General features: G+C 40.9%; 1 protein-coding gene across 2 annotated transcripts; it reads left to right on the top strand.

Moving 5' to 3' along the window:
- The first annotated feature begins 5,621 nt into the window (after positions 1–5,621).
- Positions 5,622–107,891, top strand: PHF8 (PHD finger protein 8). Of its 2 annotated transcripts, XM_065900610.1 has the most exons (21): positions 5,622–5,801; positions 35,813–35,898; positions 36,289–36,397; positions 38,484–38,644; positions 39,479–39,620; positions 40,345–40,531; positions 42,361–42,523; positions 49,747–49,834; positions 50,204–50,310; positions 51,553–51,644; positions 54,152–54,241; positions 55,944–56,246; positions 57,010–57,113; positions 61,384–61,562; positions 61,846–61,931; positions 62,444–62,577; positions 63,201–63,514; positions 74,934–75,029; positions 102,709–102,818; positions 106,514–106,850; positions 107,803–107,891. In XM_065900610.1, the coding sequence occupies exons 1-21, from the start codon at positions 5,704–5,706 to the stop codon at positions 107,889–107,891; spliced, it is 3,075 nt and encodes a 1,024-aa protein (XP_065756682.1). In that variant the 5' UTR covers positions 5,622–5,703. The 2 variants fall into 2 exon arrangements, with proteins under 2 accessions (XP_065756682.1, XP_065756681.1); XM_065900609.1 differs by lacking the exon at positions 55,944–56,246 and having other exon boundaries at positions 5,704–5,801.
- The last annotated feature ends 14,005 nt before the right edge of the window (positions 107,892–121,896 follow it).

Raw genomic sequence — 121,896 nt, 5'->3', positions numbered from 1 at the left:
GGTCTGGAGTGGGAAGGATGGTTTGCCATCAATACCCATGACCGAGATCTGGGAAGGAGAAACTGGCCCGGAATAGGTAGGCAGGACTGAATAGGTAGCCCCCGTGTCCACCAGAAATGAGATGGACTTACCCGCTACCTGTAGTGTTACCCTGGGCTCGGCGAGGGTGATGAGGGTCTTCGAGTCCAGGCGCCGTCAGTCGTCAGCCAATCCCAGCAGTTCGAGTGGTAATGCCGTTGGGTCGGCCTGCCCCCTGCGTGGAGACGCTGAGGGAGGGCCAGTTGTAGGGCAGTCACTCTTCCAGTGGCCCGTTAACCCGCAGCTGGGCCAGGGCTTAGAAGGAGGTCGGGGATTGGGACATTGGCGAGCCCAGTGGCCTTCTTTTCCGCATTTGAAGCAGGCCCCCGGCGGGGTTGCCTTTTGCGGACCCCGTGGATGCTGTGATCCATGGGAGATGGCCGGCCTTAGGGCGGCTACAAGAGCTTGGGTTTGGAGGGCCACCTTCTGGTGCATCTGAGCCTGTCGGCTGGATTCTGCCAAATCCTCACGACCATTACAGACTTTAAAGGCCATTTTTACCAGATCTCGAATAGGGGTTTGAGGGCTGTCTTCTGCCCGTTTTAATTTCTTTCGGATGTCCGGGGCTGATTGGGTGATAAAATGGGTGGCTAGGACCGCTGCCCCTGCCGGGGTGTCGGGATCCAGCCAGGTGTAGAGAGTTAAGTCCTCTGTAAGGCGATTGAGAAAGATAGCTGGATTTTCGTTAGGTTCTTGGGTTATCTCTTTTAGTTTTTCAAAATTGACTACCTTATGAGCGGCAGCCTGCATGCCACCCAGAAGGCATTGGATCATGAGGTCGCGTTTACGACGGCCATCTTGGCCATCCTGATAAGTCCAGCCTGGATCGGTGCCAGGTACGGCAGTCGCTCCGACAGGCATGGAGTTGTCGGTAAGGTGAACCTGATCTGCATGGTTTCGGGCAGCAGTTTGAATTCTTTCCCTCTCGTCAGGGGTCAGAGTAGAAGATAGGATCACAAAGCTATCGTGCCAGGTTAGATCGTAAGCTTGAGAGAGGTAGCGAAATTCTTTGATGTAGCGGGAAGAGTCGGCAGAAAAGGAGCCTAATCGCTTTTCTATTTGAGAGAGATCTTGGAGAGAAAAGGGAACATGAACTCTAACTAATCCTTCCGCTCCGGCTACCTCCCTCAGAGGGCAGAGAAGATTTGAATCTTGGGAGTCGTGAGAGCGTGTATGTGCACTGATTGGCGAAGCAAGGGGTGTGGGAGAAGAAACCACGAGGGAGGTGGGGGAATGGTTTGGAGGGGCCGGAGCGGGTTCGGGAGGAGGAGGGACCGCCTCAGGGTAGGGTGGAGGTTGGAGAGGAGCTCTGGAGGGGGGAGAGGCGAGAGATTCGGGTGGGTCGGCTAGCGGAGGGGGGTCATCGTCAAAGGAAATTAGGGGCTTGGATGTAGGAGATGTCTGTTTGGCAAGGATCTGGGAAGTGGAACAATCGATGCAGAGGGAAGGGCGGGAGCGTAAATACCAGAAGGCCTGGACGTATGGGACCTCGGACCATTTACCCGTCCTGCGGCAGTAGTTATCTAAATCGCGGAGGATGTTGAAATCGAAAGTCCCTTCAGGAGGCCATTTAGATTGATTGTCTAGAGGGTACTGTGGCCAGGCCTCGGTGGAATAAAATATGAGCCACCTGCGGCGGAGATCTTGAGAAAAGCCGAGTTTTGTAAAGTTGGCCAGGAGACACCCCAGGGGCGTCTTAGGATCTGGTTTGGATTCTGAGGTCCCCATGACCTCCGGTTTGTCCCTGGGTGAACAGAGAAAGAGAGAGATGTCTCTGGTCTCAATCCCTGGTCACGGCGGATTGGAGAGCAGTCAGACGGTTGGGACGTCTACACAATCGCCCGAAGCTCGGAGGGAAGACGGAGGAGTCCCTGACGCGGCCGCGGTTAAGGACAGGGAGTCCGGTGGGTAGGGACCCCGGGGGTCGAGGGGAACGAAGGAGGGACTTACCCTGCTTCTGCCGGATCGGGTGGGTGAGCAGAGGTCCCCGGTCGGGAGGGGTGGCCCCGCGGTAATTTGTTGGGCTGGGTACCCCTCCCGGGTTTCAGCACCAAATGTAAGGTCGGACCTTAACAAACGGCACCGCGAAACAGAGGAAAGCTTCAAGTGAGCTTTATTAGGGAGCGCTCCCGGGCGAGGTTCACTGGTCTGAGAGAAAGGGGCCAGAGAAGTCGCACCCAGGCGAGAGTTGGGCAAGATTTTATAGGGGAAGAAGGGAAAGGGGTGTGGTGAATCTGGGAGGGCGCAGGGTATTCCTTATTTGGTGGTCTTTTCGGGTATCCTGGGGGATGGTTAGTCCCGGCCCTCAAAAGGCGGGAAGGCTGGGCCGGGTGGAAAGTCCCCAGGTCAGTTCCTGGAACTGGGTGGTCCGGAAAGTCTCCAGGTCAGTTTCTGGAACTGGGTGGTCCCGAGAGTTTCGGTCTGATGCAACCTGTGAATCTGATTGTGTTCCTCTGCCTCGGGCCAGTTGTCCTTACACTTTATATACAACGTTCTTGTTAATTTAGTGAACTTTTATATACCCTCCAAGTCTCTCTGAAATCTTCCTTGACAGCAGCAAGCAGCTTCTGAAGCACTTTCTTAGCCTCATTCTGAACTTTGCAAGAGGTATCTGTGTGCTTACTAGATGCTGTATTCCAACTGTTTACCTGCAAGTTTGTCTCCTGCACTGGCTGGCAATCTCCCACCGCAGAGTTCCTCTTTTTCATCATTGTATCCCCAGGGCCTAACCCACCATCACTTAGGAAACTGGTGTGCACACACACATTTCCTTTTCTAAAGCAGTTGGACCCTAAGAAAATGAAATAGTAAGAGTATTCCTAGAGAATATTCTAGAATGTCTGAGAAAACCAGCACCACCTTGAAGCATGTTTGTGGAGTTCCACTCATTCAATCTCTTCTCCCACCCCACCCTCAGGCTGTAGTCAGAAAATCGTGGGACAGGTGCATGGCAATCCTTGAACCGTATTTGAACTGAACTAAACTGAACTGGGGTGGGGTCAAAGAAGAGAGATTTCAGAGGGAGCTGGGGACAGAGGATTTACGTTGGAATTACGATCAAGGGACTCAGGGAAGGACGCGGGGGTGGACGGATAGTAGAGGATGCAAGGTTCAACAACTTCCCGGCTCTGAAACTTAAGCCACTTCGCTTCCCTAAGCGCGTTTCCTCTCGCTGGGATAATAACAGAGCTTCCCTTGCAGGGTGAAGAGTAAACGACCCGGAGACCGTGTGAAAGAGACCGGCCAGCTGAAGGTGCTCAATGAACGGGAACCTGTGAGTACTCGCCCCGCCTCCAACCGGGCCAAAGGCCCGCCCCCCGCCGCCACCTATTAAGTTTGCGGAGCACAGTCACAGAGTTCACCTCCTCTCGTAAGAGGATAAAGCTGGAGGGGAGGAGGGGAGTGAGAGAGTGTGTGTGTGTGTGTGTGTGTGTGTGTGTGTGTGTGTGTGAAGGGAGGGTGTGTATGTGTGAGGAGAGGGTGTGTATGTGTGAGGAGAGGGTGTGTGTGTATGTGTGTGTGAGGGGAGGGTGTGTGTGTGTGTAGGGTGTGTGAGGGGAGGGTGTGTGTATCTGGGGAGGAGGGGAGAGAATGAGTTACAGTGTGTCAGTGATGTTGGTGGGGGGCGGGTGCTTAACTCCCTGCTCGCCCGGAGTAGGGGGAAGGCGAAGGCGGGGAAGGCTCTGGCCCCACTCAAAATGGAGCCAAGTGCCTGCCTCGCCTAAGATGGCGGCCTCCCCGCCTTTCGGTTCCGGGTTCTCAGCGTCGATTGGGTACCTGGGGAGTCGAGCGGGTCCAAAGGTGGCCGAGCCCCGCCCCCTTTCTCAAGGTGACGCTCCGCCCCCGATGGCGTCACGCGGGAGCCGGGGCCCGCCCTTCCCCGCCTGTGCCGCGGTTACCTCGCGTGTCCTGCCTTCATAAGATGGCGGTCGGGTCGCCTACCCGCGGCGGCAGCGCCACTCTCAACATGGTAGCTGTTTACCCCGTATTTCTCCTCCCCTCTCCGCCTCAACTTCCTCGTTGTTTTGAATAAACTTTATTGACTACTCTGAATTGCCTATCACCGCCACCGGGCTTCTCCCGGCGATTTTTCGGGCTGTTTTTCTCCAACCGGGCCGCCAGTTCATCTCCTTCCTCGTTGGTTTGCTCGCGGCGATCTCCTGCCGGCCCAGCGACGCCGCCGCTTGTCTGTTCGTCAGGCGGCCGCCGGACTAGGCCCGAGCCGCGGGCTCCAGTAGGCCCTAACAGCCGGGCCCGGGGCAGAGCTGTGGAGAAAATTGCCCTGAAGCAACCGCAGGGCGGCCAGGGCCGCGCGACCCAGCGGGTGGCTCGAGTGTAAGGCGAGAGAGGTTCGCTGCGTTGCCGTGACGATCCCAGAATTCGGTGCGCGTCGCCTGTGGGGCCGGAACTGCTGGCCGAACCTTCGCTGAGCGAGGCGCTGAGCAGCTCCGGAGCGAGCCCGGCCGCCGGCGCTTCGGTGGAACTGAGCTCAGCGGGCGTGAGGAATCCCTGCGGCTTTGCAGATGAGGAGGTCCCTGTAGGGTTCCGGACCAAATACGTTCTTGTCAGGTTTGGGGCGTGAGGAGGTTCCTGTCAGTTTGGGAGGCGTGAAGAGATTCTCGTAAGTTTCGGGGGCTGCAAGGATATTCCTGTCACTCTTGGGATCTGTGACGAGATCCCCGTCAGTTTTGGGGGACAGGGGAGTCTTGGTCAGTTTGAGGGGGCTGTGAGGAGATACCTGCCAGTTTAAGAGCTATGGGAGGAAAATCCTGGCTTGGTTGCAGGAGTGTGAGGAAATTCTAGTCAGTTTCAGGGATTTTGAAGCGATCCTTTCGAGTTTTGGGGGTGCAATAAGAACCCTGTCGTCTTTGAAGTAGAGGGTGAGCTGATCAGTTTTGAGGTTGAGATTTATTTCAGTTGTTGGGGTGATGAGACTCCCGATTGGTCGGGGATGGAATGATTTTGAGAGTGAAGGAGCAGATCATTTAAACTCTCACAACAGGACCCCAGAACTGTGATTTGAGTTGGGCGCCTAGTCTTGTCTGCCTCGTTGCTGAAGACATCGAGGTAATTGTCGAGTAATCTGAGGACTTCCAAGGATCCCTCATCTCTCTCTAGTTGCGTCTATTTTGGGGGTGAGAGAAGTGGCTTTTTCTGAGGTACCCCCAGCCTCATCCTCTAGGCTATGCTTTGTGTCATAATAAATATTGAGAGCCCTGGGAAACAAGGTTGCTAACAAGGAGAGGGTGCAGTGAGGGATTAAAGAACCTTCCTGAAAAGGCATCAGATCTTTCCCTGAAACCCGGAAAGAAGTTATCACTGACCCTGGGGGCTGAAGGAGGTAAGGAGGGAAAAAAAGCCTCGACGGCAGAGCGCCGTTCTTTATTTGTTAAAGAAATTCTGGCGGCCGGTGGACTTTCTCCGATTGCCCCCTACAGCCTCACCAGCTGTGTTGCATCCCGGCAGCGGTAACTGCCCATTTATGAGCTGAGGGACCTGATTCACTCTGTAAAAAGTGTTGTTTGTGTCCAGCCTTCGTCCAGAGAGAACGCGTGCTGCCGCCTCCCGCTCCCTTTGACTCTTGAGAACCTGGCCCACCGCAGAACGCTCCAAGGCCAGGCGAAGATGGCCTCGGTACCGGTGTATTGCCTCTGTCGGCTGCCTTACGATGTCACCCGCTTCATGATCGAGTGTGACATGTGCCAGGACTGGTTTCATGGCAGGTAAGGAGGGCAGGGCACGCTGGACAGGGTGTAGAGACCAGGTGCTCACTTGCTTGCTCCTTTCTTAACTCTGGTTCAGGTTCCTGCTCAGAAACTTATTTCCCCTCTCTTGCAGACAGTTAACACCAACCCACCTCCCAGACCCAGATTCTTACGTCGTTCCTTGCAGACTAGGGCCTAGCTGACATTGGCCTCTGGTTTCTCCTCTTTTTTCTTTTCCCATATGTATTTCTTCTTTGTACCCTTCTTCTGTTTCTTTGTTTTTTTTCCCTTAGAAAAATATTTTCTTTCCAGCCACAAAGAATGTATCATTTTTGTATTCTGGCAATTTTGTTTTGCCTCAGATGCTGGCTTTGGGGGAGACGGTACTGCATTTTTGAGATATTTGAGTCCAACAAACATGGATTTGAGTTGTGGTTTTGCAACTTATTATCAGAGTGACCTTGGGCAAGTTGCTTTGCCTCTCTGAGCCTCTGTTTTCATCCATGAAGTATATCTAATACATCCTTCCTGTTTACTTAAAGCATTTTGCATGCACTCAGTAAATGGAGGCAGAAATGCAATAGTATTTTATTTCTACAGTATTTATCTGAAGAACCATCCAACTAAATTGAATTAAGCAGAGGAGATGTTGGGTAAAACAGTAGGAGTAAAACCACTAATGAATTCCCTCCAGCTAAACATGTGTGCACATAAGCACCTGTCACCCAGGATTCCAGAGAGGTTAGTGTGTGGAATAAACCTGTAATATTATCCCATTATTGGGACTTATATCCCAGCTCTGGAAAGAAAACCATGAGAGGGATTTGTACATTAGAGTACAACAGAACAGTGTATGGCGCCCTCCTCCTGTTGCATGTTGTTAGATTCTAGAATTTTCAGTTGTCATTAGTCCCTTCCAAAGGAGCTGTTCCTGCTATCACACCCAAGACCAAACTGAAGGTGTTGGTGCTGCTAAAATTCTGCTCTTAGCAGGGACTGCCCTGTGCAGCACGTCCAAATGCATATTCAGCTGATCATTGTTGAGTATTACTGTGTGTCATGTTCCCATGGCACTTTGTGTACATCCTTATTGAAAGTGATTATTTCATCATATCATAGTTATAAATACGTCTGTGTCACTCATTAGCAAGAGCTGCCTGAGGGCAGAGATGTCAGCTTTTCATATTTGGTATCCTCAGAACCTACTTCGATGATAAACATATAATAGATTCTGAGTACATTTTTTTTTTTTTTTTTTTTTTTTTGCGGTACGCGGGCCTCTCACTGTTGTGGCCTCTCCCGTTGCGGAGCACAGGCTCCGGACGCGCAGGCTCAGCAGCCATGACTCACGGGCCTAGCCTCTCCGCGGCATGTAGGATCTTCCCAGACCGGGGCACGAACCCGTGTCCCCTGCATCGGCAGGCGGACTCTCAACCACTGCGCCACCAGGGAAGCCCCCTGAGTACATTTTTGAATGAACAAATGAATGAGTTGTCTTGAAAAAAGCTATTGCCTGTGGCCCTTGCTTTGGATTGTGTAGGTTTAAACCTGGAAAGTGAACTCCTACCACAATACAGAGACCCTAACTCTGCAGTCTGGGAACAGGAAACAGGAATGAATGCTTCCTGAGTACTTACTGTGTTCCAGGCCCCATGACAGAGACTTGGCATACATTTATCTCATCTAATCCACATCCAAGCCTGAAAGTTAGGTATTTCTTTTTAAAATAATAATAAGAAAATTTCCCTGACTATGTAAGTGAGACATGCTCATTGTAGAACATACAGAAAAAGAATAAAGAAGGAAATAAAAATCATCCGTGAGCCTACTATCCAGGACAATCTACTGTTTAATTTTTTTGTTGCATTAACTCCCATCATTTGACTTAGAATATAAACATATATTTTACAACATGGGATTGTATTATAAGTACCATTTTGTAACGTGATTTTTATTCCTACTTAACATTATAAAGTTAAGGTCATTAAATATTGATCTGATTTCTGATATCCCATCATATATCTGTATCATCAGTTACTTGGTCATTTCCTCTGAGGTTGGATACTTAGGTTATTTCTACTTTTTTATATTATAAATAATACTATGATGTGAGGGAAACTTTGGGGGTTCTGGAAATGTTTTGCATTTTTATTTGGGTGCTTGTTGAAACAAAAGAAAACATTGCGGTGAACATCTTTGCATAGTAGAGACTTGACACTTACAAGGAACACCACTGAGGCCTTTAAGAATTCCAAATTTACAAATATGGAAATGGATTTATGGGCCAGGCCCCTCCTTAATCACATTTCTGTGGTGAGTCCTGTGTTTCTGTGCACACCCTGACATAAGTTAACTGCCTTAATTGTTTTTCCTGTGAAAGTGACCAAGCTTTTATCTCTTATCATGCTTTTCTTTATGGGCTGCCAGAGAATAAGGAAGCCAGCTGAGAATCAGGTCCTTGGTGGGTGGCTGTTCTTGCTTACTCAGTGCATTGCATGCGTGCGCACACACACACACACACACACACACACACACACACACACGGCTTATAGTGCTCTAGTTAAGTCTGTACTTTAGCATAATTGAAAATTACTAAATATCGTGGACTTTTCACGGTTGTTCACAATAGTTAAGCCCACAAATGCCTATAGATGATATAAATCTATTCACATCTCTGATGACTTCCATAGGCCAGATTTCTTTTTTTTTTTTTTTTTCTGTGGTACGCGGGCCATTCACTGTTCTGGCCTCTCGTGTTGCGGAGCACGGGCTCCGGACACACAGGCTCAGCGGCCATGGCTCACGGGCCCAGCCGCTCCGCGGCATGTGGGATCTTCCCGGACCGGGGCACGAACCCATGTCCCCTGCATCGGCAGGCAGACTCTCAACCACTGCGCCACCAGGGAAGCCCGGCCAGATTTCTTAAAGTCCAGTTGGGGATTAGTAATGCCATGTTACTTCCTGGTAAGGTTATAGCAAGGAAGGTGACTATTCCATTTTGCTGGTGAGAATCTGGATCTCATGGAGGTTAAGTTACTTTCTGAGTCTGGATTTGAACTTAGAATTATCTGGCTCCAGAGCCCAGGTTCTCAAAAGTGGGGAAAAAATGGTATAGCTCCATTCCTCTATTGTAAAGGACTGGATTTTGAAGAGCATTTTGATTTGTAGAGCAGTGGTTCTCAAACTTTAGGGTGTATCAGAATTACTTGGAAGACCTCTTAAAAGATGAGATAGGTAGGCTCCACTTGCAGGGTTTCTGATTCAGTATGTGAGTGGAGGCTACTCTCAGAACCACTGATTTAGAGCATTATTCTGTCTCAGTTCCTTCCCTTTCTGTAGAGTGTGACAGCTTCTGATATTGGGGGATGGGTGGGCTAACATATCATTACTGTACACTGTTGTTCTCAAAATGTGGTTCATTAACTGGGAATTTGTTAAAAATGCAAATTCTTGGGTTGGGACCTGGCAATCTATTTTAACAAGCAGGTAGATTCTGATGTACCCTAACTTTTGAGAAACATTGCTGTACACTGGTGGAGGAAGTTAGTTGGCAAGCATTTATTGATGTCTGGGACTTTGGCAAAATCTCTACAGTTTTCCTATCTATAAAGGAAGTATTGGTTGGCATATCCCCTAGGTGGTGGCTGTGGTGTGGACTCTAAACTCTAGAGGAAATGGCACTGGCTTCAGATCTGGGTTCAAATTCTGACTTACTTTTTAGCAAAGGATTTCATCTCTGTGAAGCCTCAATTTCCCCAAGAGTGGTTGTGATGATTTAAATAAAATGGTAGTGGCCCTTGTTTATTGAGCACTAGCTAGTCTGCTAGTCACTATGCTAAACACTTTGCTTAATTATCTTTAACCTTTTTTTGAGTTTTAAAATTATGAATTCAGTTCATTTAATAGGTATAGGACTATTTAAATTATGTATTTTGTATTGGATATGTTGTGGTAGTTTCTGCTTTCTAAGGAATTGATCTATTTCTTCTAAGTTGTCAAATTTAAGTGTGTAGAAGTTTTCATAGTATTCCCTTATTATCCTTTTGATGGCTGCAGGCTGGCTCTGTGGTGACATCTCATTTCATTCCTGATGTTGAAAATTTGTCTCTTCTCTCTTTTTTTCTTTGTCAGACTTGCTAGAGATTTGTCAGTTTTATTGATCTTTTCAAAGAGGAAGCTTTTTGTTTCATTGAATTTCTCTATTGTCTTTCTGTGTTCAATTTCACTGATTTCTGCACTTTATTATTACCTTCCTTCTGCTTGCTTTGGGTTCATTTTGCTCCTTTTAATGTCTTGAGGTGGGAGCTTAGTTTACTGATTTGAGACTTTTCCTGTATTCTAATATAAGCATTTAGTGCTATTGGTTTCCTTCTTAGTACTGATTTAGCTGTGTCCCACAAATTTTGATATGTTTTCTTTTTCATGTAGTTCAATATAATTTTTAATTTGCTTAGAGACTTCACATTTGACCTATGAATTATATAGAAGTATGTTGTTTACTTTCCAAGTGTTTGCAGATTTTCCTGTTATCATTCTGTTATTGATTTCTGGTTTGTTTCCATAGCGGTCAGAGAATATACTCTATACAATTTCAGTTCCTTTAAATTTACTGGGGTTTGTTTTAGGGCCCAGGATATGGTCTGTCTTGGTAAATGTTCCATGGTCACTTGAAAAGAATGTATATCCTGCTGATATTGGGAGGAGTTTTCTGTAAATGTTGATTTACTCCTGTTGGTTGATGGTGTTGCTGAATTCTCCTCTCTTTGCTGATTTTCTGTATAGTTGTTCAGTTCGTTGTTGAGCAGGTGTTGAAGTGTCCGGCTAAAATTGTCAATTTTTAATTCTTCCTTTCAGTTCTATCATTTGCCTCACATCTTGCAGCTTTGTTGTTTGAATGCAGATGCATTTGGGATTAATGTGTCTTGGTGGATTGACCCTTTAATTATTATGTAATGTCCTTCTCTGTCTCTGGTAATTTTCTTTGCATGGAAGTCCACTTTATAGGATATTAATATAGCCATTAATATAGCCATTCCTGCTTTCTTTTGATTAAAGGTTGCCTGGTATCTTTTTCTATCCCTTTACTTTCAACTGATGTCATTATATATGAAGTGAGTTTCTTGTAGGCAGCATATAGTTCAGAATTATTTTTGTCCACTCTGCCAATCTTTTTTTTTAACATCTTTATTGGAGTATAATTGCTTTACACTGGTGTGTTAGTTTCTGCTTTATAACAAAGTGAATCAGTTATACATATACATATGTTCCCATATCTCTTCCCTCTTGTGTCTCCCTCCCTCCCACCCCTCTAGGTGGTCACAAAGCACCGAGTTGATCTCCCTGTGCTATGCGGCTGCTTCCCACTAGCTATCTATTTTACATTTGGTAGTGTATATATGTCCATGCCACTCTCTCACTTTGTCACAGCTTACCCTTCCCCCTCCCCATATCCTCAAGTCCATTCTCTAGTAGGTCTGTGTCTTTATTCCTGTCTTACCCCTAGGTTCTTCATGACATTTTTTGTTTTTTAGATTCCATATATATGTGTTAGCATACAGTATTTGTTTTTCTCTTTCTGACTTACTTCACTCTGTATGACAGACTCTAGGTCCATCCACCTCACTACAAATACCTCAATTTCCTTTCTTTTTATGGCTGAGTAATATTCCATTGTATATATGTGCCACATCTTCTTTATCCATTCATCTGATGATGGACACTTAGGTTGTTTCCATCTCCTGGCTATTGTAAATAGAGCTGCAATGAACATTTTGGTACATGACTCTTTCTGAATTCCGGTTTTCTCAGGGTATATGCCCAGTAGTGGGATTGCTGGGTCATATGGTAGTTCTATTTGTAGTTTTCTAAGGAACCTCCATACTGTTCTCCATAGTGGCTGTACCAATTCACATTCCCACCAGCAGTGCAAGAGTGTTCTCTTTTCTCCACACCCTCTCCAGCATTTAGTGTTTCTAGATATTTTGATGATGGCCATTCTGTCCAGTGTGAGATGATATCTCATTGTAGTTTTGATTTGCATTTCTCTAATGATTAATGATGTTGAGCATTCTTTCATGTTTTTGTTAGCACTCTGTATATCTTCTTTGGAGAAATGTCTATTTAGGTCTTCTGCTCATTTTTGGATTGGGTTGTTTGTTTTTTTGTTATTGAGCTGCATGAGCTGCTTGTAAATTTTGGAGATTAATCCTTTGTCAGTTGCTTCATGTGCAAATATTTTCTCCCATTCTGAGGGTTGTCTTTTGGTCTTGTTTATGGTTTCCTTTGCTGTGCAAAAGCTTTGAAGTTTCATTAGGTCCCATTTGTTTATTTTTGTTTTTATTTCCATTTCTCTAGGAGGTGGGTCAAAAAGGATCTTGCTGTGATTTATGTCAGAGTGTTCTGCCTATGTTTTCCTCTAAGAGTTTGATAGTGTCTGGCCTTACATTTAGGTCTTTAATCCATTTTGAGCTTATTTTTGTGTATGGTGTTAGGGAGTGTTCTAACCTCATACTTTTACATGTACCTGTCCAGTTTTCCCAGCACCACTTATTGAAGAGGCTGTCCTTTCTCCACTGTACATTTCTGCCTCCTTTATCAAAGATAAGGTGACCATATGTATGTGGGTTTATCTCTGGGCGTTCTATACTGTTCCATTGATCTATATTTCTGTTTTTGTGCCAGTACCATAGTGTCTTGATTACTGTAGCTTTGTAGTATACTCTGAAGTCAGGGAGCCTGATTCCTCCAGCTCCGTTTTTCGTTCTCAAGCTGCCAATATCTTTCAATTGGTATATTTTGACCATATATACCTAATGCAGTTATTGATATGTTAGGGTATAAGTTAGTCATTTTAGTTTTTTGTTTTCTGTTTGTTCCCTCTGTTCATTCTGTTTTCTTTTTCCTGCGTTCCTTTGGGTTACTTAAATCTTTTCAAGAATTCCATTTTGATTTATCTATAATGTTTTTGAGTGTAATCAACTGGTATTGACATTTTACCGGTTTGAGTGAAGAGTAGAAGCCTTGCTTCCCTTTAAATTTCTTTATGCTCCCCTGCTATAATTATCTTAAGTATTTCACCTACATACATTGAGAACCATATCATATAGTGTTACAATTTTTGCTTCAACTCTCAAACATGATTTAGAAAACTGGAGGAGAAGGAAAGTATATTGTATGTACCCATATTTTCACTCTTTCCCTTGTTCTTGCTTACTTCCTAGTGTTCCTAAGAGTCCTTCTTTTATCATTTCCTTTCTGTTTAAAGAACTTCTTTTAGCCATGCTTTTAGAATTGGTCTACTGGCAACAAATACTCTTAGTTTTCCTTCATATGAGAATGTCTTGATTTCCCCTTGAATTCCTGAAGGGTCTTTTCATTTGATATCAGATTCTGTGTTTCCAGTTCTTTCAGTCCTTGAAAACTTGTGCTACTTCCTTTTGGCCGCCATGGTTTCTGATGAGAGATCCTGTGTCATTTAAATTGGTGTTTTCCTTTGGGAAATGTCATTTTTCTCACTGATCGCAAGATCTTTCCTTTGTCTTTGGTGTTCAGGATTTTGATTATGCTATTTTTTTGGGGCCACACTGCATGGCTTGTGGGATCTTAGTTCCCTGACCAGGGATTGAACCTGGGCCACAGCAATGAAAGCTCTGAGTCCTAACTACTGGACCGCCAGGGAATTTCCTGATTATTGCTGTTTCTCAGTGTGGATTTCTTTGTTGCTGAAGCGCTGTTCATTTTTTTTCAGTCTATTTTCCTTCAGTTTTATTGAGATATAATTGACATATAGTACTGTTTAAGTTTAATGTATAGAGTATAATGACTTGAATTACATATACATATATTGTGAAATGATTACCACAATAAGTTTAGTTAACATCCATCATCCCATATAGGTACAAATAAGAGAGAAAGAAAGAAAAATAAATTTTTTTGCTTGTGACGAGAAGTTTTAGGATTTACTCTTAGCAATTTTCAAATATACTATACAGCAGTGGGCTTCCCTGGTGGCGCAGTGGTTGAGAGTCCACCTGCCGATACAGGGGACACAGGTTTGTGCCCCGGTCCGGGAAGATCCCACATGCCGCGGAGTGGCTGGGCCTGTGAGCCATGGCCGCTGAGCCTGTGCGTCCGGAGCCCGTGCTCCGCGACGGGAGAGGCCACAACAGTGAGAGGCCCCTGTACTGAAAACAAAACAAAGCAAAATAAACAAACTATACAGCAGTAGTCATCATGTTGTACATTACATCCTCAGTACTTATATATCTTATAAGTGGAAGTTTGTACCTTTTGACCACCTTCATCCACTTCTCCCACCCCACCCCCACCTCTGGAGGGTAACCACAAATCTCACTTTTTCTATGAGTTTGGGTTTTGTTTTTTTAGATTTCACATGTAAGTGAGATCATAGAATATTTGCCTTTGTCTGACTTACTTCATTTAGCATAATGCCTTCAGGGGCTGTCCGTGTTGTTGCAACTGTCAGGATTTTCTTCTTTTTTATGACTGAATAGTACTCCATTGTGTGTGTGTGTGTGTGTGTGTGTGTGTGTGTGTGTGTGTGGTGTATTTATATATACATATATTATATTTTTTTATCCATTCATCTTTTGATGGACATTTAGGTTGTTTCCATGGTTCAGTTATTATAAATAAGTCTGCAGTGGATATGGAGGTGCAGATATCTCTTTAACATAGTTTTTGTTTCTTTCAGATAGATACCTAGAAGTGGAATTGCTGGATCATATGATAGTTATATTTTTAATTTTTTGAGGAATTTCCATACTGTAAGTGGCTGCACCAGTTTGCAATCCCAGCAGTGCACAAAGGTTCCCTTTTCTCCATGTCCTCATCAACATTTGTTATCCCTTGTCTTTTTGAAAAGCCATTATAATGGGTGTGAGATGATATCTCATTGTGGTTTAGGTTTGCATCTCCTTGATGATTAGTGATGTTGAGCACCTTTTCATGTACCTGTTGGCCATTTGTATGTCTTCTTTGTAAAAATACCTATTCAGTTAGTCTGCCCACTTATAACCAGACTTTTTTTTTTTTTTTGCTATTGGGCTGTATGAGTTCTTCATTTATTTTGAATATTAACCTCTTATTTAACATATGATTTGCAAGTATATTCTCCTATTCCATAGGTTACCTTTTTATCTTGATGATTTCTTTCTTTCTTTTTTTTTTTGCTGTGCAGAAACTTTTTAGTTTGATGTGGTCAAACTAAATTTTTAATTTATTTTTGATTTTGTCACTTTGTGCTTTAGATGTCATATCCAAAATATCATTGCCAAGATGCATGTTAAGGAGCTTTTTTCCTATGTTTTCTTCTAGAAGTTTCATGGTTTCAGGTCTTACATTTAACTCTTTAATCCATTTCGAGTTAATTTTTGTGAGTGGTGTAAGTCAGGGGTCTGTTTTCATTCTTTTACATGTGAATATCCAGTTTTCCCAGCACCATTCACTGAAGAGACCGTCTTTTCTCCACTGAGTGTTCTTGGCTCCCTTGTCAAATATTATGTGACTGTGTATGCATGGGTTTATTTCTGGGCTCTCAATACTGTTCCATTGGTCTATGTGTCTGTATTTATGCTGGTACCATACTGTTTTGATTACTGTAGCTTTATAATACAGTTTGAAATCAGGAAATGTGATGTTTCCCACTTTCTTCTTCTTTGTCAGGATTGCTTTGGCTATTCTGGGTCCCTTGTGATTCCATATGAATTTGAAGATTGTTTTTTCTACTTTTGTAAAAAAATACTGTTGGAATCTTGATAAGGATTGTTTTGAATCTATAGATGGCTTTGGGTAGTGTGGACATTTTAACAGTATTGATTCTTCCAATCCATGAACACAGGATATCTTTCCATTTCTTTGTGTTTTCCTCAATTTCTTTCATTGATGTCTTGTAGTTTTCAGTGTAGAGATCTTTCACCTTCTTGGTTAAATTTATTCCTAAATATTTTATAGTTTTTGACATTATTGTAAATGGGATTGTTTTCTTTATTTCTTTTTTAGACAATGTGTTTTTAGTGTATAGAGATGCTATTGATTTTTGCATGTTAATTTTTTTATCCTGCAACTTTACATAATTCATTGATTAGCTCTAACAGTTTTTGGATGGAATTTTTAGGATTTTCTATATATAAAATCATGTCATCTGCAAATAGAGATTTGCAGATTCCTTCTTCCTTCTTCCTTGTCAATTCTGATGCCTTTTTTTCCCCTTGACTGATTGCTCTGGCTGGGATTTCCAGTACTCTGTTGAATAGAAGTGGTGAGAGTGGGCACCCTTGTCTTGTTCCTGATCTTAGAGGAAAAGCTTTCAACCATTCACCATTGAGTCTGATGTTAGCTCTAGGCTTGTCATATATGGCCTTTATTATGTTGAGGTGCATTTCTTCTGTACCCCATTGAGTGTTTTTTTTAATCATGAGTAAGTGCTGAATTTTGTCAGATGTTTTTTCTGCATCTTCTTTTGAGATCACTTTTTTCTTTCATTCTATTAATGTGATGTGTCACCTTTATTGATTTGCGTATGTTGAACCAGCTTTGTATTTTAAGGATAAATCCCATTTGATCATGGGAAATGTTCCCTTTAGTGTGCTGCTGAATTCAGTTTGCTAGTATTTTATTGAGAATTTTTCCGTGTGTATTCATCAGGGATATTGGCCTGTAGTTTTCTTTTCTTGTAGTGTCCTTATCTGGCTTTGGTATCAGGGTAATGCTGGCCTCATAAAATGAGTTCTGGAGTGTTCCCTTCTTTTTGATTTTTTTAAAGAGTTTGAGAAAAATTGGTGGTAATTCTTCTTTAAATGTTTGGTAAGATTCACCAAATGGCCATCTGGTCCTAGGTTTCTCTTCGTTGGGTGTTTTTTTTATTACCGATTCAATCTCCTTACTAGTAACTCATCTCTTCAAATTTTCTATTTCTTCCCGATTCAGTCTTGGCAGGTTGTATATTTCTAAGAATTTATCTATTTCTTCTAGGTTGTCCAATTTGTTGACTTATAGTTGTTCGTAGTTCAGTCTATTTTCTTTCTGTTGTTCAGATTGGATAATTTTTATTGTTCTATCTTCAGGTTTACTATTTTTTTTTCTCTGTTGTCTACATTCTGCTATTGAGCCCATGCAGTGAGTTTTCATTTAAGTTACTATAGTTTTTTTCTAGAAGTGCCATTGGTTCTTTTCTATGTCTTCTATTTCTTTGCAGAGATTCTATTTTTTGCTAACACTTTTTATTTATTCATTTGTTTCAGGCATGTTTGTAATTGTTCTTTGAAGCGTTTTTGTGGTTGCTTCTTTAAAATCCTTATCAGATAATTCCAACATCTGTGCCATCTCATTGTTGAGATTGATTTTCTTTGCTCATTCAAGTTGTGATTTTTCTTGTTCTTGATATGATGAGTGATTATTTTCATTATATCTTGAATATTTTGGGTATTATGTTATGAGATTCTGGATATTATTATATCTTATGTTTTTGCGAGCCTCTTCAGACACTGCACTTCAGTGGCAGGGGAAGGGGGTACTACTTCTTTACTGCCAGGTAGGAGTAGAAGTCCAGGTTCCCCCAGTTGCTCTCTGTTGGCACTCACTACTTCAGATCCTGCTGTCATCTAGTCAGGCTGCCTTCTCTCCATCTTTCAGAGTCGTCTTACCTTTTTTTTTTTAATGTCCAAGATTTTTAGCTGTATTTAGTGGGAGTAATAGCGAGAAGTGTGTTTACTCCATTATTCCAGAACCAGAAGTGACCAATTAATCTTTAAAATAGCTCTTTGGAGCTATTATTTTCTCTCATGAGGCTAAATAGCTTGCTCAGAGCTACATAGCCAGTTAGTTGCTCAACCACAAGTCAAACCTGGGTCCCTTGGACTCTTGCTATAGGATATAATACTATAGATAGTATAAAGCACTGTTCAAGTTAAGCCATTTTCAAGGTGCTGTGGGAGATAGAGAAAATCAGGCTTATAAACTCACACACACTCCACATTTTTGTTCAAAGTGAAATCAGATTAAAATGGACATCACGCTTTTTGAAGCAGCTGAAGCAGCTGCTACACAGCTTTAGGAGTGTGTAGCAAAGGGAAGAGAAGGCCTAGCATTCATATTCAGGGTTTACTATGATACAATGTATGGGCTGCAGAATCCCTGCCCTGGAGAAAGTCTTATAGGGTGTGGAGTTAGAAGTATCAGAAGGACAGCCTGCTCTGTCAGGGCTCACAGGATGTCTCTTGGAGTGACATATTTAAAAAAAATAAATTTTATTTTTTAATAATTATAGATTCATAGGAAGTTGCAAAAAATGTATGTGGAGGGCCTTTGTACCTTTACCCAGTTTCCCCCATGGTGATATCTTATATAACTACAGTATAATATCAAAAGCAAGAAACTGACCTTGGTACAATTCACCAATCTTATTTCAGTTTCACCAGTTTTACATGCATTCATTTGTGTGTGTGTATGTGTATTTAGTTCTATACAATTTTATCACACTTGTAGATTCATGTAACCACCACAATCAGAATACAGAACAACAGAAGGAATCAGAATTCCTTCACCAGTGGGGTAGCATAAGTTTTGCCCCAACCCACCTAGAAGAAATTTGGGATGGCAAACATGTACCAAAGGATGGGTGGTCAGTATCCAAGAGGAGTATTATGAAAATTCAGATCAGGTCTGATAGGCATGATGCCCAGGACTGAGTTATGGGAGCTAAATGAAAATATTTTTGGAAACAGAGGCATCACTGAGTGGGGAGCACACCTGACATGTTACTATTCCCCTTATAGCAAAGGGACCAATGTTATTAGACAGAGTGAGGGGAGAGTAGTAGAAGCTGATGATAGGGGCTGGGGGTGGGGGTGGGGGTGCAAGTCATGTAGGGCAGTGGTTCTCCAAGTAGGACCAGCAGGATCAGCATCACCTGGAAACTGGTTAGGCAAATTCCATTGTCCTACCCCAGACCTGCCAATTCCTGGTGGGGCCCAGGAATCTATGGTTTAACAAGCCTTCCAGGTGATTCTGATGCACACTAAAGTTTGAGAACCACAGGTATAGGGTCCTATGGGCCATTGTAAGAACTTGGTTTTCACTCCAGATAGGATGGGAGCCATAGAAGGATTTTGAGCAGAGGAGAGTTGTGATCTGGTTTAGGCTTTGGCTGTTGTGAGGACAGACTCAAGGTGAGTATGGGATGAAGCAGGGAGAGTTTGGGGATCACTGTAGATCATTATTTCTTAAAATGTGGTCCCTGCACCAGCAGCATCAGCATCACCCACAACCTTGTTAGAAATGCACGTTTCTGGGCCCCACCCCACATCTACCAAATCAGGATCTCTGGAGATGAGGCCTAGGAATCTGTCTTAACAAGCCCTCCAGGTGTTTCTGATGTGCCCGAATATTTGAGAAACACTGGTCTAATTAGGCAATGGTGACTTGGACTGGAGTCAGTGGTGATGAGAAGTGGTTGGATTTTGAATGTATATTGATACAGGATTTGCTGACAGATTGGATTGGAGTTGTGAAAGGACTCAAGGATGACTCTGTTTTGAGGAGTTTTGGTATACAGGGGAATAGAGTAACGGGGCAGTGACAGAAAGGGTCACAAGAGGATTTTTTGTTTGGTTGGGTTTTTTGGGAGATAGAGATTACAGCCTGTTTGCCTGCATGTCAGTGCACATGGAGTGATTCTGTTGGTGCATCCAGCATTTAGTGAAGCCTGTTATTGGCAAACTTATGTGCCAGGGACTGGGTAGAACAAAAAGAAACATCCCTGGTGCACTGAAACTTGCTCAGTATCCTTTGTACTCCTCCAAGTCCTATGTGCTTGGAGGCAGGGGGGCCACTAGTGCGAATGGTGGGTGCCTCAGCATCTCGGGATGGGTCATCCATGTTTTTATACATTGTGCTTGGCCTGATCAAGGTGTTGCAGGAAACTAGAAATTGACTTGGATTTTCTGATATTTTGTGAATAATGAAGAAGGGTAAAATATGTTCTTTTTCCTCTTTATTGATGAATGAAGACATTGTTTTTCCAAGGCACAGGTGGTGACAGGACCCGGCTCTTTGGGAATCCTCAGAGAGCAGAGGTTGAGCAGATAAGAAGCTAGACAGGATCCTGGGCAATCTTGTCACCTCTCAAGCTTGTCCAGCCCTCAGCCCCCACCTCAGTTCCACATCCCTGGAAGGATTGAATGCCCACTTTTGTGTTCTCATAGCACTTGACTCTACTAATAACCCCACATTATATTCTAGTTATGTATTGTAGTGGTATAGTGGAGTCAGATGGATCTGGATTTTTATCCTGCTCTGCTATTTATTAGTTTTGTAATGACCAAAAAGTTCCTTAACCACTCAGATTTCTTATGTGTTAAATTAGAATAATATTAATAATGATGATAGCTAATACTTTGTCCCAAGTACTCTCAGTTCTTTACCTACTTTAGCTCATTTAAGCCTAACAACTCTATGAGGTGGGGTACTATTAATATTCTTCTTTTATAGATGCAGAAACTGAGGCACAGCAAAGTTAAATAAATTGCCTAAGTTCACACAGCTAGTAAGTGGCAGAGGTGAGATTTAAACCCAGGCAGTTTGGCTCCCAAGTCTGCACTTTGTGCCTCTAAATACTGTACAGAATGCCCTGATTTGTTGTAGAGATGAGATGTGTTAATATATGTGTGATAACATATTCACAGTTCACTTTTCTCCTCAACTCCTTCTATGCAGGCTTCAAATTCTCTCACCATCCCCTTACCCTGCTTTATTTACTTTATAAATAAAGTAAATATACTTTATTTACTATAGCCCTTATGAAACTTTTGGTACCACCTGTCTCCCCCTCTAGAATGTCCACTCCATGAGGGCAGTAGCTATTTTCAGTCAATATTTATTGAATTTATGCACCCACTTACATCCAAATACTGAGTTCCTAACATGTGCCAGGTTCTGTGGCACATGTTGGGGATAATTCATCTTAATCTTGAGACCTGGTGCTGTGATAATTGTCCTCTTTACTAAGGAAGCAAAACAGCATTTAGGAACCTTGGTCCAGGTAATAATTACTGAGACAGTGCAGCCAGAAGCCTGATTTTCATCCATATGCTTTCCTGATGTGAGATATTATCTAGCCCAATGAATTGGGTTGAATAATAAATAAAGCAAGACTGGGAGATGGATAAGGTGAGGACTTGGGGTGAACAAGAGATGCTGTCTGCTGTATGTAGTAGGGGCAGATAGCAAGTAAATGGGCAGTTGCAAGTCTGCAGGGTGAGTGCTGAAATATGGATAGTTAGGGGGGCGAGGCATGGCAGTAGGGAAGAGGAAGGGAAGGAATGTTCTAGGCACAGGGAGCCATGTGTGATGAGTCCCAGAGACCAGAAAGAGCATGGTGCTGAGAGTCGAGCTGGGTTTTAGAGCAGGGCTGGCTTCATGGGTGTGTGACCGCTGTAGTCACACACAGCCTCATATTTGGAAGGGGGCCCCATGCCCATGCTTGAAGTTTAATGCTCTGTGGTTGTAGTCTTGAAATTCTTAATAATTATACCTTTGAATTTGTGTTTTGTATGTGAGGTTCCAGGGACAGTGGAGTTTGTCCTGGGGACCTAGAGCTTTAGCTCACCTGTGGTCCTACCTCTTGCTGCCTCCCTGAATGGATTCTCGACTGGCTGCCTAAGTTGCGGGGCCTGGGTGCAGGTGCTGGAGAGTCAGGGTCAGGTGCATGCACCCTGCACACTAAGTCATAGCGCGTGGCCCCTGAGTGCCTGTGAGGGCCTGCGCTTGCCCCTTGAGTATCCCCATGCCCAAGGGAACATGACAGTAATTAAATAAAAAGCCCCACGGCAAGTTGAGAGAGATCATGGAAGAGAGGAAATAGCTTTTCTTTGTCAACTGGGGGCCCCTGATTTTCATTTGCACCAGCCCCACAAATTTTATAGCCTATGCTATGTGTGAAGGGCAAGAGGTGGGGTCTTTTAGGCCATAAGTTTATACTTTACCTTAAGAAAAATAGGAAGCATGTGAGGGGTTTTGAACAAGGGTTGACAGGATCAAATTTACATTTTAAAAAGATCACTTTGGCTGTACTGTGGAGGGCCATTTGGGTGAGGACAGAGTAGAGGCCAGGAGCCCAGTTAGGAGGACAGGATAGTAATCCCAGTTAGAGATAATAGTGGCCTGGATTAGGGCAGGGGCAGTGAGGATGACAGAAGGATACAACTGATGGCCAGTTAGGAGATAGAAGTGATAGGACATGGTGATAACTTGGATGATAATAGCATCACATACAGAACACTTACTCTGTACCAGGCACTGTTCTAAACACTATATAAATTAACTCATTTACTTTTGAGAGCAACATTATAATACACATATAAATTTTTACCCCCACCTTAGAGATGAAGAAACGGAGGCATAGAGTTAAGTAACTTGCCTAAGATCTCACAGGTAGTAAGTGGAAAGTATAGCTAGGCTGTAAACCCAGGCAGTCTGGCCCTAAAGTCTACAGTCCTGAGCTTGAACACCTACTCAGGGTGTAGTGGAGGGAGAAGGTGAGAGGCAAGTCATCAGTGGCTGCCAGGTTTCTGGCTTAAACACCTGGTAAGGTTATGGTGCCTTAGAGAGGGAGCAGGTTTAGGGGCCAAGCAGGGGGAGAAATTGAATTGGACGTGTTAAATTTGAAGTACTATGTAAGTGGGCTATCCAGTAGAAATATCCAGGAGAAATTTCGAGGGAGGGTCTGAAACTCAGCAAAGAGATCTGGCTTGCAGTTATAGTTATATAGAGGGCACATGGAGCCCTGGGAGTTAGTGAAACCAATGAGAGAAAGTGAGGAGAAAAGAGAGCCTAGAAAAGAGGACCTAGGGAATGTCAACATTTAAGGAGTGGGCAGGAGAAAAAGAATGCACTGGGAAACAGAGCAGCCAGACACATAATTAAGATCACATCACATCCCTGCTCATAATCCTCATAATCCTCTGGTGGATTCCACCCAGTTCTTCACTCAGGTAAAGCCAAAGTCCTTTATGATGTCCTACAGCTGTGGTCCCCAACCTTTTTGGCACCAGGGACCGGTTTCATAGAAGACAATTTTTCCACGGACCGGGGTTGGAGGGGGATGATTCAGGCAGTAATGTGCACGGGAGCGATGGGGAACGGCAGATGAAGCTTCCGCTTGCTTGCCACTCACCTCCTGCTGTGCGGCCCAGTTCCTAACAGGGCACAGACCGGTACTGGTCCAAGGCCCGGGGGTTGGGGACCCCTGGCCTACAGGACTCTACTGCATGAGCCTTTCTGACCTATTATTGTCCCCTTTGCTCTCTCTATTCCAGAACACTGTCCTCCTCTCTGTTGACTTAATAATCTAGGCACACTCCTGCCACAGGGCTTTTGTACTTGCTGTTCTAATTGGGATGCTCCTCCCTCATATACATATGGCTTGCTCCTTTACTCCCTTCAGGTCTTTATACAAAAATTGTTTTGTCAGTGAGTCCTTCCCTGGCTTCCTTACCTAAAATTTCAGCACCACTGTCATTCCCCTCACCACCCAGTGTGTGTATGTATACTTACATATACATGCATACATATTCCCCTTCCTACTTTATTTTTCTACTTAACTCCTCTATCTAACGTACAATATATTTCACTGGTTACCCTGATTTATCTTGCTTCTTGTCTGCTTCACCCACTAGATTGTCAGCTCCATGAGGGCAGGGATTTTTGTATGCTTTGTTCTGTGTCTTTGTCTCTCCAGCACCTAGACCAGGGCCTGGCAGATGCTCATTAAATGTTAGCTGGAGGGATGGACCCCGGGCAAATGGGGTATTATGGAAGTCAAGTAGAGAGAGCACAGGGTCAGCACTGTGGTAATGCTGCTAGGAGGTCAAATGAGATAAAGGAAGGAAGTACTTATTGCATGTTTCAGTAAGGAGGTCAAGATATCAGTGAAGTCTGTTTTAGAGAAGGTGGGGACTAAAATCAGACAGCAGCAGTGGGTGAGAAACTGTACATAGCAACTCAAAAAAATTCTTTTTATAGGTTTGGCCCTGGTAGAACATCTCTGGATAGTACAGTGTGGCTAGGAGTAGGAGAGAGACTTTTCACTGTATACACTTTTGTACCTTTGGAGTTTCATAAAATGTATAATCAATACCTATTTAAATAAAAGTCATTGTGAAGCTGCATAGGATTAAACAAAGAAGATATTTAGCTCTGAAGTGGCAGAGAGGGGCAGAAAGGAGGCAGGGAAGGTCTTGCAGAGATCAGTGAGCTAGTTTAAATGCTATTGTGAAGGGGAAGGTAGAGAGGGAGAGGTTGAAGATACTGAGAAAGAAGAGGGAATTTATTGAGAAGGTTAAAAAAAAAAAAAAAAAAAGATGTGACCCAGGTGGAAAAGCTGACTTTACAAAGAAGGAAAGATAGTTCTTTCGTTGTAACAGGAGGAAAAGAAGGATGCAGAAGGAGGTAGATTTGGTGTGAGAAGGTGAGGTAGTTCCCATCTGATTACTTCATTTTGTCTAAGAAGTAGGAGGCAGGGTCATTTGTTGAGAGAGAAGAGGAAGGCAGTGGGGGATCAGAGATTTGAAATAGCCATTGTGGATGATGGTGGAGAGAACTGAGCAGGGAAATACAGGAGAATTGTCAGGCAGCATGACCCAGATTTTTTAAAATAGACTTTATTTTTTACAGTAGTTTTAGGTTCCCAGCCAAGTTGAGTGGAAGGTACAGAGGTTTCCCATATGCCTCCTGCCCCCACATGCATAGCCTCCCCCATTATCAACATCCCCCACCACCAGAGTGGTACATTTGTTAAAGTAGATGAACCTACATTGACACATGATTATCACCCCAAATCCATAGTTTACATCAGGATTTACTTTTGGTGTTATACATTCTATGGGTTTGGGCAAATGTATAATAACTTGTACCCACCATTATATCATTTTAGTAGCAGAATAGTTTCACTGCTCTAAAAATTCTCTGTGCTCTGCCTGTTCATCTCTCTTCCCCCCCCAATCCCTGATGACCACTGATCTTTTTACTGTCCCCATAGTTTTGCCTTTTCCAGAATGTCATGTAGTTGGAATCATATAATATGTAGCCTGATTGGCTTCTTTCAAAGTTTCTTTCATGTCTTTTCATGGCTTGATAGCTCTTTTTTTTTTAGTGCTGAATAATATTCCATTGTCTGGATGTACCACAGTTTATCCATTCACCTACTGAAGGACATCTTGGTTGCATCCAAATTTTGGCAATTATGAATAAAGTTGCTATAAACATCTGTGTGCACGTTGTTATGTGGACATAGTTTTCAGTTACTTTGAGTAAATGCCAGAGAGCACAATTGCTGGGTTGTATGGTAAGAGTATGTTTAGTTTTGTAAAAAACTGCCAAACTGTATTCCAAAGGGGCTGTTTTTTGCATTCCCACCTGCAAAGAATGAGAGTTCCTGTCGCTCCACCTCCTGGCCAGCATTTGGTGTTGTCAGTGTTCTGGATTTTTGGTTATTCTCATAGGTGTATAGTGATATCTCATTGTTTTAATTTGCATTGTCCTATTGATACAGGATGTGGAGCACCTTTTCATATGCTTATTTGCCATCTGTATATCTTCTTTGGTAAGGTGTCTGCTCAGATCTTTTACCCATTTTTTAATCAGGTTGTTCATTTTCTTATTGTTGAGTTTTAAGAGTTCTTTGTATATTTTGGATAACAGGCCTTTATCAGATATGTCCTTTGCAAATATTTACTTCCAGTCTTTGGCTTGTCTTTTCATTCTCTTGACAATGCCTTTCACAGACGGGTTTTTAATTTTAATGAAGTCCAGTTTATCAGTTCTCATTTTTCATGGATTATGCCTTTGGTGTTGCATCTAAAAAGTCATTGCCAAACCCAAGGTTATCTAGATTTTCTCCTATGTTGTCTTCTAGGAGTTTTATAGTTTTGCATTTTATATTTAGGTCTGTGATCCATTTTGAGTTCTTTTTTGTGAAGGATATAAGGTCTGTGTCTAATTCCATTTGTTTGTATGTCCAGTTGTTCCAGCACCATTTGTTGAAAAGACTGTCTTTGCTCCATTGTATTACCTTTGCTCCTTTGTCAAAGATCAATTGACTATATTTCTGTTGATCTATTTCTGGGCTCTCTTTTCTGTTCTATTGATCTGTTTATTCTTTCATCAATACCACACTGTCTTGATTACTGTAGCTTTATAGTAAGTCTTCAAGTCAGGTAGCATCAATCCTCCAACTTTGTTCTTCTCCTTCAATATTGTGTTGGTTTTTCTGTGACTCACATATTTTGGACAGTGTGAATTTATTGTGGCACCAATCCAATGGATGATTTTTCTCTAGCCATGTCCAATGGTCCAATGTTATATAGTTGGATTGAGCCAGGGTTGGGATTTGCACTTGGGAGTGATGTAAAGGCAGTGGGGCAAGTGAGTTGAAGGTATCTGTAAGAGAATGGTTGAAGTGAGGAATGATGAAATCTATGAACTAGATAGGGAAGAACGGTGAAGGCAACAGTAGTTGAACAGGTGAAAAGTAGGATCAAGGGATTTTTGAGGGCAAAGAACAGGTGTAATGAATGAGAGCTGGATGGATGTATTTGTGGTCAGAGTGTGATGTATGCATTTCATATTCCAGAGGTGAAGCAGTTGCAAGTGTTGACAAGGTCTGGGGGATGGCCATGAGAGTTGGTAGCTGAAATGGGAGTTGGAGGCAGCAGTCTCTGAAGATGAGAAGGTCGATGAGCTAAGAGGCTGGGATATTAGGCCTTTATATCCATAATTATGTCACGTGGGAGGCTGGCAAGACTTGGGATGAAGAAGAATCTGTGAGCAGGTTCTTCAGTGAGTGAAGAGGGTATGTTGGGGAGATGAGTAGCTGATAGTGAAGAGGTATGTTGGGGAGATGAGTAGCTGATAGTGAAGAGGAGTGGGAAGAGCTATTGTTGGATGATATGAAACTCAGAGGAATAGGAGATCTTACACAAGGATAGAGGAGAGATGATCTCAGAGTCTCACTGGAAAGTGAGGGAGATGTTCACCCCCAGCCCAGCCCTGAGTTAGAAGGGTCTGGAAGAATGTACAACTTCTACCTGACCGGGTTCTAACACAGTGCTTCTTAGACTATCTGAGGTGAAGGACCCAGGGTATTTTGTTTTTTTTTTTAATTTCCAATTCATAATAGACCAATCCTTTTATAAAATAACATGTCCTCAATTTATTGATGTGCAACAGGTTTACAGGGTTAGCACTCGGGAAGGTGGTGGGGTCCTGATCCTAGGAAGTCAGTCTTAGCCGAAATGGTTGGAGCTCTGCCTTATTATTATGCTCCCTGTTCTCTGTGGCTGACCAAAGATTTTAGGAGATCTTAGCCAGAAGTTTTTTGGAGGGCTGCCGATGACTTCTTTGATGAGGAAGGCTTTAAATTTTGTGAGATTACCAGCTCACATACATGCAAACTCAGATTTTCAAAATTAAATAAATCTTTCTCAGACATTACAGTATGAAATAAGTAACACATGTTCATTGTAGAAAATTAGAAAATACATATAAGAGAGAAATGGTTACCATAATCCTTCACTCAGAGGGAACCACTGTTGACTATAAAATACTATTTTCATTCATTTTCATTTAATAAAGTAGCTCAATAAAGTTTAAATGTTTGATTTTATGTTGAAATAATATTTTAGATATATTGGTTAATAAAATATTAAATTATTATTAACCTTAATTTCACCTGTTTCTTTTTACCTTTTTAATGTGGCTATTAGAACATTTAAAATTACATATTTAACTCACATTATATTTCTCCTGGACAGCACTGCTCTAGAGTCTCTTCCAGCTTTGACCATTCTGAGTCTTTTTTTTTTTAAACATCTTTATTGGGGTATAATTGCTTTACAATGGTGTGTTAGTTTCTGCTTTATAACAAAGTGAATCAGCTATACATATACATATGTTCCCATATGTCTTCCCTCTTGCGTCTCCCTCCCTCCCACTCTCCCCATCCCACCCCTCCAGGCTGTCACAAAGCCCCGAGCTAATATCCCTGTGCCTTGCGGCTGCTTCCCCCTAGCTATCGACCTTACTACGTTTGTTAGTGTGTATATGTCCATGACTCTCTCTTGCCCTGTCAAAACTCACCCTTCCCCCTCCCCATATCCTCAAGTCCGTTCTCCAGTAGGTCTGCGTCTTTATTCCTGTCTTACCCCTAGGTTCTTCATGACACTTTTTTTCCTTAAATTCCATATATATGTGTTAGCATACGGTATTTGTCATTTTCTTTCTGACTTACTTCACTCTGTATGACAGACTCTAGGTCTATCCATCTCATTACAAATAGCTCAATTTCATTTCTTTTTAAGGCTGAGTAATATTCCATTGTGTATATGTGCCACATCTTCTTTATCCATTCATCCGATGATGGGCTCTTAGGTTGTTTCCATCTCCGGGCTATTGTAAGTAGAGCTGCAATGAACATTTTGGTACATGACTCTTTTTGAATTTTGGTTTTCTCAGGGTATATGCCCAGTAGTGGGATTGCTGGGTCATATGGTAATTCTCTTTGTAGTTTTTTAAGGAACCTCCATACTGTTCTCCATAGTGGCTGTACCATTTCACATTCCCACCAGCAGTGCAAGAGTGTCCCCTTTTCTCCACACCCTCTCCAGCATTTATTGTTTCTAAATTTTTTGATGATGGCCATTCTGACTGGTGTGAGATGATATCTCATTGTAGTTTTGATTTGCATTTCTCTAATGATTAATGATGTTGAGCATTCTTTCATGTGTTTGTTGGCATTCTGTATATCTTCTTTGGAGAAATGTCTATTTAGGTCTTCTGCCCATTTTTGGATGGGGTTGTTTGTTTTTTTGTTATTGAGCTGCATGAGCTGCTTGTAAATTTTGGAGATTAATCCTTTGTCAGTTGCTTCATTTGCAAATGTTTTCTCCCATTCTGAGGGTTGTCTTTTGGTCTTGGTTATGGTTTCCTTTGCTGTGCAAAAGCTTTGAAGTTTCATTAGGTCCCATTTGTTTATTTTTGTTTTTATTTCCATTACTCTAGGAGGTGGGTCAGAAAGGATCTTGCTGTGATTTATGTCATAGAGTGTTCTTCCTATGTTTTCCTCTAAGAGTTTGATAGTCTCTGGCCTTACATTTAGGTCTTTAATCCATTTTGAGCTTATTTTTGTGTATGGTGTTAGGGAGTGATCTAATCTCATACTTTTACATGTACCTGTCCAGTTTTCCCAGCACCATTTATTGAAGAGGCTGTCCTTTCTCCACTGTACATTCCTGCCTCCTTTATCAAAGATAAGGTGTCCATATGTGCGTGGGTTTATCTCTGGGCTTTCTATCCTGTTCCACTGATCTATCTTTCTGTTTTTGTGCCAGTACCATAGTGTCTTGATCACTGTTGCTTTGTAGTATAGTCTGAAGTCAGGGAGCCTGATTCCTCCAGCTCCTTTTTTCGTTCTCAAGATTGCTTTGTCTATTCGGGGTCTTTTGTGTTTCCATACAAATTGCGAAATTTTTTGTTCTAGTTCTGTGAAAAAGGCCAGTGGTAGTTTGATAGGGATTGCATTGAATCTGTAGATTGCTTTGAGTAGTAGAGTCATTTTCACAACGTTGATTCTTCCCATCCAAGAACATGGTATATCTCTCCATCTATTTGTATCATCTTTAATTTCTTTCATCAGTGTCTTATAATTTTCTGCATAGAGGTCTTTCGTCTCCTTAGGTAGGTTTATTCCTAGATATTTTATTCTTTTTGTTGCAGTGGTAAATGGGAGTGTTTTCTTGATTTCACTTTCAGATTTTTCATCATTAGTATATAGGAATGCCAGAGATTTCTGTGCATTAATTTTGTATCCTGCTACTTTACCAAATTCATTGATTAGCTCTAGTAGTTTTCTGGTAGCATCTTTAGGATTCTCTATGTATAGTATCATGTCATCTGCAAACAGTGACAGCTTTACTTCTTCTTTTCCGATTTGGATTCCTTTTATTTCCTTTTCTTCTCTGATTGCTGTGGCTAAAACTTCCAAAACTATGTTGAATAAGAGTGGTGAGAGTGGGCAACCTTATCTTGTTCCTGATCTTAGTGGAAATGCTCTCAGTTTTTCCCCATTGAGGATGATGTTTGCTGTGGGCTTCTCATATATGGCCCTTATTATGTTGAGGAAAGTTCCCTCTATGCCTACTTTCTGGAGGGTTTTTATCATAAATGGGTGTTGAATTTTGTCGAAAGCTTTCTCTGCATCTATTGAGATGATCATATGGCTTTTCTCCTTCAATTTGTTAATATGGTTTATCACATTGATAGATTTGCATATATTGAAGAATCCTTGCATTCCTGGAATAAACCCCACTTGATCATGGTGTATGATCCTTTTAATGTGCTGTTGGATTCTGTTTGCTAGTATTTTGTTGAGGATTTTTGCATCTATGTTCATCAGTGATATTGGCCTGTAGTTTTCTTTCTTTGTGACATCCTTGTCTGGTTTTGGTATCAAGGTGATGGTGGCCTCGTAGAAGGAATTTGGGAGTGTTCCTCCCTCTGCTATATTTTGGAAGAGTTTGAGAAGGATAGGTGTTAGCTCTTCTCTAAACGTTTGATAGAATTCACCTGTGAAGCCATCTGGTCCTGGGCTTTTGTTTGTTGGAAGATTTTTAATCACAGTTTCAATTTCAGTGCTTGTGATTGGTCTGTTCATATTTTCTATTTCTTCCTGATTCAGTCTTGGCAGGTTGTGCATTTCTAAGAATTTGTCCATTTCTTCCAGATTGTCCATTTTATTGGCATAGAGTTGCTTGTAGTAATCTCTCATGATTTTTTTTATTTCTGCAGTGTCAGTTCTTACTTCTCCTTTTTCATTTCTAATTCTGTTGATTTGAGTCTTCTCCTTTTTTTTCTTGATGAGTCTGGCTAGTGGTTTATCTATTTTGTTTATCTTCTCAAAGAACCAGCTTTTAGTTTTATTGATCTTTGCTATTGTTTCCTTCATTTCTTTTTCATTTATTTCTGATCTGATTTTTATGATTTCTTTCCTTCTGCTAGCTTTGGGGTTTTTTTGTTCTTTCTCTAATTGCTTGAGGTGCAAGGTTAGGTTGTTTATTCGAGATGTTTCCTGCTTCTTAAGGTGGGCTTGTATTGCTATAAACTTCCCTCTTAGAAATGCTTTTGCTGCATCCCATAGGTTTTGGGTCGTTGTGTCTCCATTGTCATTTGTTTCTAGGTATTTTTTGATTTCCTCTTTGATTTCTTCAGTGATCACTTCATTATTAAGTAGTGTATTGTTTAGCCTCCATGTGTTTGTATTTTTTACAGATCTTTTCCTGTAATTGATATCTAGTCTCATGGCGTTGTGGTCAGAAAAGATACTTGATACAATGTCAGTTTTCTTAAATTTACCAAGGCTTGATTTGTGACCCAAGATATGATCTATCCTGGAGAATGTTCCATGAGCACTTGAGAAAAATGTGTATTCTGTTGTTTTTGGATGGAGTGTCCTATAAATATCAATTAAGTCCATCTTGTTTAATGTATCATTTAAAGATTGTGTTTCCTTATTTTCATTTTGGATGATCTGTCCATAGGTGAAAGTGGGGTGTTGAAGTCCCCTACTATGAATGTGTTACTGTCGATTTCCCCTTTTATGGCTGTTAGTATTTGCCTTATGTGTTGAGGTGCTCCTATGTTGGGTGCATAAATATTTACAATTGTTATATCTTCTTCTTGGATCGATCCCTTGATCATTATGTAGTGTCCTTCTTTGTCCCTTTTAATAGTCCTTATTTTAAAGTCTATTTTGTCTGATATGAGAATTGCTACTCCAGCTTTCTTTGGGTTTCCATTTGCATGGAATATCTTTTTCCATCCCCTTACTTTCAGTCTGTATGTGTCTCTAGGTCTGAAGTGGGTCTCTTGTAGACAGCATATATAAGGGTCTTGTTTTTGTATCCATTCAGCCAATCTGTGTCTTTTGGTGGGAGCATTTAGTCCATTTACATTTAAGGTAATTATCGATATGTATGTTCCTATTCCCATTTTCTATATTGTTTTGGGTTCATTATTATAGGTCGTTTCCTTCTCTTGCGTTTCTTGTCTAGAGAAGTTCCTTTAGCATTTGTTGTAAAGCTGGTTTGGTGGTGCTGAACTCTCTCAGCTTTTGCTTGTCTGTAAAGGTTTTAATTTCTCCATCAAATCTGAATGAGATTCTTGCTGGGTAGAGTAGTCTTGGTTGCAGGTTTTTCTCCTTCATCACTTTCAGTATGTCCTGCCACTCCCTTCTGGCTTGTAGGGTTTCTGGTGAGAGATCAGCTGTTAACCTTATGGGGAGTCCCTTGTGTGTTATTGGTTGTTTTTCCCTTGCTGCTTTTAATATGCTTTCTTTTTGTTTAATTTTTGATAGTTTGATTAATATGTGTCTTGGCGTATTTCTCCTTGTATTTATCCTGTATGGGACTCTCTGTGCTTCCTGGACTTTATTAACTATTTCCTTTCCCATATTAGGGAAGTTTTCAACTATAATCTCTTCAAATATTTTCTTAGTCCCTTTCTTTTTTTCTTCTTCTTCTGGAACCCCTATAATTCGAATGTTGGTGCGTTTAATGTTGTCCCAGAGGTCTCTGAGACTGTCCTGAGTTCTTTTCATTCTTTTTTCTTTATTCTGCTCTGCAGTAGTTATTTCCACTACTTTATCTTCCAGGTCACTTATCCGTTCTTCTGCCTCAGTTATTCTGCTATTGATCCCATCTAGAGTACTTTTAATTTCATTTATTGCCTTGTTCATCGTTGCTTGTTTCATCTTTATTTCTTCTAGGTCCTTGTTAACTGCTTCTTGCATTTTGTCCATTCTACTTCCAAGATTTCGGATCATCCTTACTATCATTATTCTGAATTCTTTTTCAGGTAGATTGCCTATTTCTTCTTCATTTGTTAGGTCTGGTGGGTTTTTATCTTGCTCCTTCATCTGCTGTGTGTTTTTCTGTCTTCTCATTTTGCTTATCTTACTGTGTTAGGGGTCTCCTTTTTGCAGGCTGCACGTTCGTAGTTCCCGTTGTTTTTGATGTCTGTCTCCAGTGGCTAAGGTTGTTTCAGTGGGTTGTGTAGGCTTCCTGGTGGAGGGGACTAGTGCCTGTGTTGTGCTGGATGAGGCTGGATCTTGTCTCTCTAGTGGGCAGGTTCACGTCTGGTGGTGTGTTTTGGGGTGTCTGTGGCCTTATTATGATTTTAGGCAGCCTCTCTGCTAATGGGTGGGGTTGTGTTCCTGTTTTGCTAGTTGTTTGTCATAGGTTGTCCAGCACTGTGGCTTGCTGGTCGTTGAGTGAAGCTGGGTGCTGGTGTTAAGATGGAGGTGTCTGGGAGATTTCCACCGTTTAATATTATGTGGAGCTGGGAGGTCTCTTGTGGACCAGTGTCCTGAAGTTGGCTCTCCTACCTCAGAGGCAGAGCCCTGACTCCTGGGCTGGAGCACCAAGAGCCTTTCATCCACACGGCTCAGAATAAAAGGGAGAAAAAGTAGAGAGAATTAGTAGAAGTATGAGGAAAGAAAGAAGGAAAGGAGGAAAGGAAGGAAGGAAGAAAGAAGCAAAGCAGGAAAGAAAGGAGGGAGGGAGGGAGGCAGGAAGGAGGGAAAGAAGGAGAAAATGTAGAGAGAATTAGTAGAAGTATGAGGAAAGAAAGAAGGGAAGGAGGAAAGGAAGGAAGGAAGAAAGATACAAAGAAAGAAAGAAAGGAGGGAGGGAGGGAGGAAGGAAGGAAGGAAGGAGGGAAAGAAGGAGAAAATGTAGAGAGAATTAGTAGAAGTATGAGGAAAGAAAGAAGGAAAGGAGGAAAGGAAGGAAGGAAGAAAGAAGCAAAGAAGGAAAGAAAGGAGGGAGGGAGGAAGGAAGGAAGGAAGGAGGGAAAGAAGGAAAAAAGACAGAAAGCAAGAAGATACAGTAAAAATAAAATAAAGTATAATATAGTTATTGAGCTAAAAAATATTTAGAAAAAAAAAAAGGGACGGATAGAACCCTAGGACAAATGTTGGAAACAAAGCTATACAGAGAAAATCTTACACAGAAGCATACACATACACGTTCACAAAAAGAGGCAAAGGGGGAAAAATCATAAATCCTGCTCCCAGAGACCACCTCCTCAACCTGGGGTGATTCGCTGTCTAAAGGAGGAAAGGAAGGAAGGAAAGAAAGAACGAAGGTAAAGTACAATAAAGTTATTACAATTAAAATTAATTATTAAGAAAAGAAATTTTTTTAAAAAAACCATGGACGGATAGAGCCCTAGGACAAATGGTGGAAGCAAGAGTATACAGACAAGATCTCACCCAGAAGCATACACGCACACATTCACAAAAAGAGGAAAAGGGAAAAAAATCACAGATCTCGCTCCTAAATTCCACCTCTTCAATTTGGGATCACTCCCTGTCTATTCAGGTATTCCACAGATGCAGGGCACATCAAGTTGATTGTGGAGCTTCAATCTGCCGCCTCCGCGGCTGCCGGGAGAGACCTCCCCCTATCCTCCCTGCTCTCACTGCTCACAGGAGCTCAGCTTTGTACCCGGCCCTGCCCCTGCGCGCAGGTTGCTGGAGGGCGTCTGTTTTTTGCTCAGACAGGACGGGGTTAAAGGAGCCGCTGATTCGGGGGCTCCGGCTCACTCAGGCCAGGGGTTGGGGGATGGGGGAAGGAGGGGCACTGCGTGCGGGGTGGGGGGGGGGCCTGCAGAGGCCGGCGTGACATTGCACCAGCCTGAGACCCGCCGTGCGTACTCCCGGGGAAGTTGTCCCTGAATCCCTGGAACCTGGCTGTGGTGGCCTGCACAGGCTCCGCGGAAGAGGGGCATGGAGAGTGACCTGTGCTCGCACACAGCCCCCCCTGGTGGCGGCAGCAGCAGCCCTAGCGTCTCCCGCCCGTCTCTGGGTTCCGCGGTTCTAGCCGCGGCTCGCGCCCGTCTCTGGGGTTCGCGCTTCCAGCCGCGGCTCGCGCCCGTCTCGGGGGCTCGCGCCCTCAGCCGCGGCTCGCGCCCGTCTCTGGGGTTCGCGCTTTTAGCCGCGGCTCGCGCCCGTCTCTGGAGTTCCTTTAAGCAGCGCTCTTAAACCCCTCTCCTCGCGCACCAGGAAACAAAGAGGGAAGAAAAAGTCTCTTGCCTCTTCGGCGGTGCAGGCTTTTCCCCCGAACTCCCTCCCGGCTAGGCGTGGCGCACCAACCCCTTCAGGCTATGTTCAAGCCGGCAACCCCAGTCCTCTCCCTGCGCTCCGTCCAAAACCGAAACCCGAGCCTCAGCTCACAGCCCCGCCCGCCCCGGCGGGTGAGCAGACAAGCCTCTCGGGTTGGTGAGTGCTGGTCGGCACCGATCGTCTGTGCAGGAATCTCCCCGCTTTGCCCTCCGCACCCGTCGCTGTGCACTACTCCGCGGTCCCGAAACTCCCCCCTCCGCCTCCCGCAGTCTCCACCCGCGGAGGGGCTTCCTAGTGTGTGGAAACTTTTCCTCCTTCACAGCTCCCTCCCACTGGTGCAGGTGCCGTCCTTATTCTTTTGTCTCTGTTTTTTCTTTTTTTCTTTTGCCCTACCCAGGTACGTGGGGAGTTTCTTGCCTTTTGGGAGGTCTGAGGTCTTCTGCCAGCCTTCAGTAGGTGTTCTGTAGGAGTTGTTCCACGTGTAGATTTATTTCTGGTGTATCCGTGAGGAGGAAGGCGATCTCCACGTCTTACTCTTCCGCCATCTTCCAACCCATCCCCATTCTGAGTCTTAATGAAGCTTTATTGTCTGTACATTTTTAGCTCTGTGATAATTATTTTAGACCATTTGGTCCAATAGAACTTTTTGCATTGACAAAAAAGTTTGATAATCTGCCCAATATGGTAACCGCGTGTGGCTACTGAGCACTTGAAATGTAGCTAGTGTGATGGAGGAACTGCATTTAAAATTTTACTTAATTGTGTACTGAACAGCACAGTTCTAGACCTTACAAAAAGTAAAATTTCCACAAACCTTGTCTGATTTTCTCTTTTCTAGTTGTGTTGGTGTTGAAGAGGAGAAGGCTGCTGACATTGACCTCTACCACTGCCCCAATTGTGAGGTCTTACATGGGCCCTCCATCAGTAAGTAGATCTTGGAGTTTTTAAGAGAAGGCAGTCCAGAGGAGAGACAAAGCAAAGGAAGCTTGGAAGGAAAATTGCCTTTTTGTCAGTGCTTCAGATTTGTCTCTCTTGGGAAATAGCAGAAGCCTGTGTAGGCCCTGCAGGCCAGCAGCTGCTCCACTGAGAGGGCAGAAATGCAGAGTTTCACCTCCCTCCCTTACTTAGGGATTCCCCAGAGGAAGCACCTATCCTCACCAAGAGCTTTACTGAGACTGTGAGGGCCTCCTTGACTCCAGATGATGCAAGGGGTTGTTAGATTGGAAGAGAAGCAGGATCTGCTGAGGCGTTTGCTCTTGGAACCATAGCCTGTAGCCATTTTGGCTGACAGTGTCTTGTCTTTTACTGACTTAGTGAAAAAACGCCGTGTATCTTCAAAAGGCCATGATACACACAAGGGGAAGCCAGTGAAGACGGGAAGCCCTACGTTCATTCGAGAGCTTCGGAGTAGGACCTTTGACAGGTGAGGACCCCGTACTCCAAGGGCCAATGAATGCCAGGGCTCTGGGAAGCTGGGGCCCATCTCTTCCCAGCTTTCCCACTGGCTGTCGCACTGGGTACCTCCACCATCTGGGGATGTCTGCAGGGCTCTGTGAGTTCCCTCTGGGGAGGGATCTTCTGTTTAAGTCGGTTTCTGAGAAACATTGCTAGAGTTTCATTTGATGTGCAGAGTACATTAAGGTCCACTTGTAGAAACTTTTGGTAGATAGGCAGTTTTCGCCTCAGTCAGGAGAGGATATTTACATGCACCCAGGGAATGCTATAACTAGAAGGAGTCTTAAAAATCAGAAAGTTTAATTCTCTCATTGTAGAGAAGATGAAACTCTTTGGAAAAAAATTTTTTTTGAGTAGTCATGTATTTCTTTTAAAATCAAGAAAAATTTTTTTTCTTTTAGAAAATTAAGATGGGCTTATTAAATAAATTACTTGAATTGAGCAAAAATAATGTTAGAAAAATTAATGAATAAAGCATTCTCTTTTGCTTAGTTTTTAATTCATTTGACCTTTTCCAGCTTTCCTATAATTGAAGTGTTATTTAGGATTATAAGTGTTTCTTCAACTTAATAAATTTTGTTTTATTTATTTAAAGGCAGTGAGTCTCCTTTCTACCCCAGACCCCTCAGGTCCCTTCTCCAGAGTCAACCAATTTCTTGTGCATTCTTTCAGAAATAGTTTTTGCTTATACAAACATATGTGTGTGTGTCCCCTTGTTTATTAAAAAACACAAACAGAAACACTTATTGTTCTACATCTTGCTTTTTTTAAAATCTAAATTATGGAGATCAATCCATAACAGCATATACAGATGTTCTTCATTCTTTTTCATGGATGTTTAGTACTCCACTGTATGGATGTATAATTTATTTAACCAGTCCTCTGTTGCTGAATATTTAAATCAATTCTAGTATTTTGCTATTAGAAAAAAAATGCGCAGTGAATGTCTTTGTACTTAGGCTTTTGCATATGTGGGTGAGTATATGTGTAGATTTACTACCTAAAAATGAAATTGCTAGGTCAAAGGGTATGTGCTTTAAAAATGTTTATAAATATTGCCAGATTGTTTTCAAAGTGGCCACACTATTTCATACTCCCACTAGACAATGTGTGAGGGTACCTGTTTTCCTATATCCTGGCCAACACTGTTTATTATCAAACTTTTTTGCCTTTCTGATAAGATAAAAAATGAGATTTCATTGTTTCCACTTGCATTTCTTTAGTTATGAAGGAAGCATGTCTATTATCATACATTTATAAGTCATCTTTATTTCTTTCTCTGTTAACTGCCTTCTCAACATTGTTTAACAGTTTTTCTGTTGGGTTACTGCCTATTTCATACTGATTTGTAATAGCTTTCCTTGCAGAAAATTTTAATTTTTACTTAAATTTACTATTACTATTTATAATGATTACTGGGCCTTGTCTCTCCGATAATTTTTCTACTACTCTATGGCTTTATTTTTTCTAATTTGATCTTTGTTCCATCTAGAATTACTTAAAGAGTGAGATAGACTTTGATCTTAATATTTTTCCAGATGTTTGTCCCAACACAACTTGTCAAATAGCCAGTCTTTTCTCCAGCATGATTTTAAGAAAACCAGAAACTCCTGTTTTCTAGTTAACGAAGTATGTGTGTCAAGAGAGTGGCTATAAAAATTGTTTTTGTTTTTTAAATCAGTCTTTTCTCTTTATTTGCCAGTGTTTAAAATGGGGTAATGCTGCTCTGGGTTAGAGTAATTTAGCTAAACTTGTCAGGTATGTCTTTTCTTCCTGGGCAGGCTGTTGAGTGATTTCTTCCTTTGTCATCTAGAGAAGAGCACCATATTGACAGGCTATCCTGGATTTAGCTTACCACCTCTGCCAGTGACCTGGCTTCTTGCCTTCGATAGGTCATTTCTTCCCTGGCAGGTGAAGTTTATGCCACTCATTAGTTGCCAGCCAACATTAGGTCCCCTCAGGAAGACCCCACCCTTTGGGTGAGTGACAGCATCCAGTGAGGCCTTCAGTAGCAGGGCCTCTAGGGTTCAGGCTTTCTCTCATGTGGCCCACAGCTCAGATGAAGTGATTCTGAAGCCCACTGGAAGTCAGCTGACCGTGGAATTCCTGGAAGAGAATAGCTTCAGTGTGCCCATCCTGGTCTTGAAGAAGGATGGATTGGGGATGACGCTGCCCTCACCATCATTCACTGTGAGGGATGTGGAACACTATGTTGGTAAGCACCACAGACCCTCTTAACTGTGACATTGTTCACTCCCATCAAAACGTATGACCCTTCCCCTCCAGTCTACGTTTTGCATTTCCTTTCTAGCCATCTTGGGAATTTGAGGTGAAGTGCCTTGCCCAGAGTCATTCTTTTTTTTTTTTTTTTTTTTGGCGGTACACGGGCCTCTCACTGTTGTGGCCTCTCCCGTTGCAGAGCACAGGCTCCGGACGCACAGGCCCAGCAGCCATGGCTAATGGGCCCAGCCACTCCACGGCATGTGGGATCTTCCCGGACCGGGGCACGAACCCGTGTCCCCTGCATTAGCAGGCAGACTCTCAACCACTGCGCCACCAGGGAAGCCCCCCAGAGTCATTCTTAGGCAAAGCTGGAACCAAAATCCTAGCCTACCCTTCCTTTTCCTCCTAACACACCACAAAACCCCAGGCTGAGCCCCATCTTTTACCTGGGGAATTCCAAGGATTGTTATGGCCTCTCTGTCCTCTGTTGAGATGAGAAAGCCTTTGACTTTTGCCCTCACATGCTAGTTGTGTTCTGGACATGAGTTTTGGGGGCTAGGAAGAGAAGTGAGGAAGCAGGGCCCAGGCAGGTGGATAGTACTGTGAGTGAGACTATGTGTCAGGCAGTTCTGTTGCCTTAGCAGGCCTGGACCTGGCACATAGGTCTAAGGAGAGTGTGAGGAATACCTACCCCCACTTCCCATTTATGCACATACAAATACAGTGAGAAGTTTTCAGTGTAAGGTCATTTTAGGGACTGGTTAGGGGATGTGAGAGTCTTCTCTGATCCCTGGGACTTGGTGCAGAATCCATCTCTTTACTCCAGGTTCTGACAAAGAGATTGATGTGATTGATGTGACCCGCCAGGCCGACTGCAAGATGAAGCTTGGTGATTTTGTGAAATATTATTATAGCGGGAAGAGGGAAAAAGTCCTCAATGTCATTAGTTTGGAATTCTCTGATACCAGGTAAGAGGGAGAGGGGTAAGTAAAAAGCCTCACAAAGTGCCTAGGACTTGTGATATACTGAGTGTACATTAGTGTTCCTTTCCCTTCTTCCCGGTGGTTTCTTCCTTTGGGATGAGGAGCTGGTTTATACTTTCTAGGGTAGCTGCTCACATTATAACAACCAAATCATATTTCTCCTTTACAACTTCTAGCATAGGATAGATTATACAGTAGTTATTTTAATTAATTTTTGTTTCCTTCAAGATTTAGGACAGCTTTCTTAGACCTTTTTTTGGTGTTTAGATTGTGGCATGGTCACTGTTTAACTCCCAGGATAGGTCCTCTGTCCCAGGTAAACACTTCTTTACGTGGAACTGAGCCCTGAGAGGTTTCTCTAATTGTTCCTCATAAAGAAGACACTAAAACATGGGGACAGTACAATACTGTTATACACCATGTGCCAAGTGAGTGGGCCCGGGTGTGGAGATTCTGAGCATTTAGTGGAGGAAATGATCACCTTTGACTGGGGAAGGCTATGGAGCTGGGACTTGGGAATTCTGGAGCTTAGTGGAATGAGGATGCTGACTGGACTTACAAAAATAAGTATCCTGTGTGCTCTTTGGGATTCTGTGGAGAGAACTTCTTTCTCTTATCTGAGTCTCACTGGGATGGGGGGCATTTTATTCAGGCTTCAACCTTCAATTCCCAATCAGCTGACATCTGCTCTCCACCCCTTCCTTGATAGGCTTTCTAACTTTGTGGAGACACCCAAGATTGTTCGGAAGCTCTCATGGGTGGAGAACTTGTGGCCAGAGGAGTGTATCTTTGAGAGGCCCAACGTGCAGAAGTACTGCCTCATGAGCGTGCGGGATAGCTATACAGACTTTCACATTGACTTTGGTGGCACGTCGGTCTGGTACCATGTGCTCAAGGTAAAAATGGCTATGGCTTCTGAAGACAGCCAGGCCTTGGGCCTCCCTGTTTGTTTCAGGTGGCAGCATAAAGACAGGCTGCTAAGGCCTACCTGCATCCCAGATTCTATTTGGGTGACATTTCAACATAACTGCTCTATCAGTGTTGGGTACTGAGTGGATATGCCATATAAATTGTCTCTACTTTACAGTTTTGATGATTAACTTTTTTTTTAATAACAGCAGATGCCTAAGGTTTTCTCTGACTGTTATCTTAATTGAACCAATCTGTACTCCTACCGCTATGTATGGAAATGTCCATATTTACTGCAGAAATTTCTGGTAACATGAGAAATTCCCTCTCCCCTCCAAGTTTATTGAGTTATAATTTGTATACCATAACGTTCACCTGTTTTAAGTGTATAGTTTGATGATTTTTGACAATTGTATAAATAGTTGCATGACTGCCACCACCATCAAGATAGAGCACGTGTGAGATGGTTTTTTTTAATGTCAGCCTTTCTATAGTTTCCCTTTTAGTGGTCGTTACAATTTTATAATTAGCATATTGATTGTCAGTGACTATAAAGGATTTTTGAGGTCTGGAAAATAAATTTCTTAGGTAAGTTTTATTGTTCTCCACCACTATTCATGCTATTTAGCTTTCTTATCAGAAACGCCAAGGAAAGAGCAGAAAACTTGGATATGGCTCTTGTCCAAATGATCACAAATCTTGAGCTAGTTGTTTTTATTGGTTTATCATGAAGAAATTGGAGTGTGTAAATGAAAGTGCTATTATGCAAATGTTAGATTTAACTTTTTTATTTTTAAATAGTTTCTTTTTCATAGAAAAATTGCAAAAATAATAGGAAGATTTCCTGTGTGCCCTTCACTCAGATTCCCATGTTACTATTTTATTATACTCTCTCTTTCTCTGAAGCAAACATAATAAAATGGTTTTATATAAATATTTTTTCTGAAACACCCGAGAGTAGTTTCAGACAAGGTGTCCCTTTATCTCGTAATAATTCAGTGTGTATTTCTTAAAAACAAGGGTATTCTCTTATATAACCACAGTATAGTTATCAAAATCAGAAAATTAATACTGATATAATACTGTTATCTAATCTACAAATCTGATTCAAATTTCTCTAATTGTACAGTAGATAATTTCTAGTAGATAATTTTCTACATTGAAATGTATTATGAAATATTGGTTAAACTAATCAAGCTATGGGTTGGGGATATTTTTGTGCTAGTGGGTTTTTTTCTTTTCTGCCAAATTATCTATCTGGTGATTATCCAGGCAAAACATAGTTAGGAAATAATATGTTCTTCCAACAGATAATCATCCAACATATAATCTTACAGAAGTCCTTGGGTGATTACTGAACTTTTAAACTTTTATTAGCTTTGATTGCAGGTGTGAGAAGGAATGCTCTCTGTAAATGGCATTTAAAGGCAAATTCAATTTTCTTCTCATTAGTAATGTGGCCTTAAATTCTCCTAGGGCTAGTAATATTGATCTACTCATCTATAGAGGCCATTTTTCATTTGGCATTGCATCTAAAATAGGAGCCTTTGGTGTACATTTGTCTTAAGTTGACAATTTTCTTTGAAATGTCCTTTCCAAATTGTTTTTGTCAGTTTTATAGAAACTTAAAAGTACAAAGTGCAAAAGGACTTCTGAAGTTTTCCAAATATATATATAAATGATCCTTGGACAGAAGGAATTCTAGCATACTACATGGTCTTGGAACATGAGAGAGAGAATATTCTTTTAGAGACTCCCAGAAGACTTCTCTGGAAACCCTTGATATTTTTGACATGTCAGTCTTTCTTTGTTTCAGGGTGAGAAGATCTTCTACCTGATCCGCCCAACAAATGCCAACCTGACTCTCTTTGAGTGCTGGAGCAGCTCCTCTAACCAGAATGAGATGTTCTTTGGGGACCAGGTGGACAAGTGCTACAAGTGTTCTGTGAAGCAAGGACAGACACTTTTCATTCCTACAGGTCTTCCTGGGCTCCTCTGGGAGGGTTTGAGGAAGGTGGGAAGAGGAAGAGAGCTTGTGGCACTGGAACCAACCCCTTCCCATAATGTGTTGATCTGATTATGTGAGATATCCCTCTCATATCAGTTGAAGGCTCAGAAGTGGACATCAAGAAAATTCCAGTGGTGGCCAGTGGGCAGTGTGGTTTCTTGGGGAGGTCCAGGAGGAAGTTGATAGCTCCTTTGCACTGGACTGATGTCAACTTGGTGGACAGATAGAAAACAGGACTCTTAGCCCCATGACTCTAGAGATAGTGACTGAGAGACTGGCATTGTAGACTATAAGTCAGAATGACCTGGGTGGAGGTAGGGTTTTTTTTTTTCCCCAAAACAATAAATGCCTAGGCTTTACCCCTAGAATTATGAAATCGTTGGTCTGGGGTGGGATCTGAGTGTATTTATTTTGAAAAAGTCCCCATAGTTGTCTCAATTTGGGGAAAGTTGACATCTTTAGTATGTTGAATCTTCCATGAACACATATGTCTTTCCATTGATTTAGATTTTTCTTGACTTTCTAATTTCTTAATTCCTTGATTTCAGAATTAGTGTTAAATTTTCTCAAAATGTTCAATAGAATTCTCTACTGCAGCCACATGGACCTGGAGATTTCCTTTTTGGGAAGTTTTTAATTAACATTCAATTTCTTTAAACCTGTATTAGGCTATTCAAATTATCTATTTCATATTGAGTGAATTGCAAGTTTGTGATTTTCGAGCAATTGGTCCATCTTATCTAAGTTGTCAAATTTATGTGTGTAGAGATAGTATTTCTTTATTATTCTTTTGATATCTTCCAAGTCTCTAGTGCTACCCTGTGTTTCATTCCTGATGTTAGTAATTTGTGCCTTCTCTTTTACTGTGTGTTAGTCTTAATGGAAGTTTGTCAATTTTGTTGAACTTTTTAAAGAATCACTTTTTGTTTCACTGATTTTCTCTGTTGTCTTTCTGGTTTCAATTTCATTGATTTCTGCTTTTATCTTTGTTTTTCCTTCTTTCTGCTTGCTTTGGGTTTATTTTGCTCTCCTTTTCCTGACCTTGAGATGAGAGCTTAGATTATTGATTTCAGACTTTTCTTCTTTTTTTATAATAAATTTATTTTATTTATTTATTTTTGGCTGCATTGGGTCTTCGTTGCTGCGGATGGGCTTTCTCTAGTTGTGGCGAGTGGGGGTTACTCCATTGTGGTGCACAGGCTTCTCATCACGGTGGCTTCTCTTGTTGCGGAGCACAGGCTCTTGGTGCATGGGCTTCAGTAGTTGTAGCACGTGGGCCCAGTAGTTGTGGCTCGTGGGCTCTAGAGCACAGGCTCCATAGTTGTGGCACATGGGCTTAGTTGCTCCGCAGTATGTGGGATCTTCCTGGACCACGGCTCGAACCTGTGTCCCCTGCATTGGCAGGTGGATTCTTAACTACTGCGCCACCAGGGAAGCCCTTTTCTTCTTTTTTTTAATATAAGCATTTAGTGCTATAAATTCCCCCCTTAGCACTGATTTAGCTGTGTCACATATTTTGATATGTTGTATTTTCATTTTGTTAAATGTGCTTTTAAAAAAATTGAGATATAGTGCACATACCATAAAAATTACCATGTTAAAGGGTACAATTCAGTTTTTAAAAAAATATTCTTGAAGTTGTGCAAACATCACCACTATCTAATACCAGAAAGTTTTCTTCACTTCAAAAAGAAACCCTATACCTATTAGCAGTCACTCCCCATTCCTTCTTCCCCCCCAGCCCCTGTCAACCCCACTTCTGTACTTTTCTCTGTGTATGAATTTGCCTTTTCTGAATATTTCATGTAAATGGAATCATGCAATATGTGGTCTTTTATGTCTGGCTTCTTTCACCCAACATAATATTTTCAAGGTTCATCCATGTTATCCGTACTTCATTCTTTAAATGGCTGAATAATAATTCCATTGTATGGATATACCATATTTTGTTTATCCATTCATCATTTTATAGACATTTGGGTTGTTTTCACTTTTTGCCTATTATGAATAGTGTTGCTATGAACATTCATGTACAAGTTATTGTGTTAACATATTTTCAGTTCTCTTGGGTATATCTACCTAGGAGAGGAATTGCTGAGTCATATATATGGTAACTCTGTGTTTAACTTCTTGAGGAATTGCCAGACTGTTTTCTAAAGCAGCTGCATTTTCCACCAACGATTTATGAGGGTCTCAATTTTTCCACATCCTACCCAACACTTGCTTTTGCCTGTCTTTATGATTATAGCCATCCTAGTGGGTGTGAAGTTGTAGCTCATTGAGATTTTAATTTGTGCTTCTCTAATGGCTATTGATTTTGAACATCTTTCCATGCACTTATTGGATGTTTATATATCTTTTTTTGAAGAAATATCTATTCTAAACTTCTGCCCATTTTTAAAATTTATTTATTTACTTGATTGTGCCAAGTCTTAGTTGAGGCAAGCAGGCTCCTTAGTTGCGGCACACGAGCTCCTTAGTTGTGGCATGTGAACTCTTAGTTGTGGCATGCATGTGACATCTAGTTCCCTGGGCAGGGATCAAACCCAGGCCCCCTGCATTGGGGGTGTGGAGTCTTATCCCCTGTGCCACCAGGGAAGTCCCTGCCCATTCTTTAATTAGGTGATTTGTCTTTCTATTGTTGAGTTGTAAGAATTCTTTATATATTTTGGTTTAGACCTTTATCAGATGTATGATTTGCAAATACTTTCTCTCATTCTGGAGGTTGTCTTTTTACTTTCTTGATGTTGTTCTGTGAAGCCCAAGAGTCCCGTTTATCTATTTTTTTTCTTTGCTTGTGCTTTTGGTGTCATATCTAAGAAACAATTGCCTAATTCAAGGTCATGAAGATTAACACCTGTGTTTTCTTCTGAGTTTTCTTTTTAGTTCTTACATTTATGTCTTTCATCCATTTCAAGTTAATTTTTGTATATGGTGTGAGATACTGGTCCAATTTCATTCTTTTGCATGTGGATGTCCAGATGTCCCAGAAAAATTTGAAAAGACCATTCTTTCCCCCATTGAATTGTCTTGACACCTTTGTCAAAAATCAGTTGACCATAGGCCATGTATTGGTTTATTTCTGGACTTTGAATTATATTCCATTGATCTGTATGTCTGTCTTTATGACAGTATCACACTGTCTCAGTTATTGTACACTTGTAGTAAGTTTTGAAATTGGGAAGTGTCAGCCTTCCTGGGCCCCTTGAATTTCCATATGAAATTTTCAGCTTCAGGTTTTATATAGATTTTTTTTTTTTTAGATTTTTTTTTTAGTGTTTGCTCTAGTTTTATGTATATATGTATACATATATAGATATATATGTATATGTACATAGACATATACACATGTATCTATGTATATATACATATATAGATAAATATGTATATGTGTATATATGTATATATGTACATACATATCTATATGTGTATATTTATATATACATATATATCTATCTTATGACAGTCTACTGGTACTGACATTTTACCAGTTTGAAGAAAGAGTTGAAACCTTACCTCTTTTCGTTGAAACCTTACCTCTTTTCACATCTCTTTACCCTTACCGTATGTAATGTATTTGTCTTAAATATTTCCTCTGCATACATTAGAGCTACATCACATAGTGTTTTAATTTTTGTTTCAGCTGTCAAACATAATTTAGAATATCCAAGAGCAGGAAAATCTATTGTATTTACCTGTATTTTTACTCTTCCATTGTTCTTCCTTCCTGGTGTTTCAAGATTCCTTCTCTTATCATTTCCTCTCTGTTTAGAGTTTCAGGGTAGGTCTGCTGGCAACAGATTCTCTTAGTTTTCCTTCATCTGTAAATGTCTTGATTTCCCTTTCACTCTTGAAGGATAGTTTTGCTGGGTATAGAAATCTGGGTTGATATTTTCTTTCAGCACTTGAATGTTGTGCTGCTTCCTTCTGGCTTCTGTGGTTTCTGATAAGATTTTGGCTACCCTTTAAATTGTTTTTTTCCCTGTATGTGTCATTTCTTGCTACTTGCAATATTTTTTCTTTTTTAGTTTTTCAGCAGTTTGACTATCATGTGTCTTGGTGTGGATTTCTTTGGGTTTATACTGTATATGTTCATCGAGCTTCTTGAATGTATAGGCTTATGTCTTTTGCCATATTAGTGAAATTTTTAGGTATTATTTCTTCAAATACCTTTTCATTCCCTCACTCTAACTTTTCTTCTGGGTCTTTGATTATACAAATGTAACACATTTTGCTGTAGTCCCACAGGTTCCTGAGGGGTTTTTTTCTGTCCCATTGCATGGTTCTTTATTTTTTTGTCTTTTTTATTTTTACTGGCATATAGTTGATTTACAGTGATTCAGGTGTACAGCAAAAAGAGACTCAGTTATATATATAGTATCTATCTTTTTTCAGATTGTTTTCTATTATAGGTTATTACAAGATATTGAATATAGTTCCCTGTGCTATACAGTAGGTCCTTGTTGGGTTCCTGAGTTTATTTTTCTCTCAGTCTATTTCTTTTCTCTTGTTCATATTGGGTGCTTTCTATTGCTCTGTTTTCAAATTCTCTGATTGTTTTCTCCATTGTCTCCATTCTTCTGTTGAGTCCATTGTTTCATTATATATTTCAGATGTAGTATTTTTTAGTTCTATAATTTGTACTTGTTTCTTATTTATAGCTTCTTTCTTTTGTTTGTTTCCAGCATGCTTGTAATTGTTCGTTGAAGCATTTTTATGATGACTCCTTTAAAACTCGTGTTATATAATTCTAACATCTTTGTCTAACATTATATTGTATAATTCTGGATTTTATTTTGTTACTCAGATCTGTTTGTCTATTCATATATCAGTATCATATTGATTTGATTACATTGGTTTTATAGAATGTTTAATATATGATGAGGCAAGTCATGCACCCCTCCTCCTACTCCCATACCCATCTGCTTTTCTCTTTTATAGTTTTCTGTTCCCATGCATTTATTCACCCATCTTTGAATTCTTTGCTGGGTCTCACATGATGTTTTTTTTTTTGTACATTGGGCACTTGGTAACTGGTGAATTGAATTTGGCTACCAGAGATTTGAGTTGGATTCATTTGCATCTTGGTAGAAATTCCCACAAACTGGGTGCAATCTACTTAGTTCCACAAGCATTTCATGTCTGCTGTCTGCCCCAACATTGGGCTAGGTGCTAGAGATAGAATATGGATAGGCTCTTCAGTACTAATAGACACAATAGAGGTAGTCACCAGAAGTTTTGGGAGCACAGAGAAGAGCACTTAGTCTGGCCAGAGGTTTGTGAAAATCTTCTCAGAAGAGTGACACCTGAAGAGTAAATAGAGAATGACCAAGGAAAGAAAGGCAGGAAAGCCCTCTCAGATAAAGGGAAAGGCATTAAACAAAGCAAAGATGTGTGAAGCAGTTTATGGATACTGGAGCCTAAAGACCAAGGGCTGGGAGCAGATGAAGCTGAAAAGGTTGGCAGGCTGAACTTACTTCAGAGGCAACTGGGGACTACTGAAGATTTATTTGTTTATTTAATTTCTAATGAAATATTTCAGATGTAGCAAGAGATATAAAGAATAATATAATGAACATTTATGTGTTTATAACTCAACTAAAAATATAACATATTACAAACATATTTGAAGCCTTGTATATACCTCTCCTCAATTACATTCCCATTCTGCCCTCTCAGAGCTAGCTGTTGTCCTGAAGTTGATGATATCATTCTCATGCATTTTTATCCCTTTATTACATAGGTATGCCTTAGTAAGCAGTATATAGTATTGTTTTACATGTTATTGAATGTTATATAAATGGAATCAGATGTATTTTTCTCAACTTTTTTCTCTGAACATTATGATTGTGAGATCCATGTTGATACATGTGGCTATTGTTCATTCATTTCACTTGCTTTCTAGTATTCCATTGTATGAGTATACAGCAGTTTATCTATTCTTCTGTGGATGTACATTTCATTGAAGAGTTTCAAGCAGGAGGTGACATGGGCAGATTTGCATTTCAGATATATCACTTAGGGTTGAGATGTGGAGGATGGACTTCAGAGGTTGAGATTGGTGTGGAGCAGTGGTTTACAAACAAACACTTTGGACTCTGGACCTGTTTATACCCTTAAATATTATTGAGGACCCCAAAGAGCTTTTATTTATGTGGTTTATATTTATTAATATTTACCATATTATAAATTAAAACTGAGAATTTAGATATATTTATTAGTTCATTGAGGAAAAAACAAGAATAAACCCATTACATGTTAGCATAAGTAATAATTTTTATGAGAACTATTTTCAAACTAAAAAAATTTAGTGAAAAGATTGACATTTACATTTCTGCAAATCTTTTTAATATTCGGGTTAGCAGAAAACTTCTGTGTCCTCAAATCTGCTTCTGTGTGTTGTGATATCATGTTATGTACCCCTTGAAAAAACTCCACTATATACTGAGGGTTAAAAAGACAAATAACATCTTAGTATTATCATGAACATAGTTTTGACCATGCATATGCTCTGAAAGAGTCTCAAGGAGCCCCAGGATTCCCTGGATCACACCTTAAAGAACCACTGGTGTTAGAGGAGCCAGTTTGTAGGCTGTTTCAAATAGCATAGGTGAGAGATAATGATGGATCTGAACCAAGCCATTAGTAGGATGGATGGATGAAGAAGGGGAGATGAATATGAGAAAGATGTAAGAAGAAAAATCAGAAGGTCCCAGAAGGCAGTATAGGGTCAAGGGCAAGGAAAATAATTTAGTTTCAACTAGGTACATCCTTCACAACCAACCTGTGAAGTGGATATTTAGGTATAGAAAACGGCAAGATTTGAACCCAGGTCTGTCTAACACAAAAACTCTTTGTTTTACCTAGCGCAGAGTTAGAAGGGGTAGTCATGGCAAGGAGGTGATGCCTTTCTTAGCAATAAGAGAGAGGGTGGGTGAGGCAACGAAGAGATTTTGAAGTGCAGAGAAGGGAAGTAGAAGGAGTTTATTAACCCCCAGGTTGGTCCAGTTCAGGGTTATAATGATGGCAGACGTGGCTAGGATGGGCGTTGGGAGAGTGGAGGAAGCTAGAATGTTCTGAATTACTGCCAGGCTGGCTGGTCTAAGGAGTTGTGTTTGAGCTGAGTGGGCAGTGGTGATGTCCAAAGAAGAAAGGCCCTCTGCCAGCTATGTTTTTTGCCTTGTTACACTGCAGGATGGATCCATGCTGTGCTGACCCCCGTGGACTGCCTTGCCTTTGGAGGGAACTTCTTACACAGCCTTAACATTGAAATGCAGCTCAAGTGAGTCCTGAAGCTCTGGTGATCCCGAGTTGGCCATTCCCATCTGCTAGAGTCCTTGAGTTCTCTGCTATTGTGAGGAGTGCAGCATAGAAGGGAGGCAAGATGATCAGAAAGGAATGGATCCTGGTTTCTGATGATGTTCAGTCTGAAGATGAATACCTCTTCCTCACTTAGTAGTTATGTGAATTTTGTCAAGTCACATAAACTTTGAGCCCAAGTTTCCTAACCCATAGAGTAAGGTCTTAGAGGGTAGTTGTGAGGATTAGAGATAATGGATACAGAGCATCCAGAGCAATACCTGATACATAGTAGGTGCCCAGTAAACAAGGTCCTTGTTATCATTGTTATTGTTGTGCCTACTTCCTCCAGAGCCTATGAGATTGAGAAGCGGTTGAGCACAGCAGACCTCTTCAAGTTCCCCAACTTTGAGACCATCTGTTGGTATGTGGGAAAGCATATCCTGGACATCTTTCGAGGTATGGAGCCCTTTGCCAACTGTCCTTTTTGCCCTGCTGCCCTGACCATGTGTGTGTGCACATGTGCACATAACCATCACCTCAAATCAAGATACAGTACCCATCACCACAAAGATCTTTGTAGTGTTACCCCTTTATAACCTCACCCACTCTCTCCCCCTGAACTATCCATAACTTCAGGAAACCACTAATCTCTTTTTCATCTCTGTAATTTTGTCATTTCAAGAATGCTATAAAAATGGAATCAAAGGATGCGATCTTTTGAAATTGGCTTTTTTACTAATCGTAATGTAGGGTAGGGCATGGATTTTAACTTTTTTATTTAGCAAAGGGGACTGAGAAAATTGGATCACAGTGAAATTATTCCTATTTCCTGCCAATTAAAATAAGAAACTCAATCGGTATAGTGTCAGAGTTCCCTGGACGTGCTTCCCCTGGGGACAAGGCCCAGTCCTGACTACCCATCATTGGTTTGGTTCCTGGGTATCAGCCCAGGTAGAAGCCAACCTGCTGGGTTTCCTCTTTCCTGGTCTGCTTGGAAATAGAGTGGCTCCCTTACTCAGACCTGAGATTCTTCAAGGTGACTTGGCCAGGAAGAGTTACAAAGAACCTCAGAGGCCAATGAGTACACTCTCTTATGAAGTACCTCAAGCCCTTATTCTGCCATCTAGACAGACCATCACTTAAATGTTCATTCAGAGGCTGGATGACTAACTGCTTATTATTTTCTGTTCTGAACAGCTTAGTTCAGTAGAAAATTCTTTATTGAGCCTAAATCTGGATGTTTGTTATAACCTCCTCCTGGAGTAACTCAGAACAAGGCATTAATGGCTCTTCAGATCTGTGTAGGTGGCAGTTGTCCTCCTGAGTGTTCACATTTTGAAAACCAAGAGGCAGAGTAGTGTAGAAGGAGCACAGGCCTCAGATTTAGACAGATGAGGTTTCAGTCTTGGCTTTGGCACTTACCAGGTGTGGCCTTTGGTTGTCTCTTTGCCTCTCTGAGCCTCATTTCCTGAACTATAAAATGAAGATAATGATATTTGGCTTATAGGGTTGGGTATAGGATTAAATGAGATAGTAGACGTCAAGGTAGTCATAAAATGAACACCATTATAAGAACTGAGATATGGAGTTGTGCTCAGAACCTTGAGCATTTTCTCTGGTTGCCTGAAAAAAACTAACAAGTCCTTCACTTCCCTGCATGGCTTCTTTGACACTCTACCTTCCTCTTTCCCCCTTTAGGTTTGCGAGAAAACAGGAGACACCCTGCCTCCTACCTGGTCCATGGTGGTAAAGCCCTGAACTTGGCCTTTAGAGCCTGGACAAGGAAAGAAGTAAATATACTTATTTCTCTACCTGCTTTAGAGGTCTACTCTCAGCAGGGACTGGCTTTGGGAAGATCCTCTGGGGACGTGGAGGAAACTAGGGGGGTTTGTGGGCTCCTAGGATTAGAGTAGAGGACTGGGCTAGGACTCCTTGGATTATATTTTTAAACCTTTCTTTCTGATTATGAAAAGTAATACATGCTTACTGTAGAGAATTAGAAAAATACAGAAGAGTGTAAAGAAGGAAAAACTTCACCTGTAATTTTAACTCAGAGGGAATAAACATTAACATTTGGGTATACTTTCTTTTGTTTTTTTAATATTCATTTTTAAAACATGATTGCTCTCACCCTGTACATATAATTTTGTATCTGAATTGGTTGGCTTATCTTAATTTTTCTGTGTCACCAGAGTTCTCCACAAACATTAATAGTTACATGATATTATTTTGCAGGAATGTACCATCCTTACCTAACCACTTGTTTATTGTTGCTTATTTATTTATTTGGGGGATAGTTCTAGAAAATCATGCAGTAAATAGCTGTTTGCATCAGTCTTTGTTCCTCATCTCTTGATTGTTTCTTCAGGGTAGATTTTTAGAAGAGTGATCACTAGATCAAAGTATGTGAAAAAATGTAAGACTTGATGCATACTGCCAAAATGGCTTTTTAGGAATATACCAATATCCATCTATCCAACTGAATACTAAACAGCTATAAAAGAGATTAAGAAAGCTCTCTATGTACTGATTTGGAAAGATCTCCAGAATTTATCATGTAAAAGTGTAGAACTGTGTGTATAGTGTGCTACCTTATGTGTAAAAGGGGGGAAAAGAAGAATTATATTTGTATGTGCTTGTATTTGACTGAAGACACAATCTGGAGGGATGCAGAAGAAACTAATAAAAGTGGTTACCTGTTGGGGTGGGCTAGGGGAGCTGATGGCAGGGTCAGATATATACTGAGGCTTTTCAATATATATCTTTCTATATTGTTTGATTTTTGAACTACGTGAATGGATTACCTACTCAAAATGTTGAATTTATTTAAAAACCAATTTTAAGAAATGCAAAAAAAGGAAATATCAATATATTCTTTTATGCTTCTGATACTCTTTGTAGATTCCTTCCCCTGCATACAGTAGCCTGAGGAGACTTTTCAGCCACTGCAGGCTTAAATGTGCACAATCTCCCCATTTCCTGTTGGCAGCCTTCCCCCCAGATATCCTTGGACTTCATGTTTTGGGCCTTCTTTTGCTCCCTGGACTCAACTGCACCTGGGCCTTAGCCTTCGATTCTGTTTTGCCACATCCCTCAGGTGTGGCTACCTTGGGTTTCATCTCTGACTCTGCATCCACACCTGACCCTCCCGCGAAGTGAACTTCAGAGTGACTCTGTCCTAGGAACACGAAAAGGGAGGGAGGTGGGTAGGTCCTAAGCACTCATGTCCTGAGCCAGGATGGCCTCAGGGACCAAAGGATGGCCCCAACAGTGTGACCAAAGGGAGCTGGAAGAGAGTAGGACACAGAACTGAGGAGCCACACTCATGGGAGAAGTCTTTTGTGAAGTGCAGACAACTTCTCTTTTGTGAAGAGAAGCAGTTGCTCCTTCACCCTTCCAGAGCCCCCTGGGCTGGGAGGAGGGAGCTGTCAAGGTTATCCAGCTGGGTCACATGGGTTCTCAGCCCCCATCACTGCCCAGCCACCAAAATAAATTCCAGATGGATTAAAAGAGTTAAAGGAATCAAACCATGGGAAGCAAGGAGGAAATGCTGAGGAATTTTTATCAGTCCTCTGGGTACAGAATTCAAGTCAAAACTGGTGGAAGAAGTCACAGAGGAAAAGTTTGAGCTGTCTGTCTGCATAGAGATGTATTGATAAATAAGATTGCAAATGAATTAAAAGAGAGACAATCAACAGGTCTCTCCCTGGGTTGCTGTTGGGCTAGCTGTGGGCTTGTAGCTGCTCAACATTGAGTTCTGTCCTCACAAGTGGAGAGGCTGGATTGTCCCCAGGGATCTTGCTGAGGTTCTTGACTTTCTGAGGGGTGTGGTTCAAGCCACAACTAAGTTCCTCACACCTCTTGACACTGTCCTTTATCAGGTATATGTTTTGCAAATATGTCCTCCCAGTCAGTGGTTTGTTTTAACAGTGTTTTTCTAAGAGAAGTTTTTATTTTTTAATAAGTCTAATTTATCAGTTTTTTCTTTTATGGTTCATACTTTTTATGTCCTAAGAAATCTTTGCCTAACCCAAGGTCCCAATGATTTTCTCCTCTGTTTCCTTCTAAAAGGTTTATAGTTTTAGATTTGACATTTAGGTCTGTGATCCATTTTGAGTCTGTGTGTGTGTCTAGTGCAAGATATGGAATGAAGTTCTTTTTTTGCATATGGATATCTGATCAGTCTAGTACCATTTGTTAAAGAGACTACCCTTTCTCCATTGAATTGCCTTGGTAACTTTGTTGAAAATCAGTTCATTTATGTGTGGATCTATTCCTCATGCCTTTTGTTTGACAGGCTCTGCCAGACCACGAGGATGAGATCCCAGAGACAGTGCGGACCGTACAGCTCATTAAAGATCTGGCTAGGGAGATTCGCCTGGTGGAAGTAAGAAGCATGGGAGCAGGGGAGGCGTTTGGGAAGGGCTCAAGGCTCAAGTGGCAGGTCAGGCTTTTGCAGTTGGCATGAGAGCTCAGGGGAAGGATTGGGAAGACCCCACCAAGGACCCTATTCATTCATTCATTTATTCATTCATTCAGATAATTATTATGTGCCTCAAGCGTGCCACATGTTGGGCTAGGTGCTTAGGATACATAAATAATACAGTGCCTGCCCACAAAGAACTCACAATCTAGTAGAGGAACCTGGGCAAAGTTAACCTGTCTGAGCCTCAGTTTCCTCACGTCTAAAGTGGGGATAACTAATAACTACTGAGGGATTATTAAGAGGATTGAGTAAGATAATACAGGTTGAGCACTAAGTATAGGGCTTGGCACACAGTAGGTGCTCAGTAAATTCTGCTGGTGGGTCATGGTGGTTGTGGGTGGCAGAGGTCATAGTAGTAGTAGTAGTAGTAGTTGTTGTTATTAATATTTTGACTCAGTCTCTACATTCTACAAAATGACAGTTCTCCCGGGTTGAAGATGATTACAAAGCCATGTTTCATCAGGTGGCATATACCACGAGACAGTAAGGTGCAGTGGTAAGAGACTCAGAGAAACTTGGGTTCTGGTTCCTGCTCTGTCATTTGCAAGCCTTTCAGAGCCTCAGTATCCTTATCTGTAAAGTGGGGATAACACCACCTTTTCAGAGTTTTGTTATGATTAAGAGCTAATGTATATAGAGCCCCTCGCACAGTGCCTGGCAGAGTAAGTACTCAATAAATGTGAGCCATTGTTATTAATAGACTGCAGCAAAGAGAGAACTCAGTGTGGGCTGGTGAAGTAGCAAAGGCACCAGAGGAGAATTGGACTTGAGGAAGTTTCAACTTTCCTTTAGCTCAGAAGCTGTAAGGTTCCATTTAGTGCCCAGGATATAGGCACTAAATCTGTGCTGAAGGGTGGTCAGAGTGAGCTACTGTGAAGTTGGGGTTCTAGCCTCACCTCTTGCAGCATGTTTCACTGCCTACACCATAGCTTACATTGTCCACCTCCTACCTCATTTTCCACCACTTCCATCTGTCAGAATCCTTCAGGGTTTTAGGCCTACCTTTTCTCTGGCTCTTCCCACTTAAACCAGTTTTATATACACAGAACTTTGGCCTGGTTGGAAGAGGACTTAAGAGATGGATCATATATTTTTCATTGGCTTTCAAATGTTTTGAAGCAATGAAATCCTTTTTTTCAAATGAAATCTTAATGTGGAAGCTCAATATATACAACCAATCAAAGCATAACTGCTATGAATAAGATGAAGGTGGGAGGCTAGTAGCAGAATTAGGACTAGAACCGCTGTCCTGCTCTCAAATCCTGTGGTCCTTAGAGTTGGAACCACACATTTTAGTACTCAATTATTTTCTGTCTCATGTCAGCTGCGCTTGGAGTCTTTTCCTTTCCGGTTTTGACAGTAGTGCTGAGCTTTTCCTCTGCTCGTCTTCTCCTTACTCGTCAATGGCTAGGTAAAGAAATGCCACCCAGTAAATTCTTGATGACTTATTGTGCCAAAACTAGGGTGTGCATAAGTGCATATGTGGAGCATCTTTAAGCCCCTTCACGGCAGTACTGCCAGTGCCATAAACATACCTCTGCTCTTAGTGCAGAGTGAACCCTTGAGTAAGCTCTAACCCCCTCATGTACTAACACTCTTGTAGGATATCTTCCAACAGAACGTTGGGAAGACAAGCAATATCTTTGGGCTGCAGAGGATCTTCCCAGCCGGCTCCATTCCCTTAACCAGGCCAGCCCATTCCACTTCAGTATCCATGTCCCGGCTGTCACTGCCCTCCAAAAGTGGTTCAAAGAAGAAAGGCCTGAAGCCCAAGGAATTCTTCAAGAAGGCAGAGCGAAAGGGCAAGGAGAGCTCAGCCTTGGGGCCTGCTGGCCAATTGAGCTATAATCTCATGGACACTTACAGTCATCAGGCACTGAAGACAGGCTGTTCCCAGAAAGCAAAGGTGGGTGCTGGCCCTTGGGTTCAGCCCAACCCTTTTGGGTCCCTTGGAAGAGCAGGGTATAAAAAGGATAGGCTCTCCTGTCCTCCCACCTCCCTTAGGGCCCCTGGTGTTTGGCTACCAGTCCCACTCATTTAACAGACATTTATTGAGATCTTGTCTATGCTGGGCACTGTGATAGGTGCTGTGGACATAACCCTCAAGAGGCTGACAGGCTAGTGAGAAAGATAGGCATAAAAAGAAATTAGTGCAATGAAGCGTTGTGGATGCCACGATCAAGGGTATGTGTGGGACCCTGAGACACGGGAGGGGATGATTCTATCTGGGTAGGGGCGATGGTCAGGAGCTCTTCTCAGTAAACATGACACTTGAGATGAATCTTGAAATGCTGGGATGGGAATGACATTTGAGAGCATGGTATAGGAGTGGCAGGTTGGAGTCTTGAACAGGTTCTTGAGAAAAGCCCTCCTCCAGGGCTCCACCTTGCTTCAAGATTGTGGTGCCCTCCATAGGCATGTGAAGATACTCCACCTCTTTTTAGGGAACATGTTTTGCAAGATGGATAGGTTTCCCCTGAGCCAGCCATACATTCTCAGCCTTCTGCTCCTGTGATCATTTGGGTTGGGGGTGGGGGGACAGCATAGCAGAAGGCCTTGGTTCAGGTGGTTTTGACAGTGAACTCAACCAGTGAAACCAGAGGGAACTGGTCATTCTGATTCACATGGGAGTTCCAGACAGGTGACAACTGAGCCTCCTCCTCCTACAGTTCAACATCACTGGTACCTGCTTGAATGACTCAGATGATGACTCGCCAGACTTGGACCTTGATGGGAATGAGGGCCCGCTGGCCCTGTTGATGTCTAATGGCAGGTGAGGTGGGGAGAAGAAGCAGAGATGCTGGGATTGTTGGTGGCAATATGCCACTAAGACAAGGCATGGAATTGGGACCTGGGGCTGGGACATGGGTGAGGGAGGGACTGTGCTTGGGGAAATAACCAGATATTATCAGATAACATTCCTTAGTACAGAGAACCATGGTAGTGTTGGGGGTGGGAAGGGGGAGAGGTCTGGAACTAATTGGCAATCCTGAGAAAAATCTTATATAAGTTCTAGAAATTTCAGCAAGTCAGTGGATCAGAACTGTTGGTGGGAATAGGAGGTAGTACAGCATACTGGTTAAGAGCATTAGTTTTTTATATACCTTTTGCAATTCAGTTTTTAGGAACTTATTTTGCAGAAATATTTGCACAGGTGTATAAAGAGAAATATTTAGTAGTCACTGTATCATTGTAATAGTAAGCAATTGGAAACGTTCATCAATAAAGGTTGGATAAATAAATTATGGTACATCTATGGAATAGAATGCTGTGTAACTTAAAAAGAATGAGTTTACTATCTATTGACATGAAAAGATTTCCAAGATATATTTTAAGTGAAAAAATCAGGTTGCAAGATAATATATAGGAATAGTTCATTTTAATTTTTTAAAAAAGCACGTATGCACATATGTGTGTGTGTGTGTGTAAAAAAGCAACATACAGACCTTTTCCTTTAACCTTTTGAAGAGGTTTAAAATTTAATTTATGTGGTTTAAAATTCAAAAAGTGTGAAAGAATACATAGTGAAAAATTTTGCTCCCACTCCTCTCTGTTCCCCAGTTCCCCTCCTCATGGAAAACCAGTGTCAACGATTTCCTTCCAGAGATGTTTATACACATCCATGCAAATAAATATATTTGTCACATATTTTATACTTGTCACACCAAACTTGTAACAGTAGTTATCTCTGGAAAGTAGAATAGGGGAAGCAAGAGAGGAAATTTTCACTTCAAAAGCATTTGAATTTTATACAGCGAGCACATATTACTTTTCTTAAAATAATTTTTTTTTTCTGGTACGCGGGCCTCTCACTGTTGTGGCCTCTCCCGTTACGGAGCACAGGCTCCAGACGCGCAGGCTCAGCGGCCATGGCTCACGGGCCCAGCCGCTCCGCGGCATGTGGGATCTTCCCGGACCGGGGCACGAACCCGTGTCCCCTGCATCGGCAGGTGGACTCTCAACAACTGTGCCACCAGGGAAACCCTAAAATAATTTTTAACAGAATGTTTTCTAAAAGAATAAAATAAAAGCACGTCTTGGCAAAAAGCTCCAGCTTGGGAATCAAACAATCCCGAATTTGAATCCCTGCTCTGTCACATATTCACTATGTGACTTTGACAAGCTAATTAATGTATCTGCACCTCTCTGTCCTCATTTTATCTATTCTATAGATAAAACTTATCTTAGGGTTGTTGAAGGACTAAATGAAGTAATGCATGTAAAGTGCCTATCACAGGTTCTGGCACATAGTAAATGCTTAATAAATGGTCGCTCTTATGAATATGATGATGAAGTTGAAGATGAAAGGTGATGGTGGTGGTGGTGATGATGATGGTTGTGGGCATGGCCAGAAGCTAAGTAGGTCATCAGAAACCCTCAAACATGTAGGGAGGCAAAGGAAGACAGTAAAAGTTACCATCTGGACACTCAGAACACCAGACAGGAGCAGTCAAGAGTTAAGTAGAGAGTATGAACAGTGTAGGAACATAAGCGACAAGGATACCTTAACAGCCTTTTTGTAGGAAAAGATTGTTTTCAGATCCCAAGGGTGAGTGTAGTAGGTCTACCTGGCTGGGAAATAAGGGAAAAGGGAGTGTGAGGGCAGGGCAGATTCTGAAAGCAGCAGAGCTATCCTTGTTATTTGAGAACATAGTTACTGAAGAATAAGATTAGAGAGACTGTTGAGCATTGCCTTTGTCTAGAACCCATGGTTGGTCTGCTGGGGAAGAGAAAATTGAGAGTCCTAAGGGTCCAGCCTATAATGGCTATTGAGGACACAATGAGACATTTTTCCCTTCCTCACCAGTCTTTCTTGTGCTGCTTGTTGCCTTTTTGCACCTGCCAGAGGCTGCTGCTAAGTGAACCTAGGGAGTCAAGGTATAGAAATATTTATAGATGATATGATATTATGTCTGATCTTTTCTCCAGAATAATGCCATGTTTTGTGGGGACTGAGGTGTAGATGAAACAAGATTGGCTGTGTGTTGATAATTGCTAAAACTTAGCTGGGTCATAGGTACATGGAAGTTTTTAATATTTTATATATGTTTGAGATTTTTCATTATTAGAAGTTAATAAAAGATCAAGGTTAAATAGCTACCATTTATTGAGCACCTGCTCTGTGTCAGACTCTGTCTTATACATTTACATACATTATTTTATTTAGTCCTCACAACAACCCTGAGGGTAAGTGTTGTTATCCCCATTTTACTAATGTGGTAAAGTGAGGCCCAGAGAACTATAAGATTAGCTACCATTGGGCCACTTGCCATGTGTCAGTCTCTACATTAGCTCATTAATCCTCCCAGCAACCCTATGAGGTAGAAAACAGCTAATTCACTAAAATCCAGTTCACCAAATGACTATTTGCTGAATGTGTCAAGTGTACTGATTTACCAAAAACTTGTTTGTCTTAACTGTAAGGCTTATTTGAGCAGTCTGTACTGGTTAATATTGTTTACCATGTGTAACAGGATTATTTAAGCCACTTTTGAGTTCTTTCTACTCCCTTTATATATTTTAACAGCTTTTTTGAGGTATAATTTACATACCATACAATTAACCTGTTTAAAGTGTACAATTAAATGACTTTTAGTAAATTTAAAGAATACGCTGCCATCACCACAGTATAATTTTGGAACATTTCTATCACACCAAATAGATCCCTCATATCCACTTACAGTCAGTCCTGGTTCTCTTCCCCAGGCCCAAGCAACCACTAATCTACTTTCTATCTCTATGGATTTGCCTTTTAAGACACTTCATATAAATGGAATCATACATATGTAGTCTCTTGTGTCTGGCTTCTTTCACTTAACAATGTTTCTGAAGTTCATCCATGATGTAGAAGTATCATTAATTTGTTCCTTTTTATTGCTCAATAGTATTCCATGGTGTGGCTATACCACATTTAGTTTATCCATTCACTAGTTGATGGTCATTTGGATTGATTATGCTTTTTGGCTACTATGAATAATGGTGCTATGAGCATTTGAGTACTAGTTTTTGTGTGGACATGTTTTTGTTTCTCAGGAGTAAAATTTTGGGTCATATGGTAACTCTGTTTAGCTTTTTAAGCAATTGCCAAAATTTATCCCAAAGCGTGTACCATTTTACACTCCTACCAGCAATTATGAGTTTCTCCATATATTGGCTAATGCTTGTTATTGTCTGTCTTTTTGATTATAGCCATTCTGATGGATGTAAAGTGGTATCTTATTATGGTTTTGATTTGCATTTCCCTAATGACTAATAATGTTGAGCCATTTATATATCATCATTAGAGAAATGTCCATTCAGATCTTTTGCTTATTTTTTAATTGGTTTTGTTTGTCTTTTGTTGCATTCTAAGAGTTATTTAAATATTCTGGATACAAATCCTTTTCTAGATAAATGATTTACAAATATTTTCTCCTAGTCTGTGCCTTGTCTTTTCATTTTCTTAATGGTGTCTTTTGAAGCACAAATGTTTTGAATTTTACCTAATCTCAGGCCACAAAGATATTTTCCTATATTTTCTTCTAGAAGTTTTATAGTTTTAGCTTTTACATTTAGATCTATGATCCATTTTTAATTTTTGTGTATGATATGAGGTAAGAGTACACATTCATTTCTTTGCATGTGATATCCACTTATCTCAGCATCATTTGTTGAAAAGACTATTCTTTCTCCACTGAATTGCCTAATAAGCACCTTTGTCAGAAATCAGTTGACCAAAAATTTAAGCATTTAGTTCTAGGCTCACAGGTCTGTTCCATTGATGTGTATGTCTATCCTTATGGCAATATCACGTTACCTTGATTACTGTAGCTTTATAGTAAATTTTGAAATTGAGTAGTATAAATCCTCTAACTTTGTTCTTTTTTGAAATTGTTTTGGCCATGTTAAGTCCTTTGTATGCCCATATACATTTTAGTATCAGCTTATTAATCTCTACAAAACTAGATGGATTTAGATAGGATTGCATTGAATCTGTAGATCAATTTGGGTAGAATTGCCATCGAGTGTGACTGTTTTTATGTTCACCTTCACTCTCTCTCCAGTACCAAGAGGGTAAAGAGCTTATCCAAGTCTCGGCGAGCCAGGATCACAAAGAAGGTAGACAAGGCTAGGCTGGTGGCAGAACATGTGATGGAGGATGAATTTGACTTGGATTCAGATGATGAACTGCAGATTGACGAGAGACTGGGAAAGGAGAAGGCAACCCTGATAATAAGACCAAGTGTGTACTTGTTCTTTTTCTTTCCTGCCCTGCCCATTTCAGTTTGTTTTTGGTCTGCTTGATAGACTCAAGACCTTAGGCCTGAGCTTGTTGACATTCTGATTTACCAGCTCTGTAGGCTTCCATGTGTCCTTTGCTCTAGAGATTTATTTCCAAACCTCCCTAAATTACTTGTCTGTGGTCATTACTTTCAGGAAAATTATAGTCTTATTCTCTTTCCCCTGGGTGTTTGGCTCAGATGCTAATCTTAGCTTCGTGATAAGTGCATTCCATTGCTTTCTAGAATTTCCCCGAAAGTTGCCCCGTGCGAAGCCTTGCTCTGACCCCAACCGAGTTCGTGAACCAGGAGAAGTTGAGTTTGACATTGAGGTAGGGGCCTGCCCTGTTTCTAATCTTCTGCTCATTCTGGTTACATAGACAGAATACAGATTGTCATTCTAGTTGAGGGTGGGGGAGAGATCCTATGCATTCCATTCCTAAAATATTTATAAAGTGAAAGATTGTGGGCTAAGTGCTCCTGAACATATAAGTGGAAGATTATACTTTAGTTGAAATATTTTTAAAATTCTTTAATATAGAGTAGAATAAAAGGCAGTGTGATGTAGCAGAAAGAGTATCTGATTTGGAATATCTGATTGTGACTTTACACAAATTATTTAACTTCACTGAGCCTTAGTTTCCTTATCTGTAAAATGGGAGTTAGACTTGCCTCACAAAGATGCTGTGGAGATTAAGATGAAAGAACAAATATTCTGCTTGGTACTTGGTAGATACTTGGTGCTCAGAAGATATTAGTATCAGGAGTGAGACTGTCAACCCTGTATTGGGGCCTTACCAGACCAACCCTGGGCAGCTGAGGTGATATCCTTTTTCTCCAACAGGAGGACTATACAACAGATGAGGACATGGTAGAAGGGGTCGAAGGCAAGCTTGGAAACGGGAGTGGAGCTGGTGGAATTCTTGATCTGCTCAAGGCCAGCAGGCAGGTGGGGGGACCTGACTATGCTGCCCTCACGTGAGTACTGGCTTTTATCTCCCCTTTCTAGGTGTTCAGACAGCACACACCCCCACCTGCCACCCAAAGGGCTAGGTCAACCAATCAGTAGATATTAATTGGGTCATTTAAAGGGACAAAAAAAAATAAAATAAAATGACAAAAATTAGCCAGGGCATTTGGGCTGAAAGAACAAAGTAGACATGAAATCTGTCCCGAGGTACTTAAGATCTGACTGAGAGAGGATAATACGGACTTCAAGGGTAATAAGTTTGGGGGTTTTTGGAAGTTAGAAGAGGCATGGAAGGAGAGCTGGGCCTTTTCTGGGCCTTGCTTTAAGAAAAAAGAAAAAGGAAAGAATGCAGCATTGGTGAACAGGAAGGGAGGTGCACCCCTCTTTTTGCCATCTTGCCTGCTGTCTATGGAGAGACGAGTCAAGAAGGACTGGCCTTTTTATGAAAATAGTCTTTGATACTATTTTGATCTTTAGTGTGGTTTCTGGTTTTTCGCCTGGGATGGTTCTCTCCTCCTTCCTCCCACCCTGACCCCGGCAGCTGTTGTCCCTCCTCCCTGACTCTTCCGATGACTGATTTCCTCTGACAACTAGAGAAACTCCCTCAGCATTTCTCCTCTGTCCCTTGCAGCGAGGCCCCTGCCTCTCCCAGCACTCAGGAGGCCATCCAGGGCATGCTGTGCATGGCCAACCTGCAGTCCTCATCATCCTCGCCAGCTACCTCCAGCCTGCAGGCCTGGTGGACCGGGGGGCAGGACCGAAGCAGTGGGAGTTCCAGCAGTGGGCTGGGCACAGTGTCTAGCAGTCCTGCTTCCCAGCGCACCCCAGGGAAGCGGCCCATCAAGCGGCCAGCGTACTGGAGAACCGAGAGCGAGGAGGAGGAGGAGAACGCCAGTCTCGATGAACAGGACAGCTTGGGAGCATGCTTCAAGGATGCAGAGTATAGTAAGGGCAGCTGAGCACTTGAGTCCAGGCCAGGAGGGCTCCCCACTAGCCCCAGGCTCAATCCCAAATCCAATCCAGGACAGCCTGTAGTGAGCAAAGGCCTGGCCTTAAACCTGATACTTGGTTTCTCTGTGCTGTATTTTCTTAATCTATAAAATGGGGATATCTCACAGGTTGATGTAAGAATTAGAGATGATGCTTGCACAGAGCACCTGGCACTGTGTCTTGTTCATGGGAGGCCCTCAGAAAATGGTAGCTATTATAATTAGCTATTAACCATTTTTAGCATTGTCCAATCTTCACTGCTGGTGACTCTTTTTTCCCTCTTGCCTATTTTACTTCCATTACCTGTATCATTTGTATTATGTGTCATTCAGTTCATCCCTTGCAAAGGTTTATGATGACTTTTCGGTGGGCTTTTCACATTTAATAGATGACTCCTTTTTTGTAAAGTAAACTTTGTTGAGTACTACAATGTATGAAGCACTTTTTTGTATAGTGCAGCTGACTTTAATGTAGGTTTTTGTTTTAATACTATTTTAAAAATTAATCCTCATTGACCAAAATTAGAACAAGACAGAGAAGGCAGAAATTTCCTTTGACTAACACTCTTCCCCCTCTGAGAAAGGTTATCCAAAGGTAACCTTTGTTATCAGTTTGATGTATACCTTTTATTTTCTTGTGTTTATACCCATATGTAGACATAAATAGATAGAGGTATAGTTTGGTTTAGTGTGTGTGGTTCTACAACTTACTTGGATATCTTTCAGCATCAGTACCTAGAGATACACTTCATCAATGCATTGAGATCTACCTGCTGCATAGTAGTCTGTAACATAGGTATACCATCATATGTTTAACTGTTTCCTACTGATTATCATTTAGGTTGTTTCTAATTTTTAGTGTTTTGAAAATTCTTATAAATAACCTTTTGTGCCCACGTGCCCGTTAACATTTCTGTAAAGTAGCTAGACCTGCTGAGTTGAAGGTATGTACGACATAAATGTTGATAGTGCTGAATTCCTTCCAAAAAGGTCAGTATATGAGTGGTGTATGAGATATACCTGTTTTCCCACAGCCTTACCAACAGTGGATGTTATCAGCCTTTTTAATTTTGGCCAATCTGATGGCAAAAAATGGTGTTGCAGTTTGTTTGGTTTTTTTTTTTTTTTTAGTTTGTTTGTTTTATGTTTATTGGCTCTTCCTTTCCCATGAATTATCTATTCAGTTTTTCACTCATTTTCAGGATGTTAGTTTTTCTTATTGATTTGTAGGAGTTCTTTATGTATTCTAGATTTGTTGGAGTGTTTTTTATATATTCTGCAAGTGTTGAAAAATATTTTCTCTTAGTCTGTTGTTTGCATTTTAATTTTACTTATGGTATCTTTTAGCATGTAGTAGATTTCAGTTTTTACATAGTTGTCTTTATCAATTTTTTTTTGTATTTTATGTTTTGTGTAAGAAGAATTTCTTATATTTTCACCTAAAACTTGTACAGAAGTTAAAATTTTAGCTTTTTTTCCTGGAATTAGGTTTTGTGAATTGTGAGAGGTAAGAATCTGTATTTTTTTCCACATGGATAGTCATTTTCCCCAATACCATTTATTGACTAGTTCATCAATTATCCTCCTGATTTGAAGCTCCGCTTCTGTCCTAAACTAAACTCCCATATATATATGGATTTGTTTTTCTTTTTTCATTTTTTTGGCGGGGGTGGGGGGTGGGTCGCGCTGAGCGGCTTGTGGGATCTTAGTTCCCAACCAGGGATTGAGCCCACCCCCTTGGCAGTGAAAGTGCAGAGTCCTAACCGCTGGACTGCCAGGCAATTCCCTGGGTTTGTTTTTCTACTCTGTTCCCAGTTCTGTTCCTCAATAGCTATGTAACCTTGGGCAAGCTAATTAACCTCTCTTTGATAATAGTACCTAACTCATAGGTTGTTGTGAGGATTAAATGAGTTATACATAAAGCACTTAAAACATTGCCCAGCGCATGGTAAGTGCTGTGTGTTAGATGTTATTAATATTATTCTGTTCCATAAAACCAACTTGTCCACTCATGTGGCACTACCTCATAGGTTAGTTACTCTAGACCTTGTGTCTGGTAGGGCAAATCCCCTCTGCATAACTTGCTTTGGACCTGAGGAGAATACAGATGTTCAGCAAGCCCATCATCTCTGAGTTGAGCTGTGATTGGTCTTAGTTTGTTGCCAAGTTTCCCTGGCTATCCATCTTACCTTCAGCAGACAGTCACATTGACCTATAGCCAAGGCATCTGGACCTGGTCTCACTAGTCCTACCTCAGGACAAACAACTCACTCAACCTCTGTCTGCTTCCCCCTATCCCTGCTTTGTCCAGCAACACTAGAAAGGCAGTTTAATGAGGAGGTACCCAACTACTTGTTCTTATTTTTCCAGAATTTCTAGGCCATTATTGAGCTTTTTCTAGTCCAGATGGATTATAGAATCAACTTGTCAAACTCCATGAAAAATCCTATTAGGATTTTTTATTAAGATTGCATGGCATTTGCAATTTATGGATTAATTTATGGAGACTGACATCTTTCATCAGAGCCCTTTCTGCTACAGTGGGATATACACATTTCTGAAAGATGTCCTGAAGATTTGTACACTAAAAATAATAGGGCTTACAAGAAAAAGAAAGGGGTATACCCCTCAAAATCTCTGTGGCTTTGAAGCCAAAACACTGGCCCAGATAATGACAGTCCTAATAGTAATCCTTGCCTGGTTAGAGCCCATCAGCATTTGCACCCAGCATTGTAGTCAGTGGATCCTTTGTAGCCCTAAACTCTGCCTGGGCTCAGGTTCCTCCTTCCAGATGTTGGTTCTTGAGGGCATTTGCTTAAGATAAATAGCAGCTTTATCAAATTAAAATCTGATCCAGAGCCTAGTCATCAGCAGTCTTTTGTTGTTGTTGTTTTTATTTTTTTTAATTATTTATTTATTTTTGGCTCTGCTGGGTCTTCGTTGCTGTGCACAGGCTTTCTCTAGTTGTGGTAAGCAGAGGCTACTCTTTGTTGTGGTATGTGGGCATCTCATTGTTGCGGGTGGCTTCTCTTGTTGCGGAGCACAGGCTCTAGGTGCGCGGGCTTCAGTAGTTGTGGCGCATGGGCTCAGTAGTTGTGGCTCGCGGGCTCTAGAGCGCAGGCTCAGTAGTTGTGGCACACGGGCTTAGTTGCTCCGTGGTATGTGGAATCTTCCCGGACCAGGGCTCAAACCCGTGTCCCCTGCATTGGCAGGCGGATTCTTAACCACTGCACCACCAGGGAAGTCCTTTGTTGTTTTTAAACACAGGGGAAATTGTCTTCACAACGTCTTCATCTGCACTCTCCACCATCCTCCTCTCCCAACAGAACTTAATTTTGTAGAAAACAAAGCCACCATTTACCCTTCCTCTGACGGGAGGCACTATTGCAGGATTTTTAGCTTTTGTGTGTAGGTCTTCATATATAGCTAAGGTTTTCTCTGAAATATGAGAAAACTCACCACTGATTGGTTAAAAACAACATGCCAGGGAAAATTGCCTTTGAACCAGTGCAACTTCTGGATGACATTGCTATCATTCTGCCATTTACCTTTGAGCAGCCACAAAACAGGCCATCTTGTCCTTCTATCTTCAAACATGGTCTGCTATTTATTCAGGCTTTCTTGTATATCTCTTCTTCAGTTTATTACTAGGTATTTTATTTTATAGTTTTGTTCCTATTGAAAATGGCATCTTTTTATCTATTATATTTTCCAATTGGCTGTTGCTAGTATGCAGGAGAATAGTTGATTTTTCTATATTGATCCTGTGTTGGATTGCCTTATATGCTCTTATTAGTTCTGTTAGTTTTTCAGCTAATTGTCTTGGGCTCTTGAGGTAGGTGATCTGTGTCCCCTATCTTAGTTTGCTAGGGCTGCCATAACAAAATACCACAGACTGGTTGGCTTAAACAACAGAAATTAATTTTTTCACGGTTCTAGAGGCTAGAAGTTCAAGATCAAAGTATTAGCAGGGTTGCTTTCTCCTGAGGCCTCTCCTTGGCTTGCAGATGACCTCCCTCTTGCTACTTTTTCACATGGTCATCCCCTGTGCACATGGGCCCCTGGTGTCACTCTCTATATCCTAATCTCTTCTTAAAAAGGCACCAGTCAGATTGGCTTAGGGCCTATCCTAGTGGTCTCATTTTAACTTTCTTTCAAAGCCTTATCTCCAAATACAGTCGTATTCTGAAGTACCGGGGATTAGGAATTCAACATATTTTGGGGCGGGGGCACAATTAGCCCATAACACCCCCTTTCTTTCTGGTATTCATACCTCTAGATTTTCCTAGTTTTATTACAGTGTTGAGTAGTAATGGTGATAGGGGGCATCCTTGTGTTGTGTCTGACTTTAAAGGTAATGCTGCTAGTGTTTGTTCACTCAGTATGTAGGGCTCTGTAGGTCTCTGTTAGACTACTGTCATGAAGTTCAGGGGAGTTTGAGAAGTTTTTGTTTGTTTTAAAATCCAGAGTGGAATTGGGTTTTATCAAATGATCTTTGGGCATCTTTTAATATAAACACATAGTTTTCTGTTAATTTGCTAATGGTGATTTACATTAGTAGAATTACTGGTTTTGAATTGATATTTCCTTCTTGAAATTAGCTGTATTTGGTTGTGGTGTTTAACATAGTTTGTCTAGTTTATTTGATGATTTACTAATTATCTCCAGTGTTTGGTGTTTGTTTACTGTTAATTTCTGGTTTTGTTTTATTCCTTTTTCTTAATGTTCTTTGTACAACATCTTGAGTTGAAAGCTCTGTTCATTTATTTTCAGTCTGTTTTCCCTTTTGATAAAGGGTTTTTTTTTGTGTGTGTGTGTGTGTGTGTGTGTGTGTGTGGTATGTGGGCCTCACACTGTTGTGGCCTCTCCCGTTGCGGAGCACAGGCTCCGGACGCGCAGGCTCAGCAGCCATGGCTCACGGGCCTAGCCGCTCCACGGCATGTGGGATCTTCCCGGACCGGGGCACGAACCCGTGTCCCCTGCATCGGCAGGCAGATTCTCAACCACTGTGCCACCAGGGAAGCCCGATAAAGGGTTTTTTAAATTTTATTTTTTAAATTAACATTAAGTAAAATTGGCTTTGTTGGTATACACATGCTTAGATTCTTGTAACCACCACCACCACCACCACAATGAGCAGAACACAGAACCCCTCCAGAGTCCCTTATGTTATCCCTTAGTAGTCATGCCCTCCCTCTACCCCTAACTCCTGGCAACCACCATTCCCCATCACTGTGATTTTGCCTTTGCCAGAATGTCATATAAATGGAATTATACAGTATGTAATATTTTGAGACTGGTATCTTTTACTTAGCATAATGCCTTTAAGATTCTATCCATGTTGTTGCATATCAATAGCTTATTCTTTTTTGTTGAAGAATAGTTTTCCATTGTATGGATCTACCACAGTTTTGTTTTGTTTTTTTGGGCTTTTTTGGCTTGCCATGTGGCGTGTGGGATCTTAGTTCCCTAACCGGGGATTGAACTCATGCCCCCTGCAGTGGAAGCACAGAGTCCTAACCACTGGACCGCCAGGGAAGTCCCTCTACCACAGTTTCTTCATCCATTTACCCACTGAAGGACATTGGATTGTTTACAGCTTTGGGCGATTACGAATTGAGCTGCTGTGAATATTTGTATGCAGGCTTTTGTGTGAACATGAGTTTTTATTTCCCTAGGATAAATACCTAGGAATGGGATTCCTGAACAATGTGAGCAGTGGATGCTTTAACTTTATTGGAAACTGCCAAACTGTTTTCCAGTGATTGTGCCATTTTACATTCCCACCAGCAATGTGTGAGAGTTCTAATTGCTCTGCATATTCATCAGCACTTGATATTGTCAGTATACTTATTTTAGTCATCCTAATAGGTGTGTAGCAATATCTCATTTAGTGGCTCATCTGATGGCTAATGATGTTGAACATCTTTTCATGTATTTATTTGCCAGTCATATACTCTTTTTTGAAATGTCTAAACAGACACTTTGAACAACTGCTGCCTTTTAAAACATTAGGTTGTTTCTTAACTGTTGAGCGTTGAAAGTTCTTTATATAGTCTGGATTCAAGTCTCTTGTCAGATAAGTGATTTGCAAATATTTTCTCCCAGTCTGTGGCTTGTATTTCATTCTCTTAAGACTTTCTTTCTTAAAGTAAACACTTTCACTTTCTAGAAAGTCCAGTTTATCAGTTTTATCTTTCATGGCTTATGCTTTTAGTGTCTTATTTAACAACTCTTTCTGTAAACTCAGGGCACAATTTTCTCCTTTTTTTTCACCTAAAAACTTTATGGTTTTAGGTTTTACATTTCTATCCATGTTCCATTTTGACTAAAGATTGAGGTTCACCTTTTTTTTTTTTGCATATGGATGTCCAATTGTTCCAACACCATTTCTTGAAAAGACTATTTTTTATTTTATTTTTCTATTGACTCGCATTTGTACCTTTGTCAAAAATCAAATGACCATATTTGTGTGCCTGTTTCTGAATTGTTCTTTTCCATTGATCTGCGTGTCAATCTCTTTGTCAGTACCTTACTATCTTGATTACTGAAGCTTTATTAATTCTTAAAATCAAGTAATATGATTTCTTCAATTTTGCCTTTCCATATAAATTTTAGAATCAGTTTGTCTGAATCCACAACAATTTCTGCTAGGATTTTGTTTGGAATTGTGTTAAATATATAGATCAATTCAGAGAGAATTGTGATCTTTATTTTTTATCGAGGTACAAGTCACATTACATATAATTAAACATTTTAAAGTGTACAGTTCAGTGGCATTTTAGCGCATTCACAATGTGGTGCAACCACCACCTCTGTTTCCAAGATATTTTCATGGGCCCAGAAAAATACCCGGGATCCATTAAGTAATTGTTCCCCATGTTCCCCCTCCCCTCATCCCCTGGTAACCACTAATTTGCTTTTTGTCCATATGGATTTGCCTGTTTGGGATATGTCATATAAAGTAATCATATAGTTTGTTACCTTTTGTGTCTGGCTTCTTTCACTTACCATGTTTTTAAGGTTCATCCAAGTTATAGGATGTATCAGTATTTTGTTGCTTTTTATGGTTGACTTAGTATTCCATTGTATGGTTATACCACAATTTATCCATTCATCTGCTGATAGACATTTGGGTTATTTCCACCTTCTGGCTGTTATGAATAATGCTGCTGTAGACATTTTTGTGCATGTTTCTGTGTGGACACATGTTTTCATTTCTCTTGGGCATATACCTAAGAGTAGAATTGCTGGGTCATATGATAATTCTGTGTTTAACTCTTTGAGGGACCACCAAACTGTTTTACACAAGGACTGCAAGAGAATTGTCACCTTAGGTATATTGAATCTTCTAATCTGTGTACATGGTTATGTTCCTCCATATTTACTCTTTTAAAAGTTTCTTTCATCAGTGTCTCATAGTTTTCAGCATACAGGTTCTACACATGTTTTTTGTTGGATTTATCCCTGAATTGCGTATTTTTTGGAGATACTGTAAATGGTACCTTTTTTAACCTTTGGTTTCCAACTGTTTATTGCTAGTATATATAAATATGATTGATTTTTGTGTGTTGACCTTGTATCTTGCAACCTTGGTAACTCACTTATTAATTCTAGGAATGTTTTGTATGTTCTTGGTATTTTTTTGTCTAGATGATCATGATCATGTCATGTGCAAGTAGGTACAGTTTTATTCCTTTCTTTCCAATCTGTATGTCTTTTTTCCTTCTTGCCTTTTTGTTCTGGCTAGAATTTCAAGCACGATGTGGTGAGAGTGAACTAACACCCTTGCCTTGTTTCCAATCTAAGGGGGAAGGCATTTAGTCTTTTCATTATTGTGATATTATCTGTATAGGTTATCAAGTTAAGGAAGTTCACTTCTATTCCTATTTTGCTGAGAGGTTTTTTTTTTAAAATGAATGAATATTGAGTTTTCCCAATGTTTTTATTCCACCAGTGGATATAATCATGTGGTTTTTTCCCTTTAGTCTGTTAATATGGTAGGTTACATTGACTGATTTTGAAATATCAAACCAGAATTGAAATCACAGGATAGACCTTAATTGCTCATGGTGTATTATTCTTTTTATATATTACTGGATTTGGTTTACTAGTATTTCACTGAGGATTTTTGTGTCTGTGTTCATGAGGGATATTGGTCTATAATTTTCTTTTCTTGTACTGTCTTTAGTTTTGGTATCAGGGCAGTCAGTGCTGGCCTCAAAGAATGAGTTGGGAAATGCTCCCTTCTCTTCTGTTTTCTAGAAGAGATTATGTATAATTAGTGGGGTTTTTTAAATGTTTAGTAGAATTTTTGTGTGAAACTACCTGGGCCTAGGGATTTCATTTTTAGGCTTTAACTATGGATTTATTTTCTTTAGTAAATATAGGATTATTCAGGTTTTCTATTTCATCTTGGGTGAGTTTTGGTAGTTCATGGTATTCAAGGAATTGGTCCGTTCTAGCTAAGTTGTAGAATTTATGAGCATAGAGTTGTTTGTAGTATTCCCTTATTATCCTTCTAATGTCTGTGAAGTCTTTAGTGACATTTTTTATCTGATGTTATTTTATTATTCTTTTTATTTTTATTCTTGATAGTAATTTGTGTCTTTTTCTTTGTCATTCTTGCTGGCATCTTATCAATTTAATTGATCTTTTCAAAGGACAGTTTTTTAAAATTAATTTTTATTGGAGTATAGTTGCTTTACAATGTTGTGTTAGTTTCTACTGTACAGCAAAATGAATCAGCCATACATATATCCCCACCCTTTTGGACTTCCTTCCCATTCAGGTCACCACAGTGCATTAAGTAGAGTTCCCTGTGCTATACAGTATGTTTTCATTAGTGATCTATTTTATACATAGTATCAATAGTGTATATGTGTCAATCCCAATCTCCCAATTCCTCCCACCCCTCCTCTTTCCCCATTGGTATCCATACATTTGTTCTCTACGTCTGTGTCTCTATTTCTGCTACGCAAATAGGATTATCGATACCATTTTTCTAGATTCCACATATGTGTTAATATACCGTATTTGTTTTTCTCTTTCTGACTTACTTCACTCTGTATGACACTCTCTAGGTCTATCCATGTCTCCACAAATTACCCAATTTCGTTCCTTTTTATGGCTGAGTAATATTCCATTGTATATATGTACCACATCTTCTTCATCTGTTCCTCTGCTGATGGACATTTAGGTTGCTTCCAGAGATATGGTTATTTTTGATCATATTTAAGACAGTTGATTTAGAGTCTTTGTATAGTAAGTCCAATGTCTGAGCTTCCTCATGGACAATTTTTATCAATATTTTTCCTGTAAATGGGACATAATTTCCTGTTTCTTTACATGCCTTATAATTTTTGTTTGAAACCTAGACCTTTTGAATATTATAATGTGATAACTCTGGAAGTCATATCTTCCTTCTTCCCTAGAGATTGCTGTTGTTGCTTATGGTGAGCTACAGTTATCTATTTATTTAATGACTTTCCAAATGAGTTTTTGCAAATACTGTGTTCCTTGTTGTGTGTGGTCACTGAAGCATCTGTTCCATTGCCTCAGCAGTCAGCTGAGATTTCCTGACAGAATTTTCCTTAAATGCCTTAATTAAGCAGGCTTTTTCTTTGTTAAGCATCCCCTTTGTTGTTATAAGTTTTTGATTGGATTCCAGAGTCCCCAAAAAGCTGATTATTGTAGTTTTTGACAGCTTAATGGTTGCTTCAGTGGAGGGACAGATCCTTGGAGCTCCCAACTCCATCATTTTTGGAGGAGGCATCACTCCTCCCACCCTTGTATTTTTTTTTTTTTTTGCGGTACGCAGGCTCAGCGGCCATGGCCCACGAGCCCAGCTGCTCCGCGGCACGTGGGATCTTCCCGGACCAGGGCACAAACCCGTGTCACCTGCGTTGGCAGGTGGACCCCCAACCACTGCACCGCCAGGGAAGCCCTACCCTTGTATTTTTAATATGCGTATTTTAACTTGTATTTTCTTTAAATGTCTAAAATTAATTATTTTCTACATCTTATTCCATCTTGAATAAGACATGAACCTTAGAATGGAATTCCTTTTGTATGTTACTTTATACCTGTTATCTCTCAATCCTCAGAACTTTGCAAGGCAGGTTCATCTATTATTTCAATTTTATGGGTGAAGATAGTGAGACTTACAGTTCTCCTAGGCTACTAAGCTAGTGGGTCAGTCCAGGATTTCAAAGTAATTGTCTAATCATGAGACTCAAGGTCTTTCTACCATACTACACTTCTTTCCTTTAGGTGGAAAAACCTTTCAAACCCAACAAAATAACATTGACAGCCATTAGTCTAGTAGGGATGGAACCTTTCTCAAACAACTGTTACCAGTAGTCATTTCTTTCTAGGGACAATTAATAAATTCAAAAAAATTTTTTTAATGAGTCAAAGGGGTGTTTTACTTCTTTGCTCAAGGAGGAAGGCCTGAAAAATGGACTCATTTTCCTACAGAGAGACCCTTCTGGAAGGAAGTGGGAGACTGGATTCCTCTGATGAAGCAGAATTCTAGAGAAGTTTGAAGCTGATCAGTAGGAGGAATGGGAGTAGTCATTAGGAGGAAATATTCACTCTCACTTTGCTTCTCTTTTAGGTTTAGCAGTAGCAGAGTTTGACCTCATCAGTAGGACCTTTCTAGACCATTTTCCTATTAAACTGTATAGGTGTTACATGTGTATGATAAAACTGGATGTTTCTATGTATTTATATAGATTGAGATACTTATATATGTGTGTTTTGTCATTCGCATCATTCAGTTATAATAATCTTGTTCCCAATTCAGCCTAAGTGGTCTTTTTGTTTCCTTTGTGTGAACCATTTCTTTTTCCATTAATTCAGCAAACACTTACTGAGCACCCACTCTTCATTATGTTCAGCTCCCTTAGTTTAAAATCAAATAATACATATCCTTGCCCTCACAGTAAATTGGGGATGACATTTACTAATCATCTCTTAAATACTATATAACAACTCCAATAGAGGTATGCACAGAATACTGTGGAGAGTTGAGGATGCATCTGAATGAGATTAAGAGAAGAGGGAAGGCTTCTTTAGGATGTGAATCTAAAGCTGAATTTTGTACGGTCATTAACTCATGAAGTTACTCACTAAATGGATGTTGGGTGAGTGAAATCAGAGTTAGGTGATGCTGGGAGAAGGACATTTGCAGCAAGGGTACAAAAGTAGAAAGACATGAAAAGTATGTGGATATTTAAGAATTCCTACAGTTGAGTATGGATTAAGTAAAGGGTCCACTTGTAGGGGGGTGGGAGGAGCTCAGGTAGGTATCATTCTGTCATCACCCTTCTGGATGAGATCTCATTTTACCCTGTTTTTCCCTCTCACTGCAGTTTACCCTTCCCTGGAGTCTGACGATGATGACCCTGCTTTGAAATCTCGACCCAAGAAAAAGAAGAATTCAGATGATGCTCCATGGAGTCCTAAAGGTGATCTAGTATTCTGTCCTTAAACTCTGTGGGGGTGGTTGGGGGGAAAATATGTCCCACTGGCTAGGTGGAACATTTAATATAGGAAGACACTCATTTGTTTATTCAGCAAACATTTGTTGAGTGCCTGCTGTATGCCAGGTACCATGTTAGGTGCTGGAGCAAAAATAATCAATAAGACACAGAGTTCGTGCACTCAGGTCAGCAAAATCAGAGGTAATGGAGCATGTTGCTTTTGATATTACATGGCTTGAGATGAAAAGAGGAAGACCTTGAGCAGATTTCAGCAAGCAGTCTAAGGCTCCTGAGAACATTCTGCTACCATCATCCCAGCCCTTTGATAATAATATTGTTGTCAAAGGAGGGAAATTCTGCTAACTGTTGAGCTCTACAAGGCCCAAGACTCCTTAGATTATTACCTGTACTGGCTGAGAGGCCACCTCTGAGGAGGGAAGAATGAATGAGTTTTGAGATGAATATGGAATTTAGAGGGTAATAAAAGAATTTTATTCATCTCCCTGGCTGGGTGGTTTTTTCATTGGAGGGTATGTCAGTTGGCTTTTGCTGAATCAAACTATCTAAAACTTAGTGTCTTAGAACAACGGTTGATCATTTCTCATGATTCTGTAGGTTGGCGGAACTATTGTTCCAGTCTGGACCAGATTGCCTGGGGCTGGATGGTCTAAAAAGATCTCCTTCAGGTGTCCAGGACCTAATTTGGGGTGTCTGGGGCCTCTCTCCATGTGGTCTTTCACCCACCTGAAGGCCAGCCTAAGCTTTTTCACAAGGTAGCAGAAGGGTGTCCAGCAGCAAGAGAGGACAAGCCCAATATGCAAGCACTTTTCAAGCCTCTGTTGTGTCATGTTTTCCATTGTCCCATTGCCAAAGCAAGTTACACGGCCAAGCCTTGATTCCAAAAGTGGAGAAATAGATTCTATCTCTTGCGAGTGGGAACTGCAAAGTTTTCCTATGCACACAAGGACATGTGAGCAAATTGAGAGCCATTACTGCAACAGTCTGCCACAGAGGGTGCTGGCATCACAGTACCCCTGTGGTTCCCCAGGAAATAAAGGGTGTGCTGTCCCCACCCAGCCTTATTTGACCTTTCTGGTATTTGCTTGGGATTGGAGGAATGGGGTGGCAGGGCAGTCCTGAAAAGTGTTCTCTTAGTGAGTCAATCAGCAAATGTTTCTTTTTTCTTTCTTCAGGCCTATTTTCTGATTTTATTTTCTCCTATACTTTCTGGCTTTTTAGCATAATAGGAAATTTGGAAAATAGAGGAAAGTATAAAGAAGAAATCACCCATGATTCTGCCACCCGGAAGCAACCACTGTTAAGATTTTTTTTTTTTTTTTTTTTTTTTGCGGTACGCGGGCCTCTCACTGTTGTGGCGTCTCCCGTTGCGGAGCACAGGCTCCGGACACGCAGGCTCAGTGGCCACGGCTCACGGGACCAGCCGCTCCGCAGCATGTGGGATCTTCCCAGACTGGGGCACGAACCTGTGTCCCCTGCATCGGCAGGTGGACTCTCAACCACTGCGCCACCAGGGAAGCCCCATTGTTAACGTTTTGATATATTTCCTTCTAGTCTTTTTTCCTATGCATTTTTCTTTTTATGGTTGAAATCACAGTCATATATCCTACTTAAAAATTTTTTTTGCCTTTTAATCAAAATAATGTGTATATCTGGTAGCAAACCAAATAGTACAGAGAGGTTTAGGATGAAATGCAATGGTCTGCCTCTGCTTTTGCTACTTCCAGTCCCTTGCCTGAGAGGCAACCTTGTCATTTTCATTTTTCTGGTAGTTGCCTCCAAAATTCAAGAAAATAGGGTTTATACCACCATTTCTTGATTTATTAACCTTTTTTTGATTTTTTAAAATTGGAGTATAGTTGCTTTACAATATTGTGTTTATACTGTACAGCAAAGTGAATCAGCTATACATATATACATATATCCCCTCTTTTTTGGATTTCCTCCCCATTTAGGTCACCACAGAGCATTGAGTAGAGTTCCCTGTGCTATACAGTAGGTTTTCATTAGTTATCTATTTTATACATAGAATCAATAGTGTATATATATCAATCCCAATCTCCCAGTTCATCCCACCCCCCGCCCTTTCCCCCTTGATTTATTATTAACTTAACCACTGTTTGTCCTCCCATCAGCTTTTGTCAGTCTCTCTTGATTACCCACTTTCTAAGATACGGACATTAGTGCTGCTATTCTTTCTTTCTTCCTCCAACCTTCTATAAGCTGTACTTTTTTGTTTATATTGTCAAGGTTGTTACCATTGACTTGTAATTAGTACTCTATGTTGACTAGAGGTTGACTGTAAAAGTTCAAAACCAGTAAATATATCTGGCCTTTTAAATTAGTATTATAAGCATATCCCTGTGCCGTTATTTATAAATAATATTTTAATGGCTACAAAATATTCTATCCCATGGATATACCTAATTTACCTAACTTCTTTAATGTAGGGCATTTAGCCGATTGCCAAGTGTTTACAATTAGTGGTAACATTTGGAGTGAACATTTTTGTATGTAAGTGTTTGTATCTCTATTTATATGCTTAGGATAGATTCCCATGAAACTCTCAAAGGGCCAAGGTATATAAGGATATCCAGTGAAAAGTCTCCCTCCCACCCCTGTTCCACAGCCTTCCAATTCCCCACCTGGAGTCAACCACTATTACCAATTTTATGTGTATCCTTTTAGACGTAGTTTATTCATATACAAGTAAATGCATGTATATATTTTCTTTCCCCCTCTTAACTCAATTGGAGACATACATTACATATGTTATGTGCTTTACTTTTCTCACTTAACAATTACATGTTGGAGATTGTTTACACTCCCACAAACAATGCATGAGAGTGCTTATTTCCCTACACTCTTGCCACTACAATTTGTAAATGTGAATGTTTTAAAAGTTCTTGGTATGTATTGCCAAATTGTTTTCCAGAAAGGTTTTACTACTTTACGCTACCACCAGCCATATGCGAGAGTACTTGTTTATGAATCCTCACAGGCACTGAGCATATAGTTAACAATAGTCTTTGCCTGTGAGTAATAGGAACCTCTCAGGCATCCTTAGTGAGTGCTTATCCCCTCAGGATCGCAAGATGGCTGCTTTAAGTTCTACTTTTAAAAAAAAATCTCTTTGGTTGAAATTGTGTCACATGGCCAAGATTATCTGCTAGAAAGGCCAAGAAGTGTAGTTTTTAGTTAGGTACATTGTTGTTCCACAAAATTATGTTTTTATTAGTAAGCAAGAAAGGGAGAATGATACTGGGTTGAAAACAAGCATTCTGTATCATGGTATTTTTTTTTTTTTTTACATCTTGATTGGGTATAATTGCTTTACAATGGTGTGTTAGTTTCTGCTTTATAACAAAGTGAATCAGTTATACATATACATATGTTCCCATATCTTTTCCCTCATGCGTCTCCCTCCCTCCCACCCTCCCTATCCCACCCATCTAGGTGGTCACAAAGCACCGAGCTGATCTCCCTGTGCTATGCGACTGCTTCCCACTAGCTAGCTATTATACGTTTGGCAGTGTATATATGTCCATGCCACTATCTCACTTTGTCACAGCTTACCCTTCCCCATCCCCATATGCTCAAGTCCATTCTCTAGTAGGTCTGTGTCTTTATTCCCATCTTACCCCTAGGTTCTTCATGACATTTTTTCCCTTAAATTCCATATATGTGTTAGCATACGGTATTTGTCTTTCTCTTTCTGACTTACTTCACTCTGTATGACAGACTCAAGGTCCATCCACCTCATTACAAACAGCTCAATTTCGTTTCTTTTTATGGCTGAGTAATAATCCATTGTATATATGTGCCACATCTTCTTTATCCATTCATCAGATGATGGACACTTAGGTTGTTTCCATCTCCTGGCTATTGTAAATAGAGCTGCAATGAACATTTTGGTACATGACTCTTTTAGAATTATGGTTTTCTCAGGGTATATGACCAGTAGTGGGATTGCTGGGTCATATGGTAGTTCTATTTGTAGTTTTTTAAGGAACATCCATACTGCTCTCCATAGTGGCTGTACGAATTCACACCCCCACCAGCAGTGCAAGAGTGTACCCTTTTCCCCACACCCTCTCCAGCATTTATTGTTTCTAGATTTTTAAATCATGGCCATTCTGACTGGTGTGAGATGGTATCTCACTGTAGTTTTGATTTGCATTTCTCTAGTGATTAATGCTGTTGAGCATTCTTTCATGTGTCTCCTGGCAGTCTGTATATCTTTTTTGGAAAAATGTCTATTTAGATCTTCTACCTATTTTTGGATTGGGTTGTTTGTTTTTTTTGTTACTGAGTTGCATGAGCTGCTTGTAAATTTTGGAGATTAATCCTTTGTCAGTTGCTTCATTTGCAAATATTTTCTCCCATTCTGAGGGTTGTCTTTCCGTCTTGTGTATGGTTCCCTTTGCTGGGCAAAAGCTTTGAAGTTTTATTAGGTCCCATTTGTTTATTTTTGTTTTCATTTCCATTTCTGTAAGGGGTGGGTTAAAAAGGATCTTGCTGTGATTTATGTCATAGAGTGTTCTGCCTATGTTTTCCTCTAAGAGTTTGATAGTTTCTGGCCTTACATTTAGGTCTTTAATCCATTTTGACCTTATTTTTCTGTATAGTGTTAGGGAGTGATCTAATCTCATACTTTTACATGTACCTGTCCAGTTTTCCCAGCACCACTTATAGAAGAGGCTGGCCTTTCTCCACTGTACATTCCTGCCTCCTTTATCAAAGATAAGGTGACCATATGTGCGTGGGTTCATCTCTGGGCTTTCTATCCTGTTCCATTGATCTATCTTTCTGTTTCTGTGCCAATACCATACTGTCTTGATTACTGTAGCTTGGTAGTCTAGTCTGAAGTCAGGGAGCCTGATTCCTCCAGCTCTGTTTTTCATTCTCAAAATTGCTTTGGCTATTTGGAGTCTTTTTTGTTTCCATACAAATTGTGAAATTTTTTATTCTAGTTCTGTGAAAAATGCCAGTGGTAGTTTGATAGGGATTGCATTGAATCTGTAGATTGCTTTGAGTAGTAGAGTCATTTTCCCAATGTTGATTCTTCCAATCCAAGAACATGGTATATCTCTCCATCTATTTGTATCATCTTTAATTTCTGTCATCATTGTCTTATACTTTTCTGCATACAGGTCTTTTGTCTCCTTACATAGGTTTATTCCTAGATATTTTATTCTTTTTGTTGCAATGGTAAATGGGAGTGTTTTCTTGATTTCACTTTCAGATTTTTCATCATTAGTGTATAGGAATGCCAGAGATTTCTGTGCATTAATTTTGTATCCTGCTACTTTACCAAATTCGTTGATTACCTCTAGTAGTTTTCTGGTAGCATCTTTAGGATTCTCTATGTATAATATCATGGCATCTGCAAACAGTGACAGCTTTACTTCTTCTTTTCCGATTTGGATTCCTTTATTTCCTTTTCTTCTCTGATTGCTGTGGCTAAAACTTCCAAAAGTATGTTGAATAAGACTGGAGAGAGTGGGCAACCTTGTCTTGTTCCTGATCTTAGTGGAAATGCATTCAGTTTTTCACCATTGAGGACGATGTTGCCTGTGGGTTTGTCTTATATGGCCTTTATTATGTTGAGGTTACTTCCCTCTGTGCCTACTTTCTGGAGGGTTTTTATCATAAATGGGTGCTGAATTTTGTTGAAAGCTTTCTCTGCATCTATTGAGATGACCATATGGTTTTTCTCCTTCAGTTTGTTAATATGGTGTATGACATTGATTGATTTGCGTATATTGAAGAATCCTTGCATTCCTGGAATAAACCCCACTTGATCATGGTGTATGATCCTCTTAATGTGCTGTTGGATTCTGTTTGCTAGTATTTTGTTGAGGATTTTTGCATCTATGTTCATCAGTGATATTGGCCTGTAGTTTTCTTTCTTTGTGACATCCTTGTCTGGTTTTGGTATCAAGGTGATGGTGGCCTCGTAGAAGGAATTTGGGAGTGTTCCTCCCTCTCCTATATTTTGGAAGAGTTTGAGAAGGATAGGTGTTAGCTCTTCTCTAAACGTTTGATAGAATTCACCTGTGAAGCCATGTGGTCCTGGGCTTTTGTTTGTTGGAAGATTTTTAATCACAGTTTCAATTTCAGTGCTTGTGATTGGTCTGTTCATGTTTTCTATTTCTTCCTGATTCAGTCTTGGCAGGTTGTGCATTTCTAAGAATTTGTCCATTTCTTCCAGGTTGTCCATTTTATTGGCATAGAGTTGCTTGTAGTAATCTCTCATGATCTTTTTTATTTCTGCAGTGTCAGTTGTTACTTCTCCTTTTTCATTTCTAGTTCTATTGATTTGAGTCTTCTCCCTTTTTTTCTTGATGAGTCTGGCTAATGATATATCTATTTTGTTTATCTTTTCAAAGAACCAGCTTTTAGTTTTGTTGATCTTTTTCTATCGTTTCCTTCATTTGTTTTTCGTTTATTTCTGATCTGATCTTTATGATTTCTTTCCTTCTACTAACTTTGGGGTTTTTTTGTTCTTCCTTCTCTAATTGCTTTAGGTGCAAGGTTTGGTTGTTTATTCGAGATGTTTCCTGTTTCTTAAGGTAGAACTGTATTGCTATAAACTTCCCTCTTAGAAATGCTTTTGCTGCATCCCATAGATTTTGGGTTGTCATGTCTCCCTTGTCATTTGTTTCTAGGTATTTTTTTATTTCCTCTTTGATTTCTTCAGTGATCACTTCGTTATTAAGTAGTGTATTGTTTAGCCTCCATGTGTTTGTATTTTTTACAGATCTTTTCCTGTAATTGATATCTAGTCTCATAGCCTTGTGGTCGGAAGTGATACTTGATACAATTTCAGTTTTCTTAAATTTGCCAAGGCTTGATTTGTGACCCAAGATATGATCTGTCCTGGAGAATGTTCCATGAGCACTTGAGAAAAATGTGTGTTCTGTTGTTTGTGGATGAAATGTCCTATAAATATCAATTAAGTCCATCTTGTTTAATGTATCATTTACAGCTTGTGTCCTTATTTATTTTCATTTTGAATGATCTGTCCATTGGTGAAAGTGGGGTGTTAAAGTTTCCTACTGTGAATGTGTTACTGTCAATTTCCCCTTTTTTGGCTGTTAGTATTTGCCTTATGTATTGAGGTGCTTCTATGTTGGGTGCACAGATATTTACAATTGTTATATCTTCTTGGATCGATCCCTTGATCATTATGTAGTGTCCTTCTTTGTCTCTTGTAATAGTCTTTATTTTAAAGTCTATTTTGTGTGATATGAGAATTGCTACTCCAGCTTTGTTTTGGTTTCCATTTGCATGGAATATTTTTTCCATCCCCTCAGTTTCAGTCTGTATGTGTCCCTAGGTCTGAAGTGGGTCTCTTGTAGGCAGCATATATATGGATCATGTTTTTGGCTCCATTCAGCCAGTCTGTGCCTTTTGGTGGGAGCATTTAGTCCATTTACTTTTAAGGTAATTATTGATATGTATGTTTCTATTCCCATTTTCTTCATTGTTTTGGGTGTGTTATTTTAGGTCTTTTCCTTCTCTTGTGTTTCTTGACTAGAGAAGTTCCTTTAGTATTTGTTGTAAAGCTGGTTTGGTGGTGCGGAACTCTCTCAGCTTTTGCTTGTCTGTAAAGGTTTTGATTTCTCCATCAAATCTGAATGAGATCCTAGCTGGGTAGAGTAATCTTGGTTGTAGGTTTTTCTCCTTCATCACTTTAAATATGTCCGGCCACTCCCTTCTGGCTTGCTGTTTCTGCTGAAAGGTCAGCTGTTAACCTTATGGGGATTCCCTTATGTGTTATTTGTTGTTTTTCCCTTGCTGCTTTTAATATGTTTTCTTTGTATTTAATTTTTGACAGTTTGATTAATGTGTGTCTTGGCGTGTTTCTCCTTGGATTTATCCTGTATGGGACTCTCTGTGCTTCCTGGACTTGATTGATTATTTCCTTTCCCATATTAGGGAAGTTTTCAACTATAATTTCTTCAAATATTTTCTCAGACCCTTTCTTTTTCTCTTCTTCTTCTGGAACCCTTATAATTCGAATGTTAGTGGGTTTAATGTTGTCCCAGAGGTCTCTGAGACTGTCCTCAGTTCTTTTCATTCTTTTTTCTTTATTCTACTCTGCAGTAGTTATTTCCACTATTTTATCTTCCAGGTCACTTATCCATTCTTCTGCCTCAGTTATTCTGCTATTGATCCCTTCTAGAGTGTTTTTAATTTCATTTATTGTGCTGTTAATCATTGCTTGCTTCATCTTTAGTTCTTCTAGGTCTTTGTTAAATGTTTCTTGCATTATGTCTATTCTATTTCCAAGATTTTGGATCATCTTTACTATCATTATTCTGAATTTTTTTTCAGGTAGACTGCCTATTTCCTCTTCATTTGTTAGGTCTGGTGCGGATTTTGTTGTTGTTGTTGTTGTTTCGCAGTATGCGGGCCTCTCACTGCCGTGGCCTCTCCCATTGTGGAGCACAGGCTCTGGATGCACAGGCTCAGTGGCCATGTCTTCTGGGCCCAGCTGCTCCGTGGCATGTGCGATCTTCCCAGACCGGGGCATGAACCCGTGTCCCCTGTATCGGCAGGCGGACTCTCAACCACTGCGCCACCAGGGAAGCCCGTTCTTATGGGTTTTTATCTTGCTCCTTCATCTACTGTGTGTTTTTCTGTCTTCTCATTTTGCTTATCTTACTGTGTTTGAGGTCTCCTTTTTGCAGGCTGCAGGTTCGTAGTTCCCGTTGTGTTTGGTGTCTGTCCCCAGTGGCTAAAGTTGATTCACTGGGTTGTGTACGCTTCCTGGTGAAGGGGACTAGTGCCTGTGTTCTGGTGGATGAGGCTGTATCTTGTCTTTCTGGTGGGCAGGTCCACGTCTGATGGTGTATTTTGGGGTTTCTGTGGACTTACTACGATTTTAGGCAGCCTCTCTGCTAATGGGTGGGGTTGTGTTCCTGTTTTGCTAGCTGTTTGGCATAGGGTGTCCAGCACTGTAGCTTGCAGGTCGTGGAGTGAAGCTGGGTGCTGGTGTTGAGATGGAGATCTCTGGGAGATTTTCGCCATTTGCTATTATGTGGAGCTGGGAGGTCTCTTGTGGACCAGTGTCCTGAAGTTGGCTCTCCCACCTCAGAGGCACTGCACTGACTCCTGGCTGCAGCACCAAGAGCCTTTCATCCACACGGCTCAGAAGAAAAGGGAAAAATAAAGTGGAAAGAAAGAAAGAAAGAAAGAGGATAAAGGAAAAGAAAACAAAGTAGCATAAAATAAAATATAGTTATTAAAATAAAAGAATATTTATTAAGAAAAAAAATTTTTTAAGTAAAAAACAACAACAACAAAAAATGGACGGATGGAATGCTAGGACAAATGGTGAAAGCAAAGCTATACAAAGAAAATCTCACACAGGGGCATACACATACACACTCACAAAAAGAGGAAAAGGGGAAAAACTAATCAATCTTGCTCTTAAAGTCCACCTCCTCAGTTTGGGATGATTCGTTGTCTATTCAAGTGTTCCACAGTTGCAGGGTACGTCAAGTTGATTGTGGAGATTTAATCCGCTGCTCCTGAGGCTGCTGGGAGAGATTTCCCTTTCTCTTCTTTGATCGCACTCCTCCCAGAGTTCAGCTTTGGATTTGGCCCCGCCTCTGCATGTAGGTCGCCGGAGGGCGTCTGTTCTTCGCTCAGACAGGACGGGGTTAAAGGAGCTGCTGATTCGGAGGCTCTGGCTCACTAAGGCCTTGGGGACGGAGGGGTACCGAGTGCTGGGCGAGTCTGTGGCGGCAGAGACTGGCGGTATGTTGCACCAGCCTGAGACCCGCTGTGCGTTCTCCCGGGGAAGTTGTCCCTGGATTCCGGGACGCTGGCAGTGGCGGGCTGCACAGGCTCCCCGGAAGGGAGGTGTGGAGAGTGACCTGTGCTCGCCCACAGGCTTCTTGATGGTGGCAGCAGCAGCCTTAGCGTCTCGTGCCCGTGTCCGGAGTCCGTGCTGTTAGCCGCGGCTCACGCTGTATCTGGAGCTCCTTTAAGCAGCGCTCTTAATCCCCTTTCCTCGCGCACCAGGAAACCAAGAGGGAGGAAAACGTCTCTTTCCTCTTCTGCAGGTCCAGACTTTTCCCCGGACTCCCTCCTGGCTAGCCGTGGTGCACTAACCCGTTGCAGGCTGTGTTCATGCCACCAACCCCTGTCCTCTCCCTACGCTCCAACCGAAGCCCGAGCCTCAGTTCCCAGCCCCACCCGCCCTGGCCGGTGAGGAGACAAGCCTCTCGGGCTGGTGAGTGCTGGTCGGCACCGATCCCCTGTGCGGAAATCTCTCTGGATTTCCCTCTACACCCCTGTTGCTGCGCTCTCCTCCTCAGCTTCACAGCTGCCCCCCTCCGCCACCCGCAGTCTCTTCCCGTGCAGGGGCTTCTAGTGTGTGGAAACCTTTTCTCCTTCACAACTCCCTCCTACTGGTGCAGGTCCCGTCCCTATTCTGTAGTCTCTTGTTTATTCTTTTTTGTTTTGCCGTACCCAGGTACGTGGGGACTTTCTTGCCTTTTGGGAGGTCTGAGGTCTTCCGCCAGCGTTCAGTAGGTGTTCTGTAGGAGTTGTTCCACGTGTAGATGTATTTCTGATGTATCTGTGGGGAGGAAGGTGAGCTCCGCGTCTTACTCTTCCGCCATCTTCCTTCCTCCTATCATTGTATTTTTTGATGTTTTGTAATTCACAAGCAAACAACAGAATCTCACTGATTTAATTTGCATTTCTTTGATTAGACATTTCCTATATGTTTGTATTAGCTTTAGAATTTTTTCTTTTGTAAATTTTATGTCTGACTTTTGCCCATTTATTCATGTAGGTCTTCAGGATTTTCATATACCCATTTTATATATAGTAAGAAATAGTCAAATATATATAATTTATTTATATTTTTTCCTCATTCTACATAAAAAATATGAATATTTCTATATCAAAAGCTGATCTTATCCATTGTTTCCCCATTCATAGAGCAAATAATTAACACTGCTGTATTTTTAACATAAATGTATGCATATGTCCATGTATATTTCTCTAAAAAGAAAGCTAATAACTTTTATCACATTTTAAAAGTAAGTTCTTTTTTTTTAACATCTTTATTGGAGTATAATTGCTTTACAATGGTGTGTTAGTTTCTGCTTTATAACAAAGTGAATCAGTTATACATATACATATGTTCCCATGTCTCTTCCCTCTTGCGTCTCCCTCCCTCCCACCCTCCCCATCCCACCCCCCTAGGTGGTCACAAAGCACCGAGCTGATCACCCTGTGTTATGTGGCTGCTTCCCACTAGTTATCTGTTTTATGTTTGGTAGTGTATATATGTCCATGCCACTATCTCACTTTGTCACAGCTTACCCTTCCCCCTCCCCATATCCTCAAGTCCACTCTCTAGTAGGTCTGTGTCTTTATTCCCGTCTTACCCCTAGGTTCTTCATGACATTTTTTTCCTTAGATTCCATATATATGTGTTAGCATACAGTATTTGTCTTTCTCTTTCTGACTTACTTAACTCTGTATGACAGACTCTAGGTCCATCCACCTCACTACAAATACCTCAATTTCCTTTCTTTTTATGGCTGAGGAATATTCCATTGTATACATGTGCCACATCTTCTTTATCTATTCATCCGATGATGGACACTTAGGTTGCTTCCATCTCCTGGCTATTTTAAATAGAGCTGCAATGAACATTTTGGTACATGACTCTTTTTGAATTATGGTTTTCACAGGGTATATGCCCAGTAGTGGGATTGCTTGGTCGTATGGTAGTTCTACTTTTGGTTTCTCATACTGTTCTGCATAGTGGCTGTATCAATTTGCATTCCCACCAGCAGTGCAAGAGTGTTCCCTTTTCTCCATACCCTCTCCAGCATTTATTGTTTCTAGATTTTTTGATGACGGTCATTCTGACTGGTGTGAGATGATATCTCATTGTAGGTTTGATTTGCATTTCTCTAATGATTAATGATGTTGAGCATTCTTCCATGTGTTTGTTGGCAATCTGTATATCTTCTTCGGAGAAATGTCTATTTAGGTCTCCTGCCCATTTTTGGGTTGGGTTGGTTGTTTTTTTGTTACTGAGCTGCATGAGCTGCTTGTAAATTTTGGAAATTAATCCTCTGTCAGTTGCTTCATTTGCAAATATTTTCTCTCATTCTGAGGGTTGTCTTTTGGTCTTGTTTATGGTTTCCTTATCTGTGCAAAAGCTTTTAAGTTTCATTAGGTCCCATTGTTTATTTTTGTTTTTATTTCCATTTCTCTAGGAGGTGGGTCAAAAGGGATCTTGCTGTGATTTATGTCATAGAGTGTTCTGCCTATGTTTTCCTCTAAGAGTTTGATAGTTTCTGGCCTTACATTTAGGTCTTTAATCCATTTTGAGCTTATTTTTGTGTATGGTGTGAGGGAGTGTTCTAATCTCATACTTTTGCATATACCTGTCCAGTTTTCCCAGCACCACTTATTGAAGAGGCTGTCTTTTCTCCACTGTATATTCTTGCCTCCTTTATCAAAGATAAGGTGACCATATGTGCGTGGGTTTATCTCTGGCTTTCTATCCTGTTCCATTGATCTGTATTTCTGTTTTTGTGCCAGTACCATAGTGTCTTGATTACTGTAGCTTTGTAGTATAGTTTGAAGTCAAGGAGTGTGATTCCTCCAGCTCCGGTTTTTTTCCTCAAGACTGCTTTGGCTCTTCAGGGTCTTTAGTGTCTCCATTCAAATTTTAAGATGTTTTGTTCTAGTGCCATAAAAAATACCATGGGTAATTTGATAGGGATTGCATTGAATCTGTAGATTGCTTTGGGTAGTATAGTCATTTTCACAATATTGATTCTTCCAATCCAAGAACATGTTATATCTCTCCATCTGTTGGTATCATCTTTAATTTCTTTCATCAGTGGCTTATAGTTTTCTGCATACAGGTCTTTTGTCTGCCTATATAGGTTTATTCCTAGGTATTTTATTTGTTTTGTTGCAATGGTAAATGGGAGTGTTTCCTTAATTTCTCTTTCAGATTTTTCATCATTAGTGTATAGGAATACAGGAGATTTCTGTGCATTTATTTTGTATCTGGCAACTTTACCAAATTCATTGATTAGCTCTTGTAGTGTTCTGGTGGCATCTTCAGGATTCTCTATGTATAGTATCACGTCATCTGCAAACAGTGACACTTTTACTTCTTCTTTTCCAATTTGTAATCCTTTTATTTCTTTTTCCTCTCTGATTGCCATGGCTAGGACTTCCAAAACTATGTTGAATAATAGTGGCGAGAGTGGACATCCTTGTCTTGTTCCTGATCTTAGAGGAAATGCTTTCATATTTCACCATTTAGAATGATGTTTGCTGTGGTTTTGTCATATATGGCCTTTATTGCATTGAGGTAGGTTCCCTCTATGCCCACTTTCTGGAGAGTTTTTATCATAAATGGATGTTGAATTTTGTCAAAAGCTTTTTCTGCATCTATGGAGATGATCATATGGTTTTCATTGTTCAATTTGTTAATATGGTGTATCACATTGATTGATTTGCATATTTTGAAGAATCCTTGCATCACTGGGATAAATCCCACTTGATCATGGTGTATGATCCTTTTAATATGTTGTTGGCTTCTGTTTGCTTGTATTTTGTTGAGGTTTTTTGCATATATATTCATGAGTGACATTGGTCTGTAATTTTCTTTTTTTTGTAGTATATTTCTCTGGTTTTGGTATCAGCGTGATGGTGGCCTCATAGAATGGGATTGTGAGTGTTCCTTCCTCTGCAATTTTTTGGAGGAGTTTGAGAAGGATCGGTGTTATCTCTTTTCTATATGTTTGATACAATTCACCTGTGAAGCCATTTGGTCTTGGACTTTTGTTTGTTGGAAGATTTTTTTTTTTTTTTGCGGTAGGCGGGCCTCTCACTGTTGTGGCCTCTCCCGTTGCGGAGCACAGGCTCCGGATGCGCAGGCTCAGCGGCCATGGCTCACGGGCCTAGCCGCTCCGCGGCATGTGGGATCTTCCCGGACCGGGGCACGAACCCGTGTCCCCTGCATCGGCAGGCGGACTCTCAACCACTGTGCCACCAGGGAAGCCCTGTTGGAAGATTTTTAATCACAGTTTCAATTTCAGTGCTTGTGATTGGTGTGTTCATATTTTCTATTTCTTCCTGTTTCAGTCTTGGAAGGATATACCTTTCTAAGAATTTGTCCATTTCTTCCAGTTTTTCCATTTTATCGGCATAGAGTTGCTTGTAGCAGCCTCTTTGGATGCTTTGTATTTCTGCGTTGTTTGTTGTAACTTCTCCTTTTTCATTTCTAATTTTATTGATTTGAGTCCTCTCCCTCTTTTTCTTGATGACTCTGGCTACTGGTTTATCACTTTTGTTTATCTTCTCAAAGAACCAACTTTTACTTTTATTAATCTTTGCTGTTGTTTTCTTTGTTTCTATTTCATTTATTTCTTCTCTGATCTTTATGATTTCTTTCCTTCTGCTAGCTTTGGGTTTTGTTTGTTCTTCTTTCTCTTGTTCCTTCTGTTGTAAGGTTAGATTGTTTATTTGAGATTTTTCTTGTTTCTTGAGGTATGCTTGTATAGCTATAAACTTACCTCATAGAACTGCTTTTGCTGCATCCTATTGGTTTTGGATCGTCATGTTTTCATTGTCATTTGTCTCTAGGTATTTTTTGATTTCCTCTTTGATTTCTCCAGTGATCTCTTGGTTATTTGGTAACGTAGTGTTTAGCCTCCATGTGTTTGTGTTTTTTCACATTTTTTTCCCCTGTAATTGATTTCTAATCTCATAGCGTGGTCATAAAAGATGCTTGATATGATTTCAATTTTCTTAAATTTACTGAGTCTGGATGTGAGAAGAAAGTATAATCTTCTGTTTTTGGATGGAATGTCCTATAAATATCCATTAAATCTATCTGGTCTGTATTGTCATTTAAAGCTTCTGTTTCCTTATTTATTTTCATTTTGGATGATCTGTACATTGGTGTAAGTGAGGTGTTAAAGTCCCCCACTCTTATTGTGTTACTGTCGATTTCCTCTTTTATAGCTGTTAGCAGTTGCATTATGTATTTACGTGCTCCTATGGTGGGTGCATGTATATTTATAATTGTTATATCTTCTTCTTGGATTGATCCCCTGATCATTATGTAGTGTTCTTCCTTGTCTCTTGTAACATTCTTTATTTTTTTTAACAACTTTATTGGGGTATAATTGCTTTACAATGGTGTGTTAGTTTCTGCTTTATAACAAAGTGAATCAGTTATACATATACATATGTTCCCATATCTCTTCCCTCTTGCGTCTCCCTCCCTCCCACCCTCCCTATCCCACCCCTCCAGTCAGTCACAAAGCTCCGAGCCGATATCCCTGTGCCATGCGGCTGCTTCCCACTAGATATCTACCTTACGTTTGGTAGTGTATATATGTCCATGCCTCTCTCTCGCCCTGTCACAGCTCACCCTTCCCCCTCCCCATATCCACAAGTCCGTTCTCCAGTAGGTCTGTGTCTTTATTCCTGTCTTACCCCTAGGTTCTTCATGACATTTTTTTCCTTAAATTCCATATATATGTGTTAGCATACAGTATTTGTCTTTCTCTTTCTGACTTATTTCACGCTGTATAACAGACTCTACGTCTATCCACCTCATTACAAATAGCTCAATTTCGTTTCTTTTTATGGCTGAGTAATATTCCATTGTATATATGTGCCACATCTTCTTTATCCATTCATCCGATGATGGACACTTAGGTTGTCTCCATCTCCGGGCTATCGTAAATAGAGCTGCAATGAACATTTTGGTACATGACTCTTTTTAAATTTTCGTTTTCTCAGGGTATATGCCCCAGTAGTGGGATTGCTGGGTCATATGGTAATTCTATTTGTAGTTTTTTAAGGAACCTCCATACTGTTCTCCACAGTGGCTGAACCAATTTCACTTTCCCACCAGCAGTGCAAGAGTGTTCCCTTTTCCCCACCCACTCTCCAGCATTTATTGTTTCTAGATTTTTTGATGATGGCCATTCTGACTGGTATGAGATGATATCTCATTGTATGTTTGATTTGCCTTTCTCTAATGATTAATGACGTTGAGCATTCTTTCATGTGTGTGTTGGCAGTCTGTATATCTTCTTTGGAGAAATGTCTGTTTAGGTCTTCTGCCCATTTTTGGATTGGGTTGTTTGTTTTTTTGTTATTGAGCTGCATGAGGTGCTTATAAATTTTGGAAATTAATCCTTTGTCAGTTACTTCATTTGCAAATATTTTCTCCCATTCTGAGGATTGTCTTTTGGTCTTGTTTATGGTTTCCTTTGCTGTGCAAAATCTTTGAAGTTTCATTAGGTCCCATTTTTTTTTTTTTGTTTTTATTTCCATTTCTCTAGGAGGTGGGTCAAAAAGGATCTTGCTGTGATTTATGTCATAGAGTGTTCTGCCTATGTTTTCCTCTAAGAGTTTGATAGTTTCTGGCCTTACATTTAGGTCTTTAATCCATTTTGAGCTTATTTTTCTGTATGGTGTTAGGGAGTGATCTAATCTCATACTTTTACATGTACCTGTCCAGTTTTCCCAGCACTACTTATTGAAGAGGCTGGCCTTTCTCCACTGTACATTCCTGCCACCTTTATCAAAGATAAGGTGACCATATGTGCGTGGGTTTATCTCTGGGCTTTCTATCCTGTTCCACTGATCTATCTTTCTGTTTTTGTGCCAGTACCATACTGTCTTGATTACTGTAGCTTAGTAGTATAGTCTGAAGTCAGGGATCCTGATTTCTCCAGCTCCGTTTTTCGTTCTGAAGATTGCTTTGGCTATTCGGGGTCTTTTTTGTTTCCATACAAATTGTGAAATGTTTTGTTCTAGTTCTGTGAAAAATGCCAGTAGTAGTTTGATAAGGGATTGCATTGAATATAAGGTTGCTTTGGGTAGTAGAGTCATTTTCCCAATGTTGATTCTTCCAATCCAAGAACATGTTATATCTCTCCATCTATTTGTATCATCTTTGATTTCTTTCATCTTTGTCTTATAATTTTCTGCATACAGGTCTATTGTCTCCTTAGGTAGGTTTATTCTTAGATATTTTATTCTTTATGTTGCAATGGTAAATGGGAGTGTTTTCTTGATTTCACTTTCAGATTTTTCATCATTAGTGTATAGGAATGCCAGAGATTTCTGTGTATTAATTTTGTTTCCTGCTACTTTACCAAATTCATTCATTACCTCTAGTAGTTTTCTGGTAGCATCTTTAGGATTCTCTAAGTACAGTATCATGTCATCTGCCAGCAGTGACAGATTTACTTTTTCTTTTCCGGTTTGGATTCCTTTTATTTCCTTTTCTTCTCTGATTGCTGTGGCTCAAGCTTCCAAAACTATGTTGAATAAGCGTGGTGAGAGTATGCAACCTTGTCTTGTTCCTGATCTTAGTGGAAATGCTTTCATTTTTTCACCATTGAGGATGATGTTGGCTGTGGGCTTGTCATATATGGCCTTTATTATGTTGAGGAAAGTTCCCTCTATGCCTACTGTCTGCAGGGTTTTTATCGTAAATGGGTGTTGAATTTTGTCAAAAGATTTCTCTGCATCTATTGAGCTGATCCTATGATTTTTCTCCTTCAATTTGTTAATATGGTTTATCACATTGATAGATTTGCATATATTGAAGAATCCTTGCATTCCTGGAATAAACCCCACTTGATCATGGTGTATGATCCTTTTAATGTGCTGTTGGATTCTGTTTGCTAGTATTTTGTTGAGAATTTTTGCATCTATGCTCATCAGTGATATTGGCCTGTAGTTTTCTTTCTTTGTGACATCCTTGTCTGGTTTTGGTATCAAGGTGATGGTGGCCTCGTAGAAGGAATTTGGGAGTGTTCCTCCCTCTGCTATATGTTGGAAGAGTTTGAGAAGGATAGGTGTTAGCTCTTCTCTAAATGTTTGATAGAATTAGCCTGTGAAGCCATGTGGTCCTGGGCTTTTGTTTGTTGGAAGATTTTTAATCACAGTTTCAATTTCAGTGCTTGTGATTGGTCTGTTCATGTTTTCTATTTCTTCCTGATTCAGTCTTGGCAGGTTGTGCATTTCTAAGAATTTGTCCATTTCTTCCAGGTTGTCCATTTTATTGGCATAGAGTTGCTTGTAGTAATCTCTCATGATCTTTTTTATTTCTGCAGTGTCAGTTGTTACTTCTCCTTTTTCATTTCTAGTTCTATTGATTTGAGTCTTCTCCCTTTTTTTCTTGATGAGTCTGGCTAATGATATATCTATTTTGTTTATCTTCTCAAAGAACCAGCTTTTAGTTTTATTGATCTTTGCTATTGTTTCCTTCATTTCTTTTTCATTTATTTCTTATCTGATTTTTATGATTTCTTTCCTTCTGCTAACTTTGGGGTTTTTTTGTTCTTCTTTCTGTAATTGCTTTAGGTGCAAGGTTAGGTTGTTTATTCGAGATGTTTCCTGCTTCTTAAGGTCGGCTTGTATTGCCATAAACTTCCCTTTTAGGACTGCTTTTGGTGCATCCCATAGGTTTTGGGTCGTTGTGTCTCCATTGTCATTTGTTTCTAGGTATTTTTTGATTTCCTCTTTGATTTCTTCAGTGATCACTTCATTATTAAGTAGTGTATTGTTTAGCCTCCATGTGTTTGTATTTTTTACAGATCGTTTCTTGTAATTGATATCTAGTCTCATAGCCTTGTGGTCGGAAGTGATACTTGATACAATTTCAGTTTTCTTAAATTTACCAAGGCTTGATTTGTGACCCAAGATATGATCTATCCTGGAGAATGTTCCATGTGCACTTGGGAACACTCTGTTTTGGGATGGAATGTCCTATAAATATCATTTAAGTCCATCTTGTTTAATGTATAATTTCAAGCTTGTGTTTCCTTATTTATTTTTCATTTTGGATGATCTGTCCATTGGTGAAATTGGGGTGTTATAGTCCCCTACTATGAATGTGTTACTGTTGATTTCCCCTTTTATGACTGTTAGTATTTGCCTTATGTATTGAGGTGCTCCTGTGTTGGGTGCATAAATATTTACAATTGTTATATCTTCTTGGATCGATCCCTTGATCATTATGTAGTGTCCTTCTTTGTCTCTTCTAATAGTCTTTATTTTAAAGTCTGTTTCGTCTGATATGAGAATTGCTACTCCAGCTTTGTTTTGGTTTCCATTTGCATGGAATATCTTTTTCCATCCCCTTACTTTCAATCTGTATGTGTCTCTAGGTCTGAAGTGGGTCTCTTGTAGACAGCCTATATATGGGTCTTGTTTTTGTATCCATTCAGCCAGTCTTTGTCTTTTGGTGGGAGCATTTAGTCCATTTATATTTAAGGTAATTATCGATATGTATGTTCCTATTCCCATTTTCTAAATTGTTTTGGGTTCGTTATTATAGGTCTTTTCCTTCTCTTGTGTTTCTTGTCTAGAGAAGTTCCTTTAGCATTTGTTGTAAAGCTGGTTTGGTGGTGCTGAACTCTCTCAGCTTTCATTTGTCCATAAAGAGTTTAATTTCTCCATCAAATCTGAATGAGATCCTTGCTGGGTAGAGTAATCTTGGTTGCAGGTTTTTCTCCTTCATCACTTTCAGTATGTCCTGCCACTCCCTTCTTGTTTGCAGAGTTTCTACTCAGAGATCAGCTGCTAACCTTATGGGGATTCCCTTGTGTATTATTTGTTGTTTTTCCCTTGCTGCTTTTACTATGCTTTCTTTGTATTTAATTTTTGACAGTTTGATTAATATGTGTCTTGGCGTATTTCTCCTTGTATTTATCCTGTATGGGACTCTGTGTGCTTCCTGGACTTGATTAACTATTTCCTTTCCCATATTAGGGAAGTTTTCAACTATAATCTCTTCAAGTATTTTCTCAGTCCCTTTCTTTTTCTCTTCTTCTTCTGGAACCCCTATAATTCGAATGTTGTTGTGTTTAATGTTGTCCCAGTGGTCTCTGAGACTGTCCTCAGTTCTTTTCATTCTTTTTTCTTTATTCTGCTCTGCAGTATATATTTCTACTATTTTATCTTCCAGGTCACTTATCCGTTCTTCTGCCTCAGTTATTCTGCTATTGATCCCATCTAGAGTCTTTTTCATTTCATTTATTGTGTTGTTCATCATTGTTTGTTTCATCTTTATTTCTTCTAGGTCCTTGTTAAATGTTTCTTGCATTTTGTCTATTCTATTTCTAAGATTTTGGTTCATCTTTACTATCATTATTCTGCATTCTTTTTCAGGTAGACTGCCTATTTCCTCTTCATTTGTTAGGTTTGGTGGGTTTTTATCTTGCTCCTTCATCTGCTGTGTGTTTTTCTGTCTTCTCATTTTGCTTATCTTACTGTGTTTGGGGTCTCCTTTTTGCAGGCTGCAGGTTCGTAGTTCCCGTTGTTTTTCATATCTGTCCCCAGTGGCTAAGGTTGGTTCAGTGGGTTGTGTAGGCTTCCTGGTGGAGGGTACTAGTGCCTGTGTTCTGGTGGATGAGGTTGGATCTTGTCTCTCTAGTGGGCAGGTCCACGTCTGGTGGTGTGTTTTGAGGTGTCTGTGGACTTATTATGATTTTAGGCAGCCTCTCTGCTAATGGGTGGGGTTGTGTTCCTGTTCTGCTAGTTGTTTGGCATAGGTTGTTCAGCAGTATAGCTTTCCGGTCATTGAGTGAAGCTGGTTGCTGGTGTTGAGATGGAGATCTCTGGCAGATTTTCACCGTTTGATATTATGTGGAGCTGGGAGTCTCTTGTTGACCAGTGTCCTGAAGTTGGCTCTCCCACCTCAGAGGCACAGCTCTGACTCCTGGCTGCAGCACCAAGAGCCTGTCATCTACACAGCTCCTCAGTTTGGGATGATTCGTTGTCTATTCATGTATTCTGCAGATGCAGGGTATATCAAGTTGATTGTGGAGGTTTAATCTCCTTCTTCTGAGTCTTTTGGGAGGTTTGAGGTCTTCTGCCAGCATTCAGTAGGTGTTCTGTAGGAGTTGCTCCATGTGTAGATGTATTTCTGGTGTATCTGTGGGGAGGAACTTGATCTCTGCATCTTACTCTTCCACCATCTTCCCCTCTTTCTCCCCAACATTCTTTATTTTAGAGTCTATTTTATCTGACATGAGTATTGCTACTCCAGCTTTGTTTTGATTTCCATTTGCATGGAATATCTTTTTCCATCCCCACACTTTCAGTCTGAATGTGTCCCTAGGTCTGAAGTGGGTCTCTTGTAGACAGCATATCTATGGGTCTTGCTTTTGGATCCATTCAGCAAGCCTGTGTCTTTTGCTTGGAACATTTAATCCATTCCTGTTTAAGGTAATTATCGATATGTATGTTCCTATGACCATTTTCTTAATTGTTTTGGGGTTGTTTTCGTAGGTCCTTTTCTTCTCTTGTGTTTTCCACTTAGAGAAGTTCCTTTAGCATTTGTTGTAGAACTGGTTTTGTGGTGCTAATTGTCTTTGCTTTTGCTTGTCTGTAAAGCTTTTGATTCCTCCATCGAATCTGAATGAGATCCCTGCCAGGTAGGGTTGTCTTGGTTGTAGGTTCTTCCCTTTCATCACTTTAAGTATATTATGCCACTCCCTTCTGGCTTGTAGAGTTTGTGCTGAGAAATAAGCTGTTAACCTTTTGGGAGTTCCCTTGTATGTTATTTGTCATTTTTCCCTTGCTGCTTATAATAATTTTTCTTTGTCTTTGATTTTTGCCAGTTTGATTACTATGTGTCTCAGCATGTTTCTCCTTGTGTTTATCCTGTATGGGACTTGCTGTGCCTCTTGAACTTGGGTGGCTTTTTCCTTTCCCATGTTAGGGAAGTTTTCGACTATAATCTCTTCAAATATTTTCTCTGGTCCTTTCTCTCTCTCTTCTTCTTCTGGTACCCCTATAATGCAAATGTTGTTGCATTTAATGTTGTCCCAGAGGTCTGTTAGGCTATCTTCATTTCTTTTCATTCTTTTTTCTTTGTTCTGTTCCACAGCAGTGAATTCCACTGTTCTGTCTTCCAGGTCATTTATCCGTTTTCTGCCTCACTTATTTTATTGATTCCTTCTAGCATAGTTTTCATTTCAGTTATTGTGTTGTTCATCTTTGTGTTTTCTTTAATTCTTATAGGTCTTTGTTAAACATTTCTCTTTTTTTGTTGTTTTTTTGTTTTTTTTTGCGCTACACGGGCCTCTCACTGTTGTAGCCTCTCCCTTTGTGGGGCACAGGCTCCGGACGCACAGGCTCAGCGGACATGGCTCACGGGCCCAGCCACTCCATGGCACTTGTTATCCTCCCGGCCCGGGGCACGAACCCGTGCCCCCGCATCAGCAGGTAGACTCTCACCCACTGTGCCACCAGGGAACCCCTGTTAAACATTTCTTGTGTCTTCTTGATCTTTGCCTCCATTCTTTTCCCAAGGTCCTGGATCATCTTCCCTATCATTATTCTGAATTCTTTTTCTGGAAGGTTGCCTATCTCCATTTCATTTGCTTGTTTTTCTTGGGTTTTATCTTGTTCCTTCATCTGGTACATAGCCCTCTGCCTTTTCATCTTGTGTATCTTTCTGTGAATGTGGGTTTTTTCCCACAGGCTGCAGGATTGTAGTTCTTCTTGCTTCTGCTGTCTCCCTTCTCTGGGTTTTTTTTTTTTTATTATTCTTTTTTTTTAAGAATGATTAGTTATTATTATTTTAAACAAATTTTTGGCTGCACTGAGTGGCATGCAGAGCTTCCCCGACCAGGGATTGAACCGACACCCCTGCCGTGGAAGCATGGAGTCTTAACCAGTGGACCACCAGGGAAGTCCTGTTTTTGTTTATTTAGGTATATCCTGATTTCTCCTTTTTTGAAGGATAGTTCTGCTGGATGTAGAATTCTTGGTTGACAGTGATTTTCTTTAAGCACTTTGAATATGTCATCCTACTGCTTTTTATCCTCCATGGTTTCTGATGATCAGTAAACTGTCAATCTTTTATGTTATGAGTCATTTCTGTTTTGCTGACTTCAAGGTCCTCTCTTTGTCTTTGGTTTTGGTTATGATATGTAGTCTCTGAGTTTATCTGACATATAGTTTGTTGAACTTATTGGATATGTAGATTAATTTTTTATCAAATTTGGAAAAGTTTCAGGTATTATTTCTTAAAATAGTCTTTCCACCCCTTTTTCTCTCTTCTTTTGGGCCTCCCATATGCGTATGTTGGCAAATTTGATCCATCCCACAGGTCCCTTTGGCTCTGCTCATTTTCCTCATTCTTTTTTCTTTCTGTTCGTTAGACTGGATAATCTCAATTGACCCTTCTTGAAGGTCACTAAGTCTTCCTTCTGCCTACTCAAATCTGCTGTTGAAACCCTCTAGTGAAATTTTCATTTCCGTTACTTTTCAACTCGAAAATACCTATTTGATTCATTTTTATGGTTTCTGTCTGTTTATTGGTATTCTTTATTTGGTGAAACATCATTCTCATACTCTCATTTAGTTCTTTAGACATGATCTCCTTTAGCTCTTTGAACATGTTTGAAATAGGTGGTATAAAGTCCTTGTCTAGTAGGTCCAACTTTGTTCAGGTAGTCAGAGAGAGTTTTTATCCATTACTTTTTTCCTGTGTGTGGCTACCCTTTCCTGTTTCTTTGCATATCTTCTAATGTTTTTTGAAAACTGAACATTTAAAATAATGTGGCGACTCTGGAAATCAGATACTCCCTACTTCACTCCCCAGGGTTTGTTTTGTTGCTGCTTGTTGTTATTTGTTTATTTACAGAATTTGTTCAGAAAAGTCACTAAAGTAGAAGTTTCTACTCAGTTAGCTTAGTGGTCAGCTAATGATTGGACAGAGATTTCCTTAAATGCCTGGAACCAGTAAATCTCCCAGTGCTTGACAAGGGGCTCTATGTGCATGTTGGGACATAGCTTTAGCACTCAGGCAGGCAATTTACAACTGTGCCTTAGCCTTCACTTCCTGCTTTGCAGCGCCTCAAAGTCAGCCAGAGGTGAGTGCCTGGTATTTCTCAAGTCTTTCCTGATCATGCACACAGCCCCTATGCATGCATATGGTCTTTTAGATTCCCAGAAATATGTGAGAGCTTTTCTAATCCCCAGTGGATATCTCATTCCTCAACTTTTCCTTTTCAGCTTTTGGGTTGGTCTTTTGTTTGCCACAACTGTTATCCATCACCTTAAGCATCTGTGACATTAAGCGCTTGCCTTTAAATATTTTTGATAAATGCTCCCCAGGGAGCACTAGGCTTTGGAAGAAAGCTCCAGCTCCTTTCTGTTCCCTACATCACTGGCAATGTGGCCTGTTAGTTTTCAAGGCTATCACTGAGCTGGGGAGAAGTGGATGGGTCTAGGGCAAGTTAAAATGCCACAAAGCTCACTGCTTTTACTGAGATTCAGCACTTTTTCTTAAATAAATGCTCTCCAGGTAGCTGTAAACCTTTGGTTAATTTCCAGAGTTCTGAAAAATTTTATTATGACAGTTTTTGCCAGTTTTTTCATTGTTTTAATTCAGAAGTGACGTTTTAGAAGTCCTTAACTTTGCCTTTTTTGTGGATTTCATCCATCATTGCATACTAAATATTAGTTCAGTATGCATCTCTATGAAAATGACTTTTTCTTTCATAACCATAGTTCCATCATTTGACACCTAAGTAAAGTAACATTTACTTCCTAATATCATTTAATACCAAATCCTTATTCAAATTTCCTCCAGTTGTACCAAAAATAGCTTTTATAATTTGCTTATTTAAACCAGGATCTATTCAAGGACTACACATTTCATTTGGTTATTATAATCTCTTAATCTCATTCACTATTTAAAATTTTTTATTATGAGAATTTTCAAACATCCATAAATGTAGGAGAGTACACAAACACCCGTATTCTCAATACTTAGATCCTACAGTTGTAATATTTTTCTGTATTTGCTTCATTATCTGAATCTGTCTGTCTATAGTTTCTACTGAGCTACTTCAAAGTACTTTACAAAGCTACTACAAAGTAACTGAGCTACTTCAAAGTACTTTACAAAGCTACTACAAAGTAATACTTCAGTATCTCCTAAGAATAAGAATGTCCTCCTACATAACCACACTAACTTTGTTATACTTAACAGTTAATAATCCCCTAAGATCTTCTAATAAACCATTCTATGATCAGATTTTCTCAACTGTCCCTACAAAATGTCTTACATAGTTTTTTTCCCCCCTAAATCCAGATCTAATCAAGGAGGTTAATTTTTTTCAGATTAAAACAACTTGCTTATGTATTATACAGGTCAGGAATTTAGAAAGGACACAATGGGGACAACTTGTCTCTACTCCATGATGTCTGGGGCCTCAGCTGGGATAATTTGAAGGCTGGATGGCCAAGAGTTTGAATCATCTGAAGTCTCATTAACTCACATGTCTGGGGCCTGGGCTGGGTGGACTCAAAGACTAGAAGTACCAAGCAGAGTGCCAACATGTGACCTTTCCATGTGACTAACTTCCTCACTGCCTGATGGCCTCAAGGCAATCAGACTTCTTATGTGGTTGCTCAGGGCTCTAAGTGTGAGTGTTGCAGGAAGCAGTGCAGAAACTAAAGTTGCCTTTTCTGACCTAGCCTCAGAAGTCATGCAGTGTCACTTCTGTCACATTCTATAGGCTACAAATGAGCCTGCTTAGGTTCAACGGGAGGGAACATAGACCCCACCTATTAATAGGAAAAATGTCAAAGAATTTGGGGCCATGTTTTAAAGCCACCACACACACAAAACTGTGGAGAACGATATAAAATATACCCAAGAATCCATGACTGAAAATTGTGCGTTAACATTTTTGCTAGATTTGCTTCAGATCATTTTTTAAACAAGTAAAATATCAATATCACCTTTAAAGAAAGGACTTCAACCTCCTGAATTGCCTGTTCTAAAATCTGCATACTGCTTATACAGAAAGTCTCCTTTATAGCAATAACAATAGCTAACCAACCAAGGAATCTTTAAATCTAGGTCAGATACCACCACCACCTCGTTTTTTCCTGTGACATTGACTTTTTTCATTAATTAAAAAGAGTAAAATCCCATATATTCACCAATGAGAATCAACAGTTGTAAAGATTTTGCCATATTTGATTCATCTATAACTTTCTTCTTTTTTAAAAACCTGTCTAAAGCAAATCCCAGATAGTGTCATTCCCTCCCCACCCCACCATGTACTTCAGTATGCATCTCTAAAGTATACATTTTCTCACATAACCACTGTCCTGTCATCATACATAAAAAATTAATAATAATTTGATAATTCCTTGATGTTATCTAATACTAAGTCCATAATCAAATTTCCTTAATTGTCTAACAGAAAAAGGCATTTTCATCGTGGATTTGTTTAAATCAGGATCTGAACAGGGTCCATATGGCATTTGGCTATCACATTTTTTGAATATCTCTTAATCTAGAGAAATCCTTTTTTGTTTGATGCTGTTGATTTATTATAAAAACTAGTATAATTGTCCTTTAGCACATCCCACCTTCTAGATTTGTTTGTTTGCTTCTTTGTGACATTGTGTTTTTAAAGAAACCAGGCCAGTTATCTTATAGGATGACTGTTTGCCCTCAGTGTCATTTAACTTTTTTTTTTAATCTCTGTTTCCTAAAAACTGGAAGTAATATGAACTGCTTACTTGATGTTAGGTCTTGGCAAAACTGCTTCCCAGGTAATGCTGTAGATTTCCTATTGAATTGCATTAGGAGGTGCATGAAGTTGGCCATCTTTCTGTTAGTGACAATAAGGGGTGATCTCCTGATCTCATCATTGTAAGGTTAGTGTTTTTTTCTCAAGACTAGCAAGTCATCTGTGAGATAATACTTTGGTACTGTGTGAATATCCAATTCCCTAGAATCAGTTATTTCATTAGGGCTTACAAACGTGTGATTTTCTAATTTTGTCATTCCTTTTACATTTATTAGCTGGCATTCGTCTGTAAAGAACAGCTTTCCCTCATCATCTGGGGCTGTTTGGTTATCCTGAAATACACTTCCTATGTAAAATGTGGGATGAGTAACTTTTTTGATTCAAGATTGTTAAGGCATTATATAAAAAGGTTATACAAGAAGGTGATCTTCTTTAGGAACTCATAACCTGGTTATTAGATAGATTAACACACATCAGCATTAGGGAATGAGACAGGATAGTATGTGCTATGTATTAAGTGACTTGAAGTTCAGGGGAGGGGAGGGTTCAGTGTGAGCCAAAGAGGTCCTAGACGTTTTGCACAGAAGATTGATTTCAGCTTACTTTTGAATAATGGACAGGTTTTAAAGAGGTGGAAAAAAGGGAAGAGGGTGTGTAGTAATGGCAGTGTAGATGATGAGGATGAAGGCACAGGGAGAGAGGATGAGCTGTACATGTTCTGGAGGTGTAATAAGGAAGCCATTCTGTCTGGAGAAGCTGAGGATATGGGAATGGAAATAAGGTTGGGGAGGTAGGTAGGGAGCAGAACATGGACAACTTTACATGCCAATTCAGGGAAATTAACTTTTATCCTTTAATCAGTGTGTGCTTTGTGTACCTTGGGCATTTGTAAATTAGCTTTTTACCTGATGGGAAGCAAAATCTGGCTTTGTAAAAAGCTAGAAGCAGGAAAACCAATGAGACCACCTTTGGGGGGCTCAGAGGTAGGGAATATGATTGTCATTCAGATAAATGTCTTCATTCTGTTCCCTCTGCAGCCCGTGTGACCCCAACTCTACCAAAGCAGGACCGTCCTGTGCGTGAGGGGACTCGGGTAGCTTCCATTGAGACAGGCTTGGCTGCAGCAGCTGCAAAGTTGGCCCAGCAGGTAAGTGCTGACACTCAGGCAATGGCCCTGCCACTGATTCCAGTTTGATTTGGAGCCTCAAAACTCAGACCTCCAGGCTGACAGGATCTCACCATTGTCTCATTGGGAAGTGGGTAACTTGTGATCTTTATCCATGGCAGTATCCCAACTCCCTCCTATATCCTACATATACCAACTCAGTGACAAGCTACTTCCACAGAGCACACCGTTGAAATGATTTAGGATGAAAGAAAATAGGGGGCCAGAGAAAAGCCCTTGAAAATATCACTTGCCTTTCTGGGTGTGTGAAAACCTCTCAGATGGGAAGGACCAAGTCTGTCCTTGGGTGAGAGCTCTTGTCTTCAGATGAAGCTCCAAGGAGGTGACTCAGTTGAGTACACTCAGTTTCTCAGTCTCTCATCAGTATCAGAATTTGGTTTTTTCGGAGAGAGGCTTTTCTTGTCCTCTGTACCAAATACTTTGCCTGATCTTCACCCCATGCTTCCCAAGAAAACTTCACCCACTAATTTTTGTCCTAGAATCAAGTTAACTTCCTAGCATGTTATAGTTTTCAAAGTTCTTAAATGTGCTTGGCAACCCTGAGAGCAGTTGGAAGTGAATCTTGTGGTTCTCTCCTTATCAGTATCCCCGTAGATCCTCATGCCACATCCTATAGCTTAGAGCATTTATCGAGCATCTGCTTTATGTTAGGTGCTTCCATGTGTCTCATGTAATCTGCTCAATAACCCTTTTCAATAGGTAATATTTTCATCATTTTACAGGTGAAGAAAATGAGGCTCTCTTTAAGTGACTAGTCCAGGATAAAACAGCCAGTAAATGGAGGAGACAAGATTCAAACTCATATCCTCTAACTTCAGATTTCATGTTACTTGCTATTAAAATAAAGTGAAATAGTTAAATGTTTATATAATTCAGTAATTACATCCTATTTAAATAAAATTTAATAGAATGATGTTTTTCATATGATGTTCTGTGGAGTTCCAGAGTTTAGAAATGTTTTGGAGGCTATTGATGGAAGCCAGCAGAGACCAACCAGTACAGGCGGCCATTCTTTGTCCAGAACTTTTCTCTATTATGTATATCCTAGTGCCATGTAAGATGTAATTTGTAAAAAAAGGAAGTTTGACTGCTTTAAATGAACAAATTAATTAAAGGTTTGAAAACTACTCTTAGTGCCTTCTGTGGAGCTCATTTCTGTGGAGTTGATCAGAGATGACCTCAAAGAAGAGATTTGAAATGGGGAAGGGTTTTGCAGGCTAAGCTTTTGGAGGGGAAAGGGAGGCATTCCAGGAGAAGGGGATTCCTTGGTAAGCACACAAGGCCCTCTTGATTTGCCCTCTGGTTACCTCTCCTCCCTGACCTTGTGTCAACCTTTCATGCATGCCCTTTACACCACCCATACTATTGCATTACGGTACTCATTGTTCATTCAATGTATCAGACTGTCTCATGCCTCTGTGCCTTTGCACAGACTGTTCCCTCTGCCCATTGGGAATCATGCCCTCTCAGATGCCTTTACCTAACACCCCTTCACACCATCCACCACCAGTTTATTTCAGTGGCCTTCTGTGCTTCCATAGCATTTTCATGGTACTTACAATCATAAGTGTACTTTTCTTTGTTCCTTATTAAACTGTAAGGGCCTCAAGGGTGAAGACATATCTAATTTGACTTGGTATCCCTACTATGTTAAGCACGTGTTTAGTCATTGTTGGTTGAGTGAATGAATGAATGAATAAAAGAATGAACAGATCTTTTTGGATTGGAGGCTTATTGTTGGGGAATGGAGTAAGATAAATAGAGGTTAAAAAATGAATTCTGGAGCCAGCCTGCCTGAGTTCAAATCTTCTCCCTCCCACTTGAGCAAGTTACTTAATTTCTCTGTGCCTCAGTTTTCTCATAGACTCTGTCTGAGGATTAGATGAGGTAATATATGTAAAAGCTCTGAGAACAGCACTTGCCACACGGTAAGTACTGTAGACACATTAGCTTTTCATCATCATCACTACAGGTTGGCTAGGTATAAGTGGCCAGACGATGGATGACCATAAATGTCAGGCCAGGGAGTCTGAACTTGGGTGGGGACTTGCTGATGGCCTTTTGAGATAAGGTGAAAGTGGCCCTGTCATAAGATAGTCTAGTCTTCTGTGGGGGGGATCTGGATGATGTATATGAAAGGGAGATTGGCAACAAAGGTAGAAAATTTTAAACTATGTGATCTAGGTATGAAGAGATAATTTCTGGATTCAGATGAGAGAAATGGGGGCAGAAATGCAGTCCTTGGTATGGATGGAGTAACAAGCATTTTGGCTGATAAAAGAGACTCTGAAGACAGATGGCTTGGGTCTGAATCGCAGCTTGGCCACTTACTGTTCCTATAACCTTAGGAAAGTGACTTAACCTCTGTGCCAGTTTCTTCTCATAAAAATGGAATTATAATTCTTTTTTTCTCATGCTTCATAGGAGTATTAAATGAGTTAAATTATAGAACAGTGCCTGGCATATATTACTAATATTATTATTCTCGTCCCACAAAAATTCCTAAGGTAGCCACAGCCTGTCAGATCTTCCGAAGGCAGGAGTAGGCCTGTGTTGCCAAGAGAAGGCAAAGAAATGTAATCACTGAATTGGTCTCTGTGGCTGTGTAGCATTTCAGAAGGTGAAGTCATTCACATGCTCTCAGCACCACCTTTCCAGGTTCTCAGGGGTCCAGGTGCCCACTATAAAGGTACCCACTACACAGTGGATAGTATATTCATAGAGCAATGGATGGATGAAATCCAAGATATTGTGAGAAGTGACACAACTCCTTATTCATCCCTCCCATCCAAAACTGAGATTTTAAGATCCAGTGACCTGGAAGACTGTCCTCTATTAAAAGAAAAGACCAGCAAGAAGAAGAGAAACCATTGTAAGAGATGAAGATAGAATAATAGTTTCTCATTTGTTGAGTACCTACTATGTGCTATGTGTTTTATGTCATTATTTAATCTTTCCAGCAGCCCTGAAAACCAGCTATTGTTTTGCCCATTTTACAGATGAGGCAATTGAATTTCAGAAAGGTTAGTAACTTGACCAAGGTCATCCAACTTAGGGAGCACAAGCCTAGATTTGAACCCAAGTTTATCTCATTCCAAAGCTGCTACTCTTTCACTCGCAGATGTCCCATTTTGAGAATTGTGCAGGGTGGGTGTTCACATAGACCTAGTTGAATCCTGAACCCAACAACTGTTCAGCTGTGAGGCTTTGGGCTCATGTTACTTAATATCCCTGTACCTCAGTTTTCTCATCTGTAAACTGAGGGATTTTCCTTCTCATGGCTGTTCTAAGGAGTAAATGGGGTCAAACATATAAAGTGCCTCAGCTGCTGGTGTAAGTTTAGCTATTATTATTAGTCATGTCCATGGTTCACCTCATAAGTGGCAATTCTAGGACCAAAACCCAAGTCTCTGAACTCATTTACCCTTCTGTTGCCACTGTACTGGTTAGTAGCAGTATTGACTTAAGAATGGTTGGTACCAAAGGACCTGAGGTATTGGAAGGCCTGTGTGTTGTGTGTACATATAGCCAGGCTAAGCTTAGAGTAGGGGCAGGTTGTAGAACCACACTGACCACCGTCTAGATTCCTTTCTGGGAAATTTTCTTCTCTTTTCTTCACTCCTAAATTCTCCCCTCCCATTTGGCTTGTGTTTCAGGAGCTACAGAAGGCCCAAAAGAAGAAATATATCAAGAAGAAGCCTTTGTTGAAGGAGGTAGAACAGCCTCGCCCTCAAGAGCCTAATCTCAGCGTGGCAGTACCAGCCCCAACTCTGGCCACTACACCCCAACTTCTCACCTCCTCCTCACCCCTGCCTCCCCCTGAGCCTAAACAAGAGGCCCTCTCAGGAAGTCTTGCTGACCATGAGTATACTGCTCGTCCCAACGCCTTTGGCATGGCCCAGGCAAACCGCAGCACCACACCCATGGCCCCTGGTGTCTTCTTGACCCAGCGGCGCCCTTCAGTTGGCTCCCAGAGCAATCAAACAGGACCAGGTATGACTGCCATATGGTTGTAGAACTGAGAAGGATCTTAGAGTCACTGGCTTCAAACCCTTAAGCATTCTGATAAATGAGAACACCTGGGAGGGACAGTGATGGGCAACCTAAGATACTTGGACTTGACCTCATAGGCCATGAAGAGACATTGACTGGTGTTAAGCAGAGACAAACCCAGATGTGGGTTTGGGAAGATCCTTCCGGTAGGCCAGAGTGGAGGGTGGGTTGAAGGTGGGAAGTCTAGGAAGGAGGCACGTACACAAGTCCAGGCTGCAGTGAAGAGAGGCTAGGGCTCTGGCAGAGGGAATGAAGGAGGGGATAAATTGATCAAATATGGAGGAGGTCACATGGGACACGTGATTGATGTGGTGATGTGGTGATGAGGTGATTTGATGTGGGGAAAGAGGAAGCGGGGAGGGCTCAAGCCCTCCTTTTCCTCACTTTGGCTCTGAAAGCCCAGTCCCTAGAGTACGCAGCTCAAGGGTGATGAGATTGGTGCGGCATTGGGATGATGAGGATGGGGTTTCTAATGAAACAAGGCCCTGGGAGTGGCAACTTCAGGGACACTGAGCTATAATCACTAACCAGGCACTTGTTCAATCCTGGTGGGCAGGATAAGAAGATGGAGAGGCACAATCACCTTGCAGAAGTTAGGAAGGAAAATGATTGGGACCAAAGAAATCAGTGGGGAAAAGTAACCAGACAGAGTAACCAGGGAGTCTGTAGCCACTGCAGGAGGTCATAGGAGGAAGAGCCAAAGCATGTGGTGTTGGATTGGAGTAGTTAAGGAGGGCCTCTTGGCCCAAGATGGTCCTGGAGCCAGGCATAAGGATGGGGAGACTCTGTGGGCAGAGGAACAGAGGAGGGGGGTGGCGCAAGGACAGTTGGTGCTGGAGCTGCTGCTGGCACCCTTGCCATACCCTTTGCTTACCTCTCCCTTCCCCCACAGGAAAGCGTCCCAAAAAGGGCCTGGCTACAGCAAAGCAGAGACTCGGCCGTATCCTGAAAATCCACAGAAATGGCAAACTGCTTCTGTGATCCCCTTTGTGTCCTACCCCTCACCCCTTCACCCCCATTGCCTTCTCCGTTGTCAATTCTCGGGGCACTCCTGGATCCTGCCTGCCCCGGACAAGGTGCTGAGGCGCATTGTCCTGCTTTCTTGGAACTGACCAAAGGCACGGACTCTCCCATGGGCCCCTTCACCTACTCCCTCAACTCCCTTCCCCACTTCCACTGGAGCATCCTGCCTGCCTTTTGCATATCTCTGAGTAGCCAGTAAATGGGAGAGGTTTCCAGCTGACTAGAGCCCTCTTTTCTGCTGCCCCAATCCATTTCCCTTTCACCAGCTTTGTCTGCCCTTTACTGTCATCCCCACTTAAAGCTGGAAAGCAGGACGAGGAGAGGCATGAGGAGAGCCTGGGCCCCTCGGTATTTCCCTGGTCATGAAGTGGGAGGCCCAGTGCTCAATACTTTCTGTGGCTCCATCCCTGTCTCCAGAAGCCTGCCCACCTCTGCCCATTCTCCTGCCTCCTCTTAGCCCAATGGATGTGTCCCACTCAAGACTCGTTCCTGGGAGAAGGCTCTGGCCTCTGCCCCCTCTTGCCAAATGCTTCATGGAAATAAAGAGGAGGGCCCAGAGTCTTCTTACTGCCCCACCGTGGGCCATTTCCAGAGTGGCCTAGAAAGGCCATAGGCTGACTTCATTCATCCTCGGGAGGAAGAGAGATTCCTGTCACTTCTCAAGGTGGGGAGAGGACCAACACCCAAGACTTTGACCGAGACTTTGTAGCCCATTGGAGGAAACTACTTTTGGGTGGCTACAGACGAAGCCACCTCTCCCAGGGTGAGCTCCAGGGATTTGCCTAGAGTTTGAGGTCCTGCAGAACATTATCCACATAGCTTTGGCTGGGCCCCAGGATGCAAAAACCATCTCCCAAACGCCTTGAAAGCATCTGCCACTGAAGCAGATAGCCCTTGCTGTACGGCCTGATCCCTTCACCCGTACCACAGAGCACAGCCTGGACCTTCTGGAGAGGATGTGGCAGGACAGCTCACCCCAGGTTCTCCATCAGGAGCCTCCCTGCTTCTCTCCCCACCTTGAGGTCTTGGTCTGAAGAAGACTTCAGAACTCACATCTTCACTCCTGGACCTTTACACTCCCAGATGTCAGGTGGACGCTCAAGCAGAGTGCTGATGTGGGGGGAGCCCGAGCCTAGGAGCGGAGATGCCCACCTGTAAAGGAGCAGATCATCTGAACTTCCCACCCCCTCTTCCCTTTGTGAATGTTTCTATTGTCCAGACAGTGCCCACCCCCTCCCTCACCCTCCCCCAGCTCCCTCCACCTCCACCTGTCTTGCCTCCCTGGTGACCTGGACTGGATGGAGAATGTCTCCCTCTCTCCATTTCGGCACGCCCAAGTGGAGTGCTTCATTGTCTTCTACCCCCCACTTTAACTTCACCTCAGTTTTCTCAGTGCTTCTGGGGAACTTAACAGCTACTGTGCAGGCCACAGGGAATATGTGAGGCTTCCCTGGTTGTCTTCGTGTCTCCAGTTTGTCTTTCTTTTCTCCACAGCCCATCTACTCTCCTTCCTTGGAATCAGGGGTCCCTTAGCCCCATTTCCTTTTCCTATCTTGGGGGCCCCAGGGGCCAAGCAGTCCTCCATCTATTCACACCAAAGGCAAAAAAGCCTGGCTACCTCCCCCTTAGCACGTGAGGTTCCCACTCCCCTTCCCTCTGTTTCTGCCCAGCTTTGCTTTTCTTGGGGATTTCAAAGCAACAGAGGGTAGTGAGGGGAGGGAAGGAGGGCAGCCTGTGTCCCTGTGTAGGCAACTGCCTGACTAGGCCCTGACTGCTGTAACCAAGACCAGGACCCCAGCCCTTCTGCCCATTAACACCCCCCTCCCCTTGATCTTTCAAAGGCAGCTAATTGCTAGCATATCCCCCCTGGTTCCAGGCCTCTTTCCCTTCTGTTTCTTTGTTAAAAGTTTTGTGGAGCTGAAACCCAACCTCCATTTGACTGGGTTTCTGTTTAATTTAGTTGGGCTCTCAGAGCTGGCTGTTTGTTGTTTTGTGTTTTAAATGAAAAGCAAGTTTACCCTCAGATTTACGCTTTTCCAAAGAGGCTAGTGTGCTTTTTTTTTTTTTTAATGTTTCAGGTTCTAAGTGAAGTGAGTTGGGGAGGGGTTGGGAGTGGTTGTAACCAAGGTTTAGAACATGATGAGAGAGTTACCTCTGGTCTCCAATCCCCAGCACAGAGCTGGGGCTTGGATAGGGGGCAGGGAGAGAGGATTTCTATTCACCTTTAATATATTTTTACAAAAAAGCAATTTAAAAACAAGCCCACCGCTTCTGTACATGTCTAAATATATTTTTAGAAGTGGGTAGGATTGTGAATTTCTGATGCAGGGCCTTTTTATAAACAGGTTAGAATAGCATCATACAGACTTCTCTGTTGGTTTTTTTTCCCCTGTTTTTTTCTTATGTTGTGTTACTAATGTAATTTATATATTTTTTTTAGATCCTCCCTTTCCTATAGAGATAAAAGTGATTTATCTTGGCAATTGCTTTGCTCAGCATTCTTTTTTTTTTTTGGTGGTGGTGGGAGTGGTGGGGTGTTGGGGTCCAGGAGTACTGCCTTCTCTTTACATTCTGTCTCTCTCATCAACTCACCTCTTCCCTAGTGCACAGCCTTATGCCTGAGGTGGGGAGGGGACAGGATCGCTGCCCTCACAAGAGACACAGTTCACACACCAAAAACAGTCAAAAGTATAGTGAGCATAAAAGAAAGGGGTGCAACAATTCAAAGGGGCCTGACAACTTTGTTGGGAAGGCTTTCCATGGCTTCCATGGGCAGATTTTACTGGCTATACCTGTATCCTCTTTCTGTGAATGTGAAGTTGTGGGGTTTTATTTTTTCTTCCCCTTCTCTCACTCTCTCTCTGACATGTTTCTCCAAGCTGAACTTGATTACTGTGTTTAGGGCCAGTGCAAGGGATATAATTATTAGAGCTAGCATATCATGCTCATTTCCTTGTGCCAGATACTGCTCTTAGTGTTCTATGTATATTGATTCATTTCATCATCACCAGTATCCTCATGCTACTGATGAGGAAACAGGCAAAGGAAACTTCCGGCATCACACATCGTACGTTGTGGAGCCAACCTGGTTCCACAGTCTGTGTTCTTATTACTCTGTTCTAGCACCTCTCACTGATAACCACTACCATTTAAGTGCCTCTTCTGTGCCAGGCGTTGGGCTAGGGATTTTACCTAGGATATGTCATTTAATTCTCACTGACAACCCCAGGAGATAGTTTCTAGCCCTATTTTACAGTGAAGGAGACTGAAGCTTGCCACTGGCCTTCCACAACAGGATCTCCCTGATGCCAAAATTCATGTTCTTTCCTCTCATCATGTTAGAAAAATTTCAGCAGCTCAATGACCCAACAGAAGTTTATTGAGCACTTGTGTGCAAGACGTAGCATTGAGAGTTGTGTCCTGAGGAGAGCCCTTGGGGTGATGTCAGAAGCCTCAGTTCCAAATTTACCACCACCTGGACTCTGTGACCGACAGCAGGCTGCTTACTGTCTGAGGGTCACTGTAAAAGAAGTTTGAACCCAATCAGGATTTCTTCATCCTGGAGATTTTGCTTCTGTAGGCTCTGGGGTGAGGCTGGCTGGGTTTGGTACCTACCGGCTAAATGACCTCCTCCAGCTCTCCCAATGTGAATCTTGGTATTGGGCAGGATTTGGATAGAGAAGGTTCTTGTCTGGAGCATGGGGGAACTGTGTCTACTGGTAGAGAGGCAACAGGGAAGAGAAGAGGGATTTTAGAGCCTTTGCAGGAATGGTGGGCTGGGTTCTCTCTGTCACCAACTCCCACCCCACCCTTTCCAGTAAGGGGCCAAAGCATTGTCACCAGCCTCAGGTTAGAGGAGAAGCTAGAGTCTTGGTCACCTTACTCCTCATTTAGGCAGGAGGTACCAGCAGATGAGAGGCTTCTGTCTAACAAATGGAAGGAGAACAAGAACACCCAACTTCAGTCTTCTCTCTTTTCAGTATGGAGTGGGAAAGTGCACAGGACTTGTCACTAAGAGCCTGCCTTCTCAATGATTAACCAAGTAATTTGGGGGAGATTGCTTGTCTTGATATCAGATGGAATGATCTCACCTATGGAGCCCTCTAATGCATGGTCACTCCTAAACTTTCTGGATGCTGTTAATTCCCATACTGAATCCTCTAACCCTGACCTGTCCTGAGTACAAATCACACACACTTCTGCTTGCCTGTATTGTGTTCCCTGCCTCAAGTACACAGGCTCCTCCCTTTCCATCAGGACCCCGTTCACACCCAGTTGACTGAAATGGCACTTGTCTCCAGTAAGCTGAGTGGAGGAGAAGAGCACCGTATGGTACAATGTGATGATAGAGATAAGCACAGGATGCTGGTCAGGGAATCTGTCCCAGGGAAGCTGGGAGTTCAGACAAGGCTTCCTGTCAGGGGTGGTGTTTGAGCTGAAGGATGAAAATTAATTAGCCAGTCAGGCAGAGAACAGTCGGAAGAGTATTCCAAACCAAGGCAATAGCATGAATAAAAACAGAAGTGGAGGCAAAAAAAAAATCCATGTGCATATAGAGGGCAGGCAATTTAGTATAACTGCAGCTGTAACTTTCATCTGGGGGAACATATGCAGAGTCTCCAAGAAGGAATGTATAGTTTGAGAAGGCATATGATCCAAATTGATTAGTTTTTAGGCACAATATTTATTTTAAAACCTCAGATAATGGAGGATATGTAATTTGATGTTTGTCAAAAGACATAGCTGTATCCCATGAATGACAGAGAATCATTAAAGGGGTTTAAGCAGAAAATGGCATGATCCAACTTGCTTTTTAAAAAGATCCCCTTGCCAGTCATAGGAGTGGATTAGGAGGGAGAGAGATGAAGATAGGGAGATGAGTGAGGAAGTTACTGAAAGAGGGATGGGGAGGGCACCATCTTATCTTCTAATGCCCCATCAAATGCCACTTCCCTAAGGAAGTCTTCACCCAACTCTGCAGTCGATTCTGACCTTTTCTTGACTTCTACATCTCATAAAGAGTGGATATTCCAGGCCATTTTCAGGAGGCATAACCATGGAGTCAGCCACTTATACAACCCAAGTGATAGAAGTTGCACCCCTCTATCCTCATTTTCAGCTTTTTAACTCTCAAGAAAGCTCTCCTTTCCTATAGGACCACAACATAATGCCAGCACTCACCAATGAATGTGATAAGAGAGATACAATACCCATTTTATATTTTCCTTGTCAGGAGTCCAGCAAGCCTCCATCACATTCCATTCCATTCTATCATACAGAGCCTTTCAGGGTTATCTCCCCAAAGTCCTCTCTTCATCATCTCTTCCTGCATAAAAACATCCATGGCTTCCCACTGCTTATTACACCTTCTGGGTTTCAAGGCTTTTCAAACCTGGCCCAACCTGGAGACAATGGGCTGTGGTGGAAGGAGGATGTACCTGGGAGCTGAGAAAACCAATGACTCGATTCCAACTCTGCCACCTATGGGATTTTGAGTTGGCTACTTCATGTTTCCTTGACTCAGTTTAATCATCTATAATATGAAGATATAATTCCTACCTCATAGTATTGTTGGGAGGAATTATATCAGTGTCATTAAAGAACTTAATTCTATGATGAGCACTCAGGTCACTGGTAAATCTAGTTTAATTTTTCCCTGTTAAAATTTGCCCAACAAGACCTATAATCTTATAAAGATTACAGAGAAAGTAAGCCTTTAAAGGAATCAGAATATTTCAACCTGGGGTGGGAAATCAAGTTGGCTTCATGAGGAACATGTTTGAAGGACATAGATAACTGAGTCAATAGGTGTGGTGAGCCTTACACTCTGTAGAGGAAATACAACTAAATCTATGACACAAAGTTGCCAGAGTATCATCCATGCCAGTTCAATATCATTAGTTCAGTTCTACAATGGTTTATCAGAGCTTATTTTGTGTCAGGCCCTGTGCATGCCTTTGGAGGACTTAATCCTAAATGTGGTTTAGTACACAGACATGGAAACCCAAGTACAGCAATACTAGGATAAATACTGTTACAAATAAGTATAGGGTGCTATGGGAGCATGAAGGAAGGAGGCCAAACCCAGTGTGAGGAGCAGGAAAGTCTTCTAGGAAGAAACAACACCTGAATTGACTATTGAAGGGCAATTCACCAGGCAAGGGAAGGCAGAAGGATGAGTTGGAATAGAGCATTACAAGCAAAAGGAACAGCATAAGCAAAAGTAGAAAATCAAAGCAGCCTGGTTTGTGGGTGGAACTACAAGACTTTGAGTTGAGTTGGTGTACTGGGGTGAGATGGCAAATGTTGGGAGATGAAGCTGAAGAGGTTGGCAGGAACGCAATCATGAAGGTCTGATTTATGTTTCAGAACGTTCTTTCTGGCGATCCTTGGGGTGGGGAGAGACAAAAGCGGGTTAGTGTGGAGGCCAGTGTGATGGTGGTTGCAAGATTCCCATTAAGATGCAGTGAGGTCTAAACCAGGGCAGTGACTATGAAGATACTAGAGATGTTAACCCACACCTCCCTTTTTTATTTCCCTGATATTTTGCTATGAACATTTTCAAGAATTCAGAAAATCAAAGTAATTATACAGTGAATACCCATATATTTACCATCTAGATTCTACATCAGTGTTTTACTACACTTGCTTTGTCAAATATATCTATCTATTCATCTATCAACCCATCTTATTTTTTATGCATTTCAAAATTTGATACCTGTAACCCATTCTCTTAAACACTTCTGCGTGCATGCCATAAACTAGAGTTCAATATATGTTTGTGATTCTTTTTTAGCTAAAATATTCACACAATGAATACAACTTTCACATACTTTACGAGTATAATTTCATGTTTTCATAAATGTATATACCTGTGTAACCCACACCCCTATCAAGACACAGAACATTACCATCCACCCAGAAAGTTCCCACATGTCTCTTCCCAATCACAGCCCTTCTTCCTGCCACAGTAGGCCTTGAGTTTGAAAGGATAGGATTTGAAAATAGATGATCCAGGAGGAGAGTCTGGGTGGCTTCCCTTTACAGCAAAGTCATGAAGGCAGGTAGCCATGGGGTATACACAAGCATTAGTAAACAAGCTTGGATGGATGGATGCCTTTCAACCTCCCTCCTCTACCCCTCCTGAGCCTCATCTTTATGGGTCAATTCATGAAATGGTGAGGCAGAGAGGAATTGAGTCAAGGGACTGCCGGGCCCTCAGGAACTAACAATCTTGTGGGGGAGACAGAGAGAAACACGGGCATAATTCCATGTGACAGATGTTGAATGTTGCATTGTACCAGGGTCAGTGCTATAACAGAGGAAAGAGTGGAAAGTGAGATAAAACAACACAGAAGTTCCACAAAGGTTTGGGGTGTGTGTAGGAGGGGGGAAGGGGGGAGAGATAAAGCGAGTGGCTCAGACTCTTGGGAGGGACTGGAGGAGCTCAAAGGAAGAAGGGAGGAAGAGCATTTAGGAGCCATGAAAATTTACCTGGAGGTGAAAGGACTTAAATCTTGAATGATGTTGACTTTGATTATATGTGTGGTAGACACAAAGATATTTTAAGTTGCAAGTAACAGAAAATGCAAGTCAAGCATGGGACATTGGCTTATGTAATTGAAAAGCCTAAAAGTATGTGGATTTTAGGCACAGTTTAATCAGAGCTTTCGTATGTGTTAGCTTTGTCTTCAGGATATTTCTTCATGGTTAAAAGATGGCTTCACACAGCAGCAAAAGAAAACATAAAAACAAAACAAAACGAAAAGACAACCTATGGAATGGGAGAAAATATTTGCAAATGATATGACAGATAAGGGCTTAATCTCCAAAATATACAAACAGCTCATACAACTCAACAGCAACAACAAAACCAAACAACTAGGGACTTCCCTGGTGGCACAGTGGTTAAGAATCCGCCTGCCAAGGCAGGGACATGGGTTCGAGCCCTGGTCCGGGAAGATCCCACATGATGTGGGGCAACTAAGCCCATGTGCCACAACTACTGAGCCTGCACTCTACAGCCCATGAGCCACAGCTACTGAGCCCACGTGCCTCAACTACTGAAGCCCACACACCTAGAGCCTGTGCTCTGCAACAAGAGGAGCCACTGCAATGAGAAGCCCGTGCACCACAATGAAGAGTAGCCCCTACTTGCTGCAACTAGAGAAAGCCCACATGCAGCAACAAAGACCCAGCATAGCCAAAAATAAAATTAAAAACAACAACAACAAAAAACAACCCAATTGAGAAATGGGCAGAATACCTTAATAGACATTTCTCCAAAGAAGACATACAGATGGCCAGTATGCACATGAAAATATGCTCAACATCACTAACTATTAGAGAAATAGAGAAATCAAGACTACAGTGAGATACCACCTCACACCAGTCAGAATGGCCATCATTAAAATGTCTAAAAATCACAAATGCTGGAGAAGGTGTGGAGAAAAGGAAACCCTCCTACACTGTTGTTGGGAATGTAAGTTGGTGCAGCCACTATGGAGAACAGTATGGATGTTCCTTAAAAAGCTAAAAAGAGGGTTACCATATGACCCAGCAATCCCACTCCTGGGCATATACCCAGACAAAACTATAATTCAAAAAGATACATACACCCCTATGTTCATAGCAGCACTATTCACAGTAGCCAAGACATGGAAACAACCTAAATGTCCATTGACAGATGAATGGGTAAAGAAGATGTGGTACATATATACAAAAAAGAATGAAATAATGCCATTTGCAGCAACATGGTTGGACCTAGAGATTATCATACTAAGTAAGTCAGAAAGAGAAAGACAAATACCATATGATATCACTTATATGTGGAATCTAAAATATGGCACAAATGAACCTATCTACAAAACAGAAACAGACTCACAGAGCTTCCCTGGTGGCACAGTGGTTAAGAATCTGCCTGCCAATGCAGGAGACACCGGTTCAAGCCCTGGTCCGGGAAGATCCCACACGCTGTGGAGCAACTGAGCCCGTGCGCCACGACTATTGAGCCATTCCATTGCTCTAGAGCCCTCGAGCCACAACTACTGAGCCTGCGTGCCACAACTACTGAAGCCCGCATGCCTAAAGCCCATGCTCTGCAACTAGAGAAAGCCCATGCACAGTGATGAAGACCCAATGCAGCCAAAAATAAATAAATAAATGTATTTAAAAATATCCCCCCCACCACCCACACACACAGACTCACAGACATAGAGAACTTGTGGTTGCCAAGGGGGAGTGAGGTAGGGAAGGGAAGAACTGGGAGTTTGGGATTAATTAAAAAAAAACATGGCTGCACACAACACAGTGCTTCCACTTGTGCTCATTTGTCATCTTATACATTCTCTTTGGTGAAGTGCCTGTTGAAGTCTTTTGATATTTTTTTATTGGGTTGTTTGTTTTCTTGCTATTGAGCTTTGAGAGCTTTTTATATATGTAGGATACAAATTCTTTGTTGGATATGTGATTTGCAAATATTTTCTCCCAGTCTGTAGCTTGTCTTTTTATTCTCTTATCAGTATCTTTTGCTGAGCAAGTGTTTAATTTTGATAAATTCCAATTTTATTTATTTTATGGATCATCATGTTTAAGAGTTATTTGACTAACCCTAGGTCATGAAATTTTTCTCCTATGTTAACCTTCTAAAAGTTTTATGTTTTACATTTAGATCTATGATCCATTTTGAGATACTTTTTGTATACTGTAAGAGGTTTAGGTCAATGTTCTTTTTCTGCCCATAAGGTGTTCAATTGTACCAACATCACTTGTTGAAAAAACTGTCTCTGTTGAATTGCTTTTGTCCCTTTGTCAAAAATCAGGTAGCCGTACTTGTGTGGGTCTATTTCTGTCATGTCTAGTCTGTCCCATTAATCTTAGGCTTCTATACTTCCACCAATACCACACTGTTTTGATTGTAGCTATATAGTAACCCTTAATATCAAATAGAGTTATTCCTCCCACTCCATTCTTCTTTTTCAAAATGGTTGAGCTATTCTAGGGCCTGTGCCTTTTCATATAAATTTTAGAATAAGCTTTTCTGTGCCTACACATACCTTGCTGGTATTTTGAAAGAAATTGCATTGACTCTATAGACCAATTTGGAGAGAACTGACATGTTGAGGGTTTTTAAATATTTTTAGATTTTTATATAATTTTAAATTGAAGTATAATAAGTATAATATACATAAATAGAAGGGCACAAATTCAAAATGTACAGATTAAGGAATTGTCATAAAGTGAACACATCCCTGTAATCATTACCCAGTTCAAGAAATATAATGAGTAGCACCCAGGAGATTGTGTCTTAACACAAAAGAGATAAGAGATGAGCTCTTGAGATGAAGAGTCCCTTAAAGAGCTATACCCTCAAGGAAAAGGATGAGAAAATAGCCTTCCTACTGGCATAAGGACACAATGAGGCAGCTTGTCTGTCTTGACTTGGGCTTTGGATGGGGGACAACTTTTTCTTAACTGTGTAACTGAGCTTCACATGTGTTTGTGGTTCAAGCCCATACTACTTACATGGGCTGAGAACCTACAACTTGTAAAGTTAACAGAAAACCTGATCTCTCTGGGGGATCTGACAAAAGCAAACACCAAACCTCAGTATGAACATGCTTGCAAGCCAGGCTGAACAGGAATTTCATAGATAAAACCCAGTTGAATGTGAACAAAATAATCCACAATAAGCAATAGTCATCAAACAACAAACAGTAGGATTAAACCTTTATGAACTTCAGATAATTGAAGAATCTAAGAGTTAATTATGTTAAATTTGATTAAGAACATAAAAGAAGAAATAAAAAACATAAAAGAACAAAACACTATTTTTAAAAAGAGGCAGATTTGAAAAAAGAACTAAAGCTGACTTCTAGAAATGAAAAATGCAGTAATTGAAAATTAAAACTCAGTGAATGAGTTAAACAGATTAGATACTGTTGAAGAGATCATTTAATTGGAACACAGATCTTCGGAAATTACTCAGCAGATAGCAACATAGAGTTAAAGAGAGAAAAAAGAGGCTAGGATATATGGAGGACAGAATGAGAAGGTCTTACAAAGGAGTAATTGGAGTTGCAGAAGGAATAAATAGGTGGGAAAGAGGGGAAAGGTAATATACAACTGCCAACTCAACATTTTCACTTGGAAATATATCCAAAATGTAACGCCTGATCTTCCCTCCTCAAAACTGTTTCTCTCCTGGTCTCCCTCATATTAGTAGATGGCAACTTCATCCTTTCAGTTTCTTAAGCCAAAAACCTTAGGTAGTCCTTGATTCACCTCTTTCACACCCCATATCCAAGCTGTAGGCAAATCCCATTGGCTTTCCTTCAAAGTATTTCCAAAATCTGACCACTTTTCACCATCTCCACTGCTACCACCTTGGCCAGAACCATCATCATTTCTCACCTGGAAAATTACAATAGCCTCCTAACCCATCTCGCTGTTTCCTCCATTGCTTCTCTATAATCTAATTTCAACATGGTATCAAGGGAGATCTTTTTAAAAATATAAGTCAGAGACTTCCACTTGAGAGAAGATGGAGAAGACATACTTTTCTTTGTTCCATCCACTAAATACAACTTGGGTATTACATATAAACAAACACAAGACTTTGAAAGGCAGAGAGAAGGCAAATCAGCTAAGGGCATTGGCACCTGAGAAACAGCACAGTGATAAGTTCCTTGGTTTGTTTGTGTTTTGTTTTGTTTTGCCTCATACATCCAGACTGGATACTGGAGAAGCTGGCAATCCACAAACACCAACAGATGCAGACAGAAAAATATCCAAGAAAAGCCTGCTTTCTCTAGCTAAAGGATCCATAAAGGGGTAACCTAGAAACAGAGAAAACTTCTAGACAATGACAATTTTACTCCAACCAAGCGCAGAAAAACTGTGGCTCCACCCCTACCCTCACCAACAAAGACTGAGTGAAGAGCCTAGACTCTTTGTGGGCTGTGATGAGAGACTCCAACCTTCAACATGGTGGTGTCAGAGAAAGCCAAGTGGAGAACATGGATTTCCACTCCCACCTAGCAGTAATGTTGTGGCACCCTAATTTCCCTTATCAGGGTCTTCTCAGAAGAGGCCAGCTCCAACAAAAGATTTAACTAAGGTCCAGAGTCTCATAACAATACCCAAGTGTCCAGGTTTCAATAAAAAAAAAGCACTTGTACTAAGAACCAGGAAAAGATCTCAAATTGAATAAGAAAAGACAATCAACAGATGCTAACAGCAAGATGAAATAGATGATAAGATCTTCTGACAAGTGTAAAAGAACCATTATAAAAATGCTCAACAAGCAATTGTAAACCCGCTTGAAATAAATGAAAAAGAAAAGTCTCAGCAAAGCAATAGAAGATATAAAGAAGAACAAAATGAAAATTTTAGAACTAAAATCTTAAATAACTAAAATTAAAAACTCAATAGAGGGAGTTCCCTGGTGGCCTAGTGGTTAGGATTCCAGGCTTTCACTGCTGTGGCCTGGGTTCAGTCGCTGGTCAGAGAACTGAGATCCCACAAGCCATGCAGTGCCAAAAAACCCAAACCAAAACAAACAAAAAACTCAGTGGATGGGTTCAACAGCAGAGAAGACAAATGAGAAAATAATCAGAGAAGTTGAAGATAGAAAAATAGAAATGACCCAGTCTGACCACAGTTCCTGGAACTGATAGGTGACTTCAGCAAGGCTACAGGATACAAGATCAACATACAAAAAAATCAACTGTATTTCTGTATACTAACAATCAATACCTGGAAGCTGAAATTAAGATTATGTAAATTTAAAATGTACAATCACTTAAAAATGCAAAACTTACATGTAAATCTAACAGAACATGTATAGGACTTGTATGCTAAAAATACAAAATGCTGATGAAAGAAATCAAAGAAGATCTAACTAAACAGAGGCAGTTTGTGCTCGTTGATTAGAAGACCCTACATAGTAAAGATATCAGTTCTTCCCAATTGATATATAAGTTTAATACAATTTCTGTCAAAGTTCCCAGCAAGATTTTTTTTTTGTAGTTAGACAAGATTATTCTATTTGTATGGAAAGGCAAAGGAACTAGAATAACTACAGTGGGTTGAATGTTGTCCCCACCTCCCACAAATATATGTTCACTTCCTAACCCGCAAAGCCTGTGAATGTGACTTTATTCAGTAAAAGGATCCTTGCAATTGTGATTAAGTTAAGGATCTTGAGATGAGAGCATCATGGATTATCTGAATGAGCCCTGAATGCAATGACAACTATCCTTATAAGAGACAGAAGAGAAGACACAGACACAGAGGATAAGGCCATTTGAAGATGGACACAGAGATTGGAGTTATGCAGCCACAAGGCAAAAAACACCTGGAGCCACCAGAAACTGGAAGAGGAAAAGGATTCTCCCCTAGAACCTTTGGAGGGATGGCAACCCTACCAACACCTTGATTTCAGACATCTGGTCTCCAGGACTGTAAGAGAATAAATTTCCATTGTTTTAAGCCACCAAGTTTGTGATAGATAATTTGTTATGGCAGCCCTAGGAAACTAATAAAACAGCTAAAACAATTATGGAAAAGGAAAAAAAGTGGGAAGAATCACTCTACTTGACTTTAACACATTGTATAGCCACTGTGATTAAGACTGTGGTTTCAGTGGAAAGATAGACACAGAGATCAATGGAACAGATAGAGAACACAGAAATAGGTAACCTATCTACACACAAATACAGCCAACTCATTTTCTTGGACAAAGGTGCAGAAAATTTAATGGAGGAAAGATAGTCTTTTCAACAAAAAGGTGCTGGAGCAATTAGATATCTATAGGGGAAAAGTGAACCTTGACCTAAACTTCACACCTTATGTAGAAATTAACACAAAATGGGTCATAAATTTAAATGTAAACATAAAATTATAAAACCCTCATAAGATAATGTGTGAGAAATCTTTGGGACCTAGGGCTTGGTGAAGAGTT

The sequence above is a fragment of the Phocoena phocoena genome, chromosome X, assembly GCF_963924675.1.
Source record: "Phocoena phocoena chromosome X, mPhoPho1.1, whole genome shotgun sequence".
Taxonomy (NCBI): domain Eukaryota; kingdom Metazoa; phylum Chordata; class Mammalia; order Artiodactyla; family Phocoenidae; genus Phocoena; species Phocoena phocoena.
Note: the sequence above shows the minus strand (reverse complement) of the source record. Positions and strands in the feature narration are given on the sequence as shown.

Excerpts from the sequence above, each read along its gene's own strand:
- PHF8 (XM_065900610.1), top strand. The coding sequence starts at position 5,704 with ATGGCCTCGGTACCGGTGTATTGCCTCTGTCGGCTGCCTTACGATGTC. Across the intron at positions 38,645-39,478 it reads GGATGTGGAACACTATGTTG|GTTCTGACAAAGAGATTGAT; the intron begins GTAAGCACCACA and ends TCTTTACTCCAG. Across the intron at positions 50,311-51,552 it reads TATCCTGGACATCTTTCGAG|GTTTGCGAGAAAACAGGAGA; the intron begins GTATGGAGCCCT and ends TTCCCCCTTTAG.